The 144179-nt window shown below is 43.3% G+C and overlaps 2 protein-coding genes across 5 annotated transcripts; one reads left to right on the top strand and one right to left on the bottom strand.

Annotated features, from left to right (window-relative positions):
- Positions 1-13726: 13726 nt before the first annotated feature.
- TMEM271 (transmembrane protein 271) lies at positions 13727-14878 on the top strand (the record flags this gene model as incomplete). The annotated part of the gene is made up of 1 exon (XM_084305789.1): positions 13727-14878. One exon carries the CDS (start codon positions 13727-13729, stop codon positions 14876-14878), a length of 1152 nt encoding a protein of 383 aa, XP_084161915.1.
- A 36729-nt stretch (positions 14879-51607) lies between these two features.
- On the bottom strand, positions 51608-126968 carry PIGG (phosphatidylinositol glycan anchor biosynthesis class G (EMM blood group)). Of its 4 annotated transcripts, XM_084305783.1 has the most exons (14): positions 126864-126968; positions 126555-126760; positions 125588-125797; positions 123914-124102; positions 122101-122242; positions 119390-119602; positions 112456-112673; positions 109445-109726; positions 100121-100578; positions 92899-93090; positions 87473-87782; positions 77168-77331; positions 54020-54136; positions 51608-53761 (listed from the first exon to the last, which is right to left on the bottom strand). In XM_084305783.1, exons 1-14 carry the CDS (start codon positions 126940-126942, stop codon positions 53536-53538), a joined length of 3006 nt encoding a protein of 1001 aa, XP_084161909.1. In that variant the 5' UTR covers positions 126943-126968; the 3' UTR covers positions 51608-53535. The 4 variants fall into 4 exon arrangements, with proteins under 4 accessions (XP_084161909.1, XP_084161910.1, XP_084161911.1 ...); XM_084305784.1 differs by lacking the exon at positions 54020-54136; XM_084305785.1 differs by lacking the exons at positions 51608-53761; positions 54020-54136; positions 77168-77331 and having other exon boundaries at positions 87492-87687.
- Positions 126969-144179: the final 17211 nt, after the last annotated feature.

Genomic DNA, 144179 nt, shown 5'->3' with positions numbered 1-144179 from the left:
AAACAATCCTGCCCTGTCCCACACACAAACATGTCCACATGCATAAAGACTAATTCTGTCTATTTGTTGATTTTTGAAAAAGTTGCATGAGATAACAACACTGCTGCTAGCATCACCAAGTGATAGGACTTTCTAACTACCAGCCTTGGCTCTGGCAGAGAAAGTTTCACGTGATCCCGACCAGGAATAATACAGATAGGCCAGCACAAGGTTGTTTGAAAAGCCCACTTTACAAAATCAATATTTAACACATTGAATTTCCTAGTGAGTCTTCAGAGACAAGTGTCTGACATTTGAGTAGTCCTGGGTCAATATTAATTGCACATAGCTTCTCATCTGCATTTATTGCCACGTTTCTGCAATTAAATTATAAAAACTAAATGAAATCTCTAAGCTTCATAGCTAAATCTGCATGCTAAGTTAATTAACACTGTAATGGAAACCCTATAAAAACTAAGGCCTGTCTGATCCAAGGCCTATTAAAATCAGTGACAGCTTGATTACAACCTGAAGCAAATTAATACCCATGCAGCCTCAGAAAACTGGAGAGCGATGAACTGTTTCATAGATGTCAGGAAACTGTTTGGTTCAGAGGCCAGCCGAGACACCCCTTTGTGCCTCTGCCAGCACTCCTGGCATCCATCGTGACTGCACTTTCTCTTTTCCACGAACAGAACACAGGGTAGACCTTGCAATACACACCAGCAGTCTTGTAGTTTCCAGCTGTTATTTAGGGGATTATATGCTAAGAAATATGTACACCAGGCCCTAGAGGACCAAGAAAAACCTTCAAACACCAGGCTGAGCTGCAAAGGAGGACAGCAATTTTCCTTCATCAGAGATACGGGGTGCTGGACACCAGGGACCCTGCAGTATGCTGTGGTATGCCCCTCACAAATAAAGAGCTTTAGTGTCTTTCTCCTATTGCCAAACTGCATTTGCCTTTCAATCAATCTTTTGTTTTATATAACTTCTTAGTGTGCGACACTTTGGAGCACCTTTGAACAGGAACAACAAAAGCAACAACAAAATTAAGGCTAAAAGGAAAACATAGCAGGAAGCAGATTCTTAAAATAATAATAATAATAATAATAATAATAATAATAATAATAATAATAATAATAATAATAATAATAATAATAATAATAATAAAGGCTATGCCTTTAAATGAGCAAAGTGAAGTGTCACTCGCTATACGTAGTACTCAGAACTTTGTTAAACACAGCACATCATCCCCTAACTAGCTTTCGCAAGGTAAGGAGTAGGTAAGCTGGGCACTGTAACAGTATTGTGATCAGCAGCCTCCCGGTTTTGTTATGCAAAGAGCACTGAAGGTGAACTGTAAGGATCCTGCATTCAGAAGGGAGGAATCCTCCAGGCTGCAAGTTAATTATGCAGACAACTGAACGACAAACGATTGGATTCAAAGGCACAGTACAGAAATGAAAAAGGGGACACCTGGAATACGAATGAGTTTGTAGAACTTGAACCTGCAAATGTGGGCTTGTTAGTTACAAAACCTATTAAAGCCAGCTTCAAAATATGGCAGGAGGAGTGTTGCAAAACTTAATACTGTTAATTGAAGTTAATTATACCTAATTATGGATGTGCCATATTGCAGAGAGTTATCTCGAAACAAGTATGTTTAATAGCTACAAACAGCGTGTATAATATGGAGCAGTATGACGAAGATTTAAAGAAAAAACACATTAAATATGCATGAAAGTGAAAACGGACAGCGTCCCTTTGCTGAAAAGCCACACCTGCTCCTACCAGTCCTCCAAAAACACCTGCCTGGGTCTGCACTGAGCTCCATTCTGCCCCTGCACTCATTCGATGAAGGCATCTGCCACCTTCCTCCTCCCTGCCCTGTGGACAGCACTCTTCACCAGCAGCTGCCCCAGAACCTGTAGTCCCTACAAACCAACAGAAAATGTCACTGCCAGGGTGATTAAGTGGACAAAGAGGAATAAGGAACGCTACCTGTCTGTCAGCACGTTGGTCCTGGTCTAGGGCACTGAGAGGGATGTGACTGGTGACCTGATGGTCAGGTCCAGATGCTCCACAAAGCCACCAGATGAGCTGCATAAGGAAAATGAAGTGTCTGGGCAGAGCTACCTGGGGATGGCAGGGGCCATGAGGAATGGTGTAACAGAAAAGAAAAAGGGAAAATCAAAACCATGACCCAAAGACACAGTTCCTCAAAATGGTACTGGTGGGATTCTGGTTTAGGGAGTGACTATGTCTAAGAGATAAAGAGCACTGAGCCTTCCCAGACAGCTGGGAAGGGGTGGAGGCTATTTCAGAGCCCCTTACAGCAGTCTGTATCCATGTAATACCAACATCTTCTATGTTTAAGTGCTTAAAAACCAGTGGGTTTCATGCACTTCAGACCATTCTTTTTCCTCCAAGGCACAGTCACTGTACTCCATGGACTCCTAACTGTCCATTTTCTCTATCTTTCAGCTTAAGACTGAGTTTCCTCAGCTCCAAGCTGGGTTTTCTCCTGCACAAGAAAGCAGAATTATCTGGACAGCATTCCTCAAAAACCAGCTCTGAAACCCACAACTTTGTGTGGGGCTATTCCCACCAGAAAAGACCACTGCCTGCCAAAGGAGTCAGCAAGGATGTCCATCCTGTCAGTTCCCTTACAACACAGCCCTGTGTTGAAAGGCAGCAGGAACAGATTTAGGGAACAAACAGCAATGCAGTCATTCTGGGATATTGTCTAACCAGTTTCTGCTGATCAATATGGGCTTCTCTCCCCATTCTAGTTCAAAGTTTAATATCACCGCCTCAACAAGAATAGACATAAACAACTTGAGTGTCCTTCAAACAATAGGAAATAGCAAATCCATACCTTCTTTATAAGGCTGACAGCATATAGCTACAAAGCCATTGCTGTAAATGTTGATGTCATGAGCTCTGGCACAAGAGAGACAGTAATAATAACCCTGTATTATTACCTGAAAAGAAGCAAGTCTTTCAATTGTTTTTTAAACTTTTTTGTTTCCCTAAAATAAGCCACAAAAGAAGCTCTGGGACATGGGATACCACTATGAGCAACTGAAGCAAATATATATGTATATATTAGCTTGACAATGGAGCAAGGAATTTAAATAGTCAATAGATAGCTATGAAGGGATCCAGCAAAGAGAAAATAATAAGTTGTATATTTAGTGGGAGGTTCCTCCATGCTTTTGAAGATGAAGGAAATAAAGAAAAGTCTGAACTGATGACAGTGATGGGAAGACGTGAAAAAAAAATGTAGACATCAACAGCAGATGAGAAGGATGAGGCATTCTGAGCATCATTTGCAGCTTTCTTGTGAAAATAAATAAATAAATAAATGGAAATAATAAAATCCCTGAGAAAGACACCTCAAATTGAAACAGGAATACACAGCCATAGCAAAATAAAAATAAGGAAAGGAAAAGAGGCATGTAGCTATATAGAACAGCATAGGTCTTTGGCTTTGGTCAATGCACAAGGCAACAAAGATGCATTAAAAGAAGATTCACGTTAGATGAAAGAAACTAGAGTTGAGGTACCATTTGCATGGAGATGAGACGAATGGAAGGAATTTTAAAATGGAGAGGGATATCACATGGCCAGAAAGAAAGGGGCAGCATGTCTGACAAGCAAAAGAAGGAGAAAGAGGGGCTATATAAATGGTAATGACGAATAAATGGGACTGATGAATGATAAGGGAGAGCCACCTCTAAACCAGGAAAGGGCAGATAAAAACAACAAGGAACTTTCTCCAACAAACACTACAAAATAACAACAGTAAGTAGGAAGAAAGGAGAAGGAGAAGGAGAAGGAGAAGGAGAAGGAGAAGGAGAAGGAGAAGGAGAAGGAGAAGGAGAAGGAGAAGGAGAAGGAGAAGGAGAAGGAGAAGGAGAAGGAGAAGGAGAAGGAGAAGGAGAAGGAGAAGGAGAAGGAGAAGGAGAAGGAGAAGGAGAAGGAGAAGAGATCCTTAAGACAAGAATGCTGGCGGTCAGCCAGGAGCAAGCCATGATGCAGAGATGAAGATGAACTGAAACACGTGGAAGTAGAAGAGCAAGAATGGCAGAAAGCCTCACTCATAGATTTGGTCAAGAATTGGAAAGGAAAGTGAAAATTAGCAAGTTGAGCAGAGCTATACTGCACAAAAGGACTCAACAAGAAGAAGTGCTTACTAGTCATGTAAGAAGATAAGGAAAGAAAACCTTGAGCTGCTGGTAAGAAAGTAAAATATGAGAGTATCCTGCACAGAGACCTAGCCAAGCTTTCAATAAAGATGGCACTGACTCTGAAGAAAAAGCAGGACCTGCCACAGAAATGAAAACACTGAAGACAAGGGAACTGACACAAAATGTAACCCAAACTCACAAATCTTCACATACTAAAATCGAGATGTATGGACAGCTCCAACCTAGTGTTACAGGAGGACCAGTAGAAACAGGCCTACAGGATGGAGACAATCACTGCAAAACAAAAATTTCAAATGTGTTTGAGAAAAAAATAAATAATAATAATAATAATAATAATGCTTCTTCTTTCTGAAATACCATAAAAAGGCTGGGGATGTTTTTCAGACCCTTACCAGGCACCAGAAAAATTTTTTTTTGGTTTGGTTTGGTTTGGTTGTTTTTTTTGTTTGTTTTCTTGTTTGTTTTGGGTTGGGTTGTGTTTTGTTTTGTTTTGTTTTTGGAGGGGGTGATAGAAAGTAATAAGAGAAACATTTTAAAATCAGCAGAGGTAAAACACGGTATAGGGTCGGTGGAGTTTGAACACTTTGGTCTCCTTTGGTGGTATCACTATCCTCCAGGCTGTCTCTCTCCCCAGGCTTCAGTAAAGTACATGAAATTGCATTATGCTGTAAGCTGACTGTTAAGGTGTCAGAAACAGGTACTAGAGTTTAAACATAAGGAGCTTCCTAAGAGGGAGACAACAGCAGGCTGTACTGAGAAAGCAACTACCAAAGTGAGTGAAGGTAACAACAGGAGTGCCATGAGCACCGGAGGGCACAAAGACATTGCCAACACAGTTGAGGTTCACAATACCAGAAAGGCAAATGTTGAATTACCTTGAGGACTGGAATAATTTGGGGGGAAAATATCAATATTACGAGGGGAAAAGTCTTCAGTGAAAGGTGTCTCTCAACCAGGAACCCAACAGCTGGAAACAATAGTAGGGGTCAAAGAACAAGGTGTGCTAGGTATGGAGATAGCCTCCCATGGGAAGAACTTGGGCAAAAAGCAATCACAAAGTCAAAGATAATTGTGCAAGGGCTCTCCATTATCAGTGAGGAGGCTCTAATACCATCATCCAAGGCCTTGGTAAGACCATGAAAAATGCACCGTGTTGTCCTAATGCATGCACAATGATGAATTCAAACAGCAGAGTACAGAGAGCTTTTAATGTTTAAAAAAAAAAAAAAAATGGCTTCTCCAGCCTAGCTATATGAAAGCTCAGAGGGGGTATGTTTGCTGTCTACAGATACATCTGGAGAGCAATCATCAGAGAAGAAGAAGAGCCATTTAAGTGAAAGGACAATGTTGGCACAGAACAAATGAGTGCAAGCTGGCCATAAAATACATTTAGTGCTGAAACAGTAGGGAGGTTTCCAGCCATCAGAGTAGACAGGCTCAGTGCAGCTTTCCAAAAGGCAGTCAAAGAAGAAAGTGGATGATGTTCATGAGAGATATGATAGGAACATGATGCATGCAGGACAACAGTCTGCATGGGCTGACTTACAAAGTCCTTTCTGTTCCCTTATGCTGTCCACTGTACTAATGATTTCCAACCTTCTTTAACTTTAAAACAATTCCAGTGGTGCTGCAGAACCTTATACAGTAAATTTAAGCCACCTGGCAAAAGTTTATCTACCATCAGCCCCTTACAAGCAGTCTACAAATATCCCAGGGACTCAAGAAAATTGGTGTACAGCCTTGTCATCATCCTGAAGTATTCCTAACACACAGGCCATGCAAGTTGGGATGCAAAACACAAGATGCCAGGCTGCAACGATGGCTCCTCAAGGGAATGAGGAACACAACTCTAGCAGCAGCTGCAGTAGAGACTACCCCTGGAAGAGACCTGTGACCCACAGGTGGAGGAGCCAGGATGCTGCACACATGCTGGCTGGGCAGGTGGCTTATACCTGGTCCTGGGTGGCTGAGTAGGAGGCAAAAACTATTAGCCAAGAAATGCCAAGGGCAGAGCAATGAACCTGGCCCTCCCTGGGATTTGTGCAGTCAGTTCCCCTCAGCAGCTGCTTCCATGGGTGAAAAGGACAGCGTGCTCCCTGTCAGGACAACTGTGGCTCCTTCATCTCTTCTGGCTTCACTGCCCACAGCTCACCAACCCACGCCTCTAAGTGATTTTGACTGACATGGAGAAGGATGCACTTTGATCAGGATCACTTACAATAACAGCCTAAGGAAAGATCAGAGAAGCAGCACTGCTAGGGACAGAGACCTCTCTGAGGGACAAGGTGTGACAGGAAACTAGGACAGCAGCTTTGTTACCAGGCCAGAGCAGGAGCCACAGCCCACCACAACAAGACCTCCAGGCAGCAGGGGGGTAATTCCCAGGCTGCAGATCTGGGTAGCAGAAATCTCGTGCCCTGAAGACAGGTTCACCGTGGCCTCTGCTTTCAAGGACTAAGCAAGATTACTCCTTGTCCCAACATGCAGCCAAAGGAAGAAGCCATGGTGCAAGTGAGTTACGTATTCCCACCACAACCTTTCTTTGATACACCTGGCAGGAAAATGAATCCTGTATTTTTGGGTTTGGAGAAGATCCCAAAATACACCTTCCCAGTATTACAACTCTAGCCTAAGCAGGGGCCTGCCCTCTCCCCTTCTTTTCCTGTTCTGCAGTTTTGTTCTGCACAAAATTCAAGGTTGCTAAAAAAGCAGCACCAAAAACACGACAAGAGTTGAGTGTGGCACTCACTGAAGGTGACTTTCAGCCCCTGCTTCAAGAGTAGTTTGACCTTGACAAGAAACAGTCATTGAATGAAATATGATTTAAGTGCACAGAAAGCTTTGCAATTCAAAACTAAGGCAACTTCTAAGGATAAATTCTTCCAGGACAAAGTAGCACCAATGTAGGGAGTTTATAAGATCCCCATGTAAAACCCAGCACCTAAATTTGGATCAGGGAGCGTGAGACTGACCAGACACCTCATTCAACAGCTGAACAAGACAAGATGACGTCTGACCCATCTTGTCTCACCCAGGGTCCATCTTTCCCCCAACTGAAAGCAGAGTGGCTCTGTGCCCAGCTCACTGCAGCGTACGCTGCCAAACCATGGGGCACGCTGCTGAGCAGCCCTCTTACCAGGGGAGGACACAGCTCCCATTCACCTGAACCTGTGGCAAGGACTGCTGGCCTTTCAGAGCTCTTGGAGGCATTCAGTAACACCTTCAACCTTCAGCAGGTGCAAAGGCAGAGGAGCATGACTGATGCTCAGGTCCTGTGCTCAAGGCCTCACCGGAAACCTAAGAGATGTACCAGCCTTAAGTCTTTGCACAGGGATCATTTCAAGGCTAGGTTACTACCTCAAATAACCAAAAAAAAAAAAAAAAAAAAAACATATTTTGAAGTAATCAAAGAGCCCACAGAGAAGGATTTTGAGAGTCCTGTTGGCTAAGTAGGTTTTCAGCAATCTTTTTTCATTAACCTAGCAGTTTCCCAGAACACACACAACCAAATGCCATCCAAGCCCCACCATTAGGACAGCAGTTAGGAAAACATCAGGTACATTTTCTGCTATTTGGTTATAATTGAACAACTCTGTGAAACTGGCAATGGAAAGAGGTCCTTAAGTAATTTGACAAATAATGCCAAATAACTGATTTTACAAATGTCACAGCAAACATCAGACTCTCTCCAGAATACCCTGTGCCCCATTTTATAGCCCTGTAAACACAGAATGTTCCTCACATAATTACCACCTGACTGAAAAGACAAAATCCTTCTGTACAGAAGAACCACCCTTTTTCATTCCAATCCTGGAGCATTTGAACTAAAATGTTAATAAAGGCCATCCACAGGCCTCTGAGCAGGTCTTCTCAGATGCCTCAGCATGGCTTCAGGCACACATTTAAGCCAAGATAGGGGAGCAAAGACAAGAAACAAGCAAGTTCTGAAAAAACAGTTGAAGTACTCAGATTAACCAAACGCTGTCAAACGCTGCTGATACAGGCTGCATGAACCTTTTTAACATTTTGTCCTCTCTTTGAGAGAAGGCTGGGCAAAAATAGTTGTATGGCAGACACAGTGCAAATACCAATCTTGAATGGAACAACAGGTTGATGACCACTTATCAATTAGCCAGAAGAGTTTGTAACTCAACCTGCAGCCAAATACATGGGGAGTACCCATTGGAAGCAGAGCACAGCCCAGGAAAGGGCAGGGGTGATCCCTTCTGCTCAGCACCAACCAGGCTTTATCCAGGCTCCGTGTCCCACCTGGAGTCCTGGCCACAAAAGAGGTCAACAAACCGGAGGGGCTTGGAGGAGGTCACTGAGGTGGTGGGGCTGGAGCACTGCTCTACAAAGAAGGGTGGCAGGGACACAGCTGGAACAACTTGGAGTTGACATGGCTTTAGGGCTCCTAACAGCACCCTGTGGTCTATGGGACATCGAGAAGATGGGGCAGATGTTCACAGAGGTGTGTGTTGGAACATAATGGGCAGCAGGTGTGAAGAGCAGTGAGAGCTTCAGACAAAATAAAAGGAAAAACTCTTTCTCCATGAAGACAGTCAGGCAGCGGGGCAGGTTGCCCAGAGAGGCTATGCCATCTCCACGCTCAGAGGTCTTCAAGACCTGACCAAACAAAGACATGAGTAATCCAGTCTGACCCCAGAGATGACCCTGCTTTGAGCAGGTCAGACTAGACAACTCAAGACCCTTCCAACCTAAACTATATCGCATGGTCCTATTGTGCAAATGACCTTGTCATGTCCATATCCCCAGTTTCTTAAAACCTTTATCCAAAACTGCTAGTGTTAGCAGTTGACCAAGCAACCATACATCTCCAGCTTCAAGCGTAGGATCTTCTTTCTCTGTTTTAACACCTTACATTCTCTTTCTGATCTCTCTGCTCCCTATTTTAAATGTCACCCATTTCAGTAGCATCTCTAGACCTTGTTGTTTCACCAATGTCCAGCCAACAGTCAGCTCTAAGATTTAGAGACCAAGCCTGATTTAGGGTCTTTCCCAAAATGTGTTCCTTAGAGTGTTTTCCATAAATTCCCTTTACAGATGAGTAAGATGATGTAAAAGAATTTTGACAGTGGGAGAAGAGCAGGCTCAAGCACCTGGAAACATGCAGGTGTATCTTGAAAATGGAAAGAAACAAGGACCAGAATGAAACACGATAGGTTCTGCTTTCAGAGTTTCAAATATTTAATTTATAGTGCATTCCTAATAATTGGGCATAAAGCAATTTTTGTACAAAGATTTCACAGTTCACAATGTCTTCTACAGAACCAGGAAAAAAAAAAAAAAAGTGGTAGGCAACAGAATAAGTTACGGGAGGTTACACAGCCATCATGACTGAATAGTCAAAGCTATGACACCCATTTATCAAACTGGCGTTGAAATAACAACACATACATCTTACCATAAATGCAGTGTGGGAGGAGAAGTAGACAATAAAATAATGCAATGCTTTGCACTTTGGTGGCATGAGCTGAAGATCTCCTTCTATTTTACAGATATACAGTTTAGCTTCCCAGCCTGGAGAACAAATAATTAATAGCTCTGTCGTCTTTTGTGCCATTGAGTCACCACTAAAAGGTAAGAGGTTGATCTGCACCCAAGTGCAAACATCCAGCTCTGCTCACACCATGCAAAGCAAGACTGCTTCACCGGTCGTGACAGTGCCCACCTCCCTCACCTCCCCTGGCAGCTAAACAAAACTGGGCCCAAACTTTCCTACTCCTCTGAGGAGGCAGGATCTGACCACAAATTACCTCTTCTGTAAGACACGGAAAGCTCCATCTGTGGTTGTGAAGTGTCTTTGGCACGTGTGCCCCGGGCTGGTGTCCCACTGCAGTTTACACACATGTTCTGAAATCTACTAAAATAATGATTGAAAACAACTGTGATAATTTTTCATTTGGGCAATTAAGGAGAAGAATGTGACTAACAAAGCCTGAAGACAAAACTGATCCCCAGAGACTCATGTGGTGCCTATGATATGTCATACTCAGCAGCTCTAGCACAGCTCCACCAGATCCTACCTTTTCTGTTCACTGAGGATGACAGCCCGACTCACCAGCAGTGATTGATTTCGGTGGCAGACTAACGTAGCCAAGCGGCTCACCAACCTATCTCTTTGTCTTGTATGACACATCCACACACAAATACTCTTTCTTCCAGCAGTCAGACCTAGCCAACCAATCTGGCATACATAAACCAATTATGAGCACGAAGAGGGACATCCTAACCTTGATCTGAAGGGGTGATGGGCTGGGACTGTTGTCAGATGTACCCCCTGGGACCCAAAGAGCTCTGTGGTGACGTAGGCTGGAGGGACAGTCACTTTTTACAGTCATTCCAACAAATTATTCAGTGTAAGATATAGATATGATACAGCATTTTGCAGAATCTCATGTTTATTATTATTAATGTAACAACTATATTACTGTGTTATCAAATATTTTTTTCCAAAGAGTTGGACTTGGACATGCAGGATATGCTAATGACCTTATTCTGTATGTGTGTGTGTGTGCATGTGTTTAAAAAGTCTCCTCTTACCGAATATGTGCCACGTTGCAAAGTGCTAAACAACCATATGAAAAATTGTGCTAACTCAGAGTGACACTGAAACCCGGGAGGTTTATGAATAATAAATAACACGTGGGGGAGCATGTTGGTAGTGGAAGTTCTAGCCTTGCATATTGAGCATAGTGCTTGGAAGCCAGAAAGTCCTTCTGGGGAGGAACAGACAAGGAAAGATTTGAAAAAAGGTCAACAGTAGCAAGTTGCCCCAGAGGAGAAATAAAAAGAAGTAGCTGAATTACTAATTACCTTATTAAACTTCTTTGTCGGCCTGGCCTCTCACAACCCACAGCTTTTAGGGATGCTCACCAAGATCAGTCTGGTAGCAAACACTGGACAGAAAAGTGCCTCTTCCTTAGGAGATGGCTTTCAAGACGTGGAAGGCCAAAAAGCTGGAACATGTGAATGGCCATGCTGGAGAAGCCCAGCTGCCCACCTCTGACAGCTGCCGAGACAGGAGGTGGGAGAGAGCCACCAGGTGAGTCTTTGTAGGACAAGGGAACAATCTGACCCCGGTGGAAGGCTTGCTTTCCCTTCCCTACCCATCGCCAACTGAGGGCTGACTAATAAGTTGACGCATAAGGCTGAGATCCGTTCTTAATTTTTGGCCTATTTAGTGTTAAGCGAATGTTCCCACTATTCATAATAGCTAATCCTTTTTTGAACCCCATTAAGCTCTTGACAGTAACAATGAAATGATACAAATCACATATTTCCTTCACATGTAAGTACGTTTATATTGTGTGTCAGGGAGTCAGACACTTTGCCCATTCTACATATAATTAGTTCATTAAGTGTTTACTTCCCACTAGCGAGAGCTCCTTTCCCTCCACACCCACACACGCAGTGTGTCTCCCGGGGCCCTCTGAATTGGCAGCTGGATTGAGAGTTTGTGTGCTTTCCAAGGCACTGTTTAGAGTTCAACAGAGACCTCAGGAGACAGGTGCTGTACTTTGTAAGAAGCTGCGTGCCCTCTCCGCGTTTACTTTTTTGGAGTCATAGTGACACGGGGCAAGTGCTCTTAAATACGCCTGAAGCCCTGACCTTCCCCTGCAGCCCGGGTGCTCAGCGTGAGCAGAGCCAAATTTCCAGAAACTACAGCAAAATCTTCACATGTTCAAGGGATCATCAGACCCATGTGCCCCATTGCTCAGGAGCCAGAGATGGTCTGGGAAGGGGAAAAGCTGATAATGGCTGCAGGTGCCTGCCGTGGCAAGACAAGGTCGGTCCTTGTCCCACGGGACAGGAGCAGCTAAAGGCACCGCCACGCAGCCAGCCAGCCCCACAGGGAGTGCTGTTCCCTTGCACAGCTGAGAAACCATCCTGTGGGTCCTGAACAGCAGGGAGGAATCAAAATCACCTCGTCCTGGTGTTCCCCAAGGGAAGATTCGTCCCATGGACGCACCTGATGCTTTGGAGCAGTGCCGCTGGGGGAGACGGTGGGGACCATGCTTCGGAGCATCACCCAGGGCCCCAGCAGGCAGGAGCGTCCCACGGGGAGGAGCAGCAGCTCTCGGCAGCCCGGGGCCGCGGAGGGGAGCGGGCGCTGCCAGCACCGACGGGCCGGGAGGAGCCCGCAGGTGCCCGGGCTGGGGTCGGCGAGAGCCAGGCCGGGACCCCCGCCCAGCCCCCGCCGCAAACAGGTGCACTGCCCCTGTTGGAAAGGGATGAGAAAACGGCTCAGAAATGGTTTTCTCTCCCTCGCTTGCTCCCCTGAATGCTAATCAGCGGCGCCGGCTAAAAATACCCTGCAAGGCTGGCGTGCGCTCGGCAGAAGGGGAAAAAGGGGGGAGCGGGAGGCTGCAGCTTCCCGGAAGGAGCAGAAGGGACAGGCGTGGAAGAGCCCCCCCGAGCCCCCTCCCAGCCCGGCGCAGCTCCGTGCCCGCTCCCGGTCCCCCCGCTGCCCTGCAGAGGCCCCCTCGTCCCCTTCGTGGGGCGATGCCGGGTGCTCCCGGGGGGCTGCTGGCACTCTCCGTGCCCGGGTGGGAGCGGGGGCCCCCCCGCACACACACACACACACCCCACATACCCCACACACCATCACCGCCACCGCCACCGGGCGCTTTTCCCAGACGGGGCGCCCCGGGGGTGCTGTGTCGGGCAGCATCCCCCCTCCCGGGGCTGGCCGAGCACAAAGAGAAGGGGGCGATGGGGGGGACGGGGGGGACCAGGGGGCTGTCGCCGGGCAGCGCAGCACCGGAGCCGCCGCCACGCTGCAGCGCAGTCACACGGAGGCACCGCGGGTCCCCTGCGGGAGCAAGCGACAGAAATAAATAATGAATGGCCGTAACACGAATGTAAACGGGGTTTTTTAAAGGGAAGAGAGGGCGCGAGCACGTAGAGAACAGGAACATCTCCCCCGTGTAGGGGCGAAAAGCCCCCTCCCGCAGCCCCGTGCCCCAAGCCGTGCGCCCCGGCTGGGATCCGGCCGGAGGCCGCCCCCCGCACGCCCCCTCCCCGTCTCCCCAGCCTCCGGCCGGGGGTCGCAGAGCCCACCGCCCCCCTCCGGCAGCCGCGTCTCCCATCCCTCCCTCCCTCCCCTCCCTCCCTCACTCCCTCCCTCCAACCCTCCCTCCCTCCCTCCATCCATAATTAATCGCCTCCCCGCAGCCGCCGCGATAAGAGAGGGCGGGCGGGGACGAGGAGGCGGCGGCGGCCGGGAGGCGGAGGGGTTTGGGGGGGGTGGGGGGGGAGCCGTGGGGGGGGGAGCCGTGTGCGCTCGCCGCGCCCGGCTCACTGCGGCCGGCGGCTGCCTGCCGAGCGGAGCGGAGCCGAGCCGAGCCGAGCCGAGCCGAGCCGCCCCGTCCCGTCCCGTCGGGGGAGCGCCGCCGCCCGCATGGCCGCGCCGCGCCGCGCCGCCGCCGCCGCCGCGGGGCCGGGGGGGGCCGCGGGAGGAGGATGAGGCGGGCGGCGGGGCGGCGGCGGCGGCGGCGGCGCGGAGGATGAAGTGGAGCGTGCGGGGAGCCTGCGCCGCGCTCTCCAGCTGCCTCCTGCTCGCCTGCGCCCTCAGCGCCGCCGCCGTGGGCCTCAAGTGCTTCTCGCTGGGCTCGGAGCTGAAGGGCGAGCCGTTCCGCCTGGGCACCGCCGCCGGTGCTTTCTACTCGGGGCTGCTGCTGGCCGCCGGCCTCTCGCTGCTCGCCGCCGCGCTGCTTTGCTGCCGCCCGCCCGACGAGGCGCCCGCGGCAGCGGCACCGGCCGGCGGCGGACCCCCCGGCGGAGCCCCCGGCGGAGCCCCCGGCGCAGGGGACGCGGCGTCGGCGGCATCGGCGGCATCGGCAGCATCGGCGGCGGCATCGGCACCGGCACCGGCATCGGCACCGGCATCGGCTTCGGCACCGGCGGCGGCCGCGCCGTCGGGGCCGGGGGAGAAGGCGTCGCCCGGGGGGCGGCAGAACTTCCTGCTGCTGGGGGTGCTGGTGTTCATGCTGGGCGTGCTGAGCGCCTTCGCCGGCGCCGTCATCGACGGCGACACCGTGTCGCTGGTGGAGAGGAAGTACTCGCACTACTGCCTGCTGCAGCCCGGCGGCGCGGCCCGCCCGCGGAGCGGCCCCGCGGCCCCCGACGGCTCGGCGGCGGCGCTCCGCTGCCAGAAGCTGCGGGACTACCAGCGCGGCTTGGTGCTCTCCACCGTCTTCAACGCGCTGGAGTGCCTGCTGGGCCTGCTCAACCTGCTCCTCGTCAAGAACTACAAGGCCTCGCAGCAGCGCGGGCGGCGGCGGCGGCGGCGGAGAGCGGCCCCGGCGGCGGCGGCGGCGGCGGGCGGGCGGCGGAGGCGAAGACGGGGCGGCGGCGGAGGGCGGCGGGCGCCGCGCCACAGCCAGGGCTCCCTGTTCTCCGGCGGCGAGCCCGAGCTCACCCCCGGGGACTGCCCCTTCCAGGCCGTCTCCTACATCAACGTGGGCGTCTTCCACGTCTTCGACGAGGCCGGCGTGGAGGTGCACTGCGGCGGGCACCCGTCCGTCGAGCTGCCCGGCTACTCGCCCATGGATCCCGAGCTGAACGCCTCCTACCCGTACTGCTACCCGCTGCCCAGCGAGCAGCCCCCCGCCTACGAGGAGATCTACCCCGGGGAGCCCTGCGCCCACGGCACCTAGCGCCCAGCCCGGCTCCAAGCCCGGCCGCTCCTCGCTCCGACGGCGGCACGGCACCGGCACCGGCACCGGCACCGGCAGCGCCGCGGGGCTCAGGGACAGCCGCGGCCCCCCGACGGCACGGCCCCCGACGGCACGGCCCCGCCGCCTCGGGAGCAGCCGGTGCCGCCGTGCCTCTGGCTCTGCGGAAGCTTCTCCTCCTGCCCTCTGCCCTCCCTCCTGCCCCTGCCCTCCGCAGATTTCCCCCCGTGCCCCTCACCCCCTCCCTGCCCTCCCGCACACCGACCCTCCGTCCGACCCTCCGTCCGTCCCCCTCCGACCGCCGGCGGCTGAGTTTTCCGAAGGCTGCGCGAGAAACGCCTAAGGGTTGGTTCCTCCTGCCGCCTCTCCTCCGTAGCCAAGTTTAGTTCCCTTCAAGTGATTCATCAGTCTCCAGCTTTAGCAGTCCAGAGTTACCCATTTATGATAACCAGCCAGTGTAAGGAAAAGGTGTCATGAAGCTTCTTTACCTCTCAAAAGAGCTAAATTTCTAAACAACGCAGAGACATTTGTGTCACGTTTACTAGAGGTGTATTGGGGATCTTTAACGTTTACACTACTCCTCGGGAGAATTGAGTTCTGTTTTAAGATTTAGTGAGTTAAAACATTTGTTGGTCTTGTAAGATGCACATTGAGAAAAACCTGCACTTTGAAAAAGAAACAGGAAAAAAATCAACAACGTTTTTGTACACTAACGTGCCTGCTTTTGTTGATAACTTCTTACTGTAAAAGCTTTCAGAAGTCTATAGTGAAAATGTTTGGTAAATTCACTGCAGTTTAAAATCGATGATTAGTTCCTTTACTAAAACAGCTGAGATGTTGCTAGGATATGGCAGTTAAAAGGAAGTCCAAATGTCATACACATTCCTTTTTGTAAACAGGTTCTGTGTTTTTAATGCAAGGCAGGATTTCTTTTTGTTTTACACAGGTGAAGGTTTAATTCTATTTTGTACAACTACATGGTTTACCTTGTAAAGAATTCCATTTTACCTGTTACAATTCATCAATCTGGTAAGCTTGAATATTAAAGTTTTATTTGAAATATATATATATTGTAAAACAGCCTTAACCGGTGCAGTGGTCACAGTTTTAAAGGGAAAAAGAAGAAAAGAAAAAAAAAACATCTTGGAAGTCATCTTCCAAATGTGTTTTCAAAACAGTATTTATACTCCTATTACAAAGTAAGATTTCTTTTTTTTTTCTTTTTCTTTTTTTTTTTTCTTTTTTTTTTTTTTTAAGAGGCCACTTTAATTCCTGAAGAGGGGAAAAATTAACGGGATTGTATGCTGTTAACTCTTTCTGAACTTGGAGGTATTAAAAAGGCTTTCTGCAAAGAGAAAAACTGCTAGATCCTCCTTTTGGATTCTGCCGTGGAACGCCAGTATCAGATAGTATAAGAAAGTGCCAATTAAGGGAAGCAGGTATGACATATTTTTTACATCTTTTAAGAACAGGTGAAAGCTTAATTTCATGTTGCACAAAGAGCCAAAAAGCAACTCTTCAGATTGCATTTGGTTCAGTCGTCCCTCCCCCAGCTACCCTATACTGAAATGAAATATCGCAAAATAACCTTTCAGTTAATCCTGCGTTTCGAGCCTGCTGCATAATGCCAGTGTCTCAGATACCCGAAGAGAGGGAGAGTTAAGGGAATGCAAAGTTTCAATGTATTTCTGTGGTCGATGCAAAATTATTTTAAAATTTTTAGCTGCAGAGAGACTGACGTAATTTACAGCCTTAGAATTGGAGAGGGAAGACTTTAGACTAAAAATAACCAAGTCTCTCTGCACCGTTTTGTTTTCTAAAGTGTTTTGACTTGCACACTTTGTATAATCTAAAATGCAGAATGCCTTAGAAGTCTTAAAATTGCAAACTGTTGTCTGTGAAGCTCACAATTAAAGCTCTCATCTAGGGAAGACAGCTAGAAGCAGCAGTTGCCAAGTTGCCGCGTAGTTCTACATTGCAGAAATTTAAAGCGCAGCTCTTTTTGGCCAGCAGATTTCCTTGTGCAGAAGGCCAGCCTGAAACACTTGCCCTAGCTAAGTCTGGTTTTAGTACCGAAGACTGGCTCTGTGCTGGCTCTCTGCAGATGCATCTCTTTAACCCCTTGCAGGGAAGTTACTGGGAAGTCCTGCAGTCTTCACCTACAGTACTGATTTAGGCACAAACCCAAATCCACAGCCTACCGTACTGCTTATGTACCCAAAATATTTTGCAAAAATGAGTAATTAAAGTGATGAGGCTTGATCCTTAGACCTGTAGGTCTCCACATAGATGAGTTGTGAGACAGTGTAGTATCCTGTTATGGGATCAAATAGGAACTGCCAGAGCGATTGTGAAAGACAGACCAGCTAGGTGCCTAAATACAGAGTCAGAAGTGTAACGATAGTTGTTGGCTTTAAAACAAACAAACAAACAAACAATTTGGCTGCATACATTGTAGTTCATGGAAGTTGTATCTTAGTTTTACTTAAGGAATTGATTTTTGACTTAAAAAGACAGTATTTTACTTAACTATTTTAGGAATTATGAACTAGACAATTCTGAAACTCCAGATGTTCCAAAGATCAGTGCTCAGGGAAATAAATGGAAAGTCAAGAAAGCTACCTATTATACTCAATTGTTTAAATGTAAACAATTTTAAACTATGAATTTTTAAGATTGTTAAATTCATAACTTTTTTTTTTGTGTGCGTGCGTATGTGTGCGTGTGTATGTGTGTTTTGTGTTTTATTTAAATCTGTTCAGAATGCCATTGAATTAGGATATTTATTTGTGGCTCAGTTTCAGTTCCTGAATTTCTACTTTTCTTCATTTGGGCTTTTATCCCCTGTAATATTTTAGTTTAGTGACGGACAGATTGCCAGAACAATGTCCAAGTTGGACTCCCACAGAAGCCAGTAGGCATCATTTCATTGACTTCAGTGGGTCTGGGCACAAACAATATGTAACACCTACTCTAAATAATCTCTAAAGTAATATTGATCTTCTGGCATGACAGGATGCAGCAGAGGCGCATTATTTCTCAGTTATTTATTATTTGTATGGACAGCGGTATTAAGGGAGGTCACCTATGGTATTATACATATTTAAAAGAAAAAAAGAAAAAAGAAAAAAATTGGCAGGCAAATTGACCAAACAAGCCATGTTTTCTTAAAAGATGGTATACAAGTGTTTCAGGTATCTGGTGACTAACTTTTCTGATAAAACACTACACGTATTTATTTCTCAGTGAGAAGAAACTTATAAATACAGGATTCGAGATGAAGCTTCACAAGCATGATTGCAGTATTGTGAAGCCATTTTTAGTAAACCTGAATCATCACTCTCTCTTCTGAGCAATAATGTTAGAGTGTATAAACTGTACTGTGCTGAAATTGAAAATAGGCTGGTGTGGGAAGCATTGGAGCGTAGGTTAATTACCTGAGAGGACTCATACCATCCCTCTGTTTTCCATTCCCTGTCACATGATTGTCAAGGCAAATGCAAACCTGATCGATTCATGTCACTGGAGGATGCTAATTACAAGGCTTTTGCCTTAAATAGCAAAACCAGGGAGAACGGAAGAGAGACATCGTGTATGTGCTATCAAATCTCCATTTTGCTTAGCTGAAGTAATGACAAGACTGCTTTTTGCCCCACGGCTTGTAGTTTTAATTTGCTCACAGCTTTACTCACATCTGTTCAAAGGGAGGGAAGAATAGACGCAATACTGCTCTTTTGGTGACAGTGGAGTACTGACTTGGTAGCAGACTGCTCCCAGCTTTCCAGTCCCTTTTACAGGTAATAGCAGCTAGTCAAGGGATGAAACAGTGGAAAATCAAGTCTGCTGTCTTTGATGCGATACGATTTGCCTTCATGTGGAAAAAATGTATTCCCACTAGCCTATTAGCAATTCACATGAATTATTTTCACACTCCAACATCCTTGCTTAAATCTGTTACTTATACTTTGCATTGTAATTGACAGAATATATGTGAATCTAAAAACAGGAAAAAAAAATGATGCTAGAAGGAAATCGTATTCAAATAGTACAGATTTTAGTCAAAAGTTTGATTTCACTGTAGGTCTTCTTTGGTTCACCAAAAAGCGCTATGGTGGCTGGTATAACTTAGATATATTTCAGACATAATGTTTAATCATCAGAAAAGGTTTCTGAATGTTCACATGAGGAGGGCAATCTGTTTCTGCTTTTGGACATAGTACATATGAAAACCTTTTCTTCATTTTGCCATTTAATCCAAGATTGATCCTCAACAAAATGTCAATAATTGATCTTGTAATTTTAGGATCAATAAAATACGTTTTAAAGCACAGCATATCCTATAAGAAAAGCCTAATGCTCTTCATTTAATAATCTCCATTGTCTTAGATTGATGCCTAATAGCACAACTGAAATTAGGGGTTTAATTACCATATTCATTGCAGAATGTGTTTTCCAGGGACTTACAACTTGTATGAGTGGAACCCTGGCATAAAGTCCCAGCTTTTGCCACAAAGTGTAGTCAATTTCAGTAAGTTAAATATTTCCTGGTTACAGGATGTTCTAATATTCTAGATAAATTCCCTTGGTAAAAAGATCTAGATCTGCTAATTGTATATGATAGCAGTCTTTAAGTGTGCTAAAGTTACCTCTCCTTAATACAGGCTTATATTTTCCATTAAAGTATGTAAGAGCAAGATTGAATTCCTCATGGTCACTGTCCACTTCCTGAATTTCTTAGTTATATCTTAACGACATGTGACTAGTGCTCAGTATATATTCCAGAGTCAGTAACAGCTGATTTAAGAACAGGTTACCAGATAAAAGGTGGTCTCCAGGAAGCCAACAGGCTGATGCATTGCTGTGGGAAAATCTTCAAATACAGGCTGCAACAATTCGGTGTGTGGCGTGTTCTGTCCAAAGGGAGGCACTACCCACAAAAAGTAACTACAGGAGATCTGAGTGCTTAAGTTACAGGCAGGCCTGTTGTATTCTCCCTATTACAATACCAGTACCGAAGCTCCTCCCCTACATAGCTTTCTAAGAGTGAAATCCAGGGCAGTCCAGATGTCCCACAAAAAAAAAAAAAAAAAAAAAAAAAAAAAAAAAAAAAAGCTTCACACAAATCACTGTTCCCCAAATTTGGTTCAAATAATAGCCACTCTCTCTGCTGGGCAGCTGTGCTATGTCTTTCCATCCAATGTCTGGGCACCTGGTGAAGTTTTCCTTAAATTTACCAATATGTCACCCTGATGTCATCCTAGATAACCTGAGAGTGAAGATCAAGTCATTTAAGAAGTCATAAGACTCTCTTAATAAGAGCATATTGTCCTGTACAGAGGAAAACAGAAACAAAAACTGATGTCCTTTTTCATTCTTCCTTCAGACGCAGCTGCCTTTGACTTCAGTGAGTTTATCCTGAGGTAAGGCATGGAGATGACATTGCAGACTGCTGCTACTCCTTCACTCACTGAATTGTAGAAATCTGGAAGACCTCCACATGCTTTATGGAATGAAAATGCTTTTAGTAACAAATGCATACAAAATGGCTCTGGCTCATCAACAGATCACAGAAAATGCAATATCCTGAGTGAAACTATCCAGTAGATCTATCCTGGTAGCGATACAATCTAGCTCAAGTTCCTACGGTTTCACTTCTGGATTTCTGGACCTGGCTTGGTTCCATCTAACAGGGACATTAGGAAGTTTGTTTCATGATCTTGGGAAGTGAATCATTTGTTTCAGTACAGTACACAGGGATTAAACACCTCCTAAATACCACAAGCATCCTCACCAGTTGTTCTCCTCTGTGGCCATTGTTAGCAGAGGATAAAGTGAAGTGTGGGAGGAGAGAAAGCTTATTGTGATCCTCTTAATGGGTTCGGAGGACTAAACGTTCCAAAGCATTCATTTGTTTTATATTAAGACACTGGATTAGGGGATGGAAGAATACCTATAATATCTAAAAGGATTATTGCCAGGAATATATTTTTGGAAATCTAATACTTGTGTTTAGAGAAGGTTCTTTCAGAATTTTATTTTTTCTCCCAGGTTCTACATTCTAAACGAAAGCTGATCTCGCTGAAATACTCAGTGAAATCTCCAGGATTTAAATTATTAAATTTAGGGAAATTGAGTAGAGCTCTCTCCTACAAATTACCAAGTGCCACTAATTCCTATAGAGGTCAGACTGCATCTGGCACATGTGTAAACATCCACATTTTGGCTTTCCCTCACAAATGAAAGGGGAAACAGCACAAAGTTGTGCTATGGAAAGAAAAGCTCCAAATGACCAAATCCACTCCCAGGCAACTAGGCAGTCATGGATTTCGCACAAGCTACGTACAGTCTTAAAGTATATAAATTACCATGCACTCATGGCTAAAATGAATCCCCTCACAAAAACTTCCAAAGGGTATTGTCAGTGGCAGATCTAAGTAGAAGCCTATTCTTTCTATCTCTAGACCAAAAATATCCTAGAAACATGGAAAATTTCTGCCAGAAGGAGCTCGTGCTTGAAGCAGAAAACAGAAAGACACCAAGAAATTTCTGCTTTGCTGAGATTTAGAATAGCTGTTTCTTCTTTCTGAATGACCCAGAAGCTACCATCCTATGTGTCACAGTTTAACACTGATAGGCAGCCAAGTACCACACAGGTCATCCAAACTACATTCCCAGGAAAACACAGGAAACTGAAAAGCGAGGGCTGAAAACTGCTAAATCTGTCCAAAATTTTACAACATGTAATCGAGACCTGTGTTCATTACAGGAGAAGTACTTCCTGACCTTTTTACAAATACACTGAGATGCTGTGGAGGGTGAAAGCCCTTTTTAAGCAACACTGAGCAGTCAAAATCATTAGTAACCAAAAAAAAAAAAAAAAAAAAGACTACTACCAAAATAAGACTGGGAGAACATCATATACCGTGTTCTGATTCTTCTCTTGCTCTAAATCAAAAGGAAAGAAATTCAGATACAGCTCTTTGTGTACCATTTCCAAAAAAAGGATCCAATCCAGAAAAGGGAAGGATTCACACTGTCAAGGCTATTCTAAAAAGCATCTACTGGAAATGCAACTTGAAGCTGTTGCTAAGAAATATTGTTTGTCACGCTGAACAGAACAGAAGGGTGCTTCTTTCAGCATTTTGGGAGCGGATTGCTGCTCAGAACAGCATTTGGCTGGCAGAGAGCCTTCCTTTTCAGTAAAGTCTTTGGAGAGCTACCGGAAAATACTGAAGGACACCATCATCACCCAACCTTGGGTGGACCATTGATTAGAGCACTGAGCTTCATGTTACTCTATACCATGGACTACATACCATCTTGTCTTGCCAGTGGGTGTAAGCAGTTGTCTCTCATGACACCACAGAGTGAGCACCTTCTGGAGAGGTGCACTGAGCTCCTGAAGCCCCAGAAGTGTATGTGCTGTGGCACTGTTGAGAGGAGGTAAGCCAGGACTTGCTGCAGCCCGTAGGAAACACTGTCCCGCACTACAGGGTGGGGGAGGCTTGTTGCTGTTGTAATGCCAAGGCTCCAGACTTGCTGCAGTATTGCTGGGTGCACAGAGGTCAGTCTGGGCTGCGTGTGAACTGTGGTCACTTTTGCAAAAGCGAAATGGCCAAGCCAAGTGGAATGGGGGCTGTCTTCATTTCCCCCTGAACAAATCAAAAGCAGTCAATTTACAGACCTTCAAGGAAGAGGTGTTAAGTGCTGTCTGGGGTTCACTTTTCAGCCTTCGCTCCCTGAAGTAACATCTACAAGGGAAGAGTGTGCACAGATTTAAGATGGCAAAATGCATGCTCACTGCTGCCTCTCTGCTTGGGGGGAGCAACAACTAATGGTGGGCCAGATTATTCCATCAGTTGATGAGGCAATAAATAGAAATGAGTAACAAAATACGAAAAACTTTTGCCCATGCCCTATGTTTGTCACATTACAAGAGCTACATGACACCCTGGGTTGTCCTTCACTGAAGGTTGTGGCGGTAGCTAGCTGCCTAAGGTCTGCAGGATCTAGAGCTCTAAGAACAAACATTCCTGTTGGAGGATTTCCTCCACAAATTTATCTCAAAAATCAAAAAACAATGCTGGCCCTGTTTCAGTAAATGCATCTCTGCATCCAAGCATGAAGAGAAAAAACATCAACAGGGCAGAACTGTTCATTCATTCATAGTTCATTACTTTTTCATCAAGGGCAGCAAAAAGACAAACATTAGTGTTAGCATCTTGGATGCGGAGAATTGTTTCATTGTAAGAGGTTTTGAAGCTGGCTGATAAAGAAACAGCAGAAGGTATTTACACCACAGGAAAATGGATATCTCACAATTCTGCTGTCAGCAAAGACTAACAATAACAGGAATTTCAACTTGTCTTACATATGCAGCTGGAAATGCTTCAAATCTCCAGATGACTATTCAAAAACTATTTTATATGTGACTAGACTTGCAGTCCAGTACCAACTGTGTGCACAGCTGCATGTTGGTACTTTTTAGTCTTGCGTGTGCACAGCCAGAATAAGTATGCTGGCTGTGGACAGATGGCCACTTCCATTAGCCAAGTCACCGCCACTGGTGAGGCAAGCTAGCTGTTCTGTTTGGCAGGGCAGCAGGGCAGGAGACAGCCCTCACTCAGCCACCACATTTCCACATCTCAGTGTCCACGCAGGTGCTCCCAGCACCTAGGAGCCACATGTGGGGGAGTAGAGGGGAGCAGAGTGAGAATCGTGCATTCAGCCAGTTATCCTGAGCACTGGTGGACCAGCTGAGGGGCAATTTATGGAGATAAAACACATGGAGGGAGCCGGGAACCACATCCCCATCCTGACCAGTGCACAAACCTAAAGAACCTTGGGGGGTAAAGGGGTGGGGGGGAGAGAGGTGACTCTTAACAGCGGAAAAGTGGAAATGTCCACATATTTCCACAAAAATGTCCTGATGGACAGCAGGTTAACCATGAGCCAGCAATGTGCCCTTGAAGAAGGACAATGGTATCCTGGGGTGCATTAGGGAGAGCGTTGCCTGCAGGCCGAGGGAGATGATCCTGCCCCTCTGCTCAGCCCCGGTGAGGCCACACCTGGAGGACTGTGTCCAGTTCTGGGCTTCCCAGTACAAGAGGGACATGGAGATACTGGAGTGAGTCCAGAGGAGGACTATGAAGATGATTAGAGGCCTGGAGCACCTGTCATATGAGGACAGGCTGAAAGAGCTGGGCCTGGTTAGCCTGGAAAAGAGAAGACTAAGGGGAGACCTTGTCCATGTGTACAAATATCTGAGGGGACAGTGTCAAGAGGATGGGGCTGGTCTCTTTTCAGTGGTTCCCAGCAACAGGCAGAGCGTGACAGTGCACTGAGGCAGGCTGCCCAGAGAGGCTGTGGAGTCTCCTTCTCTGGAGATATTCAAAACCTGCCTGGATGCCATCCTGTGCAATGTGCTAGGTGATCCTGCTCGGCAGGGGGGTTGGACTAGATGATTTCCAGGGGTCCTTTCTAACCTCACCCGTTCTGTGACTCTGTGAAAAATGTTTATCTTATCACACAGCACAATGGAAACCCACATGAAATTCCCAGGGAAATGGAGTTCAAGTGGAGAAATCCAACACAAATAGGGTAGAAACTGATCTCTGAAAATTTCGCACCTCTTCTTTCCTTTGGAACAGGCATGTCAATTTGTTCTTTACATTTTCAGCTCCAGCTCTCAGGCAAGAGAGAAGCTGGTAGGAGGCAGACACTGATAAAGGCTCTACTGGCAATGTGTCAGGTAAAGGGAAACCATTTTTACATTTCTGCTCTGACAAGAGAGGACAATATATTCTAGCCTGGAAGCTTAGATGGCAGAAGCAGCAGTGATTAATTGCTCTAATTAGGGCTCCAAATAGGAAAGAGCGAGTTTCCTGAGCTATTGCGTGCTAAATTTCCTCACTTCTATGAATAACTGTATTGCTCAGAGGGGAAAGGAACAAACATTTACCCACTTTAACTTAGAAATACAACCAGAACCTCAACACAAATAACTAATACAAGGAGACAACAGGCTATTTCAGCACCTGGGAGGCAGCACACTAGCCTGGTTCAACTGCTTCCTGAAGGAGCATGATAAATCCTTGCATGAGCAACTGTGCTGAAATTGCGTGTGTGAGTTGCTGGTCTGTCACTACCACGTCTTTGTTTCAGAGAAACAGCAATTTCTTCTGGCAGCATCAGCACCAACGGGACACGAACTAAGACATCTCTACAACAGGGCTGTTACCTTGATCCCTTTGCTTACTGCACTGAGGCTTCTTTTTCTCTTCTGCCCACACCTACCATTCATCCAGCACTGAACTTTGTGACACCACTGGGCAAATACCAGGTCCTGGTTTTGAACTCTATGATGAGTACAAATGGAAATAAATCACTGTAGTCAATGTCATTACAGTAAAATCTGTCTCTTTTCACCAGAAAAAGATCAGAGCATGTAAAATGCTGACTATCTGCTTTGCCAAATGCCTTATGGGAAATTCTGAATTCATTTCTTTTTTTTTTTTTTAAAAAAAAAAAAAAAAAAGCTTAGCAAAAAAGAAGGAAAAAAAAAAAAAACTTTAGTTGGAATATATCCTACGCAGTCCGGGAGTCAGCCAACTTTAGCAACACTCTTCTGTCATATGCAGAAAATGCTTTTGCTTCAGCTGAGTCAAGCTGCCTCTTATTGACAATCAGATGTACTGGCACAGAGCATCTAATCTGGATTGTGGCCATCTACAAGTAGCTAGAAGCACACAAATAATAAGGATTCATCACTGCACACTGATTTATATGAGAAGGGCAGTGAAATGCATATGTCCCATTTTTGGGGTGTTTCTTTGAGCTGTTCAGTTGGCTCAGCAAGTTTGAGTTTTAGTAGCAATCAGCATCAGAGCCCATCAGGAGAGGAGGCACTGAGCATAGGTGCACGCCAGCAGTACCTCGTGTGCAGCAAGTACACAACTCCTGCCGCTGCTCGTGCATGTCACAGGAGTCTACAGCACTACATCTCCAGAGAGCAGGTCCTCAGGGCTGCACAGGACTGCAGGCTGGTCCTAGCAATGTTCCTGCTGGTGAGGCAAAGTAGAGCAGAAATGTGCAAAACAAGCTCCACTGCTGATTGTACCCTCTCATTTGTATGCTCAGCACCCTTCCAGTAATGAATCATCAGCCCAAGTTCTGCTCAGCTCATCATGGCTGCAAACACTGCAATAGCACTACAGGGATGGGGGGAGGGGAGGGTGCAGATTCATCCCCAAATCACCGAGCACGGGGGACACAGCATGCTCATGGAGCTGGCAAAATTCCCTAGCTTTTCAGCCTGCTGATGTGCAAAGTGGCATAGCATCCAGACACCCATAGCACAGCTCGGTAAAGGAGAGAAACACCATGGCTAGATCTCTGCAGTGCAATGTGCATCAGTGGTACAGCAATTTTATTCCCCTTTAGTCAGGGTGATTAAGAGAACAGCAAAACTACCCAGCTATGGATAGGTCTCCTTTCAACAGGAAATCTGCTCACTGGAAGACAGAGGAAGTCAATGCTTCCCTTGGGAGAAGGGTTCTCTCCCTTCCAATCACTAGCACAGTCTAGGTGAAAACCACTGCGCTTTGGACAAAATACTACCAGTTCCATGGGCACCTGGGACCAGGCATGAACTCTTTCCCAGTGATCCCATCTCTGGAAGAAGACACACCTGTGCCTGCCAAGAGCAGAGGATACATGTGGAGATAACAGTGCAACACGGTGTTTTTTCAAGACTTTATGTGGAAGGAGTGAGATTTTTTGTTAACAGCTCAGTTTTGGTTACAGATGTGTATGTGTCAGTCCAGCCAAGTGAAACAAAGCACAGTGCTTGAAGAACTGGAGGGAAGCTACCAAATGTCACAGCTGCAGCTGGTGATCTTAGAGGTCTTTTCCTACCTGAATGATTTTATGATTCTATAAATCTCAGGTGCTACCTTTAGCTGAAGATGAACATTTGCAAAGCGCACCTCGTCATGATGCCTTTTGGAGGAACTGCATCAGGTGAACATATCCCAGATGCAGAGGGATTTAAAGATGCACTGGTGACTTAGATGATATGGGGAGAAATACCTAAATACAATTAAAAAGCTGAAATCAAATTTATAAGGTGATTTTTGCACATGGGACCATTTGTGTTCATGGTCAGTGGTTTGCATATTGTCTTTGAAAGCTGTACCTTCAACGAAATTTGGGATATTTTATAAAGCCAGTCCTGAGACAACTGAGGGCATTTTCCCATCTTCTCATAGTGACCCACTTACAGCCAAGCAGTAAGAGAGATAATGACAAGATGAGATATGATATCTTCAGAAACAGGAAAACTCTAAATTTGGATGAAGGGTCAATTAAGGGAGATGGAAAATGAGGTAAGGAGCTGGAAGAAGTGGAATTCTGTGAGGGCAGAGGAAATGGAGAGGTCACCCAGCTATGCTCTATGTGGTGTGCAGGTGGGATGTGTCCTAGTTAACGACTGGAGAATAATTTCCTCATGGAGAAACCCAATGGTCCCTTAGACCACAACTGCTCACATTCCTCTTTCTCAGTAACAGGAATTGCAGCCTTTGACGTTTTTGCTGTCTAGCACTGCCACGGAAGGAGGTAGCACCTCTCGATTCCACCACAACTGAGCCAGATAGCACCCATGGGCCAATATCCCTGCACAAACACACTCATTCCAGGATTTAAAACACTTCCTTTTCCTACTGCATGGTTGCTAGGGAGCTCCTGAGGTTCCCCTGGATACTGTGCAAGGGATAATAAAACGCTCATCTGCCTGAGCTGAACAGTAGCTGCTATCAGCAATTCATCTTGCCTCTTTTCCTTTTGGCTTTGTTTAATTTACACCATAATATCCTCCAAAAAAACTAGGGTATTGACTGGGGTTGGCACAGGCAAGAAAGAGGTCATTAAGCCCATGCACATCAAACCTGGTTGGATCTGTTACGCATGTCAGAATGTTAATCTTGGTCTGCTGGGAGAGACAGAGAGGTGTTCGAGGCTGTGATCAAACATTTATGTCAAGCTCAGTCCTCCACGGCTACATACCAGATGAGCAGCATTTCCAAGGTGCATCCATGGCACATCTTTGCCTCTTAGACACCCTTCTTCATTGCCTGAGGTATCTGGTGCCATTCTCCTCAAAATGTGGGTGGTGAATTACTTTTTGAGATGGAGCCAAAGAGCTACATATCTTCTTATGAACCACCACAAGCCATGTGCTCCCTGGGAAGACTCAAACTGGAGAACAGCAGAAGAAGGCTATTGGAAACATCTTGGCTGAAGTTACAAAGTAATACCAGAAAAGGGAAAATATTCCAGATACATCTGTAATTCCTCTCCCAGCAAAGTCTGGAAAAAATGGTTTCATCTGTAGTATTTCCAAATGACCCAAAATTCAGACGCAGTATCAATGAGGTCCCGCTCATGTATCCTTCAGCTTACCTGGAAATCTCAATGTTTTTCTGTACCCATAATAACTAATGTTCAAATCACACCACAGATCTTATCTGCAGAAACCACACAATGGAAAAATCTGCAGGACCAGAACAGCAGGTACAGACAGCCACCGTATCAGATCTAGCTGAGATCAGGTACCAATGGTGATTCATTAACTTATCTAGTCTTAAGCAATAATAAAAAGCTGTCTGTCCAAGGCTCTCAGTGCTCTAACACATCACAGATATCCTAAAATCCCAGCAATATTAAAATAATTGTACCAGCCAGCTCCAGAAACTCTTCAGTACTCTTCCTTTTTTCCAGGGGCCACCCACAGCCCTTTTGTCACGGCAGCCAAGCACATCTCCAGCCACTCAGCAGGAGGCACTCTGCTTACCCTCAAAGCCTGGGGCACTCTGTGAAAATTAGTTTTGTGGCTCCCTGTCAGGAGACATGAACTTTCTCGTGGTCCCCAAGATGGGGAGAGGTGGATGGTGGCTAAGGCGATGTGACCCCCTCCTTCACAGTGTGCTTCTAGGCCAGGACAGAGAGGCTGAGTGACTGCTGCTTGACTCTCCATAATCCTGCAGTGAAAACCTGTGACAGGAGCTTTCTGCTTACTTATTCAGTGTGGGATGTGACACCCACAGAGGTCCTGCTGGCACTCCAGATGGAGCAGGCTGGCTTTCCAGGGAAGGGGTTGTGAGGTCTCAGCTCCTGGTGGGTCCTGAAACGCCAGGCACCATCTGAAGCCCGGCAGTGTCTTGCAGCAGTAAGAAACAGCCACTATGGCCAAATCATGTTTCCAGCAAGCTTAGCAGGGAGAGTAGGTTGCTGCCCTTCCTCTCCGAGCTGGGCAGGAGCCATGTGCCCCCTGCTGCCAGGTCCACTTCAGGCTCTGGCAATGGATTAACCAGCTGATAGACCCAGAGCAGCAACTGGGCTGAATTGCCCAAATCCAGCCAGCCCAACAGAGTCCTTCAAAAACCCAAGCCTGACTGAAACAGCATTTCACACAGCCCTTGTAAAGACTGTGCATATGCGTGTCAAAGTAATTTCTTTGCTTCCAAGCTTTCCTCCATTCCTAACAATTTTTTCATCCAGATCAGTAGCCAGGGTGGTCAGGTAAAGCAGCATAGGAATCCCAGCCCCATGGGCAAAGGCAAAACATACAAAGAAATGCCCATACAGCATCCCAGAAGGTGCCCAGGTGCAGGTCTCTGGGGAGCACCTCCTGGTCCTCATACATGCTCTGCACTAGGATGAGGAGATGGGGAGCTGCAGGGTGAGACCACTCATGGGACATAGTACATGGGGCTGGTGACAAAGCTCATCGGTCACTCCAGGCCGGGGTTATTAAAGGTGTAAAAGCACCATGTTACCAATATCTCACTTCTACAAAACATCTGGGGCAGGAAAGGATTCACCAGGCCTACGCCAGCACAGCACAGCAACATCACTGAATCACAGGAATGTTTCTAGAAATCGCTGCGTCCTGCAGGACCCAAAGTAGATAAATGTCAGGCAGAAATTAGCACTGAGTGCTCCCATTGTCGCCAGTTCCTCAACACACTGATCTGAGATGCTTCGGCAAACTAATGACCCACAGGCACTGTCACACAGTGCCTTAAAATGTCTCGACCAATTTCAGAACAGACACAGCCTTAACACTCAGCTTGCCAGAGCTTTGCATTTCCACAAAGAAGAGGAAGGGAAGGTGGGTGCCTGCAGCACAGCTGCTGCTCCCCGTAGCTCAGTGCCAGCTCATCCTTCTTCCCTGCAGCCAGCTTCCTCCCAGAGATCCTGTCCTCCTTGCCATAAGCGGTACATACCCACAGGCATAAGCATAAACTGAGCAAGGATGGCAGATATAGCAGGACAAGGCAATCATGATTGTGATGCTGACAGGGCCCCCTTTTTATAAGGTTCTGTTCCTCTGGGTTATAGCCACCATATGTGTGCCACTCTTAAGCTATGGGGGACAAATCAGTCCTGCCTCTTGCTGGAGCCCCTCCAGCAGCAATACAGCAAGACATGCTGTTGGATGCATTCAGCAAGCCTCACAGCCCCAGCAAAGCCCAGCTTTTCACTAGCAGTGAGCAGAGCTGCAAGGGGTTATCTCAGTGGACGAGCACAAGAAACCCATCCACTGTGGCTCTTTTGCACCCAGCAGTTATGGATAATAACTCAAAACTGTAATACATGAGCTAAACCTGGTGGCCACTTCCTGCATGAAAGATATAAACTTATGAGTGGTGAAGTACTTGGTGCATTTTGCCTCCTCTTCTCTTTGCCGACCTTATCAGGACAAAAAGGTGATGTCAGTTCATTTCTCTGTCAAACACCATTTTCAGGCTTGAAATGTTTGAAAAATGTTGCAGTAACAAAATAAATAAAATCTCCACAATGAACAGATTTTTGATACTTGTAGACCAGCACTCAAGAAAATGGCATGTAAAATACTTCACCAAGATTTCCCTGTAAAGAAGGAAATCAAGGCAGGTCTTTGCAAGTATGACTAACACTCATGTCAGCAGGGCCCTGATCCTCGGATCTCCTTTGTCACCCTCAGCCTTACACATCTTCTGCACTCCCATCCACACCCCTCCTAGACCTCATGGATGCATGGCTCCTGTTTCCAGGCACAGACCAGGGGAGGAGACCCGTAGCACATATATCCAACATCACCTAACTCAAGCGTGTGAGCTGGAAGCATGTGCTGGAGAAAGGTCACTGGAGAAAGGGTGTTGCAAAGCACAAAGCAAGGCAGGAGCCTGACTTAAGCTGCACTGAATCACCCTCTGGAGAAGCACTGCGGTGCTTGCTGATAGGATAGGAAGACAGTCTCCCTACACAGTTAAGGGTTTGCCAAAGAGAACTGAAATTTTGTGATGTGAAAGCTCACAGCATGGGGAATGCCACAAGCGCTGGAAGCAGGATCCAGCCCAGCTCCATCACGGCTGCCCCCCACATGCTGCAGGAGCAGCACACACACGCCTGTCCCTGGCCTCAGACCACTTTCCAGCTTTCTGAGCTCCAGCTCAGAGGAGGTCCGCATTGCCACAGGCTCCGAAATCAGCTGTGCCTGCAGGCAAAACGCAGCCCTGCCCTGCGGCTGCTCTGCTCAGAGGGTGGCTTCCATTACCGCCAACCCCCGGGGGCAGGGGACAGGAGCATTTCAGCTGCCTGGCTAAAAATAGGAGATGCCTCATTTTTTGCCTTTGGCCTGCTCAATGAAAGCACTGCGTGCTGGCTTAAGACACATGAACAGCTCTCTGCTGACTTCCCTCCCCAGCCTGTCCCAGCTGCCCCTTCTTCCTCCGACCTGCAATTCTCTGCCCCCAGTTTCATGCCCAGCCTCTCCATCTCCTCCCTGCCATGACCCCTCAGCCTCTTGCTACATTTCCTTGCTTCCCCAGCTGCCTCCTACCCTTGCAAGTTCCTCTTCTTCCCTACCAGGACTGTGAAACAGCCATTTGCAGTACGGCTGCATTGCTGCCATGCCTTTCGGTGGTGATGGCTGGCAGGAAGATACATGTAGGTGTAGTGTAACCATCTGGGCTAGAGGCCCATGTTCCCTGCAAAGCCAAAGAGCAAACAGAGCACCCAGAGGCAGCAGACTGCATGCTGCAACTGTCCTCCTGTGGTCAGTGTCACCGTGGGGCAGCACACTGCCTGAGCCTTGAAGGGGAGGCAAAGGAAGGGTGAACCGAGGCATGTGGCAGCTTGGAGCAAGGTCAGGCTCAGTTTACAGTGGCTGGAGATGGACTAACTTTGCCTAAATTCTTGGATTTAGCCCATATTAAAATGAATCCAAAGGACATCAGGATCCGGCCTTATTTTCAGGTTTTGCCATGTGCTAGTATCAGGCTCATTCCAAAAGACTTTACTTGCACTTGTAAACATAGAATCTGTGACAGTAGGCAATTACAGTGGCGTATCCAGCTAAAATTCTTTGCCCAGGATCAGCTGTTCCATGGAAAGACATGAAAGTCTTGGTCACTGCTTTATTACCAACTGATCTGCTTGTAGGAGGCTCCTTTCCAGCCTCCACTGCAGCTAGAGGTTGGTCTATGCCTCAAAACAACTACACAGCACTGAATGTGCTGACTGCTTCCATAAAGCTCCTCCTTTTTGTAATCCAAGGTGAGTACCCATTTTGGTGCTGCTTATAAAACTTGTGGGCTTGAGCCCGCAAATAAGCACTTGGGAATGCAGCCATCAGCTCGGAAAGGGCCATGCTCGCCAGCTCTCCGAGTGCCACACAGGAGTTGTCGTGGCATTCCACATGAAAATTCATTGGTAGAGACATACCTTCAGGAGGCATTTGTATTCTGCTCCCAATGCTGCCACATCATGCTTATATAAGAAGTGGAGTGCTGACCATTTTTACAGAAATTAATTCACTCCTCTAATGTTTTTGAAAACTCAATCCTGTCATAACTGTGCTATACAAAAAAAAAAAATAATGACAAGTTTATTATAGTAACATTGGCATAAATCAGGAATTATTCTACTGAAAATATGAATCACTGCATATTTATTCTAGACAAACATAGCAAAATCTGCCCCATCCTCTGAAAAAAAAGAAAAAAAGTGCAGCGAAAAGCAGAATTTACACTAGCTGAAGCAAAGCATCCCTGGTGTAGGAGATACATAATTACTTTGAAAATATATCTCCCAAAGGGAAAAAAAAATATCCTACAACTTCTCATTAGGTAATTGCAGATACTGCCATGAGACACGTGTTATCTACCCGGTGACTAAATGGCTCTCATCCCTCCCCAACGTGTGAGGGCAGAGGCACAGTTTAGAGGAGCTTAATAGATTCCCACCTCTCGGAGAAGCACGAAATGCCAGCCCTGAGTGGGACGTTCAGGGGCAGCTCATTAAGGCAGCTTTCTGCAGTGACCCATGAAAGCCCTCCGTCATTACACAGCCTAATGGCCACACGGTGGACTCGGGCTAAGTACGCAAATAAGCAACCTGTTTCTGCTGATTTTGAAAGAAGGAGTGGTGCTTGCTTCCTTTTGAGGGCAGGAGGAGCTACTGGTTGGTTAGCTGTTCGTTTCTTGTGTGAGTTAAGGTAAATGAGAGTAGGAACTAAGCGTTTGGTAACAAGACGTTTCACATTGCTGCAGAAAACAGACATGCTGACAGCCGCAGACACAAGCGTGGCACTCTCACAAAGCAAGCAGGAGACTGACAGTCTCCAGGCCCTGTTTTGTCCTCCACTCTCCAATGGCACCTCCCTATTTCCATCAGCTGGGACAGCAAGGGCAGTGCGGATCCTTCCTACAGGAAAGAGAGAGCACCAACAGGAGGCTATCACCCTCTTACCAACCAACACTATCACACTTTTACCACCAAGACTGGAAAAAGGTCATGTTCTTTTATAGCTGGAAAATCAGTGAAATCCAACCAAGGCTTCTGTTGAGCAACAAAATATTGTTGAGCAAAATAAATAAATAAATAAATAAATAAATAAATAAATATATATATACATATATATACATATATATGTATTTAATGAAGGGTATGTAATTAACCCAGGGCTTTTTTAATTCCTTAGTCTAAGCAGAACAAAATATTTTTGGAATTTCCAATATGATACCCACCTTCAAAAAAGAAGCATTTCTACTGTCAACCCCATAAATCTTTGGATCTTGTCAAAAGAAGGATTGTTTCCCTTGGTAGTCTGAAATTCTAGAATCACACAGGTACAGCTTTTAAGTTTCTAAACCACATTCTGCTACACAAAAATTTGAGAAGCTTCATAAATACCCTTCCCTGACCCTTGTCTTCCTTGACCCCACCAAGAAAAAAAGAATAAAAAGGAACCCACTAGGAACTTCACATCTCTTTCACAATATTTAGGAGGTTATTTTAACAATGCTTGTCAGTGGGAAATTTATAAAACTTTGTTGCTACCACTAAATTTACATTCTCTGATAATAATCTAAGCTATTAAAAGAGACTTTTCCTTATATAAAAGAGACTGGAGCATTTAAATTAGTCTTAAAGGATTAGATTGAGATAATTTTCTCTAATTAACCATTCCAATTTCTTCCTAAATTACTTCCCCCAGTAAGTCAAAGATACTTCCCTTCTTAATTCTGCTACTACCGCGTCCAAAATAGGCCTACACTCAGCCTTATATTGTATTTTCTGCTATGGTGAACCTAACAAATCACCCAATTTACAGAGCGTGTGGTGTCCATTGGCTTCAGAGGGTAATTTAAGTTTTCTCTCTCACCTGCATGTCTCGGAGTATCAGGGGCATTTTGCAAGTTCACTTCCCAAATGTCAGCAAGGAAACTGACAACTGGAGGTAGCAAAAGGGTGCTTGATGTGCCATGCAGAGTTTCAGAGCTAGGATGGAGGGTGAAACATGGCCATGCTTGCACAACCAACCTGACACCTTGTGCTGCTGTGCTGGGCAGAGGGAACCAAGGCAGGTAGCAGGGCCAGGTCCTCAGGAGGGGGAAAGTGAGGACAGGCATGGGGCAATGGTGGGGAAACCGCTGATCCATGCCACCGAACAAGAGCCATCCCTAAACACTGCAGGAGCCTGCCCCCAAAACAGGCAAAAACATTTTTCTCATCATTTTTCAAGACCCGGATGTTAGGTGAGTTGCCACAGTGTCACCAAATATAGCTCCCATTTTATGCTTGTTTAGCAGAGCATATGTCACTGGTCCTAGTCTGAGACTGGGCACTGGATCCAGACGGTCTGTGGTCCCGTGTCCAGCACATGTCCCATCATGGACGAGCCTGTACAACAATCCCTTGGCATCCTGCTCACACATTCCTCCACACAGCATGTACAACAAGTTCAGCACATTCATTTCAGCGTGGAGCAAATCAGTCACCTGCACAGAGCACACCAGTTCGTCTGCAGCACCTGGGCTCCGAGTTTCTGCTCAACAGCTCTAACCAGGCCACCGAACATCTGGAATTACTGGCAGGCGCCCAAAGACTGTGAATTTCAGCCAAACATCATTTCCAGCAAAGATGGCATATCTGGAAAAGTTGGAAGCATAACAGCTTTACAAACCCTCAGCCAGCCCATCCTGTCAGAACTGAAGTCTCCTACTCACTCATTAGGAAATCAGTTTCCCTTACAACAGAAAACAAGTCCTTTTTGGCTTTTATTAAGCAATTTCATACAGAGGAGAAGAGTGATCCAGTCATTCTTTCCTCCCCCCTCTCCTGCTTGGGTACGAGCTCTCTGCTTCTCCTAGTCTTCCCCACTGACCCCACTAAAGCTTTTTCAGCCCATCCAAGCCCTGAGCACACATGCAGTCTCTGTAGAGTTTGTCAGGGCAGGATTTGCCTTTATCTGGTCCAAAGCCATTAAACTGCAAACTCCAGGGAGGCCTCTGAGTCAACTAAAGGAAGCTCCCTGTGTTCCCTAAGGCGCAGTTTGTTCCTGCACCTGCAACCTGGTGTGGGCATCAGCCAGCCCATAGGGAAAGCCAGCTGCCACCAAGGAAAACGCCAGGGGTAAAGAAAAAGGAGAGAAATCACAAGAGCTGCAGACAAGCACCCCAGAGCCCATGCCCCAGGAGGAACCTGGAAAACAGGGATCACGTTTCTGCTGGTGGCTGAAGGCTCCAGAATGACTGCGGGATCGCTGGTGGTGCACATCACGCGGGTCTGCAGCTCCTAGTCTGAACTGTGTGCACCGCAGGCAGAGACAGCATTAGACCTCTGGTGGGAGGAGCACTGCAGCTTTGGGAAATAAATACTCCCCTCATGTTGTATAGCAGAAATGTGTTCAAAAAGGGAAGAAAATTGGGTGTAAAAGCAACCCACATCATGCATGCAGTATTCCTCTCAGCTCCCTCCAAGGGAGGAAAGTTTGAATCCAACTGATTTTTGATGCTCTTTCCTTGCAAGCAGAAAATGTCTTCTTTACAGGACTTCAGTGTCACAGCACACATTTCACTAAGAAGAGCAGAACATCCTCTCCTAAGGAGCAGGAGTTTGCCATGAACAAATATCATGCTTTACTGAGTAGTGGAGTGGAGCAGCTCACAGAAGAATTCGGCGCTTTCCCTTTTTGTTCAGGAAGTCACACAGTGCTTCAGAGGCAGGATCAGCTACTCCCATAGCTAGGAAAGAAAACTGTGCAGGCATCTGAGCACTAGAGTTAATCTTTGAGATAGCAATGAAAATTTGGCCACTTGTCTAGAAAGGAAAACCCTGCTGAGCTTTTGTGCAAGGTCTTATAAAACAGCCAGGCACGGCAATAGCTGTGAAGCAGTGCCTCTATGCAGCCACAGACAAAGCCATGCCAAAAGCCTAAGCCTAGGTGCTCAGCTTGTTTCACTCCCAGACTCTGATCCCAGGCTAGCAGCAGTGATTTCTTGCCATCTGACTCCCTCTCAGAGGAAACTCGCACACAGCTATCAGGGCAATTTTTTTCCATTATCCTCTCCAGACACAGAGGCGCTCTCTGGAGCCTTGTGCCCAGGGTTGCTAACCATGATCATCCTGCATATTACCAACCCAAAAGGTTTTCTTGTTTCAGGGGCATGAGGACAGTGCATGAGATCCAGAGGACACCTGCCATGAAGCATGGGTGTGCTAGTCCCCGGCAGGGCAGACATGGGCCATCCACACCCATGTGCTAGTGCTCTGGTTTGGTGAACCATCACCTGCACATCACCTGCAGCACCTCAGGGTCCCAGAGACTAAGGCAAACCCCTCTAGCCTTCCCCCACATGCATGCAAAGCAGGGGGTGCTCCCCCACTGACTGCCCCTCCCTGCTGGCAGGAGCACATGCAGGTTCAAGAGCAACCTCTGGAGCCAGGCTGAGACCCCACCACAGTCCTCAGTTAACCCCGCTGGTAAAAGTTGCTCTTCACTTCTGCTTTGAATTTGTTTTCTTTTAACCTGTGGCTGCTGGGTCTTGCTATCTGCCTGTCTGCTTGACCGAAGAGCCCTCAGTCATCACATCCCTGCTCCCCAAAGCTACTTACAGACTGGGATGAAGCCAGCACCTGGCCTCCTGGGTGAGAAGTCAAACAAATTGAACTCCCAGCCCTTTCACTGCAAAGGCAAGTTTTCTGGTCTCCTAATTGTTCTCATTGCTCTTCTCAGAGCTTCCTCCAAATTACCAGTGTGGTTGTGAGCTGCAGGCTCCAGGGCTGGACACAGCACTTCTGCTGCAGCCCCTGCAGCATCAAGCCTGGAGGTAACACCCCAGTGTTAGTGCTTTAATTTTCTATGTAAGTGTCCCAAGCAAGCCAAGTGTTACCTCAAAAGGTACCCTTAAAAAAACACGGGGTGACCACTGCCATTGAGAGCCACAAGAGCAACCACATCCCTTCTCAGAAACACTCTCAGAGTGTCCATCCTCGCCCAACAAAAATCCCTGACCGTGGGCAGCAGGCTTTCCCCTTTTCCTTTTTCCCAGCAAGGGTAAATCTATCCAGCAGTGAGCAATGGGTTGTTACTCATCCCAGGCCATCTCAGCAGCTCGGTCCGTCTGCTGCAGGGGATTTCTGGTAGCATGCTCACTTTTCTTCCTCGTTATGCTTTTTCTTCAGGGTGCCCATCTGAGCAGCTACAGCAGATTTAAAGATTGTGCTGGGCACAAGTGTGAGCCCAAAATGCTCTGAGGCACTGGGGCAGGGAGAGCGCTGGGAAACGCTTTCTAGACAAACACTTGTTCAGTGTCTTTTTGTTTAAAGACCTTTTGATGGCAAGTTCCACTGGGGTCTATGTCCAGCTAAGGCATGAGCACAATGGTTTTCAATTTTATTTATTTTTGCAGCATTTGCAGTAGGTGCGGATAACCAGTGCTTTTATTTGTTAACAAATTTCTGCTGTATGAACCTGTCAAACTAGAATAGTATTTTAATACCTTCCAGAAGCTGTCTGTCTCCACTGTTACTCAAAATAATAATAATAACAATAATAATAATAATAATTTTCCAAACACAATCTGTTACAGGGCAGTACACAAAACACAAAGAAGTTTGAAGGATGAGGCAATTTGGGGTAAGAAGAAAACCCCAAGTGCAGACCTTACCCATTGTTTCTAACAGCATAGCTGTTGGCTTAGTATGTAAGGAAAACAAATCATTAAATTTGATGTGCTCAGGGTCATTTTTTTAGAGTAAATCCAGATTGGGCATATTTTATTTTGTGGGTTGTAGGGTTTTTGTTGCCGTTGTTGTTGTTTGTTTGTTTATGTTGAAGAACCACAAAGAGCTACCAGGTCTGCATGTGTCTGTGTATGTGTGTGTGATGTGTGTGTCTGTGTTTGCATTAAATTCCCTGGATATGTAATGGCAACTTCAGTAACAAGGTGGACTTAGGAAGAGCTACAGCAGTCCAAGTGCCTGGCACAAATCCAGCCACTTCAGTCCTTCAGGACTGCACAGTTACAGAGATATGCATGAACCGCTGGATCCAACCAACAGGAGAAGAAAAAATAAAGAGCATGAGATTTTTACCATGCTGTGACTTCAGCCAACCTCTTTGTCATTCTCCATTTAATGTGTTTTGGGGAATTACTGCCTTTATGAACACAATCTGACAAAGTGCCAGAAATGGAGATGTGCTCACACAAATAAAGGGAGGTCCATCCTACGCAGTGAAAGCAGAGCTGCAGGGATGTCCACCCAGGGATTTAGCAGGGAAATGGACACTGGTTTTACCATCCCTACAGGCTGTCCATACTCTGTGGTACTTCTTTCTTTTTAGACTACCCCCATAAAATTGCCAAAATGTGCTTGGAACATGCTGCTGCTCCTCACCACACCATCTGAGGTGTGGGTCTCTCCTCCACTGCACCAAATCCAGCCCAGGGGATAGCAGGCAGGAGGTCACCAGCTTCAGCGGCTTCCCCATAGCATCACTGTCCTTTTCATGAAGGACACAGGACAAAATGCTTTTGCATTTTTTGCATTTTTGTTTTGTTTTGTACTAGGTCTGTCTGGGATGGAGTTAGCTTTCCCCACCGCAGCCCATACAGAGCTGTGCTCTGCACCTGTAGCTAGAACAGCAGTGGTATCACTCCGGTGCTGTGTCTATCACTGAGCAGCGCTGGCACAGCACCAGGACTCCCCCCAGCCACCCAGAGCCAGTGGGCTGGGGGTGGGCAAGAGGTGGGGAGGGGACATCACCAAGGCAGCTGACCTAAACCAACCAAAGGGATATTCCATACAGTGTGGTGCCACACTCAGCAATAAAAGATAGGGAAGGGAAAGAAGGAGAAGGGAGGACTGTGCTCATGAAGATGTCTGCACTCCCATACAACCACTACATGTGTTGAGGCCCTGCTTCCTGGGATGTGGCCAAATACCACTCATTGATGGGAAGTGGAGATTATAAAGCATAGATGTTTTTTCTTTCCCTCTGTGCTTCCTCACTACCTTTCCTTGTTTGTTGTTTGGTTGTTGTTGTTAGTTTTGTTGTTGTTGCTTATTTTGTTTTGTTTTTTCCTCTTTCTTTTGTCTTTAAATTACCCTTATCTCAGGATAGGGATAAGTTTTAAAAATTATCCTTAATTACTTAAAAAATAAAATTAAAAAAGCCTGCGAGCTTTTTTTTCTTTACAGCATATTTTCTTCACCCTCCCTTTGAGAAGAGGGCATGAGAGAGTGGTTGTGGCGGAGTTCAGCTGCCCAGCAGGGTGAAACCACCCTCATGATTGCAGGCTAGAGAAATCAGGTCACAGCCCAAAGATGTAAATACAGGTGCTAGTGGGGTTCCTGTTCTAGGCTGGCTGGATCCTAAAGCTCCATGGGGCTTCCAGAGAGAATTAAATATGAAAAAATCTACAAAATCATATGGCTCCCAAGGGACTACAATGAAGCCAAAGCTGTGCCTGGCAGAAGCTCACTTCTGCATCATGTGGAGTTGGCACATGCCTCTCCAACCAACGTGAAGACCCAAGCACATGGCTGTTCTCTCCACTGTGGCAGTGGTCATTATATTCCCACTGAAAAGAAAATCTCTTGCTACATACAATAAAAGGAAATAATAAAACCTGCTATACAATAACAAATTACAACATTATTTGCTTTAAATTAGCTGAGATTAGTAGCTCTGTATGAAGTTCTCAGATCACAGAAACTGATTCTTAGAGTGAGTAGCTTTTAAACCAATTATATGTGGATGGATATTAATAATACCACTGCAATGGACTGAGGAAGTGCACACATAAACACTTAATACTAATGCAGGGCACATACACACTGCCAGCTCGCTGCATTTCCTACTCTATGTCTTTCAACTGCTGAAGTCACATTATGATCATTTCCAATTCTAGGTATCTTAATTTGGAAATAATCACTTCAAACTATGTTAAAGCTTTAAGCATCCCACACAGAACTGATTGCTCTGAGATCTCCATTATTCTTTTTAGCATAGTGAATGCACACTTAATATTTCCTAATAGGTACTAAGAAGCTCAAGGCAGAAGAGACTTCTAAAATAACTCATGCTATTTTAAGATAATCCAATTTAAACAAGTGCCAGCTAAAATATTTCTAGATTGAAAAGTTTTCTGTAGTAACTTGTAAATGCAAAATCAGTCACCAGACCAATTCTATCTGCCATCTCTTCTTATCACAGAGTTACACTTCAGTCCAGTTAAAAAATCCCCATTTGAAAATAGGAAGGTGTGGGTTGAGCACCGGATTTTTATCTAAATATTTCAAAAACATACTAATGTGTTTAAACCACAGCTTGCAGGGAAGTTGAAGAATACCGGAGTTGGCTCAGGAGCCAGCACACCCCTGCTCCAGCAGCCACCAGAGGAGGCAGAGCCATGGTCTCCAACACAGGCTCCCTGTTCAGGCTCCTGTTGATGTCTCACCTGGATGTTAACAGCTCCCAGGGCCAAATACAGCCTTCTCTGGGGAGATCACATCGGGTTGTAGCATCCCAGATAAGGGCATTAGCACAAGCAAAACCAGAAGGCCCAACATATCTACTTGAGTTTTCATCCTCGCTCATCATCTGAATCTCCACTGCAAAGCAAGAAAAAGTTTCTCTGTAGTTAAACAGAGAGAGAAAGAAAGAAAAAAATAGACTGGGATATAAATGGTGGTGAAAACTTAATGTCAGGCACACAGGCAACACATCTGATAGGTAGGTTTGTTGTTTTGTTGCTGCTAAAGCCTGTGGGAGATGTCGTGTTCCCTGCCTGTTTGAAAGCCAGGCTGCACCTCATGTGTTTTTAAGTGCCTGCCTTCCAGTGGGTGGTTTCCAGGCTCTGCCCTGCAGCCTGCCGTGACCCAATCCCTTCCAAAACCACCACATATTGACCATGCCCTGGCAGACACAGATTGAGACCAAGCACCCAAGAATGAAGTTGAGGGATTTCTAAACAGTGGGCTGTCAAAAGCTTGGGTCTCTGAGGGTGCTGCTTTGGGTTTCTCCCAGTTTTTCCTCAAAGAACGTCTCCCACCGGCTGTGGCAGCCTGTGTCAAGAAGCTGGCAGGAAATAACAGGCACTTGAGCCCCCAAAGAAGGAGCTGCCAGGCAGCAACATTCCCTCCCTGGCTGTATCCAGGCTCTACATGACCTGCCAGAGAGCAGGTCCCAGAGCAAGGGAACACCTGAAGGCTTGTGGCCTGACACTGGAAACCCCTTGAGATCAATCCCACCAGAGCTGAAATCAGCCTGCCAGGAAACCTCACCAATCCAGGCCATGTTTCCAGGCCCATCACTGTGGCTGCCCATCCTCAGACAGTCACGGTGTGGCTGTCTGGGCATAAGCACAGCAGCCTCAGCCTGGCCACCCATATCTGCAGAGGCTGGCCTTATCGCCAAGCACCTTCAGAAGTTCCCATGCCAGGTTCTAGCCAGCATTACACATCCTGCACAGCGCCATGTGAGGCCCCCAGTGCAGATCACTGGGAGACAAGGCAGCAGCACTGGTGCCCAGCATCACAGATACAGGGCTTCTGTCTGCCCTCAGCATCCACCTATGCCAAAGCTTCACACTGAGGAAAATAACACGTTCCAAGACAGCACTTACATGCCAGGAGAAGCAGCGGTGACTTTCTGTACTGCAGAAACCAGCCGCACAAATTAAGAGTTCTCCACCTGCTATTTCAGTCACCAAGTCTCATCCTTTGGCACTCTGGGGACCTCCAAGCAAGGTCCCTGGTGTACTGCACTCTCCCCTGTCAGCATCTCATCAGCCAACTTCCTGCTTTCCTGCTTTCATGGGCTGTGCCCTGGGAAGCAGCATGCCTGGCAGCACCCTCACCACGAGGTTAGACACAGAAGTCTGCACATACCTTCAGATAACTCTGAGAAGAGGGAAAAAAAAAAAAGAAAAAAGAAAAAAAAAGAAAGAAAAAAAAAAAAGACTAAAAAAAGACTTTCTTTGCAAATCTTGTATGAGATCATGAATACACTTGGTCTTGATAATATAAGGAAAGTCTTCAGCAGTTGAAAGGAGCCATCACAGTGCCACCTGTAACACACCAGAGCAGCAGAAACACCAGAGAGCTTACTTACATGACCATGGACATTCACAAGTCAGGGTTAGACTGATAAGCCCTGCTGATCTGGATGAGGGCATCGAGTGCACCCTCAGTAAGTTCGCAGATGACACCAAGCTAGGTGCGTGTGTCGATCTGCTTGAGGGTAGGAAAGCTCTGCAGGAGGATCTGGATAGGCTGCACCGATGGGCTGAGGTCAACTGCATGAAGTTCAACAAGGCCAAGTGCCGGGTCCTGCACCTGGGGCGCAATAACCCCAAGCAGAGCTACAGGCTGGGAGAGGAATGGTTGGAGAGCTGTCAGGCAGAGAAGGACCTGGGAGTGATGGTGGATAGTCGGCTGAATATGAGCCAGCAGTGTGCTCAGGTGGCCAAGAAGGCCAACGGCATCCTGGCTTGTATCAGGAACAGTGTGGCCAGCAGGGCTAGGGAGGTGATCGTCCCCCTGTACTCAGCTCTGGTGAGGCCGCACCTCGAGTACTGTGTTCAGTTTTGGGCCCCTCGCTACAAGAAGGACATCGAGGTGCTTGAGCGGGTGCAGAGAAGGGCGACGAAGCTGGTGAGGGGCCTGGAGAACAAGTGCTACGAGGAGCGGCTGAGGGAGCTGGGCTTGTTCAGCCTGGAGAAAAGGAGGCTCAGGGGTGACCTTATCGCTCTTTTTAGGTACCTCAAGGGAGGCTGTAGCGAGGTGGGGGTTGGCCTGTTCTCCCACGTGCCTGGTGACAGGACGAGGGGGAATGGGCTTAAGTTGAGCCAGGGGAGTTTTAGGTTAGATGTTAGGAAGAACTTCTTTACTGAAAGGGTTGTGAGGCACTGCAACAGGCTGCCCAGGGAAGTGGTGGAGTCACCAGCCCTGGAAGTCTTCAAAAGACGTTAAGATGTAGAGCTTAGTGATATGGTTTAGTGGGGACTGTTAGCGTTAGGTTGGAGGTTGGACTCGATGACCTTGAGGTCTCTTCCAACCTAGAAAAATTCTGTGATTCTGTAAGATACAGCAAGAAAGAGTAGAAGACACATGAGAGATACAAGAGTTTTCAAAGAAATAGAAAATGCAAGCTCATACGCAAGCTGTCTTCCATTTGCAGTCATCCTGTATGCTCCTGTAAGAGGGCAGAAAATATGAGATTTCCCAGATATAATACTTCTTTGTAGATACCTGTTGTTTGCTCACCAGCAAAACTCTCTCTCTCTCTGTAAAATGAAGAAATTCCCAGCTACTTTCAAGACTTTGGGCTTGGTCCTTCTTAAAACAAGTCCCCCTCCTTTATTCACAATCTGTGAGTGGGCCTTTCTTCAGATGCTACCTTCAGGGAGCAAGAAACAAATAAGAGCCATCAAATTGCTGTTCTGTAAAACATTCATGCATGAAAAAGGAAATTGTTCTGTACTATTAGCTCTAGCAATACTCAGGATGTAATTTCTATGGATATTTGTACGTTATATTTACAGCTTTCCCAGCCCCTCCTTGTTTTTCTGCTTGCACTGCACCAAGACCCAGTGCTCTGAACACATTGGGAGGGTGACCACGACAGGATCCCATGCAGCACTGGCTGGTCAGCGAACCAAAATGAAGATTAATAGACAACCCAAAACACTATGGATTATCAGATTTCACCACACTAAGATTGTAATACGAGAGAATGCTCATGAGAAATCATGCAGTATAGAAATAAATGTTTCTCAAAATGGAGATGGAGGGTAGGGTATGCAATAAAAGTAGGCAATCTGAACTGGCAACTCTTATAAACATCACTGGTCTTCAGGCTGGTCTCAACTTTCCAGATCTTCTTATTGTTCTTAGGCTATCTTATCAATCCCCTTTCTTTTCTTGATATTTCAATTCAGCAAGACATCCCAGTGACACACAATCACAGCAAACCCTCCACAAACATACTGAAAAATGATTGGAACCCAATGTTTTCATGTTACCACCAGAAAGCTGAAGACCACTGTCCACTCTGACCCTAGAGTTACGCATTCCCCAGTCTTCCTATCTATTTTCTCTGCATTTGGCTTCCTGGCATTTTCTGTGCCCCATCTGGCTATTTCCATCTGATTCCAAACACTCCATCCCCACTGCTCTTCTCCTTCCTGCACTTGTCCTCACAAGTCCTTCTCCCTCCCTTCTGCACAGCCTCTCCCTACAACAACCAGTGCTGCTCAGGGAGGACATGCTGCGTGCTTCTGCTAGATTCAGCCTGCTAAATATGGACCACAGCCTTGAACACAAGAGTATCTGGATGCCCGCATCATCCCTTGAGAGGGCTTTCTCCACATGCTTAAGCATTTGCAGGATTTGGATCTTTGATTCTCAGACCCTTGAGTCAGAGAATGCATCATTCTCTTTGCATGATCAACAGCACTTAAGGCAATTACACTCAGAAAATAATACTCAATATGCATATGCCTACATAAAAGCAGCATGACACTGACATTTCAAATGCAGAATTAAACTGATTTGGCCTTTATTTTCTAAGAGTACTTAAGACATTTTAAACAATACAGCATCAGGCAAGCAAAAGATTTCAGTGATGGGAACTTGAAATGATTTGCATGTTCGGGCTCTTTTGGCAGCATGAGCAAAGCTCCCCTGATTTCAGCAGCAATGGAGCAAGGCCATTAAGCAATAACATTAAAAACACCATTCCAGACAAATGGTATCTCTAGAGGGCTTCAGGGGGGTGACACATGTATAAAGAAAATAAGACGACCTAATTGATCTGAAGAAGAGGATCCAACAATTTGTGTTAAGCATCCAACAATAGGTGAACACTACCAGAGAAGTTACACTTGCTCTGTATTCAGTGAAGGCATTTTCAAGCCATCACATACAGAAATGCGAACTAATTATAATCTTTGCATCAAAGAGGAAAACTGCCCAATCTCTGTGCTTTTGTTTCAGCTAATCTACGTTCACAGCACTCTTCATGCAAATGAGTACATTTGTTGCAAATGGAGTAAAATTGCTTTGCTAATCATCTAGTATTTTATCATCAGAGTTTCAGGCTTTAAATAGCTTGTTTGTGCTATACCTGTCTGCTAGCCATGCTCCCTTTTGGTGTCTCGCATTGGTTCTGCCAAATTCACCCTGGGGCAAGCAAGTAGGCTGTACAATGAGTTTTCCAGGGGAAGCAGAAGGATAGACTGGCCTTTCTTCAACCATGTCTGTGCTAACCCACAAGGTATGAGAGCACTGTGTGTTCCTGCTGGTAGCAGACAGCCCTCAGGCATGTCCTCACAACACTTTGTAAAGGGAAGGAGGCTTTCACTCCAACTCACAGTCCCAGTCCCTGGCTAGAAGTGTGGCTCTACAGGCTCCCTTTTTGAGGTCAGTCTAGTGCAAATGGTTTCTCATATAATGATAGATGCAGGAATGCAGAGAAAGATGGGAATGGTGTCTCAGCTCTTATCTTTCACCTGTACTCAGAAGCCAAAACAGGTAACAGCTATCCAAAATCCACCACAAGGATGCTAGGACAGAGCTGTAGACATTGACTGTGCTTTGAGCTAAGAAGCCTACATCAAAAGCCCAATAAAGCTCTGTTACAGAGGCACATTTGCCAGAGGACTCCTGCTGCTAGCCTGGGTCTGGAGTGAATGTAGAAGAGCTTTCAGGACTTTCGTCAGTATGCATTTAAAGCAAGCTGTTCCAGGGCCAGGGGAACCAGCAAAGCTTGGTTGCAACATCCACCCTTTGCTCAAGGCATAGTTGCATGGACCTGTCTGGACCAACAGATGCCTTTGCATTGCCCAGACACTAGCTCAGTCATGATTGCCTAGTCCTTAGCAGGGCCCTGCCCTGAGGTCCTTTAGAGGTACAGGAACTCAGAGTGATCCTACAACACCTCCTTTTCTCCAGGTTTGTCTGAAATGGGTCAGCAGTTTGATTTAGATTGCATGTGCTTTGTTTCCTCCTGTCCCCTTCCCTGCCCAGACACTCCAGTAAAACTTTTTCTGAGTAAGATGTTGGGACAAAGGCATGCTGGAAGGCAGCTATTGTGAGCTTATGTATAAATGAATTATTGCTCTCAGTGAAAGAACTGTCATGATTTTGTGTGTCTTTTGTTTGTTTGTTTGTTTCCCCTGGGATTTTCATAAACTGGCTTCATTTGGCTTGCTAGAGATGCTGCATGTGTTACAAGTGCAGGTGGGATTTACTGCACTCCCCAGTGGCCTTGCCCACCCTGCAGAAGCTGCCACATAACAAGCAGCTTCCTCCCTGTTTCCTCCAGTCCCTTTTCCCACACCTTCGTCACCACATCTGTACCTTCCCTGAAGTGCTCTTCCCATCCCATTCAGGGATCATCTCAGCCCTCTACTGAAAGGCCTGCAGGGAGCTCCAGTGCCCTCACAGGACTTCCCCATATTCCCTTCCCCTCCATGCACCCAGAGCTGAAGGATGTGAAGCTCCTGAACATCCTGCAGGGACACCTCTTAAAAACTGCTTCTAGGAGGCCAAATATGTGAGAGGAGAATTATGTATTTCTCCACGTATTAGTCTTCAACATGTTTCACGCATCAGCTTGTGCTTTGTAAACCAAATCCATGTCCCATGCTGCTGTTCACTGAAGGGTTGTACCCAGCACCGGCCCACAGAGATTACAGCCAAGCCAGAACTTTCACTTCAGGCTTGATACACAAGGTGAACATGCTGGGAAATCATCTGTATCATAACAGAAGCAATGAGAAAATGGGACCCTTTATCACTGAATCTGAGAACCCTCGAGCTACAGAGGCACTGTAGGTGGCACAGATAAGGGCAGATGGCATAAAACTTCTATTTCTTCTGTGGCTCTTACTTCTTGGGTCTAATGTATAAATATATGGCTAGATAAAATAAAAAAATAAAATCAAGCACAAATCACCAGCTTTAAGCTGCAATGTATATTTTATTTCCTGTTGGTTATATATATATATTTATTTATTTTTGTCACGAAATCAATGACAAATCTTTGACTTCAGGAAACAGCCTGTAAAACAGTCCATAAAAATGTCACAGCTAACATTAAACACAAGAAAACCACTGAATCCTTGGAAATGCTGGCTGGAAGAGCCTCTGCAGCAGACCCAACACAACCTCCTGCCTGCAGCGGGGCCAGCTCAGGGTGGAAAGGTCTCCAAGTGTGGAGGAGTGGACCCCAGCCCGGGCAGTAGGCATTCCCCTATGAAAACGTGTTCTTCTGGCCTCCTGGAAGTGCCCACTGCGACTTGTGCCTGTTGTTTTGGGGCCTGTCCCCTCTGAGAAGAGTCTGCCTCCATCGCCTCTGCTCCCTCTCTCCTGGGAGCTGATGGTGGCCGAAGGAGCTCCCTGCTGCTTCCTCCCCCCTTCCCAAAGAAAGGCACTGATCACCGTGTACTGATGTGATTAAAGTCTGTGCATGGCTAATATAAGGGATAGAGAGGCTCTGGCAAACAAGGACATGGCGAAGATCTCTACTAACCTCATTGTTTAACCATTAATTTCATTAGACTAATTACTAAGCAGTCATTCACTAAGGAATTAGACACTTGCACCTGATGTGAAACCCACCAGGCTGAATCAACCAAGGAAACGCCTCTCCTCCAATACCTGGCATGCTGAAGGAGGTTACTGCCTGAAGGACTGCATGACAGGATGCAGGGGGAAGAATATCTAGGGACTCTGTAAAACTTATTATGGGGTCTCTAAGGGGATTGAGAGAATAGACAAGAGTTATTACGTAACACTTAGGGAAAGGACCCGGAAGATGAAAAGAGAATGAACAGGATTGCTCAGCAAGGAACAAACACGGGAAAACAGAAGAAAACGTGGATAAAAGGGATGGCTGAGTGTAAGCAGGCTGGTGGCATATTTTGCGATAGAGCCCATCATCTGATCGCTGCTGTGTACCTGCATTGGGTTTATGTGGCAAGGGTTTGGTGGCAGCATGCTGCAGGGATGGCCTCTGAGCAGAGCCCAGCAGCTGCCCCATGTCAGAGCAGAGCCAGGTCCAGACGGCTCCAAAGAGGTCTGCTGCTGGCCAGAGCTGAGCCAGGCAGTGATGCTGGGTGGGCTTCTGGGAGAGCAGACTGAAGGAAGGGGGAAAACTGCTGTGCTACAGCAGCTGGGAGAGAGGATTGTGAAAGCGTGAGAGAAGCAGCCCTGCAGCCGCCAGGTGAGTGCCGCAGGAGGGCAGGAGGTGCTGCAGGCAGGCAGCAGCAGTTCCCCTGCAGGCTGTGCAGGGAGAGGCCCCTGGTGGAGCAGGCTGTCCCCCTGCAGCCCATGGGTCCCACATGGAGCAGATCTCCACGCTGCAGCCCCCCCATGGGTGGAGGAGCCCCCGGTGGAGCAGGTGGATGTGGCCTGGAGGAGGCTGCATATATTTAGTTTTATTGGTGGTTTTACTTTTAGTTCTCACTGCTCTAGTCTGCTAGTGATGTGTAATAAATAATATTAGTCTACCTATGCTGAATCTGTTTTGCCTGTTATGACAATTTTTAAGTGATCTCTGGCTCCTCATCTCAACCCTTGAGCCCTTTCCATAGTATTTTCTCCTCCTTTTCCTTTGGGGAGGGGCAGTATGAAAGCAGTTGTGGTGGAGTTCAGCTGCTCAGCAGGGTAAAACCACCACAGTACCGCATCCTTTAATTAAACCCTACTTCTAAGTATACATGTATTCCGTGAGTGCAGACTATTCTTGGAGGCTATGTGTGAATTCAGCAGGCATGACCAGTGAACTTCCAGCTGGGCTCACCAGAGAGATGAGAGCTGTGTATACCAGCAAGCAGAGCATGGCTGCAAACCTCTGCCGTTCCTCTGTTCAGGTGCCAGCAGCAGGGGAGGACACTGGGATTTAAGCCAGATGATGGACAGACTGAGTGTCTGTGCAAATGTAAATATGCACATATACGCACCTTTACACGTGTTCCTTGTTTCCTGATCAGCTGGACAATAAGAACAGGATTGGGCTGCCAGAGCTGCTCAAGGCTTTGTGAGTGCTGTGCATTTATGGGGGTGCTGGTAAAGCACTCTTTCCTGTACTGGTCATGCTTGGTTGTGTGCAGTATCATGCTGTGTGTGCAAGTGCAGATGTGTGCCTAGCAGGAATACACACTCCATCTCACTGCTGCGACCTGTCATACTCCAGCTCCTCCGCATCCTGGCGGCCTCTGCCATGCTCACTCCACTCAGTCACAGTCTCTCTTTGCTGTCCAGAACCCAAACTGGAGGTGGTCCTCAGCCTGTGGACCCCATCCTGGACCACTACCACCAGGGGCTGGACCAGCATTTGCCCAGGCTGTGCTGCAGGAGGATCCCAGCAGCCCATTCCTCCTGCCCACAGAAGCCCTTCCAAAGGGTGGCCCTTCCCTCCAGTGTATCTACTGCTCCCCCAATTCAGCACACCTGCAGACTTGCCCAAGTGCCCTCCATCCCCTCATCCAGCTTGTTAAAAAAGACTGAGGGCCCCAGCCATGGGACCTCCATCCACTGCAGACAACATTCAGATCCCAGACGTTCACCCCACCTTGCAGCCAGTGCCCCACAGCTCACTGCTTGGGCACCAGTAGGCCACACTAAAAGCCTGGTTAGAGCCAAGTTGTCCAACATCAAATGCTCTCCCCTTCTCCACAGCCTGCCATCACTTCAATGGGCCAGGCACAAGCTGCTTTGCAAACTTGCATCTGTTGCATCATCCTATGAGTCTGTGACTTTGTGGTTGTGGAGGCAAATCTCATTCAAATTGCAGATGTTTTATGTAAGGCATTCCAAAAAGCTGTGCTCTGAACTTTACAGGCAGGACCACACAGGAGCAGTGGCTTAGCACCTGCCCATCGCCTGCACCAAAGGCTGGGACACACCGTGTGGATGTTCTGCTGGCTTACGTGGAGCAAAGAAAAGCTTGGTTTTGTCTACAGGGGAGAAATACAGATATATAGTACCCAAGTAGGAGTAGGTGGAATTTTCTTTATTTATTTTTGCTTGTTTTTGAAACCTGAATGCATTCACAAGAGTCTCTTCTTAGCTTAAACTTCATCATGCTCTGGATCTTTAGGACCGTACCATAAATATGTTAGAAACTGAGTAGCAGTGAGCTGCACTGACCAGGGTGATCCAGTGAGACTGAGGAAGTTACCGGCCACCACTAACTGGCTGAACCTAGCTCCGACCAGCAGCGAAGATGCTGAGTGGGAAAAGCTACCATGAGCCAAAACTTCACCCCAGCAGAGAAGTACACAACATCCCTGCTTCAGAACAGATTTGAGGAGGAGGCTATCTATCGCCCTGCACCTGTACTCCTGTCTTCAGTCCTCTTCCAGTTTCAAAGGAGAAAGGGGACACTGTAATTATTTAACTAAGTAATCGACAGAAATTCAACCTTAAAACATATACACCGGATTAGATTCCACTATTAGACAGGCTGCTCCAGTATTAAGCTAGAAACAGCAAACAAAATTATTAGTAAGGGATAAGAGATACCATAGAGCTAGCAAGAAATCCTACATTGCTTCAGCATTCTGCACCCCAGAAGCAACTTTTCCCCAACCCCTTCCATCTCTTCATTAGCACCCTGTCTGTTTGAGGCAGATCTCTTAGAAACATGTTCTGTATTAACACCAGGGAGGACTGCTCAGGAATTAACCAAGTCAGCAAACAGAGAGGTCAATAATCCCCATACTGTTGCTAGGCAACAGGTAACCAGAAAAATATTGAGAATGATGAAAATGGTAAAAGTGTAGGACATACACAAACTATTTTAAATATTCTTTAAGTGAAGTGAAAAATAACAATTTATTAGAAGTATTTAATTCTCAAGCTTCTGAGTCACAGTGAATGGCATTCAATAGCCATTCAATATCCAGTAGTCTTTTCTCCAGGTGAACAGCAAAACGCAGTCAGGACACTCAAATTTTTGTTGTTACATAGTTCAAAAAATGTCACTATTAGTGGCCAAGATGGCTTACTGTTAACATTGGTACCATGTGAAAACAAACAAACAAAAAAAAAAACAACAGGCCTACTGTTGAGATTTGCTGAAACAGGACATGGAAAGCATATAAGTGATACTGACAAATGTGCTGTCACCTGCATATGGCTTAAAAGCATTTTATTTTCAGGTTTTTAAACAAATGTCAAAGTTCCCTATGTGCTCCTCTTCTGATACACCCGTAATAAATACACATTATATCCTAATGATTGCCAGTGTGGACACAGGCAAAACTGATGCTCAGGATGGTCATCCTTGTATAATCTCCTCAGCTCTAGCAAGGAAAATGTCATTGTTAGGAGTGTGACGTAGTGCCCTGTCTAGCCACCAAACCTTCTCTTAAACACACCTTTAATTCTGCTGGGATCTTAGCCCACTAAACTACTTCTCTGCTCATGGCTCAGAACTCTCTACCTTAGTGTGGGAAAATTGATCCAATGTTCAGTACAGCAGCAACCAACCTGATTTAACATTTAAAAATTAATAAAAAGAAACACAAGATCTTAGCAGAGGGAAATCCATCAGTTAATGTGATTACACTCAGGAAAGAAATACTGCCTTTAATAGAAATGCCGCTTATTAATAGAAAACAAATAAAAAAACCCACCTCTTACCTGGGACATTTGTACAATTATATTATTTAATGATACATTCAACACACACGCAAGAAACAAAGGAAAAAATCAGGATTAATGACTATAAGATCTTGTGAACAGCAAAAATACATCCTGCATATTGTAGGATGCTGTAAAAAAAAAAAAAAAACAAAAAAAAAAACACACAAACAACACAAAAGTTTTTTTCAGTGCCCACAAGAAACTGATCTGTACTTACATTGAGATCTGTACTTTTAAATTCAAATTGCATTTATATATATGTAATTATTTTAATCAAACCAAAACCATTGAAGTATGGGCTTTTTTCAAGTTTCAATAAGTAAACTAACACTAGGCTTGGTTTTGCCTAAGCTTACTGCCTTTACTAGTGTCTTCTTTCTTACAGTAGTTTGTTACATGGATGCATCAAACAAAAGCTTTCCCAGCACAATAAACTGATTAAAATGGGCTGTTTCTTGTGTTTTCTCATTATCTCTGTGCTAAAAAAAATACAATAAATCACATTTGCAAACATATACAGATAAGTTGATATAACTTTACATAAGGTTACAAGTTACTACAAGATTCTGAACTGTTTTTGGGGGACTGCATTTAATGAACTTTTATTTCTTCATCTTCCAAGTGAAAAAAAAAAAAAGTCAGACATAAAAATGGATGTGAAAAAGCCAGCAGCTCAAGAATGCCTGAAGATGAGACAAAGTGTTCAACTCTTTTCCAAAGTATTTTTCTTTGAAACTCAAGAATGTTAATTTCAATCAAGCCTCCAAATTCATTTAAAAATTGGAAAAACAAATACAAAAAACAGTGTTTGATATCTAAGTTACATATTAAAAATACAACTTTATATTTGGCATACAGTGAAGTTCACTGTCATGTATCATTGTGACTCAGTTATTCAGGGATTGTCATAATGACAGCTATAGAATAAAAGCTACCTATGAAAAAAGTTTATTTCAATTCAACAGTTTTAAGTAAATTCAGTTTAACACAGGACAAGCCCTTCAGACCCTATGCAAAATACTGGGTAAAATACTCAAGGTTACTCTTCCAATTCTACCCAACAGTATCAAGCCACTCTTTTCTTCCTTCCATTCCAGTGACACACAGCGTATCTCTGTGCAGAACTGCGTACTGCGCATGTATTCTCAGTCTTGCACTTTCTGGGAGTGGTTCTGGTCCATGGCTGTGAAGAACAAGCAGATCACGGCTGTGATGAACACATGCACTCCCTCGTAGAGCAGCTTTGGCGAGAAGACGCTCCATATGAAGAGGTGGTAGCGCAGGCCTGTTACCAGAAGGATGTAGATGGCAACTGGAATTGAACGCATGAGAGCGTAGCAGAAACAGCCATGGCCCACTGCTGCTGCATTCCTGTAACAAAAACAGAGGAGTTCCTGCTCAGGCAAACATAGCAAACATCCCGGTTTATCCACTCTTTAGTATTAGTTCACATCAGGAAAAATATTTAGATGAGGTCTGCTTGGTGTTAGAAGATTGGTTATTGATGTGGTGATGCCGCTAAGAACACGCTTTTCCTTATCACCTCCTCTATCCTACCGAGTGTGTAAGTATGTTAAGTACTCGCATAGCCACTGCAACCTCAGTAAAGGCAGACACCCAGAAGTTCACCTCAGATGGAGAAGTTTCTGTGTTTTAATACATTTTTCTCTAATTGCTAAAGCCTCCATTAAGCAGTTCCCAGACAGCTTCATCTCCTGTTGGCCTTCCAGTGCCCTGGCACAGAATCTGGATGGTGACAGACAGAGAAGAAAGACTTCAGGACCCCTTCACAAAGAGCCTAGCCTGTACAACAGATAATCAGACAGAGCCTGCTCCCCTTGTAAAAGGCACAGAACTTGTCAGAGTACACTACTGCCCAAAACTAGTAATGTATAAAAAGCAACATAAAAATTGAGCTATTATAAAACTTTGCAAAGCTAGCTTAGCACTCTCCAGAGAACACCATGTTCTTAGGCTTACATGAGCAAAACATCGTGTTCCTGTCACAGGAGCTTAGCTTAGCTGAGCCCACTGTATTACAAGAGATGTCCACCCCATACACAACCTACATGGTCCAAATCTGCCACACAGAAGTATTTTTGTGGCTGACAGGAGTCAGGTGAAAATGGAAGTGAAAGGGTTTTCTGCACTATGACTGTTCTCCCTTCTCTGAAGTGTCAGCATGTCAGCAAAGATGCTGGGCTGATATATGTTCCCTTTCCCCAAACCACATCTGCAGAGACTAATTCACACCAAATTCAGATGCTTACCTGTTTGGACAAAAGGAAGGAACAAAGCTATTTCACTGTAATAATGTGCAGAACCTTTTCCTCTCCTCATCAAAATGTTTTACTTCATCAATTCCCAAAAGAGCACACTGGCAAAATGATTTACACTGAAATTCTCTTATGAGAATCTGTTCTGCTCCTCCTGGTTTTTAATTATGATCGTGTTCCAAATAATAAAAATTTAAGATGACTAGCACTTCTGTGAGATGTAAATTAGTCACTTATGACTAAGTAAGCTACAGAATGCAGTGTTTTACATGAACCATTAAACTTCTTATTCTTTAAATCAAAATAATTAGGATACAGTCCTGTTTTCCAGTGAAAGCAAGAGCAAAATTCCCAAGGCTTTCTGTGGAAGGAAAGCACAGGTCACAAAAGCAGAGCTGAAAAATGAACTAACAGCAGGTGCGAATGACTGAAAAACACACATTCAATTCACAGATAACTATTTCCCTAGCTGCTTAGCCAGAGACTGTGACCTGGGAGTGAACTAGGCTCCTCCTTTCTTCTGTACCACTTAGCCTTCAGTGAGTTTGTGCAAATAACTAGCTTCATGTTTAAGAAGCGATTTTGTTGACAACAATTAAACAAGATGCAGTTCACTCAGTCTTAGCTGTTTTCATGCTGCTATGAGTAAAAACAGTATTTGTAGTAGTTAGATGATAGAACTGAATAAACACAGGAAAGGTTTGTTTTTGTTTTTTTTAGTGCGACAGGCAAACAGGCAATTTTCAAGCCATTTTTTAGGTCTGATCATCTGGATGAAGATTATTGGTACCCTCAACACCAATAATAGGATTTTATAGCTCCATAAAAGGATTTTCAATTGAATCATAAAGGAGAGGAGTGTCCATGAAGTTATAAATCTAGGTCTTGCAAGAACCCTGCTTTCAAAATTTAATTTTCAGTTCATCTCTTTTTCCCCAGTTCATGCTCATACAACAACACAGTTAGAGAAAGCTCTTAGCTGTAAATCAATTATATATATATATATATTTTTTTTAAATGGCTAATTCTAAAATTAATTAGAAACTGCTAGTAAGACTATTTTGAATGGAATCTCTGTGTGTTTACTTCTTTGGCTCAGAAATTGGGCAGACTAATATTTCAGATATATTTTACACTGGAATAAGAGCACACAATAATCTTCATCATTAACATTTAAATTCTCTATTTTTGCATTATGGTTTCTAGCAAACAATCCCCACATCAGAAAGTAAATGCTACCATTCTTTCTCTAACCTGATATAGTAAAAATAATGAACTGTTTTCTGTTTGTATAATACATTTACTTGCAAAGGATTTCAGCACTCACTTCATCTCTGAACAAAATATAGTCACCTACCTGCAGAGGGAAATCTCAGGACAGTTTCACAGTACAATGCAGCGGTGCAATTTAGAGCAGGCAACAGAAGCACCCTGTTTCCAAGTTAAATTGTTAGTGGGGCTCAACAGCCGCATAGTTAGGTATGTTTTGGAGCTGGTATAGCAGTTCGCACGCCTGTTGTTGCAGAAGCAGCACTGGAATGACTGAGCACAAGCAGTTAGAGCTACCCTGCTACCCTGATGCTAAGGCAGCACCTTGGTTCTTCTGGCACAGCACCTTTCCCTGTGCTTCTGCTGGGAACCCAGCTTGCTGAACATCTAAGCATAATGACTTTGTACGCTTCTTCTCCTTGCTCTACACACACAGAAGTGACCACAGTGTACACGGCTTAGCAAGGACACAAGGAAAGCAGCTGCCAGGGCTCAGGCTGCTGCTGTTAACGTGACCAACTTTGACCACCCATTTGATTCAGCTGGTTCCTCAGTTACTCCAAAAGAGCCACTAGGAGAGCAGGCCACGCACCTACCCTTACCATTTATCAGCTGCATCAGCCAAAAATTAATAATCATGCAATCCTTCAGCACTCCTTCAGTGAAAACGAAGGAAGATGACAGGGCGCATCTAAAGCATCGACCTGTAACCACTCCATGCTGAATTATCTCTGCAGCAGCTAATTCCTTTTCATATTTAAAGGGGAAAAGGAGAAATAGAGGGAGGTAAACTATATATATTACTTCAATGTTCTAACTGAACCAGCCCAACACTCAGACATCTGCATAATGGAGTTTAAAAGAAGCATATATATACATTATGTATGTATATGTATATATGCTCCTTTTAAAAACATATATAAAGAAAAGTAGCCAACCTCTAATACTGAGCTCATTTAGCAAGCTGACTTCTGGAGACTCCTCTGAGAAATCCAGATGCAGTAAAGATGGTAACGTGTATCCAAACGCTATGCGAGATTTATGTTGAAGATTGCTAGATCCAGAAAAACAAATGCTTCCAGAGACTTCCAGAGTACATACTGTCTGTCAACAAAAACCCTCTCTTTTAGTTCAACATTTAATACATGGAGAGGAAAAAAAAAAAAGAAAAAAAAAAAAGGCCAAGGACTCCTGCTTCTAATGGCTTTTCTGTTTCTCTGAATCCCCTAAAAATCACTTGCCAGTGTGCCGCCAAGAAAGCTTTCACATCTCAATCCCCGTTTAATATCATACTCGTGGTATTAAAATGGGTTACACATCACAATACAAGGTTTGTAAAATAAAAAAATTACAGTGCCAAAAACATGAAAGAAAAAACACTCTTTTCTTGTAAAAGCGTGTCTTCCATTTATACAGAATACTTGGCAGATGGCAGCACAAATTTTTTAGTTTCAAATCAAGCTAAAAAGCTCCACAGACAGCCCTACAAATGCTTCCACAAGGAATTCAGAAACGCACCACTTCACATAGTTCTCATCTTTGATCACAAAATTAAATAGATGCCTTAGAAAAATGCACACATACAAGTAAGGAACACCACAGGGCTGTCATTTTGCTGGGACTGGGGGATATGTGTCTGGAGGTTTTCAGTATGAAATCTACTAAATATTTTGAACAGAAGTTATCCATCCTCTAGCATTTCTGTCCTTCCAGCTCCTGGTTTTCTATCTGTGTTTCACTGCCTAGACTACATCTTAATGGGGATACTGAATTTACATACTTGAAGGCAATTTTTACTGCTTTTCTTTCCTCTTTTTTTTTTTTTTTTTTTTGTATTAGTGACACTTTTCTTTCTAGGCTTTCTGCAATTGCCTTTTAAATACCTCCCTGTTTAGTGCTCTCTGAAAAATAGCTGGCGCTTTGTTAATCTGTTTCCACATACTAATAAAAGGTTGCAGTCAGAAATAAACCCTCTAGCACTCCAAGTGTGTATCTGTAACATCTGAAGAGTATCTGTAATCCAAAAGAAAATCCTCAGCTCTAAGTAAATATCAATTAGTTTTGCAAGCAAGAACAAATTTGCTATGTCTCTCCCACCCACCCTGTTCTCACCTAGCATGATTCTTAAAGTGCTATTTTGGATTACAGAATACAATCCTGCATTGTAATGGAAAAAAAAAATATATTGTATTTTTTTTGTATATCCAAAGGAACCAAGAGCCCTTTGGAAATTTACTTGATCAAACCTAGTACAGATTATTCATCTGAAAGGGCTTTTTCAATTATTTCAGTGTTAATTCTACAGAGTCACAACTTTTGGCACCAAACCTCGTCAAATTAACAGGTATCAAAAAGAGGAGTTGCCAACAAGTTAAGCAGGGATGTGAAGTCTATTCTGCAACCGCGAAGTGAAGGAACTTGGGAACTTGGAGATGACCACTGATTTTCTTGTCCATCCCAACGCCAAGTAAGAAAGGTGGGGAAGCTACAACAACCTGAGCAAGGTCTAGAATCTGTAGTAGTAACTTCAGTGATTGTGGTATGTGGTATTTAGTACAGCATGGGTGAACTGCAGAATAGGGTTCACCAGGTTCTCATAAGGGCTTAGCTGTGAAGGGCTATTAAGCCCTGAAACTTCAATGATCTTCATTTCAGCACCAAGAGCAGGAAAGCTCTCTTTCACTGCTGGCATAATCAGTTGTTCTGGGAGCTTCCCATCAGAGAGGGACGTCTCAGTCACCCACGCAGAGGTAACTCCTCTTACCAGCATCCCCAACCTGCTTAGAAAAAAGCACTGTCTAAAAAAGGGGTTTATTTATTTCAATTAAGTTGTAGGTTAATTCTTCCCTTCTTCAGTCAGGCTTGGCCCCAGAACGCAGCTACAGAGGAACTCCCTAAATAAGATACCCAACAAAGACTTACATGAGATCCAGTTAGGATCCAGTAGGAACCCAGTTATCCTGGCATTGCACCACGTCTGCACAGCAACTCCGAACGGCTACTGTCGTAATTTAACTGTTAGGGCAAGAGACAAACTGTGCCTTTAACAGAGGCTACAAAATTCCTTCTAAGACTTCGCAACCTAGCTGGAGAGACGCCCATGAGACCCAATTCATCCCCTGCGTGGGCTCATTTTCCCAAATACTGATCCTCTGGCAATCAATTTGCAAAGGACTGGACTGCTTTTCAACTTCTCTGGATCAGTCCCCACCTCCCCTTAGAGACAAGAGAAAGCACTTTACTAGCTCAATTACCCGTATCTATTTCAGGATTGCAGGCAAAGAGATGGCTAAACTGCACTCTAGGCAACACTGCAATATAATCTCTAGATTTCTTCACCACAAAGTAGCCACTCCTTTCCAGTAGGTACTTTTGACTCTCTGATCCACCTCTCTCCATCTCAGCTACAACAGCTAATGATGAGTTCCATCCCTCCTTTAAAGACAGGATTCCCATGACACCCTGAGTGCTCTGCTCGATATGTTTTTCCTCACGCACTACTTCTGTGCAAGAGCACCGTGGTATATACGTAGAGACTGCACTGCCTGCTGTCAGTGCCTCAAGCCTTCCCGTCAGACTCCGCTAAGGCTAATCCTTAGCAAGTGTTACCCTGTTCAGCTCCAAGAAAACCAACAAAGTTTAATCAGTCTGCTCTTGTTGACATTGGTCCAGACTTTAAAGCAGCAAGGTATAACCAAATCATTAAAATTCCTAACAAGCAAAACACAAATCATAATTATTTCAAAGCCCAGCATTAGTCAATTTTCTGCAAGTGTTCTCCCCAAATCCACTTAGCATTTCTGAAGACTTCCAGTAGAAAAAGGCCTGAAGCCTTTTACATCAGCACCATACATGCAAGCTATAACAAGGAAACTTCTAGCTTGGTTTTCTGCTAAGGTGCACCTACAGGCTGTCCTGCCCCCCTTGTAAACACGCTGCTCTTCATCGTCCCAGCTAAAGGTGTAACCAAGCGTTCCAGATAGGCAGGCTATACGGAGACCAAAAGAAAAAAAAAAAGGTGGTTACCATGTTATTTAGTTAAAATCAAACTGACCAGTTCAGAATACACCAGTCTAAGAGGGCAAATGAACAGTGTCACAAGGCATTTCTAGAAGGGGGAGGCACAAATTATTTAAGAAATACGTGCTCTTCAGCACCGAGGGCAGAGTCAGTTCTTTCTTGTATTTTTCCATTACAGTAGCTATTTTTAATCTTGTGACTTAACTAATATAACAGCTCTCTCCTCAAATTACTCTCGCAATCCCAATAACAACATACACATTTGAGAAGAACTTGTGCACTTTAAGAAACGATGTGAGGAAAAGCAGATAGAAAAATCCTGAATAAAAGCAGAAGGACAGCATCCCACGTACAGTCCTACCCGCAGCTGCCTGAACCAAGAAGTCTGTTTATGTTGACCACAGCACAGAAAAGGAATAAAAACTAATGGAAAAAAAAAAAAAAACAAGTCAGAACTGAAATAATTCTGCTCAAACACAGACAAAAAAATTTCTTCTTTTTATAGTTCACATTACCTGCTGCCCAAAAGCCGCAGACCAAACCAGAAGAAAATATCACTTTTATCAGCTCTACAAGACCAAAGATTGTGAAAGCAAACAGTGCTCAGCTGGTGTTGTGCAGATGGGCACAACAGTACCTCTTTACAGGTTGTCAGTGCTCTCTGGAATTCGTGTTTTCAGCGAGAGGAAATTCAGCCCAGACCTCTAACCAACTGCCACCATCACAAAGAAGAAAACCTTCAGCAACATGGAATAGTGCAGACCTCTGAGGATGTGGCTGTATCCACAAACGTGACCCACGAGCAGGAGCTGCAATTAGCCAACTTAGCTTACCACTGTCAATATCCATCATGAGATGCTGAAACTGCCCATTTCCAACTACATTCCGATGCCTACTGCTTGATATTGATTAGACGAGTCTGAAAGCCTCCAAAAACATTAATTATGTAGAGTGCTAAGTGTCAAACTGTCTGCAGCTAGCCAAATGGGCAATAATAGGCACAAGGATTTTCTAAGTTCCAAATCAAACCATTTTCATTTACCATATCGTTTCAAGTACCGCTTACAGCATGTGTGACTAACTCGTTATACATGATCTGGATAAGTAAGCAGAACACTGGAGACAAAGCAGCATAAGCATTTCCAATACATTTCATTTTAACTCTACTCACAAATGAGCAGTACACATGCTTGTTCTTCCATGACTACAAAGGTTTATCTGCTTTTGGTTTCATCTTGGGTATGCCATATTTAACCTTAATGTTTCAATATAAGATCTGAAATCCGTTTTCAACGTAGATTTCAATGTTCTTTCTGAACATGAACTAAAAGAGAGATGTGTGAAACATTCTCTCTCGGTCTGCTTTTTGCTTTGTTATAAACATTTTTTCATTTGTCCAATACATCTGAGAATTAAGAACAAAATCTTAAAACCTGCTCTATTAGGAAAACAAATAATTCTTCAGAACAATCATCAGACCCAGTAACAACTTGAGATCATACTATGGCAGAAACTCATCTCAAGAAAAATGAGAGAAATACAGTAAGATGCTACATGCAGTCCACTTAGAAATTCTTGGATCCGACTAGACTAACCATGCCTGAAAACGTTAAGCCTTGTAAAGACTGCAATTTTAACAGTTGCTGAACTCAAATCCCGAAGTCTGAAAAAGTACCATGACATTGTATAGTGGTTTTGCTGCTCATAACCTATGCGCTGGACAAGCAAAGACAAGGAAAATGGATTACAGCAGGATATGTAAACCCACACCATGCTATCTCTGCAAAGGATGAGACAACTCGAATACCACGGAGCACAAAAGGAATAGCAAACAGAAATTCACCTAGGCAAGAAATCAGCTGGCAGAACACTTTTTCTTTTTTTTTTTTTTTTTTTTGGATCATATCAGCTACGAAGACAACAGAACAGAAGCAAACAGTGCCAACTATATTGACATGTCATGTGTACATGACAGCAAAACTGGTAAGAAAAGGAAACAAGAACTCAAAGTCTTTCTGCCTTTTGGTTTCATGTAAATAGGAAGCATAAATAGATCATATTTTTTTTAAAGAACCTCACCAGACTACGTGAGTACATGCAAAAAACTTGATAATGTTTTCCATTAGGATAATTTCACCTTTCACAATAGCTAACAAGAATAATCTGACAGATACACAGTTTAAGACCTCCACCTGATTGTAAGCATAGGCTGAATTCTTGCAACGTGGTTTAAAATTTTAGCAAAATTCCTAGAAATACACTTAAGGATTCAGGAAATCAGCAAGACACAGCCATGTAAAAGTACAGGTTACACCTAGAAACATTTCTGCAATAAAAACGTAAGCAAAAGAGTACAATTATGGTCCTTTATTTCCAGAACCATCTTTCTGAATAAACCTGTTCCTGCCTCAGCACTAATATAAAGCACTGAGAATCCATCGTTATCACGCAGCCCTTGCTAATTGTAGAGGAGAAATAAAGCTGCTATGAAGTTTCAACCAGAATATTCTATTTCAGAATTAAGAGGATGGCATTTCCAAAGTACTGAAGAGAAAAGGGAGACGATTCCTTGAGTGCAACGTGCATACTGAATGCTGCTACCACCTTTCTTCACAGTTTTGTCTTTGGTACAATGCGCAGTGGATTCCTCTTCGGAGGCTCATTGTTCCATGTGGAGCAATGAGAGAAACTTGTGGGATTGTGCAGGGATACCGTTATTAAGTCCAAGTATCACTTTTTCCTTTGGCAAGTTTACAGGACTGTTGGAGTTACGAATAACTCGCATGAAGTTGAATAATTAAAAACAATACCAAACATTAGCATAAAGGGTGTAGAGCTCCACACACTTTCTCTGGCAAGCAAAATGGATTACAGCAGGACCTGCAAATCCATGCCCCACTATCTCTGCAAAGGATGAGGCAACTCTAATACCGTGGAGCACAAACGGAATAGTAAACAGAAATGGATTCACCTAGGCAAGAAATCAGGTGGCAGAGCACTTTGATTTTTGAGGAAGATGCCTTGTGTAGTGCCTACGCTAGTTATAGACCCTCCTACTCAATGGACTCAAGCTGAGGAGAATGCAGGAAAAAACAGCATAGGATTTCTCATGCCATAGCTTTGGTGACACTGCAAAGCTCACCTTGGAGTCCAACACAGAAAATGTGAAGTAAACAGGAGAGAGATGCTACTTTGAAGTCTGAGTGTGTTCCGTGGCGAAGGAACCTGAAGAAACAGCTCTGAGGAAAACAAGAACATCACCCGATGGGTGGAGAGGGGTGATGGGGGAGAGGGTTGCCAGGGATGACAGAGAAGGGAGAACGGAGACAGGGGGAGAGGAAAGGCCAGAGAGAGGGGAGGAGACAGAGAGAGGCCCAGCAGTGGGAAGGGGCCAGCAGAGAGGGGGGAGCAGCAGGGGAGGGCGAGGGACAGGCAGCAGAAGAGCGATCACTGGCATGAGGGAGAAGGACAATGTGGAGAGAGGGGGTGAGAGGGAAGGGAGGTGAGAGGGCAGAGTCGAGGTGGTGGTGGTGGGGAGATGGGGGGCAGAGAGAGAAAGGGCAAGAAGGAAAAAGAGCACACCCTGGGAAGGGTGACACGGGAAGAGACAAAGAGGAGAGAGTGGGGAGGAGTGACAGGTGAGGGGAGTGAGTGGGAAGGGAGAGAGAAAATGGCAGGGGGAGAGGAAGAGATAACACTGGGAGCAGCAGGAGAGGCAGGGGAGAAATGCAGGCGGGAAGGAAAGGAAGGGGGAAGGCTGAGGAGGAAGTCCAAGGAAGGAAAAAGAAGGCAAACAAGAGGAAGAGAGCACAGGGAAAGCAGAGGCAAAGAAAGCAGAGTGTGACGGGGGAAAGAGATCCTCATCTCAGCTCTGGCGAGCCTAAACCTTCTCAGGAATGGTCTTTAGGCACCAGTGCACAGCTCCTGTGGAGGATGCAGGCCGGCATGTCCCCGGGCACAGAGGTTGCTCAGGGCCTCTCCCTGAGGTAAAGGGAACAAGAGAGAAAGAGCAAAAGAAAGGAAATGGGAAAAGCACTGACTGGAGGGATGGCATGCACGAGAGCAAAAACATGCCCCAGAAAAACTTGAGAAAGGGTGACAAGAGAGAAGGAGCACACAGTAAGGGAAACTGCACAGGAGAGAGAGGGGAAGCTCTAGAGAGCATGCAAGAGACAGAAAGCACAGGAGAGGGGGGGAAGGCCCACATGCAAGACAGAGAGAGGGGATACGCACAACAGAGGGGACGCATAAGGAGAGCAAGGAAAAGTGCCTGGGAGGGAATGGGACACTATGTGAGACAGGGATAGAGAGGAAAGTAGCTGGGATGATGTGGGGGGAGCACGCAAGAGTGGGAACCTGCACACAGTCTAGAAGGGAAGAAGACAGGAGGGAGAGAGGTGAGGACAGCATGTGTGCAGGGGAAAGCATGCAAGAAAGAAGGTATATACAAGAGGGTAAGAATGAGATGCTGACAAAGCCTGAGACAGAGAAAGTGTAAGATAGGGGTGAAAAGTGAGAACACACACTAAGAAGAGGGCAAGGCAGACAAAGCAGGAGAAAGGGAGAGAGAAAAATGGCTGTGAGATGTAGGGGAAGTGTAGACAGAGAGCAAGGAAACAGGGAAGGGAGACATTGAATGCACAAAGAGACAGAAAAAGCACTTGTCAAGAAACACGTGACAGAGAGTAAAGCTGCCAGCAAGAGAGAGAGAAAGGGAGAGAGAGAGGGGAAGAATGACAGAAAGACACCTGGAAATTGTGTCTGTGAGGGAGGGGAGGGTTGCCTGAGAGGGACAGAGGCATAGGCAATACAGGGAAAGAGAGTGCATGACACAGAAGTAAAGCAGAAGGGAAGGTATTTGAGAGGGAGAGACCACGGGCTTGTGTTAAGCTGGAGCGCTGAGGAGAGCGTGAGAGAGTGAAAAACACTGAGAGTTGAGGCAGGGGAAGCTTGAGAGAACGAGAAAGGCAGCCTGCATGCACTGTAAAGTGAATGGGCACATGCACCAGAAACGAGCAAAGGGAAAGATGCAGAGAAAGGAAAGCCATGCAAAAAGGGGGAAAGGCGTGATGAAAAGATGAAAGCTATGAGGCAATGTATGAGAGAAGAAGGGATGTTCACTAGAGAAGGAGTGCACACATGAAAGGGGATGGAAAAGATGGAAAAGTGTGCAAAGAGAAAAGTGTACAAGACAGGGCAAGCAAGAGACAAAAAGTGTGCAAGGGGCAGCAAAGAGTAAGCATGTGAGAGGGAGGGAAAGCATGAGCAAAAGAGAGTCCACAAGAGAGTGAGAGGAAAGGTGTGCACCAGAGAAGAATGGTATGAGGGAATGAAAGAGGAAACGCACCAGACCACGGAGAGGGAAGCTGTGCTAGAGAGGGAAAGCGTGTGGCTGAAGGAATGCATGCCAAGGTAGGGGGTACACACGCAAGAAGAAACAGAAAGGCTTGGGCATGAAAAAGCACATGAGAGAGAAAGCAAAGGTGCGAGAAAGGAAGAACACAAAGGGGAAGCGTGCGAGAAAAGGAAACCAAGCAAAACAAAGGGGGAATGTGTGTGGGAAAAATGGAGTGTAAGAGAGGAAGCAGAAGCAAGAGTAAGCACATGGAAATCGTAAGAGAGAGGAGATGTGAGAGAGTAAAAGCAAATACGAGAGGGGGCATCATGCAAGATTGTGGGCAAGGGGAAGTGCACAGAGGAAGGAGGGAAAGCATAGGGGAATGCGTGCAACAAAGAGGGACCACATGGAGGGCAGCAAAAGCAAGGAAAGGAAAGGGCTACACAGGAGAGGGAAAGTGTGTCCAGGAGAGAGAATGAGCAATGGAAAGGAGGTAAAAGAGTGAGAGAGTGGAAGCACACAGCAGAGAGAGGAAAGCATGCGTGTGAGAGAAGGAAAGAAATGAGAGTGAGATAGAAAAACAGGAGATCACATCCATGAACATGAGAAACGTATGCAGGAAAGAGCAAGGAATGCTGTCTGACAGACAGAGGGGAAAGCTCATGTGAAATAAAAGCATGTACGAGAGAGGAAGCATGCTAGAAATGGGGGGCATGCAAGAAAAGGAAAGCACGAGTAGAAGAGAGAGAAGGAGGCAAAGTGTGTGAGAAGGAGAGGAAGCATGAGCGGGGGGGAAGAGCAAGCGAAGAAAGAGGAATGAAGAGAATGCACAGAGGTGGAAGAGTACAAGCAGGAGAGAGGTTGTGAGAGAATAACGTGTGAGAGGGAGCGTGCAAGAAAAGGGCAAGACAGAGTGGGAAAGGGCACGTTAGGGAGGGAAGAGGTGCAGTGGAGATAATGGTGAGCACATGAAGAAGACTGAAAAAGCAAGTGAGGCGGAAAGCATGCTAGAAAGGGAAGTCACGAGGAAAGCATGGGAGAGTGTGTGAGAGAGGGAAAAGGCGTGTGAAGGAGAGACAAGGGAAAGCACAGACCAGAGAGGGGAAGCACAAACGTGGGGAGTGTGCCAGGAAGAGCACAGAAGGAAGGGACATCAGCCCACAGTGTGCACAAGAGGCAGAGAGAGGAAGGGAGGTACAGAGGGAAAAGCACATGCACAGGAGAGAAGTAATTCATGCATGGAGAATGCAGGGAGAAGTACAGCATCACAGAAGGACTTCACAACAGAACATACGAGTCAGTGGGTAGCAAAGCACATGCAGCTGAGGTAAAGTGCAAGCAGAGTCAAGGAATGGTATGGGTTGGAAGGGACCTGAAAGACCACCTGGTTCCACCCCCTGCCATGGGCAGGGACCTCTCCTCCCAGACCAGGCTGCCCAAAGCCCCATCCAGCCTGGCCTTGAGCACCTCCAGGGATGGGGCATCCACAGCTTCTCTGGGCAGCCTGTGCCAGGGCCTCACCGTCCTCTGAGGGAAGAATTTCCTCCTTATGTCTAATCTAAATCCACCCCTTTTTAGTTTAAAACCATTACCCCTTGTCCAAGCACTACACTCCCTGAGAAGCACATGTAAGAGAGGGAAAGTGCATGCATGCAAGAGGAAAGGAAAATACAGATACAAGGGGAAGAAAGCACACCCATGAGAGGCAAGGCACAAGAAAAAGAAAGCACTGGAGAGATGGCACAAGACAGGGAAATGACATGAGATGGGCTGCACAAATGAGCAGGACAGTGGATAATAGGGAAAGTCCACGAGCCACGGCAAATGCGACAGTGAGGTTGCAGAAGTGAGAAGAAAAGGATTACGGAGGGCAAGACAGCCCAAAACCTGTCACTGCTCTTAAGAACTGAGGAAAAAGGCATTAAATGCACCTGCTTTTTCCTCATCCTTGCTTGCTAGGTAACCACCTGCATCAAGTGAGAGAGGGGAAACAGGCATGAGAGATAGTAAGGCATGCAGGAGTGGGAAAGACTGCAAAGGCAGGGGAAAGCAACAGAGAAAGAGAGAGAAGAGCAAGAGAAAGCTGTACAAGAGTGAAAGTGCACGACAAAGTGGGGAATGCGTGTGATTGAAAGTATGAGAGGAAGAATGCATGCAAGGAAGGAAAAACGTGTCAGGTCTGGAAAAGCAAGTGAGAGATGGGGAAAGCAAGAGAGCACCAGAGCAGGGTGGGATGAAGAGCATGAGGGAGGGAAGTGGAAGAGAGAAAGCAGCACAAGAGAAAGGCAGTGCACATGGTTTTGAGAAGCAGAACATGTGAGGGAGAGGCAAAAGATGCAAGAGGGAAACAGCAGGCACACTGGGTCAGGGAGAGAGGGAAACACATCAGACTGTCTCTCTCGTGCTTCAAGAAGAAATCCCTAAGAGAGTCAAACCCACAAGAGACAAAAAGAAAGCAGGAGAGCGGGGCAGTGCGTGTGTGAGAAGCTAAGTGTATGTGAGAGGAGGGGGAAAGAGGGACAGAATCAGGCAGGGAAGTGCAAGGGCTGGGGAAATCAGGTGTGAGAGCCAGGCCGGCTGTGTGAGGGGGGTGAGAAGAGTGCCCGTGAGAGAAGGGATGCTGGGGTGGGGGATGCATGGAGAGAGGGGAAGTGTGCTTTGGGAGGCAGACCGTGTGAGAGGCAAAATGTGCTGCAGGGAAACACGTCTGCAAGGAGAAGGTCTGCAAGAGAGAAGCAGAGCAAGGGAGACAGAGGTGGCAAGAGAAAGTGCAAGAGGGAATCACAAGAGGGAAGAAACACAGAAGAGAGCAAAAGTGCACAAGTACTTTTTTGTACAAAGGAAATGATGAGAAATAGGCAGAACACTTCACCTGGTGGGAAGTAGCTCAACGAGTTACATTGCATGAGAGAACAACAGTGCATGAGACCGAGGGGAAGGAAAAAAATGTGCCGGAGGCAAAGCACGTGATAGAGACCAGGAAAACACCTGTGAGAGAGAGGGAAAGCAAGAGGAAGAAATTACATCCAAGTGGGAAGGGAAATGAGGGTAGGGGTGCGGTGGGGATGGAGCAGAGAGAGAAGGGCAGAGGAGAGGATCAGGGGGGCAGCAGAGAAGAGGGGCTGGAAAAGCACCAGTAGGATGCCAAAGTGTTGGGTGGGAAGCAAAAGCAGAAGACCGTGCAAGAGAGGGAGAGAGCAAGCAGCACCAGTAAAAAGCAACAAAGGGGAAAGCACAATGTTGTAAGCGAAAGAAGAAACGTGAGAGAGAGCAAGTGTGTAAGTGAGGTGAGAGAGGACAAGCGTGAGAGAGGTAGGATGGAAAGGTGTGTGAGAAGGCGAGGAAGCAGGGAGGGGTGTGTGAGGCAGGGAGGGAGCACGGGGAGGGGAGAGAGGGAAGGAGGGGGGGAGGATGAGGTGGAGAGGGGGAAGGAAAGAGAGAAAAGCAGGGACAGAAAGTAGTAGAGGAGTCCCAAATAACAGAGGGAGAGCACAAGCAAGGGACTGAAAGCATGACCAAGGGGAAAAGGGCATGCAAGAATGTGTTAGAGCTGGCAGAGCATGCAAGGGATGTGGGAGGTGAAGGCAGGAGTGAAGGAGGAAGCGTGCAAAGCAAGGGAGGATGAAAAAGGAGCACACAAAAGGGAAAAGAGCCTGTGAGAAGTGAAGTGTGTGAGAAAGGCTGGGGTGCACAACTGAGAAACGGACTGAGATGAAGGGAGACAGGGGCAGCAAAGGAGAGACAACAGAGAAAGCCAGTGGGCAGAGCAGGGAAAAGAGAGAGGAAAAGGTGGGAAGCTTGGGACAGAGGGGGAATGGTTTTAGAGAGCACAGGAGTAACTGAGAAGGGGGTGACAAGCCCTGGGAGGATGCACGGCAAGACAGAGAGGGGCAGTGAGCTGGACAGGGAAGGGCAGTGAGTGAGAAACTGGAAGTCTGAATGAGACAAAGTGCAAATATGAGAGAAAAGCCATGTCAGAGGGAAATGCATGCTATGGGGGAAATTATGTTAGACAGGAGAGCAAGAGAGAATACGAGTGAAGTGTGAAAAAAAAAAAAGCCAGCACGGCAGCAGCAAAGCATGTGGGACAAAGCAGCACAGTGCACAGGAGAGGAAAAGTGCACGGCAGGGAAAGAGGCCAAGCATGGGTGGGACAGGCGATGTGCACGCGTGCCTGAGAGCATCCGTGAAGCCGAGAGGCAGAGCAAGTGACAGAGAGGAGACACATGAAGGAGAGCAAGGCGTAAGGGAGGGAAGCAGGCAAGGTCCATGCGGGAAAAATGCACCGCATGCAAGGGGGGAGGTGGTGTCGGAGTGGGAAAGTGCAAGGGGGAAAACTGGATCCTGAGAGAGCAGCAAGCACGAGTGTCACACACCAGAGAGACAGGGGAATGGGGGAAGCCCACACAGAAGAAAGATGGGGACAACCCACAGGAGAGATGGGGAAAGCATGCAGTGACAGGGAGCATTTGGGAGGGTGGGAAAGCAAGAGAGAGGAGGAATAGCTGTGGGGGGAGGCATAGGTACAGAAGGCAGAGAGCAAGGCAGGGGGAAAGCAAAGGAGAAAAGGGAAAGATGAGCAAAAGCATGAACAAAGGGGAAAGCATGCCTGAGAGGGAAAACCAGGGGAGGTAAGAAAGCAACAGAAGGGGGAAGGCAAGGGAGGGGTAGGGGTGAGAAGGAACTCAAGGGCACAAGAGGAACACAAGCGCACAATGCCATGAACACAGTGAATTTGAGAGGAAAGCAAGGGCACACAAGGAAAGTGAGCATGATAGTGCGTGAGAAGACAGCAGGGCAGTGAGGGGGAAACGAGCAACAGTAGGGTAGGAAGGGATAAAGAGGGACAGCAAAGAGAGGTGGAGGGAAAGCACAAGCCAGTGACAAAGTGCGAGCAACAGGGAAAGTGCAAGTGAGGGGAATATTGTGTCAGAGAGCACAGGAAAACCATACAAAGGAGAAAGAGAGGAAAAAGCAAAAGCACATGAAATGCAAAATGCACAGGGGGTAAGATAAGCACAAAAGAGAGAGAGGAAACATGACAGAGAGGAAAAGCACATGTGGGAGGGAATGCATTGCAGGGAGAGAGGGATTCCTCGAGGAGGGAAGAGAGAGAGAAAGCTCACAGCAGGGGAAAGGAGCCAAGAGAGGGAAGCCTCGAGAGACACCAGGAAAGTTCAGGAGATCCAGGGGATGCTGAGAGGGAGGGGAACAGCGAATGAGAGAAACAGAAAGCATGAGAATGAGAGGAGGGAGCACGGGAGAGCAAATGCACAAGAGAAAAGGCACATGTGACAGGCAGAGAGACAAAGCACATGCCAGTGAGAGAAATGGCACACCAGAGGGGCATAAAACAGGCCTGGGAGAGAAGGAAAGACAGAACAGAGGGGGCAGGAAGACAGAAACAGCACGAGAAAGAGGGGCAGGGATGCCAAGGAAGGTAGAGGGAAGAATGCAAGTGAGAGGGAGTCCTCTAACAGATCCAGGTGTGGATTAGTGCAGGTGCGTATTAAATTTAATGAACTGCTTTGCATAAGAAGCATTTTTAAACCTGTCTACACAGGATGTCAGAAAAGCATTGTCTCATGATGGAGAGGCTCCAAGCATGAACAAATGTCAAATACTGCACCTTCTTGTACAGCAACGTGACTCTGCACACACCTGCACCCCAGGTGGAGTTGGAAGCAGCGAGCCAGCTGAGCTATGTGCTTTCAAACACACTTCTGTAGGTCAGATGGACACCCTGAGATCAAAAGCAGGAAGGCAGTCTAGCTCTAAAACCTCCAAATTAGAGCAGAAACAAAAAACATCATCGCAGAACCCTTTCCTTTCAGTCCAGGATGACCCACCAAAAAAAAGGTGGTAGGCCATGTAGAAATTAGCAAGCAGGTCTGATATGCTTACTTAAAGTAGCCTCTGCCTGAAGCCAGCAGCTCTGTCGATGAGCATAATCTCACAGTAACAACAATACACGGCATTGGTAAGGCTATTTAAAAGCTGTGTGATCACCTCTGCAATGCACCTGTGCAGCACGCAGTACACTGGAGCGTGAGGTCTCAGTTAAGGTCAGCAGTCATTATCAGGAAACAGACCTCATGCCAATTCATTAATATGCCGATTCTACCAAATATTAAATCACTCTTCTATTTTTTTTTTAAAGTTCCAAATCTGTTAGATGCTTCCTTCTATCTGCATAAAGCAAAAATAACTCAGCCCACCCCAAATCTGTGTGCTTTAAATTCTGTGCTCACTACTTCCTTTAACATTTACATAGAAAGTGTTTCAGCTCCTAAAACACAGCTGCATAGCTGGTCCGTAGAGGAAGAGGATGACATTTATTTTGCAAATGGCTTTGAAGCAACTGTCATTTGTTTGCAACAGAGGCAACTGACGAAGAGGTCTCCATCACAGAACATTAATGATGTGTACGACAGATCTCCAGCTCGTCACTGCAATGACAGCACGTCAGGAGATACCAAAGTGAGTAGAATATTCTTCCACCCTGTGGCAATAAAGCCACACTCCCAGTTTTAAATCACTTCCAGATTTCCATACACATGAAGGAACCAGTAGGTCCCTTCTTCTACATTTTTTATTTCAGTCAGAGTGCTGGGTTGCTGGCAAACACAGTATAGAGCAGGTATTACCATTCTAGAGAACATAGCTGCTGTATATGCTTAGCTGTAAATATTTCTTCATCTTTAATTAACCTAAGGGACAGAGAATGAAGTGAAACCAGAGGAATTAAAATCTACATATGTAAATACTGAAAGGTTCAGAAAAAAAGATCTGCAGTGTTCTTTTGTCTTTATCAGGGACTGCAATTTCTACCCAGGACTCAAAACAGAAAATAAATTGAAACACTCACTGCATGTCCAGCTTACATTAGAAAGCGAAATTATCGATGTAATAACATGAATTATGAATGGAGGAATCCATAAATGAAATGCATTAGGTTGAAGATGGCAAAAGCTGGTGTTAAATGCTCAAACTCCTGTAACAAGCATGCTTTCCTTCTTCTTTTTATATCAGTATTAAAAGAGAATTCACAGCAAAAATGTAGATTTGCCGTGCAAGCATTCTACATTAACGAAGTCCCAGCAGAACATTAAAGGTTTTGCAACCAATACCCTCCCATTGGGCGTAACTTATGTCTTCAATACCTGAAAGCTATTTGCTAATAGGAAAGCATTATTAAAACTTTTGATAACTAGGAAAGAGAAGTCAGCAGACATGCAGCTTTTTTTCTAATGCTAGGAGACATCCAGCATTCATCCTGGAACCTGACTCATTACACCAATTAAAACAGATTTCAATGTGCAAGGAAGCTGAAAACTACCATGCTGCCTACCTAAAGAGTGGTAATTACACAACACTGTGACTGTCACCCACGAGACAATTTTTTGGGATAGGAACTTAAAAATTGAATCCATCTGGAGTGTACTGTACAGTGAGGTCATGTAACACAGGTCTGGTTATCCAGTAACACGGCCCTTTTTTCGGATCACAAGGATCCCCAAATGTGAAGTTCTAATTCAGATCAGAGCGATGCAGTGAGCACTCTAAAAACCATCCTTTACATGACTCATACGCTCTCTGGAATTTATGCCAGTCACACACAGAATACTTGGTTAAGTTTAGGCATCTGTTTAATCATTGTTCCCTGTCTCAAAAGTATTTTCAAGAGTTATTGCAGTTTCCATGGAGACTAAAGCAGAAGAGTTCTTACTATTTCTGTCTGTGAAAATCCCATCACATTCCAGCTGCCAAGTTTCTTATGAGAGCATGAAGGACTAAAAGTGGCAGTAATATCCATGTTACTGTCTATCACATGCCATTAGTTATTTTAGAAATATATTTACCTTTGCATATGAGGAGAAGATTTTATAGTTCCATGTGCCTGGTTAGATGGATGCAAATGGTTTAACCACTTACAATCCCAATTCCAGAGCAAATACATTATTTCAAGCAGTCCTTATTTTCTATTCTTTTTTAGCATAGTGGTCTGAAAATACATAGACTACAGGTATCTAATGCACTTTTCCTTCACAAGGAGGCTTTTAACGCTGTCTCCTGTAACACCCTCACAGGCAAACTGATATAGTAGGGTTGAGATAAGGGGACAGAGAGGTGAACTGAAAACTGGCTCAGCTGCCCAGCTCACGGGCTTCTCATCAGCACCACAAAGCCCACCAATGCTCTTGAGCATTTTCGTTAATGACCCACGTGACAGGGCAGAGAGCACCCTCAGCAAGTCTGCACACAATGCAAAATGGGAAGAGCTGCTGGTGCACCACAAGATGGGTGGGAGACTATTGAGTGTCCATCCTTGGAGATAATTAACACCTGACTGGACATGTCCCTGAGGAGCCTGCTCTGGTTGACCCTCCTTTGGACAGCAGACTTGACACCAATGATCTCCAGAGATACCTTCCAGGCTCAAGTATTCCATGATTTCATGAATGCAAAGTACAGAGAGAGCAAAGGTTATGCTTACATATTTGCCCCTTGGAACTGAGGGCCCCAGTGGAGTTCTGCTTCTAAGAACTGCAGCATGAAGTTCTGGTAAGCCAAGTCAGCTGATGCAGCTATAAATTACATGGGGCTCTGCTAAGTGGCTGCAATAAATGATGACATCTAACACGGAGGTCAGACTTCTCTGCTCAAGTCACCTTCCTCAGACACAAGCAGTTCTGAAACAGGCTGCAGGATGCTAGAAACTGCATTAAGAATGGCATTGCTGTGCTCTTCTGAACACATCCGTTCAGCTGTAAGTGTATTAGGATGGGTCAGCAATCCTGATGGCATTCTGTGGCAATCTAATGGGACCTACTCAGCATACTCAACAAAACCATGGCAGCTGGGTTCTTTTAGACCTTCCTGCCTAGTGGAAGCAGGTAAAGGATCTTCATCTTTCATTCAGAACCACACAAGAAAGGAGAGGGTTTGAATTGCACTGACCAAGGCATATTTGCATACAAAAAACTGGGAAGCTTTTATAAAGAACAATCTAAAGCATCCAGCACTTAAAAAAAAAATAAAAAAACTTTGTCTTCCATACGTTTAAGAAATCACATGGAACAGCTGACCTGTGTCTTCCACAGTTTGACCAAGGAATAATAACAAAGAAATGTGGCAACCATTTGGCCAGCAACAAAACACAGAAGTAAAATAAAATGTGCATAGACCACAGTTCTGAGCACTGTAACATACCAATTTAAATTATCTCCAGGGGCTAGAGAGATTCCAGTCCAGGGTTATTCACGGCTTAGTAGAGGAAACAGCCTTACCAGTTGACACAAATGAACCTTAAAACTTCTACAGGCACAAGTTGTTTGATGGGATCTACTTACATAAGTGATGTGGGCATTACAGGTCACAGCTGCCCACCTGAGAGCAGTTTAAAACAGCACTGTACCTGGCAACACTACTAGTTGAGCTTTTAATCTGCAAAAATTCAATCAAGAAAACATCAGAACAACCAACACTATCATAGACATACATTATTTGAAACAATACTAAACATCTGTAGATCTTCAAAGGTTTTGTTTCAGAGAGTTTTTCATTATTTTGTTAGATGATCTTAAAAAAAAACATGCTATATGGTATCATTTTCTGATCATTGTATGTTAGTGCTGATCACAGGCTGCTGTCTAGGGTTTAAACAACATTAAAACTTCGTCTTTTTAAATACATTATACAACTTCTGTTTTTTTCCTTTCCCTCTCCACACAATGGCACTGAGGCTGTTTACATCTCTGTGCTCAGAATCCTCTAAGTACAACTGAAAATTTCCAGTTCCAAAGCACCTACAATGTAATTAAGATCAGAAAGTAGTACTAAAAAACAAACAAACAAACAAACAAAAAAACAAACAGGAACATGGATATGACCAGTGGAACTGTCTAGCGCTAATTTAAACACAGCATGGTAGATGTAAACAGAGATATAAAGGAATTGTGAAAAATGGTAGATTAATAGAATGTAAGTGATAGCCAGGGTCATGGGTCACATATTTACTAGAAGACATGAGGCAGGGAGTTTTATACGTACACGGTAACTCTTTTTAAAGAGAGTAGAAAGAGTGGAAGTCAAGAGCTTGAAGAGCTTAGATACTGGGAAGATGAAGCACAGCAGTAAATAAAGCTAAACAGAGGAGTTTTAGAAGCAGAGTTAAAGTTGAGTTTGTGTCAAGACATCAAGTAGTAGGGAAAACTCAGGAAAGGTGTTACCGTGGTTATACAAATACAGACATCAGTAATTACTGTATTATACATCTTCTCCTCCCAAAGCAAAAAAATATCAGAATGAACAAAAAAAAGATGTATTAAACATAAAGACCAGTATTTAGACAGTATCAACCTACATAAGACCAAGTATGATTTCAGGGTAACCAGCCTTAAACTAAGAGGAAACGTTCTACAGTAAATCTCAATCTACTAAGTAGTACATTACTGGTGCAGTACAATCACTCAGCACTAGGCTACATAATTTCACTAAAACAAAGCACAGAGTCAGGTATCCTTAAAAACCAGCATGGTAGATAGGCAGGTCAGCGAATAAGGTGCTATCTCTGTCTGTTAAAGGTGCTTGTTAATACACAGCAATGGACACAATGACTGTGCAGGAGTTCAGCCTGTTAGAACTGCTCCTTCCCAGCACAAAAACCTCCACTACTCTATGCAGCTAGGTGAGTTGGGGATACCCTCTCCTTATGCCTTTGACAAACATACACGTGCCAACACAAGTTCGCTGTGTACATATAGCCCAAGACAAGCAAGCAAAAGGAGAAGAGAGAAGCCAGGTAACACAAAGCACAGACAGGATGAGACTGGATGACACTCTGTAGATAAAGGAAGTCAGATGTGTTCACAGAGGATGACTATTCATAAGGCAAAGAGTTGTAATAAACTAAATAATGTCTAAAATCCCAATCCCACACACCAGTCCTGCTGCAATGTTGTTTCCCATTAAAAAAAAAAAAAAAAAAAAAGTAAATTTAAATTCCAAAGATAATAAAGAAAAGACATGTAGTTGACTAAGAAAAGCTCTGGGAGGCTCTGGGATGGTAAGAATTTTGTCACTGTCAAATGTTATTTCAGTGAAAATATATGTCAAGTTTCTGTGTTTGTGGATCAATAGGATACTGAATTTACAGCTCCTTCCTACTAGTATATTGCATCTCTCAGTTTAAGTACTCTGCACAACGGCTTAAATGCAGTAGCAAAGAGTCTAATCATATTTTACATGAACTTTAAGTTACATAAACATTTTCCAACTACCTCTTCTTGAAATTCCACATTCATTAATTTATTTTACATTCCTTAATTCCTCTGCTACATAAGATATACAAATGCACAAACATTTTAGCTAAAAATAACAGCAATAACCATGAACATACAATAAAATTAGCTTATTTTATTTATCTGAGGTTGAATGCCACTTCGCCAAGCAAGGACAGCTTGTCAAAGAACAGCACATTGGTTAAGTTTGAATTCTATGTCATTATTCTGAAAAGGCCTTCTCAGGCCTCCTACTTAATAGATTCCAAGAAGATTGTTTTTAGGTAGGACACCCTGTTAAAACAAAATATAATAAGATTTTAGATAATTTAGCACAGCAAAATGAGATCTCATTAAGAAACAAAATTAGTAAAATGCAGACATATCTTCCCAATACAAAATTTCTGCAGGTAAAATGAAACTGGAAGAGTGAGGTGATACAAACTCATACCAGAAACGTATGTATTTTCTTAATGGAAAACTAACTTTTAAGGAAAATAATGATGTAAATAAAACTGTTTGTACATTATACAGATGGCATTTTTATCTGCAATACGTAAGGGAGCATTACTTTAGTTTTAAACTTGATTACCTGCTAACTTCAGAACTCAGGTAGCACAGCAGATGAATGGCCCAAAGCAAAGGTCCTGCATACGTTGCAAATGCTGTAAGGAAGATTGCTGGTATCTCCACATAGCTTTCTAGTCCCACAAACCCTGCTGAAACATCCACAGTAGCAATGCCATTCGAGTTTCCCTGAAAACAGGAATAAAAACCAAAAGATTCAAATGCGTCCAAAGAAACATTTATAATACATCAGAATATAATTAATTATTGTACCAGTTAAAGGCTTACTCTTTGAGCCACTTTACAGTACAGACATATTCTTTACATTCTTTACACTGGAATTTCAATACAGCGGCTAACCAAACAGGAGCTTCTGTTTAGGATTTACAGTCTGCTTAGGACATGAACAGCATCTTTTGCTTGTCTTATTTTGTCAGCAAATACATATGCCAGTTTAATAAATTACATCATTAAAACAGGCAACTACACCTGCTGATTTCAGTCTAGTGATGAAAAAATACATTTTTCACCACACAAGGTTCAAAACCAAGACTTTAAGGCTGTGGTTGAAATTATACCGAGAAATAAATATTTCTTGCCATTAGAGACACTGGGGCTCCAATTTAGAGCTGTAGTGGAACATGTACCAGCCCCCTCCCTGCCCACGACACAAGCTACTGCATGTAACTGGATTAAGACTTGCAAATTCAGAGAGGTTCCTGCTTCCCAAGTCTCTGCACCACAACAGATTGCACTGAAATGGACAAAAAGCCTAGAGAGCTTGAATCATCAATAAAAGGCATTTCAAGAAAAACTAGAAAGCAAAGTATCAAGAGTTAAGACTTGAATGCTTTATCTAGCTTTCTTTTGCAGTGACTAAGACCACTAAATAACAAGGAATAACATAACACTGAAGGAAATGTCTTCCTCTGAAGATGCCCCGTTATTTAGCTTTACTCAAATACATTAAGCAGCAAACATGCCCTGTGAATTACGGCAGAATATTTCTTAGTGTAGCAGGCCACGGTTAGGTTTCCTCAGACTCAGCAGGTCAGTTTCCACATCACTGGCATTCCAGCAGCCATCAAATTCTCTTTTCCTCTCTGCAGGATCCAAAAACAACCCAAATATAAGGGCTGTCAACACTGACGGCCCCAGACGCAGTCCTAGTGGAGTAAATACTGAACACATGGTAAGAGCAAAAAGGTCAGATGCAGCACTTTGAAAGTTGTGCAGGGTGCTGCAGCTCAGCAAGCAAAGCATGATAGAGCCAGGTAGGGAGAGAACCTGTTCTTTTTTCCCCCCAGTCAGGGCAGATAGCAACAGGTCTTTTCCCCCTCACTACTTATTTTCGCTCCCCTGTATGATGTGTGTAGAGGGAAAGCAGACAATCATGCTCATCTCACGAAGAGCTGGAAGGTGTCTTCACACTATTTGCTCCATCTGCATGAACACTGTGAGAAATAGGCCACAGTATATGGATCAAACAACAATGAAGTCGGAACGGACTTCTGGGAGGTCATCTGCTAAAGCAGGGTCACCAAGCAGGTTGCCACGTCCAGGCAGCTCTTGAAGATCTCCAAGGAGGCTCCACCACCTCCCTGGGCAACCCGTGCCAGTGCTCAGCACCCACACAGCACAGCATGCTGCCTGGTGCTCAGAGGGAGCCTCCTGTGCTCCAGTGTGAGCCCACTGCCTCTTGTCCTGGCACTGGACACCACTGAAAAGAGGCTGGCTATATCTTCTTTGCGCTGTCCCTTCGAGTATTTATATAGACTGATGAGATCCCCTCTAAGCCAAGGCTGAACAGTCTCAGCTCTCAGCCCTTCCTCATGTGAGAGATGCTCCAGTCCCTCAGGTATCTGAGCGGCCCTGTGTTGGACTCTCTCCAGCGTGCCCAAGCCTCTCTTGTACTGGGGAGCCCAGAACTAGACACAGCAGTCCACCTGTGGTCTCACAAGTGCTGAGGAGATGGAAAGGATCACCTTCCTTGATTAGGCAATACTTTTGCCTAATGCAGCCCCGGACACCATTAGCTTTCTTTGTATAAAGGCTGGCTTATGTTCAACTTGGTGTCCACCAAGACCCCCAGGTCCTTTTCTGCAAAGCTGCCTTCCAGCTGCCTGACCCCAGCACATACTGCTGCTGGGCTTTGCACTTCACCTATTAAACTTCAGGAGTTCAGGAAGCTCATGCATACAACTCCTACCACACTGCATGTTAAGTGTTCAACCACTCCGTTCTCACCAGGAGCCCCCTGAGCCTCGTGGATGGCTCCTCAGGTACTGCTGGCAGAGCCCCGATGAAGCATTTGTTCTCCACGGCAGGTATCTTTCACCAAGACAAGTTCATATGTTCCACACAATGTATAAATAGCTGACAATTCAGAGTATCTCTCTTAGTTTAAAGTACCACCAAAATATTTCTAACAGCGCCATAGCTTGTTGCTGTAATGGCAGGAAGGGGCAGGATGCAATTCAATTTCACATAAAGGTATTCCATAGTAATCCATCACGACCTGAATCAAGGAAGCACAAAGGTAAAAACACTGGGTAGAGACGCTAACAGAGAAGGAGGCCTCCATGGACATGAATGAAAACAATCACAAACCCTCCTCAAAGTCTCGATGGTTTTTCTGGAAAATTTTCAGATACCGCATCGCTCATCACATACGAGCTATAAGCTACAGCACCTCCACGACTCTCACTGAACTGAGAAGAGGTGAAATTCAGAAGTGTTGCACAGAGATGAAACACAGAAGTGACATGCTTCTGGCTGCAGTACCGATTTGACACAGCACACTGTTACTGTACTTCCACTGAGCCCTTCCCATGGCTTTCTAGTAAATATTAACAAACATGGAATGAGAGGAATTCAATTACTTGAACCAAATAATTTGAGGTGGAAAAAATAAGTAATTGGAGCAGGTTGCCCAGAAAGGATCTGCAACCTCCATTCTTGGATGTTTCAGGACCTGATCAGACAAAGCCCTGGCCAACCTAGTCTGACCTCACAGCTGACTGTGCTCTGCGAATGGGATTCAACCACAGACCTCCTGAGGGCCTCTCCAGTGTAAGATAGCCTATAATGCTTGGAAAACCACGCAAGACAAGATATAAGCCACTTTAAAATGTCTCCCAGTCCATCTTTCTACCAAAAGGCAAGACCAAATAGATAAAAAAGATTCTGAAAAGATGCAAGTCTATGCTGTTCTCCTTCTGTGATAAAAAGTAACTGGATTATAACCAGTCTCAATATATAAGTATACACAAGTCTCAAAGGTTTTAAAGACTGCATTTCCTTTCCCTTCTACTGAAGATACACTGTTCTAAGGATGGAAATAAAACAAAAAACACAAGACCAATAATGAAATATATTTAATTTTTCTTCATTTATGAGCTCTTATCCAAGGCAACTAAAATATCTTAAGAAATATTTACAGCAACATATATTTTTTGGAAGCTGCTACAGTTAGAGGCAACCGAGATTTATTTCTATTGTCACTGCATGCTGAAGAACAAGGAGCAATGATGAAGATACAGGATGTTTCCAGGAAGTACGTGACAAGTTAAAAGATGTGAACAAGTCAGGGCTTAAAAGTAAACAATCAGTCATTCAAGCTTGTTGACAAAATCATCAAGCTTGCAATAATATCCAATATAAGTAAGCAGGGGCCATACATTTTGTATGCTTGTCAGAACTGGAGCATTATTAACTTTGCTTCTCTTCATGAACTTGCACAATACAATAAATAGGGCAATGATCCTAACTTTTAAACAAGGCAGCTTTACCCAAGTTCACATAAATAACTTGATGAAATAAGTAAATGATCATGAGAACATAAGATAATTCAGGCTGGAAGGGAACTCAAAAGTCATCTAGTACTACCTCCTGCTGAGAAGAAGTTCAGATATAAAAGAAAAGACCCGGTTGCTCTGGACTTTATCCAGGATCTGGACACCTCCAAGAACGAAGACTGCAAAATTTACCTAAGTATTTTTTTCCCATGCTTACTACTCACAATCTTAGTAATGGTCCAGGAAAAAAAGTGTGTCATGTAAGTGAGTCCCATATAAGTTGCAAGTTTAATAAATTAGCCTTTTATGTTCACGTTGTCAGAGACATGGAAGGGCCAGCTGCTCAGCAAAGGAACATAAGCTGGGAAAACAAGCCAGGTGAGCACAGTGAATTCACCAGGAAAGAGTCAGGGCGGCAAGCAGTAAGTCTGGGTCAGGACTGGATCTGGAAATAGTGAACAGGGTCAGATGCAGTCCATTGATCAGCCAGCAAATCCATAGCGACACGACAGGTACAAGAGCAGGCCAGGAAGCTCAAACAAGAGGTTCATGTTCAGGTCAGGACTGAGCTGGAACACAGACATATCCGCTTACACAGCTGTGACATAGCACTGATGAGAGTCAACAGTAAAGCATTATTAAAAGCAGCTCCGAAAGGAAAGAAGGGACAGGCCCTTGCTTCCAGCTTTTCTCACAACAGTTGCCCTCACTGTAGGAGATGACTTTGTACTTCACTCCTAGACAGGAGATGCGCTCAGGGTCCTGACACAGTTAAGGTGCAGAATGAAAAAAATAAGTATAAGCTCAAAGCGTATGTTTTCAAATACGTTTTTTCCTATTGCTATTCAGGATCAAAATATTAGCTTTCACATTCAGAAATGTCATCTTTTTCACCCCCTTTCTTGAAGTATACTGACTGATTAATGAAAAAAATCTATTCCTCTGAACCCTGATTATACTGTACACTTAGGATTTTCATTGCAATTGCTCCATGAAGTCTTTAAAGACCCTATAATATTTTTCAAAAGAATTCTGCCTCATTCATTAAATATGCTATCTTGAACAAAGCTATTTTTACTCACTATCCTATTCAAAAGGCCATCACTTACATTCCATACTTGGTGAGACAGAGTTCCTGCTTTTCTCATTACATATCATCTTGTCTACCAAGATTTAATAAAGACTCAGAAACATGGACAAGAAATCTCATTCTCCTTATACTTACACCAGAACATGTGCAAAAAGTAGTTCTCCAAATTTCTCTCCTATTTCCAGATGGAAGGGTTTTATATTTAGTTTATATTTCCCTTTTCCTGCCTCATTTAGCTAGCACAGTTTAAATTTAGTATCCAATCTGATCAACACCAACAGCAACTTTCAGTGTTTTTCAATTCCTGTATTTCAACCATAAATGTACTAACATTTTCACATGCTACATTAGATCTTTATGTCTGCCTGGAAATTAAAAACCTAGCACCACACTGAACCCAGACAGTTTAATAGTGGTAGTTCTTGTAATCATGACATTTGGGGAAAGAAAGTGAGAGAAGACACTTAAATCTCTGCCAGCAGTGGACATCATACCTGCATAATACAGTTCTGCTTCCCTCCCATCTCTTCCCCAGCATTCAAGCATAGATATTGATCAGTACAGAGGTGGCAAATAAGTGATTAGCTTGTACCAAGGCAGGCTGATCACAGATCAATACTGAAGCTGAGAACTTGAGAGACTTCTCCTGCAGGAACAGCCTGTTGTACTTCCTTAATGCTTATTTTCGAAAATTATTCTATGTCTGAAAAACTGTTCTCTGTCTGAAATTCAACCTTTCCCTAAGTCAGTCAAAATCTAAGACCTTAGTGTTGATGGTATAGCCAAGACAGGCAGTTGCTAAAACAGGAACACCTTCAGTTTGCTTAGCACGAACAGAATATCTTCACTGGAAGGGATCTAACTGAAAGTTGTCACCAAACATAGTTCTTTTTTTTTTTTTTCCCTAAAAAGAAAAAGATTAAGTGTTTACAGAAAAAAAAAATAAAATCTGTTACTAAAACAGAGAGCTACATCAGGAAAAGAATAGGCACTTTCAGAGTTACTCCTTTCATCATTCAGGTAAGAAAGAGCTGAGAAGTGTACGTAACAACCCATCATCCACAGCTTCTCTTGAGGTCTCTCATCAAGGTACTCTTTAGATATACCTCAACAACTAAAGATGAGCTGCGAGTAAACAGGGGAACCTGCATGGAGTGAAGGGAGGGTCTCTGTAATGCATACCTGAAAGGATGACTATAACTTTAAGTGTTGTGGGATAGATGTTGCTGAGAGGCATGTTAGATCCTTTTCAGATTAGGTGTACAAAATTGCATAGAAGTCCATGCGTGTTCACCTGTTGTTCATCTGGTTGGGCCCTGATTCTGCAGTTTAGTGATAGCCAATTAATTAAGTGCTGTTAACAGATGACTGACAGCTAATTATTTGTCACTAATATAACAACAAAAAACTTAAATCCTGATTTTAAGCTAAACCGAGCAATTTTTCCTTGCAACAGGTAGCTTCTGCTCTGGACTCTGAACTCAAAGGAAAGGGAAGGAGAAATTTAAAGATATCTAAGAAAAAATAGTCAATGAAGAAGTGGGTTTTCTCAGTTGTCAGGTTTTTAATTTTTCCTGGTAGTGCAGATCAGAATACTACGTAACAATCAAACTTCCCCTAGCCAAACGGTTGGAAGAAGTTTCTTCCATCCCTAGTGCTACAGCCCAAGACAAGAAAGCTGAAAGCAGAACAAAGTGGGAGCTACTTACCAACTGAAGAAAAACTTTTGACTACATTTTGAGGGATGTTTGTAGCCTCTGTAATTTTATGAGCTACCATCACTTCTGTTCTGCTTTTCTATGGTAATAGTTTGCACATCAAATAACTGCCTTTAACTGTGAAGGTGCAAAAAAAAAAAAAAAAAAGAAAAAAAAACTTTTAGCCTTGTATGATTCAGTTTGTTCCTTCCCATAGCTGCAGAATGGTTTCTTCACCAGAGAATAAATGAACCAAGCTAACATCTGAAGAGGATTATTTTGGTCAAACACTTCATCTCCATCGTATAAAGGTAATCTAATGTAAATGCAAGTACAGCATTTTTTTAAAGATAACTGAAAACTTGCTCTGTAAGAGTGAGGGAAAAGAATTCCACCTACCTTGAATTTTAAAACACTTTTTTCCTTAGCAGAACTGATCTCTCTGTTTTCAAACTATCTATAGGATTATAAAGGCCATAATCAAAACTGTTCTTTCTAAAAAGATCTGTTCTATTCCAATTCACTTGTCATTTCATTACGTCTTGGACATACTGAAAAGGTAAGTACACACTTTGGTTTTCTGAGTAGACCACAAAAAAGTCTGCAAGGCACTGCTGGCAAGGTCTTCTGACATGGATATATTTTTAAAGGGAATAGGAATTATATGGAGAATATATTTTTAAAGAGAATAGGAATTAATAAAAAAAATGCTAAGCAGTTGCTAAGCTCAGAAGAATCTCTTCAGAGCTAGAGTTTACAAGTGATTGGACATGAGGTAGCTCCTTATCTGTATTTGCTCTTTTCATATATTGAATTTAGTAATAAACCAGGCTGGGAAAGAAAACAGGGTTGGGGGTGAGGGCGGAAAGCTTTGCTCTGTCTCTACGAGAAGCTTTGAGAATTAACTATCACCTTTCGTTCTCCAGATCCTGAGTGACAAGGGATACACAAGAACAGTCAAGCAACAGGGATCACAACAAAGCAATAGAGAACTACACCCTTCTGAGCTCTGGATGCTGTGATTCAGCAGCATCACATGTGCACAGAGGCTCCTTCATCAAAGCTAATTTTTAAAATATCCTTAAGTTTGTTGAAATCTGTATCACACCAGATGTTATTACTCCCAAAGAAAAAACATTCAGTAAAAATGTCAAAGTTGCCAAAAGGGTAGTAGGCTGTGGGGGGAAGCCTTGCAAGTTCAAGATATCCAACAATACAACATGCAGCTAATTAACATGGAAGTCACTTCTTCCCATCTTCCAAAAACTAGTAAGTTCTCTAACTGCAAGGGTCACAGAAAGTGAAAAGAAAAGAAAAGAAAAACAGACATTAGGGTAAGAAGAAAAATCTTAAAAGATATTTACATCTTCTCAATGACACCAGTATAAAAGCACTAAAAAAAAAAAAAAAAAGCCATGTAACACCCCATAACACACTCACAAGCAAACTGAAACTGATGCAGTAGCGTTAAGTAGACAGAGAGGTGAACTGAAAACTGGCTCAGCTGTCCAACTCACAGGTTTCTCGTCAGCACCACAAAGCCCACCTGGAGGCCACTCACTAGATACTGAACCCAGAGCTTCACAGCAGGGACAATGCTCTTGAGCATTTTCGTTAATGACCTGCACGACAGGGCAGAGAGCACCCTCAGCAAGTCTGCACACAATGCAAAATGGGAAGAGCTGCTGGTGCACCACAAGATGGGTGTGCTGCCATTCAGGGGGCCTCAACACACTGCAGACATGGCCTGACAACAAACCCATGAAGTTCAGCAAAGGCAAATGCCAAACCCTGCACCTCAGAAGAAATAAACCCAGCCACCAGGGTGGGCTGGGGGCTCACCACTGGGCAACCAGCTTGTCAGACAAGGACATACACAGGTTATCCTGATGGACACCACATTGCCTACCAGCCAGCCATTTGTGCTTCTGGCACGGAAAACCAACAGCACCTGGGGCTGCGCTGAGGAGAGCATCACTAGCTGGTTGAAGATGATGCTCCATTCCCTCTTCAGCAGTGATGAGATCACGCTCGGGGTCCTGAGTCTAGTTCTGGGCTCCACAGTGCAAGAAAGTGCATGGATGTACTGGAGCAAGGACCACAGACACGATGTTGTGAACAAAGCATCTGTCACACAAACATTATCTGAAAGAGCTGGGTCTGTTTACTTTTGCAAAGAGAAAGCTAAGCAAGGATTGTAACAGCGTCTATAAATACCTGATGAGGGGGAGTAAAGAAGATGTAGCCAGACTTTTCTCAGTACAGCCTGCTGAAAGGATGAAAGGCGATGGGCACAAACTGAAATGTAAGTTGTTCCATTTAAGTATCAGAAAAAGCTTTTTTACCGGTTAAGGCGCTCATACACTGGGAGACAGCGCCCAGAGAGGTTGTAGAGCCTCCAACCTTGCAAGGATTTAAAATCAGACTGGACACTGCCCTGCACAACCTAATCTGGATAGATTAAATCACTAGAGGTGCCTTCCAGCCTCAACTATTCCGTGACTTGGTGGTTCTGTGAAATTCTCAGCCAACTCCACCAAAAATAGATGCTCTGTGAAAACATTCAGATCATTCTTTATTAGTCTCTTTTCTGCAAGTAAGATTTTCTTGTCAGCCTACCCGCTATTACATTTCTGGGAGCCAGTTTTGCTCACTGCCTTAGTGTGCAGAGGGTTCTGCCTTCAGCCTTCTTCCAACCCCACTAAGGGCAGCTCTCGAAAGGCAGTAATCAGAGTTGGCTGTCTGAACTGTAACATGCAAGACATACAAAAGCTATTCAACCAAAAAACGTTACCTCCTCAGAGGAGGGGGCATAGGGAAAACTGGGGAGGAAAGGGTGAATCATGGTGATTATATGCCCATCGGCAATTCTCTGTCCTGAGATGCACTCTCAGCAAAGTGAGGCCAATCCTCAAAGAGTACTAACAGGATCAGAAACCATTTAACGTACCCTCAGCTTGACCGCAGTTTAACATCCATGCCTCAAAATTAAAGCCAGTACAGGCTGTACCTTGACATTTTGCAGAAAATCAGAAAGCCTCTCCTCATAATCCAGACCCTAACAACCTGATTCCCAACAAATGATTTTCTGAGGTAGGTTGCTACGCTAAGTTTCCAACACTATTAGAAGTGGAAAGAACCTCTCCAGCTTTGATGAAAAGAAAAGATTTTATTGAATTGCAACCTTATATGCAATGTGACGAACAACGTTACTGAAATTAGTAAGACTCCTCAGGAAAGACTGTACCATTCCTTAAAATATGAACGTCAGTTAGTTTAGATTCTCATAAAGATGCATTATTTTGTCATAGAGCTTCACTTCAGTCTTGAACTGTATATAGACCTGTTGTTACATCACCAGAAGGTTTGGAAGCCTCATGGATCAAGTACAAAAATGCAAGTGCCTGTTACTGGTATTAAACAACTCAGCTGATATTTTTCCATTTACTATCACCGTAGAGGTGGTTAGGTAGTCCACAAACAGACCAAACTCCCGTAGTATAGGTCTCTGATACTCTTGACAGTTGTGGAAGTCTGCATTGAGGCTATCAAGTTATCAAGGTATGCATCTTTCCCTGATTCTGAGATAGAAATGTTAATAATATTCTTAGAAACAAAACACTTCTGAGAACTCAGTGAACTCTCCCATTACAAGATTTAGTTGACACTTCACTTACCATGAAAAATATTTCATGCAAAAACTGTTCCCCCTCCCACCCCCATAGTAGGGAGAATATTCAGCTTACCTGAAAATAGAAGAAAGCTTGGCCAAACCAGTAGTGCATGATAGTAATCTGTGCCGCATCACATTTCAAAGGCCTCCAGATATATTTTGTCATCATTGTCTGAATCAGCAGACAAAACACCAACACTGGCAAATTGTGAGGTCTAAACAGAAGGGCTGCTAGTAGAACCAATCCACTGTACACTTCCCATAATCCTGTACTCTTCACGCTGGAGTCTGCAGAAATAACCTGCGACTTTAGTAAATCTTTAGTGCCAGTGAAGACTATGCCAAGAACAAAGACATAAACAAAACGAGCTTCAGTAATCCCCCTAAAGAGGAAATAAAATAAAATATATACATGTATATGTGAATAAGCAAATAAAATAGAAAGACAAGCTACTACTATCTATTTCACAGGTCAAAAAAAAGTCTTTTTCAAAAGAGGTGCAAAGCCTCTCTTCAGTCCTGCCAAACAGGCCAAATTCTAAGTTTTAGTACTGGACATTTTTATGAGAGGGCTTTCTCAATTATGAAAACTCTAAAACTAGTTCACATTTAAATAACAACACCTCCAGAGCAACTTTAAGCAAAACAGATTGTGCTAAAAAACTAAACAAACCTAAAATATAAAAATAAATGTCAGTTAATGCAATCAAAATAAATTCGCATTATTACTATTCAAGGTCTAGATCCATAAATACATTCATGTAATTATTCCATTTATATAACATAATGAACTTCCCCCAAAATACTCTTTAGGCTAATATGGAATGTTTATGTCAAGAAACAAATTGATTGAAAAATGATTATTCTTTTAAGCTGTTCGGTGATTTTTCATAACTCATTAGCATAAAGAGGTATTTAGTTTTAGCCAATCAAAACAGACTAAAAAACAACCAGGGATAGCATTTGAAGACCCTTACTTCAGTCTGCATATCACAGAATCACAGAATCACAGAATTTCTAGGTTGGAAGAGACCTCAAGATCATCGAGTCCAACCTCTGACCTAACACTAACAGTCCCCACTAAACCATATCCCTAAGCTCTACATCTAAACGTCTTTCCCAGATACTTTCTCACCTTACACAGTTGCACACGTATAATACAAACCAGCACATTTTTTCCCTGAAGTCACATATATTTTTCAAATCCCAAAACAAAATGAATGCTCTGGAGTGTCATTAGTATCTACTGCTGTTCATTGCAACTATAAATTGATCTGCCTCTCCATTTCCTGTGAAAGTCAGCTTTTGGAGAAAGCACAGCATCTCACCCAAAAAGCTGACAAAGACAAGGGCCAGTAGGCTTTAAAATTATATTCTAAAAGAATATATTATTTTTCCCGCTATTCTAAAAGAGCAAAGCCCAAGGCACAAAGAAAAGTAAGTGAATATATAGCCATAGAATTTTTAACGTATATACATCTTAATCTTGGAAGAGACAAAAAAATACACATTATCCACACATCTTATCCACAATTTATAATACATTATCTCCTCAGGGAATTTTAGTCCCTTTATACATGAATGGTGAATGAAAATGTTCTCCTACAAAGGTAATACAATTCACTCAGAAGTGATGATTCTTGAGTCTCTTAGACTTAAAAAAATATACATGGTGAATTAGACCATAGCACTAAAAACAGTAAGGGTATAGTTACACTTGGTGTAACTGGTATAACTGTCTGGCCACAGAAATCATTGCTAGGTAAAATTTCTAAAACTAATTTTCTCCTTTTAAGTTTATATAACCTTTCAACCTTTAGAAGGTCAACTTCCTTCTTTAACAATTACCAGTAAGAGAACTTAAATTCAATTTTTCTTTTCCATATTGGTGAAAGAAAACCAAAAAGCAAGAGGGAAAATAATAGTATTCTGTTCCCTGAAGTAGGAAGACTTTTAAATTCTTTTGTAAAGCACAGAGACTTGTTTCTTCACGCAAACAGTAAAGACCACAGAGTTCCTGTGTTTCTGGCTCATGCGGAAATTACGTGCCCTATTTGAACATCTCTAGTAATTCTGATGTAATTATTACCAAGTATTCAAATACATTCATGCAATGTTGGAGAGAGACTATCAGGAAATACAGCGATAGGACAAGGGGTAACAGTTGCAGATTCAGATTAAACATAAGGAAGAAATTATTTATTGTGAGGGCGGTGAGGCCCTGGCACAGGCTGCCCAGAGAAGCTGTGGATGCCCCATCCCTGGAGGTGTTCAAGGCCAGGCTGGATGGGGCTTTGGGCAGCCTGGGCTGGTGGGAGGTGTCCCTGCCCAGGGCATGGGGGGTCGAATTAGATGGCCCGTAAGGTCCCTTCCAACCCAAACTATTCTATGGTTCTGTGAACTTGGAAGTAAAATTTTAGGAAACTGCTTTGGATACTCATCATTATTAAAACAGTTAAGTGATAACTGAGATTAATGGGTTCACAGAAATTCAAACTAAAAAAGAACAGTTTCTTGGCAAAAGCACTTACTTTGTTTGTGTCAGCACGGTATATCCTCATCTTGTTAACAGCACAAACTATCATTACATAAAAGAGCTCAGAAAAACTGAAGGCCAAATTACTTCCTTGCATTTTTTAATTTAGAGGTTATTTTAGTGAGAGCCACAGAGGAAGGGACACTCTTCAATTTTGTCTTCTCATCCACCTCCCAACAGCTGTCACATTCAGAGATAACACTTGTTTTCAGCAAAGGGGAGAGGGAGAATTTCAGAGCAGATTCTCTGTCTTAAATAAATAAGCATTGCTCATGTGGTAGCTACGTACAGCCTTTTTTTGTCTTAGACTTTGCACCTGGATCTAGCTCCACTTTACATCATGAAAATGCTAAAGATACCTCCAGCCACATATAAAGGACAGTCCTGGTTTCATTCATGATGGCATTTTAAGTAGACTTTACCTTTTATCACCTCGGCCATCTAATCATGGTGAGCTAGAACCACTATACTGACAGATCAACTGACATCTGAAATCTGCTAACTTATCTACCCTCCTTTTTGGCATGCTGTACTGAGATCCTTGTTGAAGACACTGTGTTTGAAGAGCTAGTCATTTTGGACAAACCCTGCCTGCTCTATTAAGCCTTTTACTTTAGGTTTAAGAAGCCCCTATGTTAGCATGAGTTGCTGCTGTAAGGGACTGGGATCCCTGTGCTGTGTGCTGCTGGGTGTTAGAAGTGACAACACTCCAGCCTGTCAGGAGGTGACACAGGTTTTGTTATTTTATGCAAGATAAATGGCACCATGGAATGGGAGGAGATGGGACCTGCATGGCGTACCATGTGAAAATTCTGCTGCTCCATGAAAAAAGTGTTCCCAACACCTGAAGAGACCTCAGGCTTGCTATCTACATTCCACTTTTTAGTCTGACTAATTAAAACAGCTACTTAATTAAACCATTTGATGTTGGATCTTTCTTGTTGAAGAACAGGAAAAGCCCAACACTGCAATTCTTACGCCAGGCGCAGAACACATGCCATCCGCAGAGGCAAAAACCTGATTTTGCTAGCCCTGTCAGCTTTTATTCAACAGTTTATGCTGTGAGTCTAAAGGGTATAACTCACTGGGTAGGGCACATCAAGTATTAATAAAAACACACAAGAAGGATTTTTCAGGCTGCTTAAAAGTGCACAAAATGCACCAGTTAGTATACAAAAATGCAAAAATGTGAAGTGTCTTTAGTAATGCCAAGGTTGCACAGTGAGTGCCACAACACTTGGCCAATTTTTCAAATACAATCATGTGGCACTTAGCCTCTTGGAATATCCAGTTCTACTTCTTGAGCCATACGTGACAAGTGTCTGGAGTCTCACTCACATAAGCACAAAGATATTTCAATTAAAAAAAAGGTATGTTAATTGCTCCCAGATAAACAGCCACTTAATTTCAAGCTGAGCTTTAAGTATAAGACCACTATACTTGACAATAAAGCTTGTTTCATAATGCTTTGTTTCAAGAATTTTGAGAGTAACTTTCAAATAACTATATAATCATAGATATATAAACGTCTGACATAATTTAAGCAGATAATCATATTCACCATTTATTAAGGTGAAATAATAAAAAAGCCCTTTATCTTTCTTCCTGTAATTAAAATCAATACACTGACTACAGAATGAATAAGTTTTCAATAAAGGCTTTTGTCTTAAATACTCCACTTATTTCTCTAATTGCATTTCATTTGAAGCTCAATTGCTATACTTAATGTTCTGTCCCACACTGTAGGTTTTTTTTTTTTCTTTTATTGCAAGGATATTATTATTATTCCCCAAAGACTTTACTAAAACACAAACAAAACCAGAGGTTGCACCCAGAAATCAGACGTGCTTCCAGAAACATTTTCAAACACAGAGCCAAATCTTGCAGACTAAGAAGAGATTACCATTACTTTTGCATCCAGCAGAAACAACACACAGTGCTAACACTGGGATAGAACTAGAATTATCTTCAATATTTGGAAAGATGGGACATACGTAAATACATCTGGATGTATACACATGTAAATATAGTTTATAAAAGTATCTTGTCAGGAAATCTGATCTTCTGTATGTCCTAAGATCTTTTCCTGCAAGTCTTTTTCGTATCTTGTGAAACTCTGGTCCCCAGTTAAGAAGCTCCAAAAGAAACCACCTATCAACTTCAAAACGACTGAGAGAAACTTTAATTCCATCCATAATAGAACTGTTCTATGACTTCTATTATTCCTTCTCCTCCTCATTGAATGTTCTACCTAATTCTGGAAGTTTCCCACAGCTTTGACATATCAGAAAATTTGAAGCATGCAGAACCAGGTACAATGCAATGAGAGGAAGTATCATGAGAAAACTAAAGCCTCTTAGCTATGTTCCAAAAGTAGTCACTGCTAAAAATGCTAATAGATTCCTCACAGCTACAGCTACTTCTGTAAGAAATCTACCATCCACATAAAAATCCTCAGTATACATTGTGCAGCACAGCCTGGGTCTTATGAAGGATTTTGTTACATCTTGAAAAGCCGTACATTACACAACACTCAACTAACTCCAAAAGGAAGATACAGAAAACTAACTCTCCCAATTACTGTATAAGTATTTTTCAAAGCTACGAAATAGCTAAATGAGTTTTGCATACTCTCTGCTAAATGTGGCAAATCCACCTAAAACAAGAGGAGATGGTGTTTTTGGAGTTTCTTTATAGTAAAAATACCAACAATGACTACTGGATTTTCTTCAGATTAGTCCTTATCTGACAGATTTCTAATCTGAAAGTTGCATGACACTTCATGAGACTCAAAATTATGCACAATCCATAAAAACTGACTGCCTACCATCTACAAAATAGAGTTTTATTCATAAGAATCTGATCCCAGCCTAGACATAACATCCTTTTTCACCCTATTCCCTGATATTGAAAGTGTTAACACCTTTCTAGAAATAAATTTACATATCTGTTGATTAACTTACTTTGAAATATCTTTGCTGTCATGTTGCCATGGAAATACAACGTTTCCAATGGCTGCCCGGTAACTGTAGACTCCCAGGAGCCCAAGTGCCATAGCAATTTTTGAAACCAGGGAGCATCTTCTTTGAACCAGAAAGAAGATCATAACTAGGGAAACTGCAGCCAAGAAGGAGAGTTCAGACTTATGTTCAGAACTAGAAAGAAAAACAGACAAACAAAAAAACTTTAAACTACTGCAATTACTGATAAACATATTTGACAAAGCCTTAGCTAAAGCACTGTATTTCCAAATTAATCATTGCACTGACACCTATTATAAACTTTCCAAGAGATACGGTAAAATATTTTAGTAGTTTCAAAAAATTTTTGTTATTGAGGTTCTATTAATGTGTTCTACCATATGATAGCTATTCTCTTAATTATATAAAAACTGAGCTGCATAAAGGACAAAGGTCTAAGGCTTTTAAACTAGGATTTTGTTACTTACACATTTTGAAAAAACTTATTTTGCTTATACCATATGATTTCATTTTCTAGCAGAAGGCATAGAAGATTTTTGCATTATGAACATTTTGAATTAGAACTACTTTCCCTTTTTAAGTAACTGCATATGTATTTTATTTGTTTAATTTTTGACATGCAAAATACTGCCTAGCCATAATGACCAGAAATATACTTATATAGCTTAAAACATATACACAGATAAATACATTAGCATTATAAGATTATTATTTTTTATATACAATATCACCTTGTAGTGAACCAATACATTCAAGGGATAGAAACTGAGAATTTGCATCATTGCCAAGAGTACAGATACAGTTTGTTTGTTCCTCCTCATTCTATCTATATAACACTCATTACAGAACCAAGAGCATTTCATTAAGCATGTTGCCATACTTAAATATGCCATAAGCATATTTAAATCTACAGTGATATCACTTAGTACTGCAAAATTTAAGGGGGTCAGGTAAAGATCTGCACTTAATCCCTACTATAGTTAGCTAAGTAATTTCAGAAAACCCCTTACAATCCAGAAGTCGCTAAAATTTGCCTACTGCAAATATTCCCAGTGTCGAAATGACCCAGAAACAATAATTTTATTAATTTACCTTCTGCTAAGAACATCATTTAGAGCATTAGAACTAAGCGCTCCACCTCTGTCTTCCACACTTCAAAATGCCATGATAAAAGATGATCAACTTCAGCAGACCAATACTGAGCCTGTGCTATTATCTGCATTAACTCTGATTGCATTTATGAAATTCCAGTTTTATCTTTGATTTAATCAAAATTACAGTACTTGAAACAGGTTTACTTTCCTATGTGCTGGTACATGCTTTATGGGGTGTGTTTTGACCAATAGCTTTATCAGCTGTTGCATGAAAAAGTCAAATAGGAAAAATATAAGGGGCAGAAAAAATGCCCTGTTAGTCCTCCATGCAGGACTCAGTCAAACATCTCATACGACTTAGAAGGACTCCCAGGGGATGTACTGCTCTCTGCAGGACAGTAGAGAAAAGGGAGAAACAGAACACTACAGAACATATAATGTGCTCTTAATGTTGCTCCTTGGTAGTATCCTTCTTCTACAGCAAGAGACAGCAGAAGGAATGAATGGACTGCTGCAGAAACCTGTGAACATCGTGAATGCATAATTTCTTATGATCTATACATAAAGAACTGATTTAGTAGCCACTGCATCTTTCAAATGAACACTTGTGGTAAATTTTAAAAGCTTTCAGGATATGTTCTTAGTTATTCATTGTGTGAGAGTGAGATAAATCAAATCAGATATAAACAACAGCACATCACCATCAACTTAGTCTTCATCTCTTTATCAATGCACTTCTGTTAAGAGACTCTTGAAGGTAAATTTAACATAGTAACACACACACACACAGAAAAAAGAACTCTTACCTTAAAGAATTAATAACCGGTGCTATATCAAGCAAGACATTCAGTAACACCTGCAATTTCCTACAGTGAACACTTGAAATCATACTCTATCCCTCAAAAAAAAACAAAGAAAAATCCTCATAGAAGGCCCAATGGAAAGCTAGGGTATGTTCAAAGACACACGCACACCAGTCACAAATGGCATATTCTTGACTGCTAGCATCGGGGTTTATATCCAGCCTTTGTCTGTGTTTTCTGATAATCTTCTCTTACTTCTGGTTAGGAATTTTTTGAACCAAGTAAATTTGTTGCAAAAAAATAACAACAACAAAAATATTACTCCAGTGTTTCAAAGAGTTTGCTGAAGGAACAAATAAAAAGGATTTATAGCAAGCAAAGTCAGGTCAGCATAAACCACCTACAGATTCCAGGTCTTCCAAGCACAGTACTTACAGTAAAGCAGCAAGTGTATATTAAATTAGCATGCAGTTGGAAACAGGACTGTTGTTGTTCAACACAGAGTTCAGCCATTTAGCAAACTTCTACATGATTTTGATATCCCACACAGAAAATCAAGCAGGAACATGCTACTGTTATCCTAGATGAAATGTAGTGGTGTTTGCCTAAGCCACACCATGAACATTGAAGTACCAAGATTTCCATGAGAAACGACCTGAGAACATGGGTTGGCGTGGGCAGGGAAAGAAAAGGGAAAGAAAGAAAAAACTTTGTATTTTATGCTCTTACTGTAACAGCTGGTGGTCTACACTTTCATATTTCTGGTATCAGAATAAAGATTGAAGACATTTCCTTCCACTGGTTCGACCTCACCTCACTCCTGCTAATGCTAGTGGAGTGAAAGGAGTTATAAATGTGTGCAGAATCACATTTTAGGTGGGTAAGGCCTTTTTATTATTTTTTCTTTCATACTACTAGCATACAACAGAATACACAGGATTCACACGGCATGCTAGTTTTTAGGGGGTGGCACTAGTTGGGGGAGTTAAGTACATTACTGAAAGAAAACATAATCCTTTTCCCCTGCTGTTGTGCTTCTGGAAACTTCTCTGCAAGCTGGTGCTCCAGCTAACACCTTCACCCCTTCTACAGGGAGGCATGCAGCATCTGACAACTTCCAAGTATGAGCTCTTACCAGGATTAAACACCTGAACAAAACTGTCTGAATACCAAGTAATTAAAAAGAAAACCTTACTTCTGGCAAGGGAATTGTTAGGGATTGGATGTTCTCTTCTGCTTCATCTACTGCCTTTTTTCCTATTGTGCATTTTCTCATTGAAGCATGTCTTTTCTTTGCAGCAGCTTTTGCAGAGTCTCTCTGCAAATAACATAGAACAATTCCCTAATTTCAGCACTGTTGAATGAATCCCTAATAAAATAATAAATAAATAATAATGGTAATAACTCAACATGCTATAAGTAAACTGAATTTCTGTGTTTTGCTTCTGACGTTTTTCCATGCACAAACCTGTGCAATAATTCCTTTCCCTCACATGAATGCTCAGCCACTTAAGCACTGTCCAGGTATGCAAAGTGTTGGTCAGAGCACCACTACAGGTATGTAAAGAGTCAATAAAAGGAAAAAAAAAGGAAGACTGTTCATCAGCTTATCTTAAAAACACAAAATAATAGAATCCTGGCTAGAAAAAGCCTGAGCAGCTTTAACTCAAACTAACAAGATACACATGATCTGAGTAAGGTTCTAATTTCTTATTACTAGAAAATGTGCTATTAAGACATAACTATGCAAATTGAACGCATACTAAAAATAGAATGACAATCAACCTTCCAGGCTCGCAGTGCATTTTGGGAGGAGGAATAAGTGCTTTATGCAACTCAGCTTATCACCAACTTTTAATTTATGCTATAAGGAAAACACATCATCTGAATCCTGATCAAAACATTGGGGAAACAGACACCTCTACCATACTGTTCTCTTGTGAAGGAGAAGCAACAAAGAAGTTAAAACCTCCAAACAAAAAAAAACGTAAGCATGCTCACCCAATAGGAGTTTGGACCCCCACAAACATCCAGAGGATGCACAAAGATTTATTTGATTCATTGACTAATCTTTCCAAAGCTCATCCTATGAACCACTTCAGACCCAAGAAAGGATTTACCCCACCTACATCCTATCACTCAAGTCCAAGAACTGTGCACTTAAAATGCTGCTATTAATGTAAACTTTTAACCATATAAAGCAACTGAAATACATGTCACCATGGTGACATATCCTGTATTTTCCTGTTAGGCTAAAAGCTGCTCCTGTGATTTAAGTCAGGATTTGGCTTCACAGCATCCTGAGCCAACCTATGCCAGGGTTCTGCTCTTTTTTGAGCTTTCTGAACACTGCAGAAGTGGCTTTCTGAAAAGAAAAAGGCAGAGCTGTGGCAGCCCCAATTACACATCATCTTAGCCTGCCATGGTATTGCACTCTGGACTTTTCCAAAACTTTTTTTTTTAAATCCCAAAAAAAGTAGAATTTTGAAAAATCATTAATTCTTTCCCATCTACATTTAACAGGCAAGTAGGTCTTTTTAAACAATTCTTGACAATGACAGAAAGAAAAAAAAAAAAAGGTGCTTATGCCTGCATCAATTCGGAAGATGCACATACTTATTTTGCTTCGACGTGAATTTCAACAGCAGCAGCGCTGGCTTGCACACTCGCCCATTCTTGCAATCCTGTTACTAAGCCAGCCCATGTACTGTGCCAGAACACGTGCCTGTTAAGCTGCATGGTAAATCAGAGTGGGATGTGATCCATCTGAAAGACAAGAGCTTCCTACACCAGATTTGGTTATTTTTCCAGCCATATCAGTTCACCACACTGACAAAATAACAGCTGTGCTGGTAAAATAAAGGGTCTGTGATGGGAACAGCATGGCAGTAGGTACCTTGCACGGTAAGGAAAGGGCTCTTTAATATACCACTACTGCCAAACAAGCAATCGTAGCCTAAGACTATAGCTGGACCTGTCCTCTTCTGTTTGCTTTAAGATCCAAGCAAATACACCCGATTTGAATATACATGTATGATTAGGAGGGGAACACAGAGAGCAGTTCACCAGTGACATTCTGAAGTTTCAGATTTGATATCTAGCTGCCAGTACTTCAGCTTTTCTGATAGGGGAGGCAAACAGCTTTAATAACAGGATTGTTCTGGCTTTATGAAAGGGAAGTTAATACTTAATCAACCTGAGAGAATTCTGTGAGGAGATGACGAGCTCGGTGGAAGAGTGGAGCACAGGCAGTGGTGTTTATCTCAGTTTTATCGAGGCTTTTAAGTCTCCTGCAACACCCTCACAGGCAAACTGATGCAGTAGGGTTGAGATAAGTGGACAGAGAGGTGGACTGAAAACTGGCTCAGCTGCCCAGCTCACAGGCTTCTTCTGATCAGTACCACAAAGTCATTAGTGAGCTTTATGACAGGACAGACCAGCAAGTCTGCACACAATGCAAAACGGGAAGACCTGCTGGGATACCACAAGATGGGTGTGCTGTCACTCAGGGGGGACTCAACACGCTGCAGAAATGGCCTGACAACAAATCCATGGAGTTCAGCAAAGGCAAATGCCAAATCCTGCGCTTCAGATGGAAGAACCGCACAGAGCAGGATGGGCTGGGGGCTGACCAGGCATACAGCATATTTTCAGAGATGGCTCTGAGCATTGTGGTGGACACCAAGTTGTGCCCTTGCAACCAAGACTGTATTCAGCATTTGGGGCTGAATTAGCAAAAATGTTACCAGCAGGTCGAGCAAGGCATTTCTTCCTCTCTGTTCAGTCCTGCGTCCAGTTCTGGGCTTCCCAGTACAAAGAAAGACACGTGCAGTAAAGGACAATAAAAATGATTATGGGATTGGAGAATCTGTCATACAAGGAGAAGCTGAAAACACTGGGACTGTTAAGCATCAAGAAGAGAAGGCTCAGCATAGACCTCACCAAACCCAACAGGGGTTAAAGGGTGCTAGAAGATAAATCCAAGCATGTCTTTGTGGTGCCAAACAAAAGCACAAGAGAACAGATCAATACATTCAAGGAAGACAAATGCAGCTTTTCAGCTGCAAGAGTATCAAGTTCTTCTTCCATAGCACTGTGGTATACAAACAGTCCAAGAAAAGGGCTGCCAGTCTGAAGATGTCTGGCCCAGGAAGTTACTGGGCAAATAAATCTTTGGAAAATGTTGAGGATTCATCTTTTAAAAAATTCTCCCAGTCACAACGAATCACAGCTAATGCTGTATTTACAATAGGACTGACTGGTCACATACTGGCTTAGCTCATTATGGAGTTCTCTGTGCTGTGGACTCAGGACTGGGAATATGACATTCCATCCTCAGTCCCTCACCTCATCACACGAGGGAAGCATGGTGAAAGCTCTGGTATAGGGCAACTACGGTAATGCAGTAAACTTCCTCATAAGTCATGTCTCTCAGCACTCATGCCTGTCACAGCAATTAGCATTTTATCTGTGAGGCTGCCAATATGTAACCAGTCTCATATTAGTTCATTTACTCATGTCGCTACTAATGAATGATGAATGACATTTCATCAACATGTTGTAAGACACTGGCAAGAAGGATCTTTATCTTACACAGCAAAGCCTCCCCATCTGCTGTCTGTAAAACACTGACTAGTCAGTTGCAAGGTGTTGCTTCTCCATCCAACAGCTGACATACAGAAAACAGTTCAAATATTAAGTACTTTTTATCACTGAACAATGTCTCTAGTTTTTCACAATACTAGAAGGCAGTAAGAGTAAAACCCTTTCTCAGTGTACTTCAAGTTGTAAGAAATTCCCTTTCTCTGTTTATCATACTACATTTGAAAAATTCCTTCAGTTTTCCACCCACACATGAAATGATTGTGACAGACAAGGAAGAACTTTATGTGCAGCACCTTCTCCAACAACTTCATAAAGTCTGGAATTGAGCAGAACCTTCTGTTTTAAAATTAATGGTTTAATTCTGTTAAGTGATTTTTATTTTCCCAAACCAGCCACTGTTGACTTACACAAGGAAAATATTTACTTTTTGCCTGTGATAAACCTAACGTGTATAATTGACATTAATTAGATAAGTCATGGTGCAGGGCTAAGATTATAATCTATTGATAGTACACAAGGAATTACACTCACATGAAGCAGCTCTGAAAAATTCCTTATGTTGTTTCACTGTTTATGCCATTTGCATGCTTACAGCGCTTTCTGTTGTACAGATTGTATAGAAATGTATACATATTTCACCAAGCAAAACATACATTAATTTATAAATAAGACAGTAAGTATGATAATAAATCAGATACCCACCTTGTCAGCCAGTGCCCAAAGTCTGGCCGATGAGCCCATTGGACTCCTGTCTGATTCAAGGATCGAAGTAGTCGACAGCAAATAAGAATGATCCATGGACTCGCTAAGCTTATCCATTTATCTGATCCCTTAATGAATTCAGCTGAAGATGCAACCTTGTCCAGTTTTGAATTACCTGATGCTGGTACATCTATATTCTTGCAATCAGAGGCTTCCCCGATACCGTCAAAATTTTGTTTCGAACTGATGCCATGCTGAGGGTCACATTCTTTCAGAAGAAAATGGTTTCTACAAAGTTCCTGACACAGTGCCAAACAGAGAGTATTGGTAAGAAAATACCAGGTTTGATGTTCCTCTTCTATAAAACTGCTTGCCCCCAAACTCAAAACATGGCCAATTGTTCCAGCCAGCATCAGCACATCTACTTCTGACCAGCTGGAACTGGACACAACTGGATTCTGCAAACAAGAACACAGAACAGTGGTGAAAGTTGTATAAAAACTTCACTTGTTTAAGCATTCAAAGTGTGCTTAGGGCAATTTCCTCTCAGGAAACAAAATAAACAGCAAGACAAGTTATTTCCACCTTGACAAATCCTGCGAATTTCTGAAATGTTCATTTTATGGTAGCCTATTTAGTTAGCATTGCAGTATAATCATACTGTTTAGAATGACATTCTGTTTAAGGTAAGAAACTTCACGCATAATCTCAGCTGAACAGATTCAAATCCCCTACCACCCTGTGACAAAAGGTCTGAAACAAGCTCTCTCCTTGCTGCATATTTGTAGAAGTAAAAAAAAAAAAAAAAAAAAAAAAAAAAAAGAAATCTTTCAGAAATCAAACTTGCAATACAAATAATAGGTACTTTTCTAATAGGTTAAATCTGTGCTGTCCACAACCCGGTACAGTGACAGCCTTCATTACTCAAATTAACAGAAGTTACTTGCAGGCATTCTGCTGTGCCTCTCGTCCTCGCTTAGCCTGAAGTGCGCCTGTCAGCACAAAATCCGTTATGAATCTTATCCACCTATTATTTACTCCACATGCTGAGTCTACCTAAAGCCACAAAATTCGTTGTCTGATGCCTCCATTAGTTCGATTTCTCGCTCACAGCAGCTACTCGAAGTGCTCCATTGTCATGGCACGGCTAAAAAGAGAGTGTGAGGGTATGGGGAAGGTGGGACCGTCTGGTTCATTGGTTATCGGGTCAAGGAGCTTTTCTCCTCATGGGGAAGGGGAAGTAACAGGGAAAGCCATAAAGAAAACACACAGAGATAGGCCCCTGATTAGTAAGCACTAAAGGAGACAGTAAAGAGGACCAAAACTCCTCAGACGTTAATTGGTGGGCCATTAAGAAACCACAGCCATACATCCGAAGAGCATCGGCCTGGACTTTGTAACAGATAAGGGGAAATGACAGCATCGGTATTACCAGTGCGAGGGGGCCTGTGGAGCTATGCAGACTGATAAGGAACACTTCAGGGAAGCGAGAGAGCTGGGGGAGAGGGGCTGCAGAGGAGCAGGCTGGCAGGATGGGGAAGGTGAGAGGAGGAAAGATAAAGGGGGCCAGCCACACACCGGCAGGCGCCAGCCACCACACTGATCCCACTGACAGCCCTGCACCTCATCGCTGCGGCCTACCCTCGCTTGTCAGAGCCCCCGTTCCCTGTCCTTCTGTGCCACTTCACTCCCTGTCCCACATCTGGGGGCTGCAAGGTCTCACGGCAAGCAAGGCCTGCGGCCATAAAGCTGGAGGGCCTCATGTCAGGAGCAAGAGGGTCTGGAGAGCATACGGCTGTATGAGAGGGAGGCCAGAGGGACAGTGACTGGAGGGACCTCCGTGTGTGTATCTTTGCTGAATTTAATCCACTGCGTCATGAGTGTCTACGTTTAATTTGCCACAAAATTCCAAGCCCAACTAGGCGTGAGTAAGAGGAAAACCATAGTAAGATTCAAAGTCTCAGCTGGAAAGCACTCACCTTCCTGAACTGTTTCAATAGCTTATATTAGAAGAATACAGAAACTCACTAATCTGGGAGCAAGTAACACAACAGTGGATATAAACATACTGATAACCCTGAACATCCAGACGCAATTCTGGAGCCTCAGTTGCTCTTAAGACTGACTGAGGGCAGCACATGTATTTGTGTTCAATATTCACGTACATACAACATGAAGGGGACAATAGCTACACCTGACCCAAGAGGCTTGTTAACATTACCGTGATTTTGCTTTGAGGAAAACAACTTTTGCAGAATTGAGACTGAATAAGACGTATGAGGTTGAATGCAGAAGGTATAATTAAAGTTATCACCTATTCATATCACCTTCATTTATTGTGCTGTTGAAGAAATACACTAAAGTCACTGCACTTAAGAAACAAAACTAAACAGACAAACAACAAAAAGAGGCTACAATCACTATAATGAAGAAAAAAAAAAACACACTACAAATTTATCACAGGAATAGTCATTATCTCAAAAACAGCACAAGCTCACAATCTAAACTGATTAACATTTGAAATTTCTTTGGTGCCCTATAAGATTACTCCTTTTTGTTCAGTCCTCTGTTTTGCAAATCAGAAACCATAAACCACATTTTGGAACAAAAAGACCAGGTAGAACTGTAGTCAGTGCAGAGATGAAAGACCATGAAATTCACAAAGACTAAGACATGAAGAGTAAGTAAATCACTGAACTATGGAAAGCTTAAACTCCAGTGCTGACCTTAAAGGTTTTGGCTGACACTAAATGGTGACAGAGCGCATAAGCATCATCTGCTTGCAGAGTACAAAGGAATGTGAGATTCTCAACAAATGAGAATACAATACAATTTCTTGTATGTCTTCAAATGTCTTCAATACAATTCATTTGTCTCCTTTATGAGACATAAAATCTACATAAGGATTGCTCTCTTGTATGAGTTGGCTGTCAGCACCGACAGGAAAATAAGTTCATTGGGCTGAACAGTAGGTTCATTAACAGAAAAAATGATGTGTAATCAACAGGGAACATGCAACAACCTCCTAAAAATGGTGGCATTAGTGTGAAACATCCCTGTGTTAGAAGTTCATATTCCATGCCTGCTTGTCTGACTAACAATTCCGGTGAAGATAACAAAATTTACTCCTCCATTCACTTCACAGGGTTAAGTCCAATGGCATTTATCGATAAGCCACATTTCAGACCAGAGTTATTCACTCGAGCAAATCTATGCAAGATGAAAAATTATGCAGCAAATTATAATCTCCTGAGCCTTCATGGTCTAAGAAATACTGAAAATAGCTTCATCAAGGTTTTCTAAATTTACTGGTAATCCCTCATATGAGCTGTGCCATATTAGGAATGTTATCATTACAGTTTTTTTATGCAGCCTGACCTTAGATTACTTGGATTGTTCTTAGTTTTTAGACCTGTTTTACAGGCACAAAACTGTTGATCCTACTCTATTCACCGCTCTGACTTCCTAGCTGCTGAACACCCTCCAGACCTCAAGAACCCAGTAGGCACTCCAGGTACTAGAAACCTGGTAGGACTTGCACCACTGTCTTGACACACAAATTTAGCACAGTATCTTTGGTTTATGAAATTTCTGTACGCCAGACTTTAAATTTAAACCTCTAATTTGCCATGCCAGGGTAGCTTTAGTATTTGATATACAAGCTGTAGTAATTAGATAATACAGAAACAGATCTGCTTGCCAGATCTCTGACATCTTTTACTTGTTTGCACAGCTACGAATAAACAAACAATAGAATCTACGTACATTTTCTTCACTTTGAGATAAAACATCCTGCACCTTATCTTCCAAGCCCAATTCCAGTTATGGGCCTTCTGTCCAGTTGAGAGTGAAGCTCTTTTTCACCAAAATTAATCATCCATATTTAATGCCAAAGGAATTATATAATAAACCTGGTCTAGTGTGAGGTGTCCCTGCCCATGGCAGGAGGGTTGGAATTAGATGGTCTTTAGGGTCTTTTCCAACCCAAACCATTCTTTGATTCTATGATTTTAACTACAATTTACACTACAATTGTGCACAATGAAGCTTCTCAAAAACTGTATTTGAAAATATTTGGCTTACAGCTTCTATTATCAAAAAAACTATTGATTCTGATTTCTACCAGAAAAAAAAATGCAACTAGTAGTAGTAGTAAATACTGTACTTAAGAACTGGTATGCAATTAGAGCAAAGCTATGAACCAGAAGTTAACATTTTTGAGTATCTTCTGGAAATCATAAAGGGCTGCAGAACTATTTAAAACCTGAAGAGCCATTAAAAGAAGGGACTGGTGCTGCTAGAAACATAGTAATCAGAACCTATAAATAACAGTCAGGAAGCAGATGCTAACACTGCCTGCACTGGTCTTCAGAAAATTCATGAACTTGGTAATCAGCTTCTATATACAGTCACAGTAGAAGAAAAAAAAAAAAAAAAAAAAAACAGCATTACAAATGAGAAGCACTTGAAAGAAATCTTTAGATGTGAACGGAAACAATTTAAAGAAAAAAAAAAAAAGCTCTGAAGTCATTAAAAAGGAGAGCTTATCTTAATTACTTTTAAAATACCTGCATTTTATCATATAGCATAAGCTTAGAGAAGGCTTTTAGATTTTTTTACTGGCAAAAGCCTGATTCAGGATTCTTCTCCTGACATCAGAAAAGCAGGATTTCGGAGCTCTTTCAGATGTGGAGCACATATGCAGACTATGGAGAAGCACTGGTCATGGGCACTTGGATTTAGACATATTTTAGTGTAATAGCTCTCCTAATTTTAACAGCAGGCACTTTAAGATCAACAGAGTATATGCAATCAACTTCTCCCCCGAAGTCTAAGTGTTCTGCTGGAAAAGGGTATAGAAACAGGGACACAACGGTGTGCATATTTTACTGCTTGTGCTTCAATTACCAGTAAATAATCTTTCACACCCACAATGCAGGCAAACTGTTCTCTGCTCCCTTTCACATTTCCCAGGCTCTATCTTCACATAAGCAGCTACCTGCAAGAAGCCACAACATCCTTCTGCAACAGTCCTTAGACTGGTAAAAATGTAAATCCAGTCCAGGTCACTGCTTTTACACACGTCAGGAATGGAGGCACTAACTAAACGTGCAGCATATTTCAGGCTTGCTCTGGAACTTGAACAGGAACAGCAAAGCTTATTTGACTACAGGATGAGATATGGATCCACCAACCCAGTCTTTTATGGAGTAGGATGAAGATGGTTTGGTGAAAATGGATTCCTACAGGTCTGGATACAAAGTCCTGTCTGCTTTCTAAGACACACTTCAGCTTTCCACATCTTCAAATCTGCCTCAGGTACAGGAATAGAGACACAGCACTAGAATCAAGAATCCAGTACTTTTCACTTGTACCAACCCCAACTTTTGGAGGGGGTGGTGAGTGAAGGTCTTGGAAACACTGTTGAAAACGTCCTCATTCATGCATTACCAACTTGAAGCAGTTGATCTGATCATCTGCTGGTATGCCCTGACCTCCTAGCTGGGTAAAGCTCCAGAACATATTTCTGATTCATGATGCACCAATTTCATACATTCTCCCTTCTTTCCAGTCCAAGCAGGAAATACTTGAATTGATAACTGTCCCATTACAGCCAAATGGAGATATTTTCTGCATTGTCGTGTCCAAGAGACACGATCTGTTCACTTCCATAAAATGACAGAGGTGTTACTGCCTGCGTAAATATTTTTTTTTCCCCACTTCTTACATTCCAGATGGGTCTCAATTGCTGGTACCAAAGAGGAAAAAACAACACGTTGCTGCTGAAACATCTTTCTTCAAGCAACACGGAACTGGGCTTATAGTGCTACATCAAATGGGGAGAAAGCTCTAACTGCTGTGGTCTCTTGTAAGCAGAACGTGGGGTGCCGCAGACAAATATACAAATATATAAAACTGGGTACGATTATAGAATTATTAAGGTTGGAAAAGCCCTCCAAGATGTCCCAACCATCCCCCTACCACCAGTGTCACCCACTAAACCATGTCCCTAAGCACCACGTCCAACCTGTCCTTGAACATCCCTGGAGACAGTGATGCCACCACCTCCCTGGGCAACCTGTCCCAGCGCCTGACTGCTCCTTCTGAGCAGAAATGTCTCCTCATTGCCAACCTGAACCTCCCCTGGCACAACTTGGGGCCATTCCCTCTAGTTCTATATAGGATGTCATTTCTAATCAGTCTATTTTTGCTCAATTTGTTCTCAAAGGCAAACGTGCAGGAAAAGCCGGGGTAGGCAAGGAAAAAAAATGAGATAGAAGAGAGAGAGAAAGACTTCTCACACGTCCTCTCAACTGCATTTCCTAGGCATAGCTGACCAGGTGGAATCATCAGAAACGGCCAACAGTTCATGGTTGTGGAAGCTCCTCGGAATGACTGATTCTAAAAGTGGAACAGCACAGATTACGTGTGTGCTGCTTTTAATGTCTTCCTCGATCGAATTATCTGTGTCCATCAGGGAGGCAGCAATTAATTCACATCATAAGGAAAGCCATTTCACCCAACTCAAGTTTTGAACACTAGGAGACATTTTGCAATTGCTGCTGTGATCACTGTTAGAGTAGATGTATTAGCAATACATAAGCCACCTGCAGGAAGTTGTTTACACCAGCAGCTGCCTCTCACCAGCCAGGATGTAAATGTGCCAAGAACAGGTGGGAATGAAACCCTTGGACTCAGGCCAAACAAAAAAGGCAGACCCATACCTGTAAAATAATATATGGTAACAGCCTGTTCTTAATTTAACAAACAAACAAACAAAAAACAAGCAACAATTAATGCTGGGGGAGCAAAAAAGGCTGAAGCTCTAACTTTTGCTCCTGATTTACTGAAGCACAACCACAACTTGGGGAGACCCAAAAAATCTGGACCAAAGCCCACTCAAAGGAGGACTCAATGAGCTCCCTGAAGCTTCCTGGGCAAGAGCAGGTACCAAAAGGCCAACATACGTGGAAGATCTGCACTATATTCACATACTCTTTCTTTGATCAACTCAGTGTGTTGCTAGTTCTGGCACCCGAATTTGGGAGCATGAAGCTGGAGGGCTCTCTCTGGTGTCGGGTCTGCAGTTCATGAGTGCTTGACCCTTAAGGTCAGCTTCATCTCACAAGCAATGAATAAATAAATAATTACAACAAAATGAATCAAAATGACAGAATGACAAAGGGACAGGAGCTGCCCTGCTATTAAAGAGTTAAAAGGCTTTCCCTGAGGAAATACTGAACAAAAACTTTGAAACACATCTTAAGCAGTGGCTGGTTTATAACAACTTTGCATGGTACTTCCAGCCCACACGCTGTAATGTTGAGTATGAAGGAAGGATACACTGAGTATGAAGGAAGGAATATGCACAAAAATCAGAAAAGACAGAAGGTCTCCAGGCATCTGTGCTGAAGGCACAGGCACAGAGCAAGCCTCCATGTAGCTTATCACTTTAAAGTCAGGAACATGATGCTTTGCATCACCTCCTGTTCTACAGAGGCTTCAAGCTCTGATCTTAGACATGCAAGGAAAGTATCTACTCATTTTCTCGACTGACCTCATGGATAGGTGTAATAGTCAGAAGTGCAGTACTTATGTTTGAAGGCTAGTCTTTTATCTTTAATGAGACTAAAGATAAGTGCCCATTAATGCCCATTACTCCTACAGTGGTGGGTGTCACAAAGGATTAACTCATCTCTTGGCATGTAAGGAAGATTTCAGGTCAAAAACAAACCGAGTTGCTCTGAGACTATCATTCCAGAGGGCAAAGCTAAAAGCCACTGTCATCATTCTCAACCCAAGTGAAGTAGAATTGTCTGTAAATTTGATGTAGGTCTAGATGGTCATCACTTACTGTTGTTAAAATTAGAAAAAAAGTATTAAGATGAAAAATGAGCTTGTTTCCCACAGTTGCTTGGTTTTTTGTTCTTTACTGTGTGATTTTTTTTTTTTTACTGTTTATTTACTCTTTGCTTTAATATATTTTGTACTATATTCCTTTGTTTACTGTATTCCTTTGTTGCTATTTACTTGCATAGCAAGTAAATCTTAAGATTCTACTCAAAACACTGCATCACTAATTATGATTTCAAGCCCATATTCTTTTACTTTCTACAAAGAGGAATTTCTACCTCGTTTACACTGAAACAAATAAAGGCTGTAAGTAGTGCAACTCAGAAAAGGCTGAAGTGAACTGAGTCCACTGAGAGACCAACGCATCCCTAAGTACTAACTAGCTTTAACAAACTGTACAATTCAGCAGATCTGTCCTTTCACGTTGATTAATTTTTCTTTCTTCTTTCATTTGCCCTTAAAAATAATCCACAGTAGCACCATTAGGTTTTGTAACAAAACATTACGCCTAGTTTGACACAAAAATTTTCAGTACCAAAAGCAAACTGTGATCTACACTTAGAAAGCCTGTTCTGCTAGCAGTTATGCTTGAGATGAAACTTCTTTCCCTGATATCATTAAGCAAAAGTGATAGCTGACGTTTTACTCTGCTTTAGCCTAAGTGATCAACATACACGTGCAAATCTTATGTTACCAATAAATATAAGTATGAAACAACAAGATCTATTCAAACTCCTTTTTGAATCATTTTTAATACACTAGAATGAATTGCACCAAGGAAAACTGAATTGGGGTTAGCAGCCTTTGGGAGAAAATGGTATTACTTTTAGCACAAGGCTTCTCTCAGAAAAACAGTATTTCCAGGAAGGAATGACACAAATTGAGAAACTACAGAAACAAAATGATAAAGTATAACTGGTATAGCTTTAATAATAAACATTAGCAGCCTTACTCAAAATAATTTAAATATTATTGAGCTCAGGAATTCCTGTATATAGTTCCACTGACTGAAATGTTAACCTCTGCTCAGTAGTGACTTTTCTCAATTCTATTGAGCAGAGCAGTTATTACGTAGCTCTGCAAGGCAAAAAGTCTGCTTTTCAGCTTGAAAAAGTGTTATTGCAAAATATCATACATCTTGCATTAATTGCAGCTGTGAAACATCACTGTGTAACAGCATAAAATTAGTACACGGAACTGTTTCTGACCTCATAAATTCAACTGTAAAATAATGTACACTAACTAGAACATTTCTTAAAGTAATTTGAAAATAAGCACTCCTATGATTTTCTTTACAGGAATCTGTTATTGTGCCACAATGAACAAACCGCATTTCAACACTAAATTATACTAATTACATTACAAATTACAGTTCCTTTAAGGACACACACAAAACCTCCACAAAACTTTATTAGAAAGCATGCCATGAAGAGCAAAACATTTTGAACCATAACTAATGCACAGTCTCACCTTCACTGGAAGTCTGGAATTCTCAAGGATCTTTCCAATGGCAGATAAAATACCACACATGAGTGCAGAAATCAGCATCATCACTCCAAGTGCTGTTAACCAGGACATGCTGCAGAAATAGCATAAGTTTTCTGCTGATGTGCACACAATGACATGAACCGCACACAGCACCAGACACATCAAGTAAAAGAGCAGAGAGAAGACTGAAGGGGAGAGGGGCACTTCAAATTCTGCCCGGCTGCTCAGAGCTTTTGGAACGCTGAGCAAAAGCAGAAGCAGAACCTAGGGAAAAAAATAAAACAGAGAATTAACACATAAAGAATCAGCATTAGCTAAAGCATGCAGTGAGAATTCACACAAAAATCATACCAGTGTCATCCATGTCACTCTGTTATGATCTAGTATGATCGCTTGATCTAAAAAGCACTGTGCAACAATATACTGGATGGTTTGACTTGCCTAAGTTATCACCATATAAAGGGGAGAAACAAAGATTGTATTTTCATTTATTGATTTAAGGGCTCGGATGCATGATTTATCGGGGTTTAATATATTACCACGTGCCTCCTGACCTGCTTTGACTGACCACCTGCCTGATCTTGATTCATTGTAAGAGTTTTAATAACTCTCTACAAAATTGTTTTAACTCTCAATACTGAAATAGCTCCTAAACAAACAAATTTGACTCATTTATAACTCATAAATAAAAAGTTAAATGCGCGTTCTACCAAAGGCCATTTATCTTACGAGTTATAGATTTCTTGCTGAGTTAAATAGTTTCCTAAGCCAGGGAGAGTTCTCATGCTATCACAGAAGTATATGCTGTTTTTCAAGCTTACAAATTCTGGTATTTATTTTTGTCCCTCTCCTTGTCCTAATTTGATTTACCAGCTTCACTTCTGCTTTGCTATAATCTGCACACAGACGAGGCAGAAGGTCAGATTTCCTCTCAGGTAACTGTAGCAGTGGAATTAATTTGAGTAATTTCTGCTACCCATGAACAAGTAAAGAAAAATTCAGCCACATGCTAAGACGTTTTGCAAGAGACACAAATGGACTAAACAGAGCTCAGTATGCTTGTTGTAGGGCATGATTAAAACAAATTTTAAGAAAGCAGTTATATCAGAGCACTGCCAACCTATAATCTTTCATTTGTGAAGACCGGTATCTAAAACTTACACATCCATACAGCAAGATATAGCAAAATAGATCAAACTAATTGCAATGCATTGCAGCAGTCCATTCTTATTCATATTGTACCTTTCACAACTCACTTGGTTATGAAAGCATGAGGTTTCACATTACCATACTGGCTCATTTTTACTGTTTAACACAGAACTTAGAACAAAGCATTCATGATACTAAAATGCTCAAATCGTAGTTACCTATAAATCTAAATTTAACTCACTGAGCAAATACAGTTATTAGTTCATGTTCCAGAGGTATTCTCCTCACAGAATGAACAGCATTTATAGAATCACGTAGCTTGTAGTCACCTGTGAGATTCCCTGCCTTTCTTTCTATGGTTGTGGGTGGAAAATACATATAAAACTAAACAATTTTAGAAAGCAAGGCAGTTTCTTGAGTGTTGCACTGGGAAAAAAAAAATGCAGACATTTTGTACTGTCTTCTAGTGACACTAGTGCAAGCTCTTGTTAACCACACTTTCATAGCTAATTAGTAGCTGCATATTTCTATCGATAAAGGCCCATTGACTAAAACACCTGAGGTCTGTTTTGTTGAAAAAGTAAGTACCAGCAACTGCATTCCCAAAAAAAAAAAAAAAAAAAAAAAAAAAAGAATTCCAGTGCTTTGGGTACAAACCGTCAGGAGTTTGAATCCTTAGGTTCCCAAAGAAAAGGAACAAGAAAAGACTATAAGCACTTCAGTTTTAACGTGGGCACTGTCCATCTCCAGATTTGCTATCTGTAGATTGGCAGCAGAACCTACCATCTCGCCTCCTACAGGGACTGCGGAACTGACTCCTGAGAAGTGGTCAGCAGAATGATAAAGCACACCAAGCAGTCCATCAGAAAGCCATTTCCAGTGTGTTCCGTACACAGAGCACAAGGCATGCAAGATGAGGCCTTGCATGCAGCCCACAAGGCCTGAGGAGACTCAAATACAGAAGAGCTGCTCATCTGATCCATTCCAGACACTGAACAGAACCACAGGTACAGCTATTACATAGCCTTGTAGGTAGACAGCACTGCTCACAGGCTAGGACTAAATCAAGACAGCAGTGGGCATTTCCATCCTAGGGAACAATGCTTATTCTCACAAAAGTTGACAGTGATGTTACCTAAAAGGTAGGTGCGCGTTTCTGTATATAAAGTTCAGTGTGCAGGCATGGTATCCCCTCAGCATTCTTCCCAAAGCATTACCACTAAGGTATCTGATATTTCCAACACTTGAGATTTCCCCAAAATATCAATTGCAAATAACCACTTAAAATTCCAGACGTGGGATATCTTATCTTTATTCCTACATGTGATATGGAATGGTGACCCAGCACCTTTCAGCAAGTACCTATTTTGGGGCTCTACGCCTATCAGTACAAAGAATAATTCTTGGAATGGTAAAAAAAAAAAAAAAAAAAAAAAAAAAAAAACAGCCACACAGGGTCTTCTTATTCTAAATAGCTGTAATTGGTAGGTAAAGAGGAAAAAACAGGAATTTACTTGCAGATGCTTTCTGGTTTTGCTTTAATGCAGGAAGTCTCCTTAAAAAGTAGGAAGATAACTGATATGGGAGTAATTTAGGTTGTTGTAGCACATCTACATATTTACTGCACGTATTTACACCAAAACATAACCACCTTATATCAAAAGCTCTGTTGAATAATTTTAAACGCTAAGTTATTCTTCAAAAAGAATATTATGCTCATTCTTCAAATACAGTCAGCAAACTGCAGAAGAGTTAACTCTGAAGAGTATGCACTAAGTAGTCAAAAAATAGGAACCTTCATGTCTTGCACTTAGCTTCTTTCCCCGGAAGATGTATTTTCATACCTCCATAACAATAACAGTCCCCACCATCATCGAATACATGTCATATTGTGCCACTTGTTTGCTTAGGGAAGCACTCAAAGTCTTCAGGGCCTCCAAATATTGCTTCAGGACCTTTTTGCCAAGATTCATGAGTATTTCTGAATTATTCCCCTCTAAGTACAGTTTGATCCAGTTACCATGGGACTTCTCTGCTATCTTAAATTGCTCATATCCAGGATCTAATGAGAAAAAAAAGAAAAAAACAAAAAACAAAAAAACACACAGGTAAGAGGATCCATGAATAAAGGAGGATAATAGGAAACCTAATCATACTTTTGTATATTCTTGTATGATCTGAAGAAAACTTGCTACAGGAGTTTAAACTTCTTTCATGCACAGAAAGTTACGTTATCTTCCTGCAGCAAGGCCATAATGAGACAGTTACTCAGAATAAAACCAATTAATCCCTAATCAGATGGAATGTCAAGGCCTCTAAATGTGACAAATGTATTAAAATAGCCATTTACTTTTAAAAAAGGTTTCCAGAACAAACATATCCAAATGCTTTAGATCCTGAAAAAGGCATGTTTCCCACTGGAGCCACTCATTATCCAGACTGTATTGCACAGGCCAAGTGAGAAATCACCAAACTGCTGACCTCTGGAGAAAATATCAAAGGACATACACACAACATATTAGGAGCCCTGATTTTGCTACAAAGATAATGAGAATCAGGTGGTAACACCTACAGAAACACAAAATAAGCCAAATTTTGAAACAGTAATAGAAAAGTTAACAGCTGAAGTGCGCAGTTTGTCTTCAGGCATTTGCATTACAGAGCTGGTGCAAAGCAATGCTCTCCAGTGAAATTCAGTATTTTGGCTACATTGGAAGGGTTGACTGCAGTCAAACCTGGTAAAAATAAAAATAAAAAAAAATAAATAAAGGGAAAACCTGATGTCCACCAACCTACAGAAGCAAGAGGCTTGCAGTTAGGTGATTCCATAATGTCCTATCCACATCTAAAGGAATTCTGACCACAAGAAAAACCTAGTGGGAGGGTTAAGTGGAGGGGAGTGGCGACACAACTCTTACTTTACAAAGTTTGACAAAGGTTGGGTTTGGAGGGACAACGATACAAGACAATTCAAAGGATACAGAAGAGGACTCTACAATTTTTCTCTTCTAATGTTGATTTTGTCAACTTTCCCTTTAGCTAAACATTAACACAAAAAGCTGCAGCATACAAAAGAATGAGCCTTAGCATTTTCACTTCCCAAAAAGATTGACTCAGCTATGACAATAACCAGATTGTGCAGGCATACACAGAAGAGACATCAATTTGTGGAAAAAAAATAATAATTTATCTTTATAAGCATAAAGGTTAAAAAAATAAATAAATTCTGCCAAAATCATTATTTTGGGTTGTACATCCACTTGATGAGTATTCTATTCACTTCATATAAGTTTAATTTCAAGAGCATGTATTAGCAACACAGCAAATTAGATCAGTTGCTGTGTTTTATTGTAAATGTTGACAGCGGTATTGTTTCTAAAAGCACTTAAAAGCATGCTTTCCTTTTTCATTTTATAGGTGCATCATCCCATACTCCAATATGCCATGTGGTATTTAAAAATCAGTCACTGAGTAGAGTATGTAATCACAACATAAACTCCATCAACAACAAAGGGAACTTCTGTTTTACTGGACATTATGCTGTGTGAGCATTCACATGCATCTGTATTTTTTGCTAGAAATAAATGTTTAGTTTCCCTTTACATCAATAACTGTCATAAAATACCCCAAGTTGGAAGGGATCCGAGGATCAAGGACAAGGATCACTGAGTCCAAATTACAGCTCCACACAGGATACTTATTATTTCCACGCCATTTCACTCTACAGTTAATAACTTAAGGGTAAAATGGCCAACTTGGAAATTGTTATATAAAAACATCACCCTCTTATCTCAAAATCCTTAACTTCTTAGCTAAAAGTAGGGCAAAAGATTTGCTGTGTAGTTCCAGAAGCCAAGAGTGAAAGCAGTGACTGAAATGAGTTTGGTGTCACAAAAACTTAAATTACAGCTAGTTTTTACTCCTGATAGATCAACAATGGATCAGATTTGGTAGAAACCATTATGCTGTTTGTGAGACCTTTTCAGCAAAGCAAGATGTACATTATTAAATTCAGAGACATTTTTCATTTTACTTCAAGTAAGTGAAGGTGAATGCAGCATTTCTGCTCACAATTCTTGTTATGAAGGAATTGTGTTTAAGGTTTGTAAGTCTCTTATCACTACAAAACAGTGATCTGCTACAGGCTGAATCAACATGAGAATTTCACAAAGTAATGTTTAACTCAGAATGTCATCTTCTCTTCCACAACTTCTAATATATTGACACACGTTTTAGTGTGGCTTTTGGTAGTATCCTTCTGGACAGATTGCTCTATGGTGAGATGAACAGGTGCACATTATGCTGGGTGATAAACTGGCTGTGTCAGGAGAGGTTCAGACCAGGCATTAGGAAGAAATTCTGTACCGTGAGGGTGGGCAGACACTGGAACAGGCTTCCTAGCGAGGTGGTTGGAGCCCCATGCCTGTTGGTCAGGCAGCTGGGCCTGGTGATCTCTGATCCTATTATGCAGGAGGCTTACAGGTATTGGTGGTGAGTACAATTCAACCACCAGCAAGCACTTGTGCATCGGAACAGCTGCCAGTGTGCAACTGAGACTTTCCTACCATTCACTGCTCTTGAACAGTGGATTCCCTAGGAAGTTCCTCATCCAGTTTAAGAAATTCAAATAACTCTTATTTCAAATAAAAAAGTTAAATATTCATACCTCTGAGGAAATCCAGAAATCCAGAAAGGATCATCTAAAATGAGCTTTAATTAAACTGAGATTTGACATAACGCTATTTTATTACACAGAACATTGAAACTTGTTCAAGTTGTATTTTGAAATCTAAATAAATTCTTCCTACATCTTGTTCCTGCTTCAATCCCTTTTCATGATTTTTACCACATCTCCCTCTTTCTTCCTTTTAGCATTTCTTCCCCCATCACATTTACCTCTCTCCATGCTACTGCCCACCAAACACATTCTATCTATGTTGCAAAAGATAAGTGTTTTAGTCAAACTGCGTTTACATTTTTGAAATACATTAAGGGAATGATACCAAAAACTTGCAGAAAGAAGTGAAGGACTGGGAACTTTTCTCTGAGAACTCCAAAGTCTTCAATGGCACATCTGTATGCAGTAAGTATAAAACCAGGCAGGCCATGGACACTGTTGAATAAATGTTTTGGTAACTGGTGGATAACATTTGCAGGTCAGCCTTGCATGGTATACACACAAGAAAAGCTAAACTTGAGGCCAAATCCAAAGCAAGTTTGCCCTTGCACAGGTTTCCCAAAGCAACAGGAAGGGATTGCTTGCACAGAATTATACCAGCATTTTCTGCCTCAGCCTTCTTCCAACGCTATCGCAGCAAATGGCTCTGCTTCCCAAGCATGTGGTTCATAACAGTTTCATTTAGTTACAATCACTAGCATCAATCATCTAAAAAAAAACACTGATAAATATACAAAAGGAATGTATCATGTAGAAGTTACTTCTCCAGTTTCAGTATATAAATCTCTCAGAAATACCGAATTATTCCGCTCAATACATACTCCTAGTGCAAGTTCAGTATTCCAAACTAATAAGTGGACGTTCATTTTAGTAACATCCAGCTTGTATTCAAAAAGTGTCAAAAAAGTGTCTTTTACAGAAACAAGTCTAGTTCATCATTCAGATGAATGTTCTGAAGTTCAGAATAGGAAGGAAGCAGTACTAGCTAACTACAGATGACTGCCTTACAGTGAGGTATGAACACATTAAGAAACCCAAAGTGCTCTTCTAGGTGCAGTGAGAACAATGAATCACTGGAACAACCTCACCTAAGATGTGGTAGAATCCCAGTCACTGGAGGTTTTCAAGACGTGATTGGACATGTAAGCTCCTTTTTCCCATGAGAGGTTGGGCCTGGTAATATTTTGAGGACACTTCCAACCTTCAGCCAGTCAGCACACAACCTGTGCTGCTGCATGGGGTTACTTATCTCTAACTTTCCTCTTTGCCAAACCTCACGCGGTTCCTCTCAGCCCATTTCTCCAGTCTGTTTTAATGGCATCAAGCCCACCTGGTATATTATTCTCCTAGTTCTGTACCATCCTCAATCTTGCTGAGGGGTGTGCTCTTGCATCCTCCAGGTCATTAATGAAGATGTTGAACAGCACTGGCCCCCTGGGGCCCACCACCAGGGACTTGCACCAGCTGGGCTTTGTCACTGATCACAACCCCCGTGCCTGGCAGTTTGGCCACATCTCAGTCCACTGCATTTACCAGTCATTTATCTAATCTACACTGTATCAGTTTGTCTTTGAGTGTGTTTTGGGAGACAAACACATTAGCAAGGCTTTTGACAAGCTGAAGAACATGCGATTCTCTCCATTCTTCCACTAAGCCAGCCAACTTGTTGTAGAAAGAAGGCTGTCAGGTAGACGAAGTATGATTTGCACTTCATAAACCCATGCTGACCACTCCCAATCACCTTCTTATCCTCCATAAATCTGGAAATGTTTTCCAATAATATTTGCTCCAGCATCTTCCCTAGGATCAAGGTAAAGCTGACTAGCTTGTAGTTCCCTGAATTCTCCTGCTCGTCCTTCCTAAACACAGGAATGACATTTGCTTTATTCCAGTCTTCAGGAACCTCCCCTTATCACCAAAGCCTGTCAAAGATTTTCAAGAATGTTTTTCAATGACATTGCCTGGTTCCCTCAGCACTTGTGGCTGCATCTCATCAGGCCCCACAGACTTTTATATATTCAGTTTGTTTAAATGTTTCCTACCTTGGTTCTCTTCCCCTAAAGGTAAGTTTGCCTTGCTCCATGTTTTTTCATAGGTCTCAGAAGCTTAGCATTCCTGAAGCCTGGTCTTACTAGTAAAGGCTGAGGCAAAAAAGGCATTGACTACCTCAGCCTTTTCCACAGCCTTTATCATCAGGTCCACTACCCACCAAGCACCAAGCCCACATTTTCCCAGGTCTTTATTTTGCTACTAATGTACCCGTGGAAGCACTCATTGCTTCCCTCTCCAATAGACTCCAAAGACGCAAATCTCCAATAGACTCCAAATCTGACATTCCTAATCTCACCCCTGCATAATCAGACAACGTGTATGATGCTACCCAACCCTCCTGCTTCTTGTGTGTTTCTTTTTCATATCTAAGTTTCAAATCCCTCCACATGTGCCTCCTGACACCTCTGTTTGATTTGCTCCATGTGGATATTTCCTCCAGATGGTAGTGACATTGCTTTTCAGCTTGGAGGAGGTGATCCTTGAAGGCAAAAAAAAGTATTAACCAGAGCTTCTGAAGCCTTCTTCTCTGTCTGTGGTACACATGAGGTTTCCTCAAGTTTCTGAAGATCTCTTCTACTTCTTCCCAATGAGACTGTCCATAATAACATAGCCCATGTCCATCTGTCCGTTAATCCTGTTCCATTGGTTCTCAACGGGCTAATCATCTATTCCTAGGCAGAACTCCATTTGCTGCAGTTTATCCATGCTTATGAACTACAGGCAACAGTCACTGACTTTGTGACTTTTCCTTTAATATTTTTTAGGTCCTGAAGTATCCACAACAACAAAACTTAACACTAAACAAACAGCAAGGCATCTCTTTTCCCTGCCAGTCCTAATGGTCCTAAGCAAAGCTTCCTATGGTATATATTAACCTACAGCCTTACACATCCAGGACCCTGTAAGAACAGCCCCTAAGAAGTGTACAGCACACCCTATTCACCCTAAGACCACATAAAAAGGACTTGGATCCAATTCCATGTTACTGACACTCTGTTACTGGAAGGAGAGGACGTCATCATGGGCGCTTTTCAGTAGAGTATTAACTTCAGTAGAGTATTAATTGTTGCTTCACAGTCACAAGCAAGTAGCATTATATTCTTCGCATTTTCATCTTAAGGTATTTCATCTTCACTTCTCAAATGAAAGCTACAAGTTGAAATAAACCTGTTGCTGGACAAAAATATAGATGATAAAAAACAGAAGCTCCAGTCTCCTTCACCGGCTCTTGCAGAAATAGATGGAGCTCTGTGTCAGAATTTTTGATTCTGAACCCCACCAACATGGTGAGTTTCTCCATTTGAGCCATTCACAGAGGCAAAAGTATGGGAACAGGGGGAGCACGTGTCCTAATATTAACACTTCACTACCATTGGCAGTACTTGTTTTGTCAGACATCCAGTTGGGGTTTAACTATGATTAGAAGCTGTAATGTAGATCAAGAATGAATTACCTTTCAACAATGGTCATCTTGCTGAACTTAATATTGTTTTCTACTTTAAGTACTCATAGCTGTAACAACACAGCTTTACATTCCTTATATTAGCAATTTTGCAGTTAACTATGTTCTGACTCCAAGCAAATTTACACAGAAGAAAGAACTGGAAAGAAACTCATACTAAATTATATCCCAGCATTACTTCAGGCATATTTTCTAAACCTGAAAATTCTTTCCATTGTGTTTTTCTTTCAAACAGTGCTCAGGATCAGTGCCTTATGTTGGATACCTCACAAATAGCACATATGAAAAAAATGAGATTTAACTATACTGGCAGTTTTACTTTAATCTTACTCCATCACTATTTCTGTTCTTTTATCTACTAGTAAGAGTACTGGCCATTAAAAAACTTTATTCAAAAGCAGTGTGCCAGAGTAGATACTAAAGAGTGAACTCAGCACAATTCCTCTGAATACTGCTCTCAGTTAAATAGCTAATTTGAATATTATACTCTTGAACTCAAAAGCTCAAACTGTGTTATAAATAATATCATATTATAAGGTAAACATACTCTTGTAAAATTTTTTTTTTTTTTTTTAAGATGATTTACCTTTTTCATAGGCAGGTGTGTTTTCTTCCAGCAGCCTGCTAAGCTGGAATCCATTCAAGTGCAAGAAACGTAGTTGTTCCCTCATTGTCTTGCCTCCTACAACTGGCAATATAAGGGTCCCAACGCTGTTTCTTGAAATGGGTAGACCAAGACCTACTGCCAGTGTACTAGCCAAATCAGTTTGTTGTACAAGTTCAGGTTGTGTTAGAGGACCTACAACCAACAAGATAATAAAAAAGAAAGGAAAAAGCATTTCAATTACAGGCCCTTACTATTTCTGTAGCAAGAGAGACATTTTTTTAATTTAAAAATATGTTCACTGCCATTAGATCAACTAGTTCAAGTGATCTACAGAGTGTTCTTTGTTGTAAAACCGAAACTTACTCAATTCTCACCAAGTACCACTCTTCAATGTAAGCAATTACTGTTAACACAATATGAACGTTATACAAGTACAAATATTGAAAGAGATTGTCCAGGAGACCACCTTAATAATATCAAATTGTAGTTTATATCCTGAGAGGGTTTGATAGCTTTTATATTAGAATGAATAGAAAATACTACAGTAGGCTGTTTTTTTCCATGAATGAAGTATGAGAATCTAAAATAATGCTTGCAGCATTCTAGAAGTTTTTTGATATAGTTAAATCTCCACCAGGCTGCTAGGCAAACAGAATCAGAGGTCAGGTAAAGGAATGTTGAGGCCCAAATCCTGGAGATCCAGGCAGGCAAACCGTGTGATTTTAAAATGTTCTGTGCAGGATCCCATTACAGAATCACAGAGTCATCTAGGTTACCTGACTGCTGTTTTCAGGATTAGCCTTCAGTTTCACAGACTTCTACCTATGCACGTGAGATATTTCACTAATGTATGCAAACATTTAAGATTGCAACGACAATTGTTGATTCCTGTGCCTTACTAGTTACATAACAGGTTTTCTACTCTGTGTTTATGTAGTTCTCTTTGCAAATCTAGGCATTAAGTGTTTTGATTTAAGTACATGGAAAAAAAATGATATACAGCATTTATTACTCTCAAGGCCCCCTTTAAGAGCATTAGAACTTCATCTCTCATTTCTCATCTAGTTGTAATTAATCCCATCCTTGTTTAGAATGCCATCTATAATCCCTAAATACTCTTTGCATGAGTGCCTGTACATCTGCAATTTTCAGATTTCATCTTTAAGGGCAAGTTTTTAACTGGTCAAAAAAACCCAACTAACAATCACATTTAGTCAACCATGGGTGACATCTCTGTAGAAGGCTATGCAAGTAATAGTCTGACCACATATTAAATATGAAAACCCATGGGATTACCATTTTGAGGTCTACCATATTAATGACAACACATTTTGTTTACAGTAGGATCATAAGAAGCAATCACTAGAATTTTGACTGCTACAGCAATAAGAAGCAACCTGCTGAGTATTTACATTGTTATCATTACAAATCACAGACTTGATCTCAAAAAAAAACAGTTGACTAGGTATTTTTCATTATATTGTAAAAAACTGCATGTTCAGATTAACCACCACAGAACCCCATACGATTGACTAAGAGTTTCCATTCACAGAATCAACACTCTCCTGGCCTGGTTGTCAACACATACCTGTGACATTTATAAAGCAAAAGCTTATCTGAGAGCTCCAGTACGCTCTTGACTTTGTTTTGTCTTTGTATCTGAGGAGTTCAAGGACTCCTCAAGCAATCCTTTCTATTCCAGATGGATATAGTTTCACAAATGATAGAAAGATAAGTGTACTTTCACTGTGCTGCTGGAACATCCAGCAAAATAAGCAAGGCAAGGTTCAGCAAGCAGGAAAACAGATGGAAATGGGCAAGAGGCAGAAAGGCAGGGGAAGTATTATTTTCAAGAAAACGTTCACTCCTATAACTGCATTCCACTGATTCATTCAGTCAAGGAGTTTATTTAAGCCAGATGCTGTAAGCTAGGCTACAGGTTGTGCTAGACACACCAATCCCTTATTTCCTCTTACCTTAAGCTATATTATACAAGTAGAAAATGAGCTTCAGAAGAAGACAACCTCACATTAATGATTTAAAATGAACTGTCTGGCCAATACAGTAAATATACTTGTGCTCCATGTTCTTTCCTTAGATGCTTATTAATCAATGGTCCTGTTTTCTCTGCTTCATCTCTCTTCCTTTCATAAGAGCAATCCTTCCTTTTTCCTGTTATTCTCGGCATAAGAAATTGGCATTTATTCTTCACTCCTGGACATCTGAGAGGGAAGAATGGAGGCCAGGGAAATATTCTGACCAAGACAGGCAAAGCTTAAAACTCACTTCAAACAACATTTCAGTTCTAGTCTAATCCATTTACCAGAATACAGATCATGACATGATTCTGACAAGAAGATATCTCATTAGCTCTGAACACTCAAGTAAGACAGTTCTGCAAAGGTTGTAATCTGAAAAATACCTAGTTCTGTCTGTGGTTACACAGTCAAAGCTGCAGTTTCAGCATGACACAGATGCAAACTCCAGCTAAACACAGAGGTCACACAGAACATGTGGTATCTTGCCAGATACACGTACAATGAACCGTGAGCTAAATTCTAGCACCACCAGGGTGATAGCACAAGACAACCACAGCACTTTTCAGGAAAAAAAAAATCTAGAGCTAATATAAATTAAACATGAAAATGTGTTCTAAAAAGTTCAGTTAACCAAGGTTTTTTGATCCTTACCACTTCTCTTTTCAAAAGCAGAGCTGATAAACAGCAGTGGTGTGTGCACTTCACCCTCTGAAGAACCACCATGACTACCTGTTTCAGACATCCCATGATCCCCACAAACAACCAGCAAACTCGGCAAAGAAGCCTCTCCTTCCTGTAAATCACAGAAATTTAAGTTACTGTAAGAAGAGTATGTATATACATAATGCCCTGTTATCTTTATCCATTTCATGCATAAATATTTGTTGAAATGAATTCAGTTTTCAAGATTGGATCACAACACACAGAGCAGATTACCAGAGATGCCCGCAGCTAAATGTTATGCAGCAATACTTGCTTTTAAAACTTAAGGCATACGTATGTGTCATTATATAACAAACACTACAAAGAAGCTTTCTAAAATAAGAAAAAGAAAAACACAACCCATTTACAGAGTCAGAAGAATTTGTCTGATAGATTAAACAAAGGTTCTCATACTCTGTGAAAAAAACAGGAGCACAGGAGCAGTAGCACTGACAGAGAAATTTGTTTTCCCCAGCTGAAGAGTGTCTTCAGCTTTACTGAGATTTTAATAAAATATAAAATATTAAAATATTAATTTGATAAACCTATTTTATAAATCTTACAATAAGCAATGGGTTAAAGAATATTTGAGCAGGGTCAAAGAAAATAAGCTACATTAGTAAAACAAAAAGAAAACTCATTATACGTTTCCATTTTAGACTGTGAGTTTTAAACTCAAACATGGTCTAGAGAAAAGAAAGAATAAAGTTAAATTTGCATTTCTTTCCCAATCTTTCAAGTGTCTTCGGAGTAGAAAACTGATGTGACTTATGTCAAATCATGTCTGTATTTCTGAAGACAAACAGAAGCATAAGTGAGGCCTGTTCAACAGCTCTGAGGTAACAAATCAAAGACCACAGGAAATAAATGTTGCCATTCCGTAACAAAGTCATTAGTGATTACCAGTACCTGTTACACACAAATGAAAAGTGCCTTCATTCTTTCCATATTGTAGAACTAATATAAAGCCTTGCACATGTTGACAAAAGAGTAACACACGGGCAAACAGTGCCAAAACCACCACACTACACATGAGATTTTAACCTCCGCAGTCAGAAATTTAACCTCCCCTTTAGTTTGACACTATTCTCTTGTCTGAAGAGACAAGTGAAATTTTAAGCGTAGCTATTCTGAATTGCAGATGCCTAAAACAAACGAACAAACAAAAACTTCAGACCACTTGGAGTTAGGTTATGGTATTTCAACATCCAGGGTATTTAGGTAAGAGACATCCTGTATCTCCAACTCTAAAAAGAGATTCGGATTTGGTAATGTAACGTGCTATGTTTAGTATACAAAGAAATGCTGTCTACTACCTCCAGTTCTACTTGATATTTTTCAGCATCTGAGAATTAATCATACCTTCAAATCATAAAAATGAGTGACACAGCTACATATACCTATTATTCCTTCTGGTGAATTTCATTACTGGAATATCATTACTGGAAAATCATACCAACTATCATAATTATTCATGATCAATAAGAGAATTTTGGCTTGTATTCCTTCCCTCTTCCTGCACATCAAGGGGCAGTTATTTGCTACAGCTATTTAGAAAGGACAGTTAACAGATATTACCAAGGTCAGCTAGTAAATCCTTAAATGCTACACTGTATTGTTAACTGGAGAACGGGCAAGGAAGGAAAAAGAACAACACTCGCTTTGGTCTAGGAATAAACGCCTACCCCTGAACAAGCGATTGTTTTGAGAGTATTAATGCAATGCTATTCTATAAATAACATCTCAGAACGAGATATATTACCTTTGAAAGAAGGGAAATATGAATCTTCTTCAGGATGTTATCCATTTCACGAAGTTTTGGTCCCACTAGTGGGCTGTTTGGCCCAGTCACATGTCCAATATGGTCCAATCCTAGGTAATGTAATATGAGGAGATCCCAGTCTTCTCTCTTTAACACCCTGTCCAAATGTCTGGTAACATTATCATCAACCTCAGAAATAAAAGGAAAACAATTAGAAAAATACTTTCTATGCTTGTAAAAGCATAGAAAAAAAAAAAAAAAAAAAGCTTGTATTTTACAAGCATATGCTTGTAAAAAGCATAGAAAGATTACATCTCAATAGCCATGGAAGTTCTGTAGAAGCTGATGAGAACTAAAGCCACTCAAATTTAAAAAAAAAAAAAACAAAAACAAAAAACAGATGGATTGTTGGATTGTTTCAATGCCAGAGTCAAAGATTCTGTCTTACAAAAGATTCTTCACCCCATTTCAATCCCTTCTGCTTGTGAAGGATCGTATTATATACAAGGAGAGAAAACAGAATTGACATGCTTCCACAGACACTTTTAAAACAAGACATTTTTAGTCACTTTCATCCTTTACACTCCTGATTCATCAATTCGGAGGAGCAGATATAGCAAACAATATCTCTTTGGAGCTTGGAAGCAAAGGAATAAGAAAGCCCTCCTGATCTTTCAATTCATTTTTTAGCTTCTATGTAAACACAAATGGATTTCATTTACTGTGACAAAAAGAACTGACCACATAGGAAGAAAGAAGGAAGATTTGAAAAATGCTGTTTGGGGACTACCTTATAAATTCTCCTGCTTAGGTTGAGAACCCATTTTTAGTTGCATATATTTCCTCTAAATATTAAAAATATTTAATGTTGCATGTGCAAAGCTTACTTAGTTATATCCAACAAAGTCAACAATCTTAAAAAACTTTAAAATGCTATGTCTTTCTGAGTGAGAGACCATTAAAGCACAAAAAACACATGAAGCGTTGAGAGCTACGTAATCACAGACCCAGCAACATATTTGCATTTTTTCTCTCCATGTTGAAGCTTCCAGCAGGCTTTCTTAGAATAACCAGTTAAAGCATCTTCCATTCATACTGGGCCTAACTTCCTTAAACATGATAACAAAATATTGATGTCAGTAGCACCGGGTTAAAGGCCTGAGGCTTTGCGAATCAAAGGTTCAAAATACAAACCAGAACTGCTAGCCCACTGACGCATTTAGTAATCCCAGAATAAAAATTTTCACGATTTGTTTTATCTCCTGCTTATCTTCCCTCTTTTCTAATATACTGAAACGTTGCCCATCTTGCACCTGCAAAAGCAATACAATTCTATAGAAAGTATGGATCTGGAAGAATAAGATTATCTGTTAGGAAGCCTTTTAAAGATGGCCTTTATTAATAAAAAATGTGATGGGAAACTGGAACCATGGATAGTGGCATTTTTAAACAAACTATAACAAACACAGTTTATTACTGTATCATCCAAACATTTCTCCACTGCCTCTGCCAGAGGAACTTTGCTACACATTATCAATACTGAAAATATACAACCCAATTTCTATTTAATTGCCAGGTTCACGTTTCTGAACAATTATAGTTTCACTCATTTTCAGATGTCACTATGTGTTTGTGCATACATTATTTAACTTGAGATTACAAAAAGCCTCTCACCTCTGTAAAATCTGACACAAAGAAGGATGTTGTTCCATCATATTCTACAAAATGCTTTGGAAACAATTTGACCCAAGTATCATCACCATAAAAGATTATTCTTTTCCCAGCTGTTTTTGCCTGCCAAATCAGATTGTCGTCCAACAGAGCTGGAGAGTTGAGGTTCACAACAACATCAATGAAGCCAGGAATGCTACCTGTCATCAAGGCCTGCAAAAAAAAAAGAAAAGAAAAGGCGATGTATTAACAGAAACTAAGAATTTTTCAGTACTCAGAATAAAAAACTAGCATTAGGGGAAGTAATGAAGCAGAGAGGAGAGATTACACTTTCAATAAAGAAATATAATAAAGTAAAACAGCCATGCCACATTATATCAACTGGGACAACACGCTGCTAGTTGATATCAGAAATACTACTTGATTAACAGAAAAGTAAATATCTTTTCTTAATTAGTGAGTAGCAAAAACACTTTTTATCCCAGTTGGAATTTGTTTTATTTACCAGTTCAGCAGAACTCCAGCAAGACAGTTTAGATGGCCTAAGCGAAACTAACGTAACATAATACTACAAATGATAGCACAGTCAAAACAGAAATTAAGAATTTCCTGGGAAAATGCAATGAAATCCACCCATCCAGAACTACCAGGTTATCTCCCCTTCACCCTCTCACTGGCCTTCCAGAAGCTCTGTATCTCAGCTTATCCATGACCAAAACACCACCCAGATCCACCACTGGCAGGCCCAGATGATCAGATATTTTGACGACAGAGCCAAAATCCGTTGTTTGGTTACCTTGAGCTTGGCACAATTTATTTTTTTATTGAAGTCTGCAAATGATAATGACCTTATGATAATATAAATGTATGTGCAGCGAGGTTTGCTGTCAGAAGCCGCAGGAACACCACGCGAAGCACCACCTAAAGTGATCTTGGACGGAAGACAGCTGGGAAATCGGACGGCGCTTACTTTAATGCGCGGCATAGTCACGGTGGGCGGCTTGGCTTCGGCGACGAAGCTGTGGGACGTGCCTTTCTCGATGACCTGCGTGGCGTAGGGCATGAACTGCTTGCCTTTGGGGCCGAAGACGAAGTCCTCCCTCAGGGCGTCGATCAGCACCAGCACCACCTTCCTGAAGAGCGGCGGGGGCACGGCGCTCCAGTTGGACACCGCTCCTAGAGAAACAACGCCCGGCAGAAAAGATATATATATATATATGTATATATATACACACTTAACAACAAAATTTCAACGTTTTACAGGTAAAATACGCCTCACCTGAGCCGGGCGGGGCGGGCTCGGCGGGGACGTCCCCTGGCTCCCCCCCTCCCCCCCGCGGCCGGGCGCGCACGGCCATGGGGAAGAAGCCGCGCAGGAAGATGGCGGCGCCCATGGCCTGCAGCAGCAGGCAGCCCGCCGCCAGCGACCCCGACCGCAGCCGCATCCCCCGCACCCAGGCCCGGACCCCCTGCCCTGCTCCGGGCACGGAGGGCGGCTTCCGCTCGCCCCGCCCACGCTTCGCTCGCGGCCAATCGGAGGCTGCTGGAGCCGCCTGCGCTGCGCGGGGATTGGCTGGAGGCCAGGCGGGCATCGGCTTTCTCCGCCCTTCCCTGAGGGGCGCGGCGCGGAGGCGGAAGTAGAGGGTGGAGGTGGTGGCAGCGGGGAGGTGGAGGGGAAAGGGAGGAATGGCCGCCTACGGGGCGGTGGAGGGGTCAGGCGGCGCAGAGCGCGGAGGTCGCAGTGACAGGAGATGGGGCAGCCCTCAGGGGCCCGGCCGCGGCCTGGTGGCGGCGGGGAGAGGACATCCTGTGCTGGGGACACAGGGCACGGCCAAGGGGAGAGCCAAGGTGGCAGGAGCACAGCTTGGCCATGGTTATGTTAGTGACATGACGTGACATGAAACATATCATAACATAATGTACCATAACATATCATACCATACCATGTCATACCGTAACATACCATAACATAACATACCATAACAGAATCACAGAATCACAGAATCGTCTAGGTTGGAAGAGACCTCAAGATCATCGAGTCCAACCTCTGACCTAACACTAACAACTCCTCCGCTAAACCATATCCCTAAGCTCTACATCTAAACGTCAACATATCATACCATACCATACCATACCATACCATACCATACCATACCATACCATACCATACCATACCATACCATACCATACCATACCATACCATACCATAACACACCTTCACTCTCCTGTGATTACCTCCACACCCTTCTCCCTGTGTAGTCTGAACCCATTCACATTGGTGCAATCTGTGCTACAAGCTGATGTTTGCTCCAGAAATTAACGGCACTGTGAGCTCTTTCCTCTACAGTCACAGAATCATTAGGGTTGGAGAAGCTCTCCTAGATCACCTGGCACAACCATCCCCTACCACCAATGTCACCCACTGAACCCTGTCCCCAAGCACCACGTCCAACCTTTCCTTGAACACCCCCAGGGACGGTGACTTCGCCACCTCCCCGGGCAACCCGTCCCAGTGCCTGACTGCTCTTTCTGAGCAGAAATGGCTCCTCATTGCCAACCTGAACCTCCCCTGGCACAACTTGAGGCCATTCCCCCCAGTGCTAGGCCAACACCTGTGACAGGCTAGGAAGGAAATTTTGAAGTCAATTACATGTGTTGGGCAAGCAGAATCTTTCTTCCCCCCTTCTTAGAAAGGAAGCACTGTAGCAGATGGGTCATGACAGATGAAAGAAGATAAATGAGTAGAAAAGAAGGCTTTAAAAGTTAATTTTCTGGAAGTTGTCTTGCTGTGTTCACTGGTAAAGGGAGATAGCTGCAAAACACAGAATTTCATTCTCCCAAGTAATGCTACTTCTCATCTCTACCTGAGGAGTTTCTGTAGGCCTCACGTTTTTGCTAGGAAGACATGGCACATTCTTTGCTGCATACATAACCACCCGACCCTTTCCAGTGAGCTGCAGGTTTTCCCCAATCTGACAGGTACAGTGCCCAGCCAGTCACAGTCTGCCTGTGCCACTCACCATCCAGGGCTTAGCTCACTGTGGTCTGTGGCAAAGCCACATTACAACATGATGCCAGTGTGACACCTCATGTTTACAGCCTTCATCCCATATATACACGTAAATGTTGATGCATTTCTACAAACCCCATGTAACTGAGCACTAGGGCAGTTTTCCTCCTGGGCCACTTTCCACGGCAAACAGTAACATCTGCGTTGCGGTCTGCATTATGTCAAGACAGGCCAAATGCATTGTACCATGCTTTTAAAATATTTTCCTACTTAGGTTGGTCATGCTTGTTCTCAGACTGCTTCTAACATGTCAAGATGCTAGGAAGATGCAAAGCCATTATGCTAAAAATAAAATTAAAAAAAAAAAAAAAAGTGTTTTTGTATTTACGGTTGTCAGCTTATTTCCAGAAGCACAGCCTTCAAAGTCCCATGTGCATTAATACTCTGTAAATAACAGCAGCTGACAACGGCCAGTGCAATGAAATTCAGAGAGGATCTGCAAAGCTTTAAATAAGTAGCAAAGGTGAAAGGAAACTTCTGGCTAGTCCATTGTATGTGTGCTTCAAGCTCTATAATGTTTTTATCTATCACACCTCAAAGTCGCATAATCTGTATAACCAGAAGAGCAGTATTTCTTACTTTTAATGGGCATTCTTGCTTTCTTCACTTTCTTACTTTTAATGGGCATTTTCACCTTCCCTTTAAAACTTGAACCAGTGAGTGAGACTGTTCAAACAGAAGATTAGAAAGGTTAATCCAACTAACAAATAGGAGACACATTAATGCAGGCAGTGTTTGTAAGTCTCAAAACAGCAAGTAAGAAATGTCTTTCTTTTTGTTTTCTTAGCAAACATTACATGACTTTCCATTTTAAGAGTAAGTTTCTTCATGGTTCATATCCTCAGATTCCTACTTAGGATTTACTGTTTCTGTGTTCATTCAAAGGGATTTCTCCACAGACATGAATACACCAGCTGGCACATGTTTCACACTCCTCAGTACCAATCTCTAAGCACTTAGAAGCATCACCATTGTCTCCCTAGAACCATTTGGCAAGGTTTTTTTTACAGCAACAGGTTTTCAAGTTCATTATTATTGCATTTTACTTCGGGCATCAAATATCTAAAAAAAAAAAAAATCTTTGTTCAGCACAGGATGTTAGGTCTTACTGAGTAATTGTCTATTAGTTTACGGGTCTATTATAGCATAATATACTCACATTCATTGCTGTACATTTCTGTAGGCATTTTACAGAAAAAGAAAGAAAGAAAAATGAAAGAGAAAAAGAAAAAGATTAAAAAAAAAAGGAGGAGAGGAGGGAAGGGGAGGGAAGGGGAGCCCAATCCTTACCCTCTCTTCCCATTTCAAATACAAGCAATACCCTTCCATTTTACTTAGTTTTTCTTTCTCCTTTCCCCTTGTCTAACTTAGTTGTGTTTTGAATGATTCCCATGCAGCCCTGCTCTCTGATCTCTGGTGTTACGGCAATAACTTCTGGGGATCCGCAGTTTACTACCTCTTTGAACTGCCTCGAATTCTCCCTCTACAGTCCTAATTTAACTGTAATTCACATGTGAATAGGTGTGTGTGTGTTCACGTGTGTTTGTGTAAAACCTGTACATTTCTACCATACCTGGCATGGTCAGTCAGATATGCCAACTTCTCATGTTGGCAGTTTCAACCAGCATCCTTTTTCTGTAATCAGAGTGATGCTTCTTGAACTTGTCCCTCATGCATTCAATTCTGTATTGGGAAAACATGGGAGAAGCAGAAATGGGGACAGTGACCAAGTTCAGCAGGTATAAGTAAAAGCTACCTTTTTTACATACAAGGGGTGCATAGCATATCAATTAAGTGAAGCTCTAATAAAAATCCAAGACTTTTAAAGCTGAGAGGTGTCTCTGACAGCACTACCATGTAGTTAGAAATCCAGAAGGACAGAGAGAAACTTTTTTCTCCTATCTCATTTCTGTATTCGTCAGTACCTGGCAATTTGAATGTATGTCAGGTCTCTGCTGGTTTAAGCCATGGCAAAACATCAGAAAAAGTTATCAAAGACTGTCCACTGAAGTGTGAATCTCCCTCCTCCATTCTGGTGTACTCCAGAGTCTCCAGAGGTATGCAGCTGCTGAGGCGAAGGACAATGCAAAAGCACTGTCATTTTAAACCCTGTTTCTCAAATCTGAGACCAAATGGGAATTTCTGCGCATACAAGAGAGCTGGACAGCAAAATATATATATATATATTCAAAAACCATTCAATAGCTTTATTTGTGTCAAATAATTGATTTGTCTGTCTTCACACATACATAGGCACATACAAAACACACACTCATGAAGACGGTAACTCCTGATCACCCCAGAGGTGACGAGCTGTGGGAAGTCAAAAAGTCTGTTTTGTTTCTGTAGACTGCAGACTTACTCCTTGCTGCAATACGAAATTATCTGCTTTCAAAGGGGAAGCAAAGCTGCAGAGGAAGAACTAATTGAAGAAAGAGGCTGCTCGTTAGCTGCCCCCAGAGCCCTGCCCTCAAAGCTTACACTGCTTAGTAGCAGTATCTCTATCCCTCTTTATCTGCACGGGGTTGTACAGATAAGTGAACAGTCATCCCTTCTTAAGAAAGCCCTGGCCTTAGAATTGCATTTATGCTCCCATCCAGGCGGGTTCCCTCAGAGCTACAAGCCTAGGATGGGATTGCTCTGCTTGATCTCCACAAGTGCTGCTTGTTAGAACTGATCTCAGGATGCTCTGAGTCAATTTTATTTTTTCATTCAGTCTAAATGGACTTCAGATAAAACAGAAATGGAAAAGAACAAGTCTCCAAGGAAAATTTCCAAACCCACTTTAGAAGATGGACAGATTCTGGTGGTATAAATACCTGAGACACCCCAAACCCAGATATCAATGGACTCCACTGATTACAGAGTAATATCAGCCGTCTGGCTTTCTGGGCAGGCACTGGCAGAAAGATCCGGACCAGGACATAGCTGAACCCACAGCTTCTCCTTGCATGTGAAAACTGTTCAAAATCCCTCCTCCTGATAATTGCCCCCTCCCTTATCTTACTGCTTCTTCTGTTAATCTCTTTCCCTTTATTTTCCATCTCTGTTTCCTGAGGAAAAATCTTATGCAGACATGCTCTGTGTTTGACAGTCCTTCTTCTGTTCTTCCTGACAATCTGAGCCCATTTCTAGAGACCCATCTCTAGAGAGGCAGTGAACAGGGGTCCTGGCGATACTAAGTTACTGCAGCTTACAGGAGAACCTGGACATAGCCAATGGACTCTGGATGTGCTCCCACCAAAACAAATAAATATAAATAAATAAATAAATGCAACTCTCTGTGGTGTAAGCCAGCCCCTTAGCAGGTGCCAAAGTCTCAGCTGAGCAGTGAGAGAAACAAGGCGTGAGATGAGCAACCCAGCCGGAGCACGAGCAACAACCACGTCCTCATCTCAGTCACCAGGGCACCCGGGAGCTGCGTTCACCTGCAAGGCAGAGGGCTGCCCCTGCGTACAAGGGTAACTTCAGTCCCCTCCAACACTCCTTGTTTACCTGAGGATTAGGGAGCTTTTATTATTATTATTTTATTATTATTATTATTATTATTATTATTTTATAGGCAGTAGGTCCTTGTCCTATGGAAAGAATCCCTCAAGGTGCAGAAATCCTCTTTGCCTGGGTCCCTGTGAGAAATGGTGAAAAACAACTAGAAAGCTGAAGTAGTAAATATAATTATACTAATCTAACAAATGTGAATTATCTGAAATAACAAGCCTTGGAAAGAAATCCGAGCCAAGCTCTTTTTTTAGCTCTATTGTCTTCCTGCCCCACATCATTTTTTTCTCTGAGCCCAAGTCTTCTTTTAAAAATAAGCCAGCTTCAAACGTCACCTGCAGGTGCCAGGTGCTCAGTAGCTCTGTCTTTGATTTATTTTAAGCCCAGATATTTATTAACAGCTTAACACCACACTCTTTAAGTTAAAAAATACCATTGTGTAATGTAAACACATCTTGTTTCAGAAATGAGCTTTTCTCTGACACCACTTAGCACAGGTATTTGTTTCCAGGAGAGGGGCCTTAATGCATTGCTTTTCAAGGCTGGCAGACACCACGCTGTACAAAGCCACCTTCAGAAGCCTGCTCATCTTAGCACTCAGGCACTATTAGACCATTTAGATTAACAAGAAGAAAATGAGAAAGGCTAGCAGACATAAGGAGTACAGGCTGTTTGTCTGTTTGCTAACTGAAGTGTGCTCTTTGTCTATCGAGCGCGATGCAGAACAGCCAAGCCAGCACCAAGGGAGAAGCCAAACCTGTACAAGGGCCTCACTCACACGTGGCAGTGGCCACAGAGAGGTCAGGAAGGAGGAGAAGATGGGAGTAAATCACGTATGTGCACATGTAGGCTGCCTGGGACCAGGAGGCCGGAGGTATCACTGTACCTGTCAATCATGAGCGTGTTGCCTGGGCAAGCAAGATCTCTGGCTTCTGTCCCTGCATGCACTGCCCTTCGCAGATGGGACAAGAAAACAACAAATTGCCAAGCAAAATAACTAAATTCTCTAAGTTTTCTACACTTTTGCTTCTTAAGATGTCTGGAGCTCTTGCTTTCCCTTCTGCAGAGGGATTTACAGAGTCTCACGGAGTCCTAAGGTCTAATAAGACCTTAGTCTGATTCGTTTGCTCTTCTGCTTCCAGCCTGTAACAATTTCTCCCCACTTTACCAGCCACCTGTTTCCCCAAGGGTTAAAATATTGAGATGGACTGACACTGACACACACAGATGCTGTGACCCTCTAAAAGTCCTATTTTAGGGGATATCAGGCAAAGAGTCCTTACAGCCAATTGCAGGCTGTTAAGCTTATCTGCTTTTGTAAACTGACAAAGTTTCCTTGTCTGACTTTTCCTTTCATTTCCAAAACAGCTTCTGGCAGAGCCATCAAGTGAAATAAAGCTTAAGCAAGACATCTCCCTTGCTTTAGCTATTCATAGTGACTATTTTCTCAACATGTAGATGGAAAATCAGGCTTGGGTCACAGCAACACTGAAATTGGCATAGCTTTTGGAATATTTCCTAAGGCCACCATTTTTTTCTTCTGATTTCAGAGAATAAAAAAGGTTAAGACTATTTTCTGTTCTTTCTAATGACTTTTGAAGCTTTCAATGAGCACAAGAATTACTCTAACTAAGAATCAAGAACTGTTAAGGAAGATGAGGTTTCTATAAAGCCCTTAAAAAAATTGTTTTCCATTCCCTGAATGCCTCTGCTAATAGCACAGGCACATGAGTGTTCTCTTCTATTGAGACATAAGTCTTCCATTACCCAGTCCAGTTACAACTGCAGAAAACTGAACTGTGAGTTTAATTACCAGCACACCCAGAACAACAGAACAACACAGTGAAAGAGCTGCAGTTTGGGGTAGGGTGGGGGGTGCGTTCCCCCTCCCCCTTTTTTTTTTCTGTTTTGCATGTTTTTCACTTGTTCTGTTGATTATGAAGAGCTGCCTTTCCTTTCCTTTCCTTTCCTTTCCTTTCCTTTCCTTTCCTTTCCTTTCCTTTCCTTTCCTTTCCTTTCCTTTCCTTTCCTTTCCTTTCCTTTCCTTTCCTTTCCTTTCCTTTCCTTTCCTTTCCTTTCCTTTCCTTTCCTTTCCTTTCCTTTCCTTTCCTTTCCTTTCCTTTCCTTTCCTTTCCTTTCCTTTCCTTTCCTTTCCTTTCCTTTCCTTTCCTTTCCTTTCCTTTCCTTTCCTTTCTCCTCGTGAAATGACACAGGACATGATATGAAGAGGACAACCCCTCAGACACTGCAGGCATCTCTTTCCCATCACGTTATATCTTCTCTTCCATAAACCTGTCACACTCCATTTTGCTGTTATTTGGACTTCCTAGACTGTTTGAAAAAAAGATGACTTGCAGTTGCTAGAAAGCAACAGTTCCCACCCTCAACATATTAGTGATCCCTTGTTCATGTGCCAGCACTGTGTGTCATCCAGCTTAGCTCATCTCACTCCCAGCTGTTTCTCCCTCCCTCTGCACTGATGCCTTTGCAGAGAGCCCTGTCACTGCGCGTTGTGCTGCACTTGCCAAGATTATGATTTGTCACAGTGGGCCTCATTCTGGTATTGTAAGTGACCGAGTGCTGCACGTAGCGTTTCAAAGGGTGCCTCTGTAGGTAATTTCTGCCTCTAAGAGTCTCTTTCCTGTCTGATGGGAATGGCTATGACACAGCTGAGGAGCTTCTTCACGCTTGTGCCCCACCAGTAGTCTGATCGTCTTGTAACTGGCATGCTCCGATGCATCTCTGATGCATTTCCAGGTGATAGCAGGGATTATCACTGCTGGTTCTCAAGAGCATAATCTTACCACTTTCAGCTATTGAAACTCAGGCAGTATCACCACTCTCATCTCAAGTAACTCAGTTCTAATTCTTGTGCCAAAATCATCAATAAAAAGGTAACTGAATGGACTATCACAGTCAGCACCCACTGTCTCTTTCTTTCATCCTCTGGAATCAGGTATTCTTCAGCACCCCAAACCAAGTATCAGTAATTCTGTCTTCCTCATGTTGTTGTTTTAGTATGACTTTCATTCTCAATTTCAACACTTCCCTTCCTATATGTGAATATATATATATATATAATAATAATAAAGGAAGAAAGGGAAAAAGAGAGAGGAAGGAAGGAAGGAAGGAAGGAAGGAAGGAAGGAAGGAAGGAAGGAAGGAAGGAAGGAAGGAAGGAAGGAAGGAAGGAAGGAAGGAAGGAAGGAAGGAAGGAAGGAAGGAAGGAAGGAAGGAAGGAAGGAAGGAAAGAGAAACACAACCAGCAGTAAAAGTAATTTAGAGTTGCAAAGAAAATATCAGGTTGTATGATACTCCTGGACATGTCATGTATACAGTTACAGTTACCTCTTGCTATTAGCTTCTTGCTGCCTGCAATAATTGAGAAATATTCAAGGTCAGAGAGGGGAGGATTTATCATGGTAGGAAGAGGTTTGGGGAGAGCAGAGCATTGTAAAACACTAACGTACAAAAAGAACGAAGTCATTTCCATAGATGAGACTCCAAAAACACCAATAAATTATCAAGTCAGTCACCAAGCTCTGGTTCTTAGGAAGCAGCTCTTCCTCCTATATGGAAGAATATAGCATTTCTGCCAAGACTGTACATAATAACTGCCTATAAATTGGGAAAGGAAAAAAAAATGCGAACATGAAAACCCATATAAAATGGCCAAACAGTGCCATCTGGGGACTGCAGCTGTAAGAACAGGGTATGAAGAAGGCAATAAAGTTAACCAAGGATCAGCTTTTCCCACTCAGAATAAACAGAACTTTGTTCTGTGGGAGGTTTCATTTGATCTGCTGGGGGCCAGTTCTGGAGTCAGGTACTGACTGGAGCACTCTGCTGAATTAACAGCCAGAGCTGCTGCAGGAAAGGCACGCCAGTACACCTCTGGATGCAAGGCAGCAGTCAGCAGCAGCTCTGCTCTGTTTTCTCAGTACAAGGAATTCATTTCATTTGAAGACTGTAGCAAAGAGAAGAAGTCAAGGGAAGGACGATATGACACAGCACCAAGGCAGAAACTCTTTCAGAAATTTACATTTTATTATGCTACCAAATAGGAGTCTGTTTTTTTTGTTTTGTTTTGTTTTGTTTTGTTTTGTTTTAATTTGTGCCACCAGAGCACAGTGTTCCTGCATCTAAACCAAATATTTTTATAAAAGTCCAAGAGATTTTGTCTAAGGGCTGTAGTGGAATACCAGTAGCTGACAGGTAAGTGCACTTGCTGAAAAAAGTAAGTGTCTGCTGGGAGGAAGATTCTGCTAGAAATCCTGCACTGTTTTATCTCTGCTGGGAGATGCTGCAGTGAGGGAGGGCACAATGAATGCATCCACTTCTTGCACAAGGCACATGTCGTTATGTCAGTGTCTCGTCCTACACAGAGGTGGGACTCGGTGAGCCCCTCCATCTAGCTGTTTACACAGGCAGCAAGAACATGCTTGTTTTCCAAACTGGCACAGCTGACACAGGAACAGCAATCTCTTGGAAGGACAGTTGTATTTTTTAGGGCTGGCATGGGAAAAGGGCAGTGTAGGACCAAGTGCCTGGTGGTGCAGCTGGTAGGTCAGCTGGAGGGCCTATCACTGCCATGGCAAGAGCACAAGCATGACTACTGCCTGAGGAACCCAGGGCAGGCTTCAGGCTTCTCAGCAGAATGTGGGAACCCCAGATATGGACCAGATCTGCTGAGCTGATCTACAAACACAACACGGAGTGGCTACTCTTATTCTGAAGGAGTTTTATGTACAAAAAGGAGTAGAAAAATAGCAGAGACAGTACATTTTGGCATCTACTTCACAGGCTTTGGACTTCTTTGAAAGCCTATGAGTATTGTGCTAAGACTTTCAGCCTAACCTAGATCAAAGAGGAACGAGGAACCAGAGGACATGGTCTTCTGCAAGAAGCTGTAGAAGAAATGCAGGCTTTTTATTTGTGTGATTTCCTCTCCAGTAGTTCAAACGGACTACAAGATGGAGAACCAGGCTAAATTGTGTAAAACTAGTGACAAAACTAGGCTGCATCAGAAGTTTGTGCAATGTCTGGCTACCCATCTGTTGTATTTCAACATCTTCAAGCTTTCAAAATGTTCAGTACAAGTATTCCCTTCTGTTATATTTATAGAATTTACATTGCATGATATTTATGCTGTTTAATATTTATATTGCATTCATTTCAATTCACCTGCTGCACTACACAGTTTATTTTGCATACATGACTTCTAATTTCAGTTCCTCTGAAATGCCTGGCTTCTGATGAGCTAAAACCTGGAAGGCAGTTCTCGCCTAGGGACTAGGCTGAGAAATCTGCTTAAACAACAGCATGTGTCTGTCCCCGTGTCAACCTGCCTGACTTAGTGGTCACCATAAAGCTGATGTTATGCCACTGGGTCTGGGGGGAAACCATAGGCACCAAACTCCTTTCTTCTTACTTATGCAAGAGAAGCAGAACAAAACATCCAAACGTTACTGCTGGTAAACGCCCTGTCTTTAAGCCAGCTCTGTGGCACCTCTGGCTCTGACCTGTGCTTTCCTGCGCATACCTCTCTGCTAGCTCTGCTTCACTGTGTTTCCCCAGCAGGCCAGAGTCTCCTCCCTGTGTGCAGCTTTTGCTGCCTTCCTACCTTCCACAGACCATGCAGGCTACTCAGCAGCTCCCCAGATACTTCCAGACTCAGCACAGAAACGAACAGCTTTTGGTTTGAGCTACCAACTGATATACAGATAATACTGTCATACAATTCATGTCACGTCACGCATGCGCCTGGTAGAGGGGTCTTACCCAGGAAAATAACCCTTTGAGAGCAAGCTGACACAGCAGGGATTTGAAGCAGGCCAGAAAGCACAATGTTCAGTCCAGGGAGGCAATGACTGGTAACAGTGGAGGTGGCTTGAAAGGCATCACAGGAGACCACTACAGGAGAAGGAAATACTCCTGGGCTGGAGACTGACACATAGGCAGTGGCAGCTCCCACCATGATTTTGGCACAAAGAGCAAATCCAGTATTTTCTCTGAGAAGCAATCCATTTCTGACACTCCTGCATCTCCCCAGTCAGTATGAACAAGTGAATATAAGCCACGTTGTCAGGCAATGCTTTGTCTGCCTCCCCTGCTAGGCCATGCAGGCCTCGGGGCAGCCCTGAAGACATCCTGAGCCTTTCTGGGACAATGTTTGCTTAGGACAGGCACCACACAACCTGCTTTTGAGCAAAGCTCGTTGTTAGTGAGGCAGAAGTGAGGGCACGGTATGAGAGCTCCCTCCCAGTGCCCAGTATGTCTGCCCAGGCCGACCTCGGTCCTTGGGGGCAGTTTCTTGTAGCATCCTCGCTCAAGCTAAGCTGATGGTCTGTGGGTGCATGCCCTCAGCCCATGTGGGCTCTTAGACACCCTCTTTCCTCCCCCTGGCTTTGGAGGCAGCCTGTCTTCACCCCCAGCAGGGGCAGCCCCCGTCACACAGGCACTGTGTGCCAGCAGGCAGACGGTGTCTTCTACTGGGGGAGCTTCTTGGCTTGCTGGCGTTGGAAAGTCCATGTAATGTCAGTGTTCAAGGGGAACTTGACTGGCAACAAAGTTCAAAATAGGGCCCAGCATGAAGTGCTAAAAAAATCACCATCTCTTTCATTCAGTTCTTCGGATTAAGAAGAAGCCTGTACTCACTCCATTTAGGAGTTAAAGCACTGACATTTATGAATGCCAGAAAGCCTGGAAGTAGGGCAGAGGGAGAACCATTACCATAACAATAGAATGTCGTAAATCCCAAATCTAGTTACGGTTAGATCTGATGCTAGCAGGGGAGAAGGGTGAAGAAGTGGTGTCATTGTTAGACCGTAATCTAACCCTCGTCCTCCTCTGCCGGCACAGGTTCCTCTGACTTTTCATCAGGCATTTGAATTATTTCTGCTTGACACCTGAAACAAATGCCATCCTTACTTAAGGTTGTTTGTGAAATGCAGGAAGCAGCAGTGACCCAAATCAGCATGTTTTTCTCCTCGTGCTGTTTTGGGGCACCACTCGAGCACACTGTTCCTGCTATCTGCTCGGCAGCCTTTCATTTTCTGTTGAAAGCCAATTTCCCCTGCAAGGCTTTTGTATGCAAGAGAGCTCGGTCCACAGCTGGGTGTCAGACGGTATGAGAACTGTCCTTGACTGCATAGCCAAGCCAATAATGCTCTGCAGGAGCCATGGCATTTCAGGATCACAGCTGAAAGCCAAGCAGACACCTCTGAGCAATACAGAGGGGTGTGCGGGTGCATCAACACAGGCAGGTTTTCCCAGTGCCCAATCCACCAGCATGCAGCAAGCAGCAAGGAGAGTGCTTCACCAAAGCAAGCAGCATGGTGGTAGCTTTCTGCCCTTGCAGATATGAGGGTGTTTTCATTCTGAGAGCATCACACATGCAGAGAGTAAGTGCCCTCTCAGGGCTGAAGTGAAGCAATTTTGGGGAGCTATCCCAGCTGCAGTGGTAAGGCAGACATTTATTTTCAAAAGCCAGGAGCGAGTCATCATTTATTTATAGGTGGCTTCTCTTTGCTCAGTGCTGTGTTGCTGGTAGCCAGGTGACATTTACTAAAACAATTTGGCTTTTGTGATTTAATATATTTATATAAATATATATGTGTATTTCTGCTTTTACTTGTCCCATGTGAAAAGCTGTGTTCTGGGCAATAGAGTAGCTTTTGAGCGCATAAGACAGTTTCTGTGAGTCTGCTGGGAAACTGCTGCATCTCACAGCTCTGTAGCTTGTCTTTATCTCTCATCCACTCAACTCCTATATATCAAAGGGGAATACTTAAAACAAAATAAATAAATAAAATAAAAAAGCACCTGTGAGGCTGTCAAGGGGGAAATAACCTTGGCATATTGTCCAGATCACCAATAATGCTGCACGTGGTCTGCCAAGGTTGAGGGAATGGTGTTCCCATACCCCGGGGTGTGCTCAGGGAATGCTCCCTCTTCTGGAGCTGTTGTTCACCTCCCTTCTATTAATCAAAACAGGAGCTCTTATGAAAGGCCTGGTTACCATCGAGGCCTGTTCCTAAATAAATACCCTGCACTTCTGAGACCCTATGGTGACGGTAGCTGCAGGTAACCAGCGAACAAGGCGTACTTCAAGGCAGGTTTGTGTTTTTATCCAGCTGTACTGCATCTCCCTCCCTCCCAACAGCAGCTCACTGATCCACGGCAGGTGTACCTGGGGTGGCAGCGTGTCATGTAAGGTGCTGCCTTCCTACATCAGGATCACTCCAGGGGAAGTGATCCTGATGTAGGAAGGGGAAGGAAGAAAAAAACCCTCTTTATGCCCATCAGTATAAAGGAGATTTGGGGAGCTACTAGGTAACAGCTGTGAGGGGGTGGTGAGGAGTTACTGCGTTCATAGGACTGTTTTTAACAGCTGCTTGGCGTGTAATGCCTGCTTGCAACAGCGGAACACGAGCATCAGCTCTGCTCCCTGGGGCTTCCCGTGATTAATCCGCACACCAGGATCCAGAGCAGAGCTAAAGATGTGTCAAACAGCTTTAAGCTCTTCCTATACGATGAATAGGAACTAACAGGCAGTTCATCTCGGGGTCTATCATGGTATGGGTAGAGCACTAGACCATTTGGGGCCTGCGTAGAAAGCACTGGGACACGAACTGGCTGCAGTGCTCAAGGGAGAGGCTGCCCAGACAGAGCAGGGGTTGCTGGCTGGTCTGTGTGGTTCAGCCCTCCTTGTCTCTGGTGTGGAGAATGATGCCTTGGGCTGGCTGAAGGAAATAGTCTCCTGTTTGCTGTGGTGGTTGTAAAGCAAATCCAAATCCTGGGTCAGACACGGCCCTCATCAAGCAGGGAGAAGAGGAAGCAGTGGGCTTCCCCTGGGTCTTTTGTTTCACCAGCCTGGGGAAAAGACTCCTGGCAGAAACCAATTCCCAGCAGCGTAGGAGAAGGTTTCACATCTCTGAGGGAGAAACGCTGTTCTGCAGTGCTAATTACTGTAACACTCACCACTGATTACCAGCCCTCTTCCTCAGCTGAGCTGGGTTCAAGTGCAGCTCATGGAGCACAGCCAAACCCCTCTGAAGGAGCAGAGGACGCACCACCCACCATCTGAAGTGCATCGGCTCCTTCTTGGGGTGGTGTGGGACCTGAGGAGCCCCTGCTCCAGTGCCGAGGCTGGCAGTCTGCACAGAGGCAAGTGTTTGTATGGATGCAGTAAAACTGGAAGAAGTACTGGTTAAGAGTGAGTTTTTTATCTGGGAGGGTATTGAGCTGAGAAAGGGAAGGATGAGAGCAGCAAAAGGAGGATCAAGGAACAGGAGTACTAAAGGATGGGGTTGACCCTGTCCAAGGGAAACCAGCATGCAGCCCTGTGCCTGACCACCACGGCCTGGTGCAGGGGAACAAACCAAATCTTTTTCCCAACTGTATCACGTGTGACTGACTACAGCCAGGAGGATGAAGAGGAGAGTGGGCAGCATGGCCTGGCTAGCAAGGGAGCAACCAGGACAGACAGATCAAGCATCCACACACCTAAACCCATTCCAGACCAACAGCCTCATCATTTTCCCAACTACCAGACTCCTAGTGTCACAGCCTTAAATCTCCACTTTCTCCCGTGAGTACATCTGTATATGAGTGCATGGATGCTTTCCACCTCCCCGTGTACTCCTGGTTCCTTGACAGCTCCAAAAACACATGCAGGGAAGCAGGGAGATCTTCGCTGTGTGAGTTGCTCATCAAAGAGCTCTGGTTAGGTTGAAGCTGTCAAATGTTTCAATGAGAGAAAATAATTCCTCTTGGGTGAAACTTCAAGCTGAAGTTCTGAAAATTGATTAGAAGAAAAACATTCACCTTTGTTGAACTCAGCAGGAAAGCTGGAACACAAAGACAGAGGGGAGAGGTTTGCCTGCATTAACCAGAAGCGGGAGGAGCAGATGACCAAAAGGAAACCTGAAGTCAAAGCCAGCTTCTGAGAGAGGAGACCGATTATAAAGTCTTTCTCGGATCAAAATGCCAGCTGAAGTGTTAGTGGCAGTTAGCACCTTTTCAAGTTTTTCAAGCACCTTTCAACCTTCAGAGGCTCCTATTTTCATACGCTGTTACCCTCCACAGAACAGTGAGAGCCGCCTGAAGTCCCCTTAATGGAATCACTGCTCTGGAAAATTTCCTCTCGCGTCTTTGTTGCGGTTTCTCCCACAACATTTCCCTCTGAATAGGTGATCATTTCAGTCAGAGAGTGGGCGGAAACATCTGGGCCCATCTGGCTCAATTAAAGTGCCTTGTTCCACTCACGTAACCCATCATTTTCTGTTCATCTTGTTGTATTTTTCACTTTTGTCAGAAATTAGGACACACTTGGAAACGCTAATTATTTCATGAACCGTCTAACATCAGGCTTAATACATCTTGTTTTTGTTATGCAGTACCCTTACTTTCAGTTCCTTTGTCCACCGACAGCTACATCAGGCTGCTCGCCTTATCTCATTTCACAGCCACTAAAGCCCTCCTTGCAGTAAAGCAGGCGATGCAGCAGGCAACGTGCTCTGCATATTCCAGCCAGTCTGCTGGCAGATGAGGTCTCTGTGTGCTCCGGAGTATCAGGGAGCCATTCACAAGCCCTGAGATCCCGTCTGTGCTGGAGCCACGAGGGCAAACGCACCCAGACACCACCACAGGGGCCCTGGTGCTGCCATGCAGGAGGAGCTGGGGCTGAGAGGGTGGTGTGGAGGTTCCCAGGGGTGTCCTGCTGCACTTGCGCAGCATCTATCCCCAGACCAGGGCTCTGAGAGCCTGGCTGGCACCCAGCACATCAAGGCCACCCCGCTCCCTGCAGCATCACCAGCAAGCCAGGAGCATCCTCAGTGCCCTGGGGCTGAAAGGTCCCTTTTGGCCTGTATGAAAATAAGGAAGATGCCGAGTGGATGTGTTATTTGCTAGGGATCAGTTTCGGAGCAGAGTAAACAGCTGATCTCCTATTGAATTCACTTCTTTATTACACAGTTTATTAGAGGATTATTCAGACAGCTCGGCTGCATCTTATTAGCCCTTCAGTATTTACCCTGCCCTTTAGAGAAAAAGGGAGAAGTGCAGCGCATAAGTTTCCAACCAAACCCTTCTGCTGGAAGGAGAACCCACTGCTAATGCCACAGAGACATTAGCAAGACCCTCAGCAAGTTTGCAGATGACACCCAGTGGTGCGGTTGATACAGCAGAAGGAAGGGACATGGACGAGCTTGAGGTTTAGGCCCACGTGAACCTAATGAGGTTCAACAAGGCCAGGTGCAAGGTGCTGCACCTGGGTCAGGGCAATCCCAGACATGAGGACAAGAAGAATTCACTGAGAGCAGCCCTGCAGAGAAGGATTTGGGGGTGCAGGTGGACAAAAAGCTCGACACGAGCCAGCAGTGTGTGCCTGCAGCCCAGAAGGCCAACTGAGGCCTGGGCTGCACCAACAGAGGGGTGGCCAGCAGGGGAGGGAGGGGATTGTGCCCCTCTGCCCTGCCCTTGTGAGGCCTCACCTGGAGTGCTGCATCCAGGTCTGGGACCCCAGCACAAGAAGGACATGGATCTGTTAGAGTGGGTCCAAGAGAGAGCCATGAGGATGATCAGAGTGCTGGAGCACCTCTCCTTTGAAGATAGGCTGAGGGAGTTAGGGCTGTTCAGGCTGGAGAAGAAAAGGCTCTGGGACACCTCCTTGTGGCCTTTCAGTACTCAAAGAGGCCTTACAAAAAGATGGAGAGCAACTTTTTACTTGGGCAGATAATGACAGGACAAGGGGGAACTAAACTGAAAGAGGGGAGATTTAGATTAGATGTTAGGAGGAAATTCTTCACTCAGAGGGTGGTGAGGCACTGGCACAGGCTGCCCAGAGAAGCTGTGGATGCCCCATCCCTGGAGGTGTTCAAGACCAGGCTGGATGGGGCTTTGGGCAGCCTGATCCAGTTGGTGGCATCCCCATCCATGGCACAGGGGTGGAACCAGGTGATCTTTAATGTCCCTTCTAGCTCAAGCCATTCTGTGTTTCTGTTATTCTATGATTCTGCGGTTTCAG

The sequence above is a fragment of the Netta rufina genome (assembly GCF_964035555.1).
Source record: "Netta rufina genome assembly, chromosome: Z".
In the NCBI taxonomy this organism is placed as follows: Eukaryota; Metazoa; Chordata; class Aves; order Anseriformes; family Anatidae; genus Netta; species Netta rufina.
The sequence above is the reverse complement of the archived record's forward strand: the minus strand, read 5'-3'. Positions and strand labels throughout refer to the sequence as shown.

What these genes read in the sequence shown, in the direction of transcription:
- PIGG (XM_084305783.1), bottom strand. Translation starts at nt 126,942, where the DNA reads ATGGCCGTGCGCGCCCGGCCGCGGGGGGGAGGGGGGGAGCCAGGGGAC. An exon ending in TGACTATGCCGCGCATTAAA is followed by an intron (nt 125,798 to 126,554) that starts GTAAGCGCCGTC and finishes TTTTTTTTGCAG; the next exon opens with GCCTTGATGACAGGTAGCAT. An exon ending in CACACCTGCCTATGAAAAAG is followed by an intron (nt 112,674 to 119,389) that starts GTAAATCATCTT and finishes TTTTCTCATTAG; the next exon opens with ATCCTGGATATGAGCAATTT.